The sequence below is a fragment of the Acanthochromis polyacanthus genome, chromosome 7, assembly GCF_021347895.1.
Source record: "Acanthochromis polyacanthus isolate Apoly-LR-REF ecotype Palm Island chromosome 7, KAUST_Apoly_ChrSc, whole genome shotgun sequence".
Lineage (NCBI taxonomy): Eukaryota > Metazoa > Chordata > Actinopteri > Pomacentridae > Acanthochromis > Acanthochromis polyacanthus.
Genome location: NC_067119.1, coordinates 28,325,546 through 28,453,510, shown reverse-complemented (window position 1 = coordinate 28,453,510; position 127,965 = coordinate 28,325,546). Strand labels below are relative to the sequence as shown.

Below are 127,965 nucleotides of genomic sequence, written 5' to 3'. Positions count from 1 at the left end.
AGCTCCAAAGTTATCATGATTCATTCTCTTTGGAACACGAATGCCTGCAGGAAATTTCCTGGCAAATCATCTGATTGTTCTTGAGATATTTCAGTCTGGATCACAATATGGGCCGAACAAATGACATTTATAGAACCCTGCTGCTGTATCATGGCTAAAAAATAAAATAAATGACAGATGAACAAGGCAGATGAGGGGAACATAATGAGTCTTTTATGAGATATCTACGGCTGATTGTGGCCTGAATACTGCATCGCTGATTTTATTTCCTCAACAACCTCCTTAAGATACCCAAACTAAAAATTAATGATCCAATTACTAAAACATGAAGATTTTGTTTGTAACAAATGTTCTTTGTCGGAGGCAAACTAACTGTCTGATAATTGCTTGAAATGTCTTCTTCTCTTGCCATAAAAGGAAACAAATCTTTAGATGTCAAGATTTTATGATTGTTTTATGTCTTTATTGTTAACATATTTCTTGGAGAATTGTCAAGATGGCCCCCAGTAAGAATTACTTGTCTCACAGAGACATCAAAGCCTACTCATTAGACACAAAGGAAAATATGAGAAGGAGGAAATGTTTGCATCATAGAGTGAGAAGCAACTTTTACAGAACAACCAAGCATCTGGTTTTCACCCAGTCGGATTCCATCTGGGTTGTGCTATTTCAGACGGCTGTGAGACGACACAGAAAGGTGACAAGACAATTTTTTTTTTTTTGTGCCTCGGATGAATGATCCACATGATCCTCCACTTTCATGTAACCACCGCTACAAAGTGGAAAACAGAATGATAATCTAAAAGTTTGATGTGTTCTCTGAGCAAGTGGTTGTGAGTGTTCGTGTTGAACAGAAAACATTTATGAGCCGAATAAATGGTTCATCCATCAATCTGCTACACTCGCTTTGTCATGTGAAGAGTTCTGTGGGCTGGAGTCTGTCCCAGGTGGTACAGGGTGAAACAGAGGATATAACCTGGGCAGGTCACCACTTCATGGACAAAGTGGTATTTGTGTTATTTTGGATAGATTAAGGAGGGCAGGAAACAATGTGGCAACACAGCAATCTGCCACAGATCTCAAGCATGCACATGCCACACTTGACATGAAGGTTATTTTGTCTACCCAAGATCTGACTCTATTCCAGTCAAACAATCCTGCATACATTTGTGTTTGTCCAGACATGTAAACATCACTCCATCGCCAATCAAGCGTGCAAACCAATTTTTATGTAAAGTGGCTGCTGTCACTGTGTTAACACTGTGTGCATGTGCTTGTGTATGAACACTGCAGTGTGCGTCGTCTGTGTAGAAGGCTGCAGAGCCCTGTCCTGCCTGCCTTGGTGTGTCTGATTTCTCTGTTGTGGTGGTGGGATTACTCTGGGGATTAGCAGGATACTGGCAGCACCCATCGATGGGACAGAGATGACAGTTCCCATCATGTAGTCTCCCGCTTCAACCCGTTGCTACTTCCCAGACTTAAAGCGGCACAAACAGCAGATTACATGAGTACGACAGCAGGGGAAGAAGTCACACATCACACAGTGGAGATTAGGCTAAACAAACTCGTCTTGGGCTGCCTGGGGGTATTCAGCCCAAACATGGAGAGCTGTCTCTCATGGCCCAGTTTGGGCTAGATTAGGAAGCTGTAGACAGCATTTCCCTGCACAAGACTTTGGAAAAAAACAACTGCTGGTGTACTATTCAAATAAAGGCATGACCCAATATTATAAGTTTGCAGATGTAAGCATCACAGCTTCCACTCAAGAGCATTGGCAGGGCTTTCATCTTTGTGCGGTTATCACCACAGAAAATGATGCCACTGCAAATTTTGCACTTCAAGAGACTGTCAAGTGTCGAACACAGACAGCCAGTGATCAGAATCACTTGCACAGTGAAGCTTAATGCATGTTAACTCTTGGTGACACTGGTGCAGAGCTGACCTGTGAGGCCCTAGGACCCCGGGGAATGAAGACAGAGCATGCTCCTGGGTGTATTTGAGCCATATGAGCTTGTGTTTGCTCAGTTCTCTGCTGCTTTGTACCTTTTAAGTTACACAGACTTCCTATTAATGTTTGCAGAGCAGCGGCTTGTGTGGGAGTGCAATGGAAGCTGTACAGGCACGTCATATGGAAAAGCCTCCAGTCGCCTCCCTTCTATTAAGAACACAGAAGCCATTTTCTCTGTCATTTAATAGGAGGAAGTCTCCAGAATATTAAATATTTGCCTGTCGCCGTTTCATGCAATGTGGAACATAATGGAAAAGTGTGCTTAAGCACTATGAGTAGTGGGTTTATAATTCATTGCAGACTTAATACACTATTTGAATGTTTATTAGAGAAAACAAAAAGTGCAGACACAAGCGACTCTGTGTGGGAGCATCCTCAACTGTAATTGCATGTAGTGACTGACATAGTTTAAAGAAAACTGTTTGGGTGGGTGTAGCTTGACTTGTCAGATTTTATTTCTTGTTTTTATTCAAATTACACTTTACTTTCTGGAGTGCAGTTTGACCCCTTGTTATAGCCACTTTCATGTGCCAGAAGCCAAAGGTCTGATCTCACCGTGGTTTTCCTGTTAGCACTTTGTTTCTATCAGGTTTTTCTTATCTTGTAAGCCAAGTTTGTATGTTACAGTGCATGCTACAGTCATGTATATTTTGGACATTTCCAAATGAGACATAAGAGGCTTACTCTGCATTAACAAAAATAATAAGTGCTAACAATCACCCTGATGTGTATGGGCTCATTAAACACCTTTAGCAGATTTGATCAGTGAGCCATATCTGCAAAGGTGCTGATTTATCTGGTGAGAAGTGCGAAGAATATCAACACTTGTTAACTCAAAATAATTGTCAATTAGTCCCGACTCATCAACACTGCAGAACTTGTGTGAGCGCCAACTTTTGGGCTGGTTGTGGAAGGCTAACTTCATGATTAATTTTTCAGATCAGATCCAATCCACATCACTCAGCAAACACTGGCACCGTGTTGATATTTAACACTCTCAGAGTTGTAACTTATTTTTCCATGGGGAAAATTTTTTTTCAAAGGTGAAAAAGTTTCTGCAGAAAAAATATTAGTTAGTGATACCAACTTTCTAGCAAGATACATTATACAAAGTGTTTAAAATGTACTTGATGGCTTCAGTAGTGGTTGACGATAACTTTTGAGCTTCTGGGCCATGAAAATTTTTTACCTGAAGTTTATTTTTCCTAAAACTTTGTTGTTGTAGCTTCCTCTTTCAGTTCTGGAGAAAAGAAAAACTCTCCCATTGATGGTTTGACCACAAACCGTTTGCCTTTTGCACAAGTGCTGCAGAGCCTCTTACACAGAAACCATGCGTTTACTAATTAGGGAAGTATTTGCTTTCTTGCCAAGAGTTGCATGTGAAGACTGATAGTACTCTCATGTCTGTCGTACATATGAAGCCACAGCCAACAGCGGTTCAGCTTTGCATAAAGGAGGGGAAAGCAGTCACTGCTGCTTTTTCTAAGGGTAACAAAATCTGGCTCTCGGCTCCTAAAGTCTGTTTGGAAAGCAGGCAGTGCAGATTCCAGCCAAGAAATAGTTAGTAAACTGTCTTTTTTAGTTAAGTTTGTGTACAGATACAGAAGCTACTGTTACCTTTATAGAAGCAAGATAACTATTCCCCCCATCTTCAGTCTTTATGGTGTTTTTACATTAAGTAAAAATTCTTAACAGACAGACATGGAAGTGCTTTCCATCATAACTCTCAGTAACAATGAAAATAAATGTACTTTCCAAAATGTAGGATGATTCCTTTAAACATACCAAGAAATTCATTAATATTTATTGAAAGATTACCAACTTTTACAAATGTATCACTATCAAATAGAATCACAGTATATGTTTTTACATTTCAAGAATAGCAGAACTCATGATGGAACAACTTACGCAGATTCAGCGGAAAAGCTGTGAAATATATTTGCAGGAGTATGCACATCACGCCACACACACACATACATATATTCTGCTTACGACTCCATATGTTCAACCTTCAATGGCTACTAACAACGTTATTGTAAGGATATGTAAATTTTAGTGCACTCTCTTTCAGAGTTTGCAATGAAAAAGAGAATGGGAACATTAGAGCGTTGTGTGTGGCTAAATGCACCTCAGCAGAAGTTACCTCTATCTGTCAAACAGAAGGATGATGTACATTGAAATCACATTCCCTTCCTCGTGGCACTCACATCTATCACCAGTTTATGGCCACTCTCCCCACTCTAGCACATTTCTGCTGTGACATCCATCTATGTCAGCGTCCTAACTTGCATATCCGGAGGCCTGCGATGTTTCGCTGTTCTTTAAAGTGATCATAACATATTCTTGACAGGTCTCACCGTATGTTTTCTCTGCATCTGCAAGCTTCAAGAGTGGCTGGAAGAAGGTCAGATATATGTAATAGATTTTTTGACACAACTTAATGCCATGTCCAATCATGGTGAATGAGTGTCACTTTTGACAAGTGACTGGCCTTATGTGCAACATTCGGTGACAAAAACCAAAAGGCTGTTTCTTTACAGGATCGTGCTTCTGTTTTAATGACGACGTGATACTCAACCATTCAGCTGCCAATTTCCCAAGTCAAACTGTCTAATTTGCATAGCAGGGAAAATTGTGGTTTTGTTTGCTCGCAGCTATTAACGCTTGCTGGATGTGACGGATATCTGTCTGCATGTATGACACGGAGTTCATGTGCTGCACATCCAGACTCCAGTTACGTGTTTGTGAGTATAAATGTCCATGCAATGCTGAGGTTCTGCTGTGGCACCACTTTTGGATGGTGAGGCTCCTCATATCCTTTCTTAATACGGTACACAGACTGGTTGCTGTGTCTCTGAGTGTGTGAGGAGCAGGTAAATAGGAAAGGATCTAAATTATCCTACGGCTGCACTACAGCATTCTGGAGCAACCCCAACACACAGATGCTGCTGCTGCTGCTGCTGCTTATCACAGTGCTGCAGTGTTAGGGAGGAGCTCAAATGTGCTCACAGCAGTAGCTTGTGGCAACTTCCTCCTGTCTCCAGATACTGTGAGCTTTGGTCACACACTCTGTGTGTCGATATGTTGGTTAATCCTCTTTATTAGTCAATAAAACCCCATTACATTTGCCCCAACAAGTCTGCAAGCTATAACTACAAGACTACGAACAAGTAACTTTTGTTGAGGTGAAGTAAGTCAGCACGAGCACCAAGCTCTACCACTGGGGCATAATTATAAACATTTGTGCTTTTTTCTGAAACATGACAGACAGTTGCATGTCACCTGGCTGAATTCTTCTCAGTGTTGTCAAGCATTCCAAAAAACAGCAATGCACACATTAGCATCACTTTTTGGGCAGGACCTGCTTATTAAAATAGAGGAGATGCGCATGAATCTACATTCTGCTCCTCGACTCATCAGGTTCTCAGTTAACAAAATGAGCTAAAATAAATGGAAAACTAAATAATTTCTGATGTAACTGGGCTGCAAGCTACAGTCAGTCACTCACCTTTGCTTTACTCACATAGAAACTCCTCTTTACCATCAGAGGGCACTAAATTTCCACCTGATGCTCTCAAACAGTCATTAGATTTTACATACCACTGGAATTACAGCTGATGCATTATTGATGGATGAGATTCAAAACTGCTGGGAAAGTTTTCAAATTTGGTCATATTAAGAATGTAAAAAGAAAATCCTTCTTCCTCCATCTACATTTGGAAGGAACCATAATGATGACTCAAGTCTGATGCAATGACATCCTAATTAGCCTGCTTTAACTTGCTGAATATGGCTATTACCTGCAATCATCCAGTCAAGGTCTGACAAGGTCGCACAGTTTTGAGTCTTGGTTAAAATATAAAAAAGAAAAAATCAGCGCTAATTTCGGGTCAAGAAAAATCAGCGGTGCCAGTGTTAAAGATTTCACACTGACAGAAAGCTGAGTGGAGGGTTATGTAAAATCAGGAAAGCCAAAAAAATTCTTTTCCATTTTGTGATATCCCGATATGTTTAATTTTTTTTAGATAATAGAATATCAACGATGTAATAATGAACAAAATTATCCGCAGAAAATGACCCAGAAGAACAATAATCCTTTCAAACCAAATTGAGTTACAATGTTAGAGAAGTAAATTTATATTTCTATTGTGTTTATATTTGTCTGATTCTGCTCTCATTAATCAGATCTGGATATTTATCTTTTTGAAACTGTAAGAAGCCTAATTTTTCACTATGTGTCGACTCCGGGGTAAACATACAATGAAGCAGATTAAGTGATCCAAAATTGCAGTCACTAAATGCATCACGTAGTGTGATCATTTCTTCTGGCAGTACAATCAAACCTAGCGCAGGGTTAATCCTACCAGCAGCGTACTGGACGTGGCTTCCTGAGCGGATGAACAGTGACAGATGATGAGTTTAGTGCCCTGAGGATTGCGGACAAGATAGTCAGTGATCTGCTATCAGCCATTTAACACCGCAGAGTCCCAACCGCGGCGGCGGCAGCCCGGGAGACCGACTCAGTCTGAGCGACTTGTGGAGATAATTCGCTTGGAGGGGGTAATATTGATTCAAACGGGGGATTCTCTGTCTCACAGGTTAACCTCAGCACTCCCACCTCTTCTACACGGACGCAAAGTCTGGAGGAGAGACATCTCCAGAATCGTTACGCACAACTTTTACGCACAGCCGGAGAGCCGCCGATGCACGGATCTCGACCCGCGGTCCATGTCACCTGCAACAAGGACTACACAACAACTTCTGCTCCCACAGGTGTGATCATTTTAAGTGTGCAAACTGCAGGGATGGATGTGACGATCCGCTCCGTACTCTGCTGAAACGCAGCCCAAACCGCACGGAAACAGGGAACTTGCTTGGAACAGCGAGCCGCGCCGGGTGCCAAAATGAGCCTTTACTGGCAGAGCTGGAGGATCTTACAGATAGTCTTTGCAACAATCACAGCAATTCTCACACAAGGTAAGTGACCTGGGACTAATTGGTTGCGTGTTGTGATGTTTTTTAAATCCTGAATACCCTCGTGGAGCGTGCAGCCTACAAGCTCAGCAGGTGCCAAAGTACAATGAATTAATCTAAATCCTCTGCGAACTGTCACTGCTTTGGCATTCACCGTCTATACTGTAATTAATGCAAACAGCTGAGAACAAATAAGCATTTTAACTGAACTCTCCATGTTGTGTACATGATGAGAGGTGGGCCTTCCCTCAGCAATACCATGCCTCCAGAAAAACAGCCTTCTCTGAAAGTCTAAATAATAAATAAATGTCCTCATTTGAGCCACAAACTTGCATCTTCCTCTACAGTGATACAGCTTTCCAGCGAGCCTGACATGAACATATGTGTCTTACTTGCAGCAAAGGGGGTGTCACAGCAGCGAGGAAAATATAAAACATTTAACATGAAATCAGTGAGGAGTAAAACACTTGATGGGGTTTTATTACAACTTGAGCCATGCCTTAATGCTCGGTACTTTGCCTCTCAGGGGGGAAGTCTTCGGCTCCCTGATGGCTGTCTGCTCGGACCCCATTTCCACACACTGGAAGGCAATAAGAAGCAGACAATCTGAATTCCCAACGTGATAACAAAAAAAGAAGAAGAAAAGCACATCACAAAGGCATTTACTGTAAAGCCTATAACTGCCTTAGATGGCCATTTCTAGGGAATTCGGGCTGGCTGATTTGTGGGGATAAAAAGATGACAAAAATTGAGAAATTGTGATAAAGCAGTCCTTTAAAGCAGCTTTAAGAGTCTCATTGGACATAGCAATCCCTACCAATCACTGCATAAGCTTAAGCCACCCCCGATCTCTTGCTCTCTTTCCTCATCTCCCCCACCCTGTCCCTCAGCACTCCAGAGGATTGCATGCTATATGATCAGTGCTGCATCATTTTTGTGTTTTCCTACGTTGTAAAGCACTTCCTAAAGCATGTAAGATGAGAATGTGAAGCTGTATAGATTGCTTTGACCTAAACTGTGGGATCTGATGTCTGTGAAGTGTTGTGGTCAAACTTTTATCCTGGGTAGTGTAGATGAGCAGGCCTGTTTTGCAGCTTTACTGTTGTAGCCCAGGTCACTGTAATGACATATAGTCAATGATACAACAAAACATAAATACTGAATCAGTGAGCACGCTCCATGAAATGCACCAACAATAGAGTTAAAAACAGATTTGCGTGAACTCAGATCTTCGCGGCTTTCCATTTCTTTGCAGGCATAATAATTGAGTCTTCCTCCAGTAATAGACTTAGCATTGAAGCACTTGTGTTTCTGCTATGTAATTTATCTTCCAGACCATTTTGGATCAGTTTGTCCTCATGTATGGATATCATTTGACAATTAACCACAAAGCTACAAATGGTTTTTATACTAACAGCTCCTCTTTCCTCTGTCTTACACCACCATTTATCTTCCAAGTGGATCCCTAAGTGTCAACATCAATACAAATCTTTGCATCCAAGGACCAATTCATTGATTAGCTGTCAGATCCTAATGAAAACCTTTAATGGTCAATTAAAGGTAGATGCATTTGAAAGGTCAGCAGATCAGAGGATAAAAACACACAGTGCTAACATTAGTTTAAGAAAAAAGTCTGCTTCAGCTGCATAATTAGTGTTATTAGCATCTAGGCCATTAACACCTTCCTATTTTTAAGTATTCATAATGAGCACATTGTTATGTTTGTGACCATCGTTTGATGATAAACTCTGAACAACAGCACGGAAGAGAAACTTAGGGACACAAATACGTCTTTTAATATCTCAACTACTGATTCCAATGCAGGCATCGTTGTCTTGTGTGATGCCATTGGGAATCGTCTCACTTCTGCAAGCTGTTTTGCACATATGGTAAAAGCCATTAGTGCACATTAGAATTCACAAACGGTTGCCCGGGCTTTGTGCGTTTTAATAGAATAATACAAAGATTGATTACAATTTAAGAAATAATGCTAAAAGACAAGCACACTGAAAAGCAGTTAGCCGGCATGCCAGTGAAAAGAATTTAATATGGAGCCATAAGACAAACTGCAGGGCAAAATGTAGCTCATTAGATCCAGCAGTGTTTTTATTAAAACTGGTGATGGGGAACATTATTTTGAAACGAACGTGCCTTTAATGAATAAAGTCGCAAGCCTTTAAATAAGTTAACTTTGTTGTTACTTACATAAGCCACAAAGAAAATCCAAGTTACAGTATTAAACTTTTAAGAAGTTTTCACTTTTATTTTAATGCATGACTGTAAAGCTCTTATTGGGTTTGTAGTTAAAAAAAAAAGATATTATACACATGAAAAGCTCCATTTTAAATGATTACATATCCATGTCAGAAAAAAATCCCTATCTGTAGTTAATTTTCTGCTATCAGTCAAAGGTAGTGATAGTTTCATAAGGTGTGGAAAAAACTAACTTGTAAATCTAATTTCATATGGAGAGCATTTTCATTTGGACACGGAGGGATGAAGAAAGATTTAATTAACAACAAAATGCTGGCATAAAGGAAGTCTTCTGCTTTTTTTCTCATAGAAAGCACTTAACCTACATACTGTAGAGAAACAAAATGAAATAAAGCAATAGTGCAGGGCACTGAACATGTTCTGTTTGCGGGAGAGCAGCCTCTGAGAGGTGGCTTTCAGAAGCAGTCAGGACATCTGCACGGCAACGCTGATGCTTTCTGACTCAGCCAAGGAGGAAGAGAAGCTCAGGGTCTTCAAAATGAATGATTTGAGAGACTGGAACAGCTGGTGCAGCGGATTTGCTCTCATGTTTATCAGATTAGAGTAGGACTCTTATCATGATAGAAGTTTTGCTTACATTGGATGGTTGTTAAATATCGAAAATATTGGCAAAGCAGAAGGGGGTGCGCCACTTAGCCTGCCATAAACAAACAGTGCCTGCAGAGTTTGAACCATATCCACAAATAGATTGTGTGCCTCATTTAAAGGCTCTCCTTCGGGTTTTATGAAATGAAGAGCACGTGAATTAACAAGAGGAGCAGCAATGGCCCATCAAATCCAACTGTAAAGGTGCGAGCTTGCATGTGAAGTACTTTGTACTGGCGGTGCTTTCTCCCTCCTAGAGACAGTGAGCCAGTTTATATGCAGTCCAACATGCTTCTGCCAACTCTGGTATTAAACAGCACATCTGTCACTGTGGCCACTAGTAGGCTAAGCCTGGACAGCCCAGATCTCAGGCCCCAGTGTCTGCCTCATACAGTGTGTCGCCCACTCAGTGAACATGACTGACACTGTTGTCTGCGTGTGGAGGGGATAAAAAAGACGCTGTTGTCTTTCTTGGATGGCTGCTGGGCTGACATGATTGTGACACGTACAGTATAGTCATTGCTGTGTGAACTGTCAGACCATCTTGACAGGCTCTTTGCCGGGTTGGATGACTGAGGATGAATAGCAGAAGAGACCATGATAGACGGACTCATCAAATGCCACCAGCGATGACGGACACGGCGGGCGAGTTTGAGAGTTTGACGTGGAAAACCCTCAGATCTTCCTCGCTGGATAAATAGCAATTAATAATGCGGAGACGGACATCACTCCACGTGGCATCTTCTGTCACCACTTTACAAATAAAACTGTCCTATAGTTCTAGATATGGTCTCTTTTCGAAGACTTCATGACTTTTGACAGTCGTGGGATTATAATTTTTCTATGTTTAATTTGCTGCTAAAGCTGTTTTTCACTATGCAATGCCACGCTTAGTGCAGCCTCATCCATTTTGTTATAATCTCCAGAGGAAACATCAGTGTTTTTTGTCCTTAATTCACCAAGTAGGGCAATTAGCCACCAGATAAACAGTGCACACTCAGGTCAGCTGCTATAATCTTCATAATTCTATCAAAATGGACGTTTAATGAGGACACATGACGGCTGGGTGAACTATGCTACACTCACCATCAAGCTTTTAAAGCAGATCACAGAATATTTATGCTGTTTGTTTTTAGTCACCGACATAAAAGGTCATTCTATACACTTGTGATCAGTATTTAAGAGTCAGCCTGTAATCCTTGTAATCACAGTGCAAGTATGTGATCCGACACAAAACAAGTGACGCATACGTGTCTTAATGAATAATATGACACTTTTCCAGATGTGCTTTCTGTTTTTCTCTCTATATTATCATCATGAAAATCTGTCTCCAATGTCCCTCATTTCTTATAATGAGGCTCTGCTATTCTGTTATTATTATTTTTTTACCAATGAGGATCTGCCTTCTGACAATCTGAAAAGCCATTTTAATCCCAGCTTCTGATGGCTGATTTCAACCTTGCGCCAGATGTATCAGATCCCACCTTTTCTCCCCATAGGAAAAAAGCAGCTCATCTATGAGGGAAGAGAAAGTGGGGCAGACGAACGCAAAATGGAAATATTGCTGTGCAATATTTGAAAGAAAAGCTTACATTTGGAATCACTTACGCATTTTTTAAGGTGGCAAACAGATTTAAGTAAGCAATTTCTATCAAATATGACAGTAATTTCTAATACATTTCATCTCTGGGACATGATAACTATTTAGATGTTGCACAAGAATTAACATGTGGAGACTGGACTCATGAAATGGACAGTGTAATGTAACTGTGATTCAGTGGGCTGATCTTAAGGAGAGCAAGGTCTTTTGCTTTTTTTAATTGAGTATATATATATATATAAAAGAAATTGTTAGTACCACTCAGAAAATCTTGCTCTTCTGCAAAAGGCAAACAAAGTGCAAGTGAAAAGAAAAGTGACATGAGAACTGCTGGTGTACATCCTGGAGGGGAATAATGATAAAGGACGGAAGAATTATAACCTCCCAAAGATGGCATAAAAAAATACAGGTCCAGGTGCTTCAGGTGGGTTTGGAAAGTAAAAGGCGTTTGAGTGTTCTACAGACGTAAAGAAAATGACACCGACCTGTGCAGCTTTCACTTTTTTCAGGCTTGTGAAGCCGACACGCACACTGACCTTTTTTTGGTTGTAATTTTTCCGTCTTTCTGGGTAAGATTTCATTTAGTTTTGTTTATTAGCTTTACATTTTGAGAACGCACCATAACTACCGCCAACATAACATATAACATGACAAAATAATGAGATAATGACCCTTCAACCTCCTGCACCTCCTTAATAACACTGCAGCAGAGCCAAAGGGTTCCACTGCAGCTCCGTGCAAAGACGAGCTGCAGCCTCAGAGACAAAAACACTTTTAAGTCTCTCTTGTTTATTTCACAGATGTGCTCTGTTACAGGCATTTTAAGGTTAATCTCATAGACCTTTTAGGGTAATACTTTGTTGTCCCACTCAGCTGATCAGTTTGACTTTGGCTGATCTTTGTGCTCACTGTACTTTCACTGTGTTTGTCTCTCATATGTGAAGGAAAATTCCCAACTTCACTTGTGTCCTTGTTTCAAATACAGTTGCTCAGAAATGTGGTGAACATGAGATATTCCCATGGCAACAAGCCAAGTGTAATTTTCTATTTTTACCTTACAGATCTGAGCAGTAAGGAATTGACTGACAGTAAGAGCCCAGTGCCTTTCCCTGTCTTCTTGCCGGTCAACTATGAGGTGCGCGATGCCGACTACCTCTTCCTAAAGGAGGCTGGCCAGGACTTTATGAGGAACTCCAGCATGCAGAGTCACACGCAGCCGTTTGTTATTTTAAGAGCCAGCCGGCAGCCTGCTGTCAACGCCAGCTATGGCCCTATGTCCACAGAGAGGTCTGTGCCTCGAGATCTGGTCCAATCTGTGCAGCTCTTCAACGCCCCAGAGGTGTTTACCTTTAACTGGAAAATCCAGACCTTCGTGCTGACGCCTCGGGTTTTCTCCTCCAAACCCAAAGTGCGAGTCCTCTTCTATGTTGCGGGGAGGGACTGGAACAGGGGGGAAGGTGCTGTGGACGAGCTACCGTGTGTGACAGTGTATGCTTTCTGGCAGACCCAGGAGGTGAGGGGTTCCTGTGCCATGGGAGGTGAAAGAGGGACCTGCATGGCCGAGCTGGCGCCTGCGCTTGGCTGGTTTGCTCCGGGGTCAGAGGGTACCAGCAGGGAGAGGCAGGATCCATCTGCTGGGAACCCGGTGGAGATGTACTACCAGGCTCAGCCCAAAGTCAATGGGAAGTGTAATTCTGTGGACGGGAGTCGCTGGGGCGCTTCACAGCAGCAGGCTGAGTATGTTCCTGTGACTCCCATGCAGAGGATTGGCAGCGTGCGTCTCCTGCAGGTGCCTAAAGGGATGGCAACGCTGTCTCGGCTCAAGCTCGGCAACGCCATCGTCATACGGACGTCCTCCAAACCTCTGAAGAAGACCGACATCGCCACCTTCTACATACTTATGGCCAGCTCTGCTCAGCTGACTAACTTCACTCTCAGGTAAAACACTGTTTTCTGTTTCCTCAGACTGCTCAGTAGCATGATGGCAGCACTGTGAGAGAAATATTGTCCCCACTTCACTGAGCTCTGTGATTTCAATGAAATTCAAATTGACTGGTCAGTGTGAAAATTCAAAATGGGGCCTTGTTCACTAAAAGTATTAGTTATCTTCTCTAATTCTTGCACAAATCCTGTGCCCTCAAAAATAAGGGAATATTGAAGGAGATGAGATTTAGAATGGATTATGGTGTTCTCTGAAAATATCATAGTGGTTAACTGTCTTTCGGGGAAACGGGCTAGGTTATTGGAGTGAACGCAGTCTGATGACATTAAGGCCTGTTTCAAGAGTGGGAGTCATCAAGGTTGATATGGATCAAAGAAAATCATGTGTAGCTTGTGACTCATTATTTCTCTGCTTTAAGGGAACGCTCGAGATCTGTGCTATATCTGTGCACTGCTGCTGAATGTATGAAGATCATGGGGATTACCAGGATAGCTCAATTTAATTTAAGGCTCTGTGCTCATTTTGCAATGCAGAACGTTCCTTTTTGATGGGAGATGAGAGCAGCTGTAGTACCATCTCAAAGAAACAGTTATTCCTCTGGAGGTCTCTGTGACATCCTTGGAAATGGAGGCCAATTTTACACGAATATTTTTAAAGAAATGCACTTATATATTTCCCAAGAACAAATGCATCAACCGCCTGATTTAATATCCTCTGGAGGGGGAAAAAAATACAAAAGAACAAAAGAAAGAAAAACAAGACTTTGTCTGTTCTCATGGCTTTCTCTCAAGATGACAGTGTGTTCCTCCCCTTTTCGAGGAGAAGTGATGCAACATGGGAGATTGGCATCTCAAAACTGGATTTAAATTAAGTGCTTCCATCTTGCTCTCACCATTTCATTGATGGTTTTCGTGGTCATCTGCAGCCTTTTGTTATCACCATCCAGACAAGAGATCAAACAGAAACACATTGCAGCAAAGTTAGATGTGTCGAGGTTAGCTGTCAGAGCAGACAAGCTGAGATTTACGCTCACCTGATTAGAGAATCCTTTTTAAAAACGATTATTATTCAAGACACTATCTGTTTTACTCAAAGTCAGTGAATAATGGTCTGTCAGGAGGCATGTCTCAGTTCTTCATTTGGTTTATTTGAGCATGTCATGAGTCTGTCTTCCATAAGTGATTTGGTGTCATGTCCATTAATAAATTAATGTCATTTTAAGGGGGAGCTTCACCCGGCCGAGTACTAAAAACGACCAATGTTGAAAGTTTCATATTGCAAACACTTTTTAAGATAAGGTATGCAACCTGTACATTTTTAGAGACCTCTAAAGACCAACTTTACTGTGAAACCATTTTTTTTTCATTTTGAACAACTGGATTGAAATTAAATACTGTTGAATTATGGAACCCGAAATTACATCTTGTATTTGCCCCCAAGCAAAATCTCATGCAATATTTAACATAAAATGATACCAGTGCACCACGTAGTACTTTAAGTATGGACCTGTGCACCTATTAGGCATTTTGTCATATTTCACTGTGGTTACCATGGTAATGAAATGAAACAATTGCTACAAAGATTTTCGTATATAACTCAGCATAGAATGAAGTCATCAAAAAAATGCCCAATAGGTGCATTCTACATAGCCTATACTACCAGTATGCCAAAATGGGAAGTTTTGGTCAAAAGCGTAAGAAGATAAATTAAGGGGCAGTTTATGTGTGTCCGAAATTCAAGTTTTGAGAAATCGGCACTTAAAGTTTATGATTGATGATGACTCATTATATAAGCAATCAAATAAAATAAAAAAACAATTCATCAGAAAAAAGAATACATGTTTAGGTATATGATAATTATCTTTTTTAAAATTTGACTTTTTCACCCATATCTATCATATTTGAAGGTAAAGCTCCCTCTTAATCTTGTCTTGCAGCATTAAGTGATGTCCAGAGAGGTGCCCTGACTTAAACTAACAAGAAAGCCTTTCAAGGCAACAGTTCAAAAGTGTCTCTGGACTGCGTATGACCTAGAGGACTGAAAAACTGTAATACATAATCAATATACTTCCTGAAAAAGAAACACTTTCTGAGTTGCTTCCGCCTCGACCTGTTCATACATGCTTCAGTGGAGGTGAGCAAGCGAGGAAACAGTCGTGGATCATTAATTCTATTTTACAATTCAATTGTGCATGCAGGAAAAGGTAAATATTGACTTAGCAGACAGCTATGCATAAATGCACTTGTCCTGCTAGTCAGATTTCAATACTTCTGCCAGATATTCACTTCTTTTCTGACACACCAACAGAAAACAAAGAAATCTGAAGCTGGAGCTGTTTCATCCTTCATATCATAAGTGGTAGAATTTCCAGGACTTTCTGAGAATCCGTAAATTGCATTTTAGATCAGCGTCTGCACGCTCATGTGCTTTTAAAGGTTAGACCACGCATTTGAATTACTCATCGGGTTTCCTTTTCTTCTTGTCTCTTTATTTTAGCTGAAGCAATGAAGCCAAAAAATAAATCCTCATTTCCCCTCCTCAGCCTGTCACTTTTAATCATTGCTGCTTTAATTCATTTACTCAGTCACACATATGGACACGAACAAACAGCTTCACTTCGTCTTTCTCCTCTCCTCTCCTCTCCTCTCCTCTCCTCTCCTCTCCTCTCCTCTCCTCTCCGCCCCCCTCTCTCTCTCCTCCTGCACTTTGTTGGAAGATTGGCAATCTTGTTAGGAGGGTTTATAGTAATTAAGCTTGTGATAGCCAATTATGTCTATACACTATGTATTGGTGACTAAACTTTGATTTTCCATTTTTTTTTCATGATACACTCAGTGCTCCTTTAAGTCACATAGTGTGTGACACAGTGCTTCCCTCCTTCAGCTTATCAGCACATTAACAAGCTCTGTGCATCCGGTCCTCAACAGCTGTCTGTGTGCTTTATCACTGTCTGAATGTCCCATTAGGCTTTGGCTAATACTCTCTCATCAGCATGATAAACCTGTTATTGATGTCTATAGCCACCGTCAAGGGACATACAAATTTCAGGTCGATTGAGAAAAAGACACGCCACACCTGTCCGTTCCAGCAAAATGAATCTGTCATTCTCAGCGAGGCTTTGGTAAAGGTCATAGATAAAGTGCTGTACCACTGTCATCACACTGCACAAAAAGGGCAATTAGATGAGCCTTTTCCTCACGAAGTTGGGTGGAATTAAGTTTTTCCCTTTCTTCTTAACAGCTATTAAAAGTCAGTGACGAGGCACAGTAGTTTGCCTTGTCCTAAAGGTTTTATTTAAAGGTAGCATCGTGGCTGTGAATTAACATTGAGCCTTTGCATCTACAGCACACTGTGTCAGTGAGCTTTTCATTCAGGGACTCTCATCATTCATCTGTGTGACAAATAGGGCTTTTACATCCATTTTTAGTGCTGTGGTGGCTGCCATCTGGCAGAAGTGTTGGCATAAACGTTTCCCCAACTCCCTAAACTGCCCCATAAGTACGATAAGCACGTTGCCGATGGCTGGCCATCAGACTGGCTAAACGGTGGACATTTGCCTGCATAATTAACGATTGCATCTGTTTCCGATCGCACGGGGGTTCACTGGTGGTACCGTGGCCCCGCAGTGATGCTTTCACAAAGCTAAAGATGGGAACACAAATTATATCAAGGAAGCAATTACAAACCCTATGTAGCATCTCGATGGCAGCTTTGGTGATGGAATGCATCTGGGCCAGGCTGTCGAGCTCATATGGAGGATGCAATCTATCTTCAGGGTCTTTGATCAAACCCAGTCCCTGCTTTATTGTGCTACATATGCTGTTTTGAATTGTCTCATTGTTTTACTTTCTTTGTTGGCCATGTCTCTGTAATCAGTCAATATATGTGTAAAGAATACTGCACCCCACAAAATAAATAAGGGAAGGGACTTGGCTGATGAAGACCAAGAGCCATCAAGACGTGCTTTGAGTGCATTTGACGGTGTGTATATGTGTCCATGTATTTCTGTGCCATGTCTCCTGTGTGCACTGTCTGGTGTGGTAGTATTTTAAGTGCGTGCATGTGCATGTGAGTGAATGAAGAGTATGTAAGAGGTGAAACAATAGTGCCACTCATGCCTTGCCTGGTCAGAAGTGAGATGGATGGTAGGTGCAGCACCTGAGAGCTGCTTTTCTCACACACTGTCAGCTCCAGTCTCCACAGCCATCCATCTTCTGTGCCCCGGTTCCTCCCCCTGCCCGCTGCCTCCTCAGGGCCTGCTAACTAAAGCCATGGACACTGGTTCCTGTTCCCAACCACTCACAAGAAAAACGCCTCTTCCAGTCACAGGGGATTTGTCTTTTTTTTTTTTTTCACACAAGGCGAGCTGGGAAAGACAGAAAAAAAGAGGGGGGGGGGGGGGGGGGGGGGGGGGCTTTAGATAAGTCTGCTTGTTACGGTCACTTTTATTAGTTAAACTCTGCTCCGCTCCGCTCAACACACAGAGGTGTTTCAGCACGGCACGTCATGTTATTCAGAAACCATTACTAGATTAACGGTCCTCCCAGGTTTTCTCATTAATGCACTAACCATGCCATCCTGCTTAGCCCATTGATTATGGCAGATGAAAGGTTTTTTTCCCCATTGAAAGCAAACTGCACAATTACACTGCACATAGATTTCTCTGCAGGCAGGAGTTTTGCAGTTTAAGACAATGAAATAATGTGTTGCTGGTTGAGCTAAATGTAAGCTAGGCAGTGCAATGCTGTAAAAAGCATGATGAATTTGATGCATTACGTGTGGATGGTGTTCCACATAGACTTATTAGAATAAGTGACTATAATGATGCTACTGTATGTGATATGTCTGTAAGCTATATATGAAGCTGCAAACGACTGGGAGCAAGAAAATTTGCACAAAAACTGATACATTTTCCCACTTTGTGGTGTGTGAACAGTTGCTACTGATCACATTTGATTTACCAATGCTGTGTGATGTGAAACCAAGCAGCGAATTTGCAAAGACAAAGAAATAATTAATATGTGGCATGTTATCTCCATTGTATTGCCACAGGTATTAACATAGCTTCCTTCTTTCTTGTTATCACCTTCATCCTAATCAGAAATCTGTAGCCTCTTACGTCTAAAACCTCCTGTTTTCCCTCTTCTCCTCATTTCGACCAGACTGAGTGTTTTCCCTCTCTGCTGCCTCCTGGGAACCCTCTGACTGATAACAATGAACTGGTTACGCCTTTGTGTTCTCCTCTGTCATTCATTCTAATGCACAGAGAAGCTAGTTTCATTTACTAAACTAACCGAGTCCACACACCACCAGCAGCATTTCCCTCCCTCTTGGGCTTCATTTGAGTGGACCTGCTCCGAGTTTTCAATTTGGAAGTTCGGTGTAATTCCTGAGATGTGGTAAAAGTGTGAGACAGCGAGCGTTTAAAGGCTTCGACTCAACTACCTAGATTATGGCAAATCATATAGCAAATATTCAGCTACATTCAACTGTGCAATCATCACCAGAAGGTTTTAATTTGCGAGACAGTTTTAGCACCACACAATTTCAACTTTGATCCCTGGGCGAACTGTGTTAATCAGATAAATCAGCTTCTGTGGTGAGCAGCTGGAATGAAAATAGGCAGTCACAGGGTCACGATGGCACAAGATTAAGCCGCAATTGAAAAGACACTGCTCATCCCTTTTTAATTGCAACCTTTCACCTGTGTGCTCTTTGCCTGTTTGAACACAAGACGAGCCAGATTCATTCATTTTGAAAATTGACGGATGTGCAGCTGTTTGCCAAAGCGAGGGCCCACACGGTACAAGCAAACACAAATGTGGAAAAAAAAAAAAAAGTGCTCACCGCCATGTCAACATTTCAATTAGTAAATAATGCATGCTCAGAGACTGTTTTGTTTCACTGTGTTGAACAGGGAGCAGTGTCTTGTCTTCTTTCGCCTGGATTTGGAAGTTAAAACCAAGGCCAAAGCAGGACAAGTGCTCAGATTGCTGTTGCTCCTATCATAGATTACACCTCCTCAGAGACTCATAATGCGCTCAACACGTGTGTTCATCTCAAAGATTCAGAGATAAACCACATCGCTTTGCACGCAGATGGAAACCAAAAGAATTACGCTTGGATGTTTTTCTGAACTGTTTAAGACAACTTGCCCGTGCTGCAGCTGTGTATTGAGCAAATCTTATTTGAGCATTACTTAAAATTACGGAGCAATGCATATGGATTTCTCTTAGTATGGCAGCAGATGGCTGGATGTTCTCTCTCTCTCTCTCTTTTTGCATTTTTACATGCATGCTTCTTTTGGCCTTTGCAATTCTTGCAGAAGAGTATCCCATTAACATTTGACCTGCTGCAAGCTGCTTATGCCAAGAAAGCTCAGCGCGAAAGCCTGTTCTCCTGTGTAATGCACACCGTTTACAAATTACAAGCCAAAAAAACCTAACAATTCATTAGTATATTTTACATGCCGAGAGCAGGATGAATAGAAAGAATTGTGCTTTCTTTGCTCCTTCAACTGCTAGGAGATGAGAGTGATTGGCAGAGCAGCATTCTCCCATAATGCACCTTGGTCATGGAAAAACCTCCAAAGCATTTTGAAGCTCGGTGACTTTGTCTCCCTGAATCAATAGAGGAAAATGTAATCCATGTGTGTAACTGTTTTTCCTGATCTGTTTTTTCTTTTTCCTTCTTTTCTTTTTGTTGAACCTGTTTAAATATTTGTATATATATATATCAGAATTGTCTTAATTGTTTTTATATACTTATACTATACATTTTCCATTGTCTGAATTGGTGTGCTGTCTTGACCAGGTCTTCCTCAGAAAAGAGATTTTTAATCTCAAGGGACTTCCTGGTAAAATAAAGGTTAAATAAAATAAAATTAAAGGTGGTGTATGGATGGCTGTATCACTTTTGACATTTTCTTACACAATTTTCGTTACTTTGTGTTTTGGAAATTGCTCAGTTTTTGGACTAAATCTGATGAATATTCAAGTAGTGGTTCAAATGAATGAATTACACTAGATCTATGTAAAATCTACTGCACACAAAGATGGGAAACTATACTGTGCATAGCAATATTTGTCACAAGAAAATTGCAAAAGGCAAAAAAGTAATTAGGCTGAGAAAACGGTAATTTGGTAAGTTGGGAACATTATGCCACCTCACCACTTCAGCTTTAGAAAAATAGCATTTCATTCCCTTGAATTCCTGTGGTTATTAATATGACACATCTTACATTCAACACATTCTTGACCTTTTTGCTTCTGACTTTTCACAGAGCATCGGTCAAGAAAGGTGTGACCTTTCGAACGGCGACACCCAGTAACTCTCTGCTGTGGGACATCACTCTGGATATGGGTGCAGATGGAGCCATCGCTGTCATTTGTCAGAGAAAGGCGCCCATACCTGGGAAAAGGCAAGTCTGATCACATCACATTATGTATTATCGATACATGTTTAACCCCCAGACTTCCAAAGAGAATTCAGAGAGCTCAGTGTCTTGACTGGCGCTATTCCATCATGTGATCTGCAAATCCTGCTAGTATCTTTCTCTGCACCTGAGGAGCACAAGACAAACCACTGTAGAGGTCTCAGACTGGCTTAGTGCACACTGTGCTGTGTCCTGGGACGACATCTCTTACCCTCTAAGCACAGGTTGGCATCAGGTGCTCTGTTAACAGGTATTGCCTTTTCCCCTTTATTGCCCACTTCTCCTCTGTACTTAAATTATTAAACATTTACCAGCTGTGCATGTTCCTGCATTCCCAGCATGCAATGAAACACATTTTAACCTATGACTTGAAAGATGACAGTGAGCCATTTTCAGAACAGAACGCTAAAACTATTTACAAGACATCCGCAGTTTGGTCGGATCAAACTCAGTGCTTTGGGCTACTACGAAGTACTTATCTTGCTCCATAATCTCATTAAACAAGGCTGCAACCTTTCTCCGACAGGCAGCCTCTCTGAGATGTCCTTTTAAGTTCAGCTCAGTGCAGCTTTATTTCATTGAACTAAGAGGAGTTGACTTCAATTAAGAGTTTAGTCATGGCGCGTGCCTCCTGAGATTATGAGACACCTGTTTATAAAAGGCATAGAGTACAGCAGGGGTGTCAAACTCATTTTGGTCCAAGGGCCGCATAGAGGCTAATTTGATCTCAAAGGGACCAGTAAACTTATAGCATAATTACCGAGAAGTAACAATAAGTCTAAGTTTTTCCGACGTTTTAGTGCAAAGGAGTATATTAGTACAAGTATATTAGAAAAATCTTTATATGTAATGAACTGTCCTTTTAAAAAATCATATTAGAAACAACCAGAGATTAAAGTAAGCGCAATTTCAACAACACTATGACTCAGTTTAACATTTATTTGTGTGCATTGTGCATTACAACTGATCACAGTGATTGTACAATGACACAACATATTTAGTCACAGGTATGTGGAACTTAAAAACATAATCCTGGAATTTAAAAAATAAACACGCTCTGCTTAAAACATCCCCCGCCTTATATATAGTGCCTCTAAGTGCAAGAAATAATAATATATACTGGACGATACACCTACAAAATGATACATCTTCACTACAATAAAAACAATCAGGTCAAGGTCATACAGCAAAAAAGGCAGATCTACATTATGCACAGGTGGCGTTGGTGCAATATGCATGAAATCCTTCAGGTGGTTTCTGAGATATGCTCCAGAAACAGAATGGAAAAATATTTGAAGTGCCTCACAATGACCTTGAAAATAAGGTCAAGGTCATGCACCCGAAAAGCACATCAACATTACTAACAGGCTTAGTGTGTGCAATATGAAGGAAAGCCTTCAACTGGTTTCTCAGATGTGCTCCGGAAACAAAAAAACATTTGAAGTGCCTCACAATGACCTTGAAAATCAGGTCAAGGTCATACACCCAAAAAGGCAGATCTACATTATGCACAGGTGTTGTGGGTGCAATATGCATGAAATACTTCAGGTAGCTTCTGACATATGCTCCAGAAACAGAATCAAAAAATATTTGAAGTGCCTCAGTATGACCTTGAAAATCAGGTCAAGGTCATGCACCCAAAAAGGCACATCTATACTATATAAAGATGGCCTGGGTGCAATATGAATGAAATCCCTCAAGTAGTTTCTGAGATATGCTCCGGAAACAAAATGTGGACGTACGTACATACGTACGTACATACGTACGTACGGACATACGGACGGACGTGCCCACGCCAATATCCCCCTCCGTGCCTACGGCCGGCGGGGGATAAAAAAAACTCATCAAGATATAGAAATTTTTGAAGTCCGTTTTCCACATCTGGAAAGTAATTGTGAACATCTAAATTAAGTCTGCACACCTTTAAATCCTAAGTAGCAGCTATTTTATACAGACAGTTAAGAAAGTAAAGTTGTCACCTGCCTTGTTTATATATAAAATGTAGATGTAAAATATACATAAAAACTACATACATAACATGGATGCATCCATTAGAAATAATATTCCATTCAACCAAACACTTTTGTAGTGAATCTGATGACTAACATTGAATTTCACAGCATTTACTATAGCAAGTTTTCATTTAGCAGATGTTTTTTTCCCCCTAGGGCAACAATGTTTAAAGCAGCATTTTACAGGATTTATTCTGGCTTTGTATTTGCTCCTGAAACTTGACATCCTTTAGCCTGCACAAGTGCATCAGTATCAGGGATCATGTCCTGAGCAGCAGCCAACTTCAGCATGTCAGTTGAGTGCTTATGTGTGAGCTTTGTGGGCAGTTTTGTTTTATTAATGTTCATTACTGAGAAAACTTGCTCACAAAGACAGGTCGTCCCAAACGTGCACAACATTTTTGCAGCCAGTGCTGTTAATTTAGGGTAGCCTGGAAGGAGATGCTGATCAAATGTTTCCAAGCCCACAGAGGCAAATCTGTCCTTCAGTTCTACATCACACTGCAAATCCATTATTTCAAATTGCATGTCAGAGGGCACATCAGAAGCTTCGACTGTGAATGGTGAGCGAAAAACTGCCAATTCTGTCTCGAGTTCGCTAAAGACCTGAAATCGTTTCTCAAACTCCCACAGCAATCCCGTAATCTTGTCTTTGTACTGGCTCATGTCAGCATTGACGCTGGCTGCGCATACATCTCTTAAACGGGGAATGAGCAGCGTCACCGATTGCAAGCAGCGTCTCTCACAATTCGAGCTTCAACTTGAATGCACGTATGCTGTCATAACACTGGGTGATCTTTTTTTTTTTTGCGCCCTTGTAACATTTTGTTCAGAGTATTCAAGTGCTCTGTAACATCAACTAGAAATGCAAAGTCCCGCAGCCATTGTGGGCTTTGTAATTCCACAACAGGTTTACCTTTTTTCTCCGATGTCCCACGAAGATCGAAGAAGCGCTTTAGCACAGCACCTCGGCTTAGCCACCTTACTTCAGTGTGGTACGGCAGGCCACGGGTGATGTTACTGTCACTGAGAAGGCACGAACGAAATTAACAGTTCGGACAACCACCTCCAAGACGTGATCCATTTTTAACGACTTACAGCACAACGCCTCCTGATGCAAAATACAGCGGAATGTCCAAAAACAACTCCCTCCATTTGCGGCTTTGACTTTGTCTTTAAACTTTGCCACAACACCCGCCTTTTTCCCGATCACTGATGGTGCACTATCTGTAGCCGCCAGGCTGACAGCGGTGGACCAGTCCATTCCGAGCCTGTCCAGCACCAACGACAGCGCGGAAAATGTCCTCAGCTGTTACGGTGTCTAACATCGGCACCGACTCAAGAAACTCATCTGTGACATTCAAAGTCTTGTCAACTCCACGAATGAATATGGCCAGCTGAGCGACGTCCGTAATATCAGCGCTCTCATCTGTTGCAACAGAAAATGCCAGAAATGACTCCACTGTGCCTTACGATTGCAGCCAAGTTTTAACGAACTCCCCCTCAGAGTACGGCTTTGATGCTAAATCTGTTTTGCTAGCAATTAGGTAGCTGGTTTTCACTGCAGCATCGCTGACCTCACGGCTCCGGATGGCAACTGCAGTTTGATCAAACAAATGCAGTAATAATATTGTAGGTCATAATTTTTCGAATATTTTTTGATATTCCACGGGCGAAGTCGGACCCCCCGGCGGTCCGATACCGGTCCGCGGACCGTACGTGTGACCTCTCTGCACACAGTATACATTACAAGTAATAGTCTCAACCAGTGTGCGGAGGGGTCACGCATAGTGTGCTGTTTAGCAGGCAAAATTTAAACCTTTCAGCTTTCTAACATTTACTAATTAACACTAAACACAAAGTAACTGAGCTGAAGCTGAGGATGTCATTAGTTTTGCAAAACCAAGCCAAAGAAGTGGGAAAATTAAACTTTTGACCTGATGAAATTAAAACACAGAATGTCATCAGTGTTAAGGTGAGATTAGAGTTATCTACCTGTAAATTTCATCCAAGGACAGCGATGAGCAGCCGAGATTCCAAATGCTTGGTGGTTGTGAAGGAAATGTCAAGGGATCATTAGAGTCTAAAGGATTCATCCTCTGAGGATCATAGATGTTTCTACAAAATCTGCACTATAGATGTTGGGGTATTTCAGTTTGGAAGAAAGTTGTTTAAAAGCAGAAAAACATAGCTTTAATACTACAGTGGCTAATAAGTCATCCAGTTGACCATTGGTCTTGAATGCAATATACATTCAGGAAACAGCTGTCTTTTCTTTTTTTCTTTTTTGTAATCCAAACTTGCCAGCGAACCCAAAACCGGATCCTTTGAGATTTAATTCAAACAGTAAGATTATGTCTGCCTCTAGAGCAGCTCCAAGAAATGCTTGTAAAACTAAAGCTCTAATCTGTGTGTGGACGGTAGGCAAGGCAGGAAAAGAGCAAGCAAATTCACAGGATGAAAAAAACACTAATAAAAGTTGAAACAGAATAATACATGAAAAGGTTACTTGACTCCAGTACAGGAACACATTTAAAGATCTGCAGGCTAAATGTGGATTTGTGTAACCCTGATTTGTCAGATTTTATGAAAAAATATCCTCTTGCTTTAAAAAGACACAGAACATTGATCTTATCTGTATCACCGTTATTGGTTTGACCTCATGAAGTTGTTTTTCCCCATCTTCCATGGATTAGGACATTGCTTATTTCACTTATTTATGGGTTAACATATTTTTTTCCTCAGCTTGGTTAATCCTCTCTAAAATGTCATGGAACTCATTGAAACCCTGGCCGACAGCATGTGCTGTCACACCACTGTGGGGATTCCTCTCAATTTTGCTTTCCTGGCTTTAGTGAGCGCTGAAACTATTTGCTGTATCTGTACATTAAAGCTTTTTTATCCTCTGTTTGCAGCGGCTTGGTTTGGATCTTAGTATTAAAGCACTTATACTCACAAACTGTGGGCCGCAAATAAGTTCAAGCATCAATCCCCTGCAAGCTTCAATAGAACAACAGGGGTTGTAAATAGCAGAACAGCATCCTCTATCTTATGGATATCTGTGTTAATGCCAACTTAAGAGGATATAGGCATGCTCTTGTGAGTCAAGCATGTCTTGTTTTGATACTTGACCAGATTGCGATTATGATCTTTTAATCTTAGGTCACTAAGCAATATGGTAAAATTATGAAATTACACAAGATCTCTGTCCTACCCTTTACAAAAGCATAATGGAAGTGGAAGAAGGGCACAGTCAAGGCCTTATGCGTGCTTTGTTGTTGAGTTTGGAACTTGATGGAGGATTAACAAAATGTGATTGCAGTTTCTCCTACTGTTGTTGCCTTAATGCAGAGAGGCGGTGGGTGTGCAGCCCTGTAGAGGTCATTTTCATGCAGTAAAGAGAACTTACCCTGCTTCTGTACAGCTCTGACACAGATTTATAACATGTACACACAGATGCATCGAGTCTGATAAGGTCCATGTGGTTATTTGCATGCTTATTGTGTTTTTGTCCACCAATATATCTTTTCTGTGCAGTTCAATACAGTGCCAAGAAACAAAAGCCAGGATTCAAACTTGGGCATGGGAGAAAATTGAATCCATGGCTAGGACACTCTGTTCTAGCTGGCATCACTCAGAGGCCATTATAAGTTAGCAAGGCTTATATTATTGCAAGATGCTACTGTCCTCGGACCACCTTTTATTCTACTCACATTTTACACTGCCAGCAACTCCAAGGAAGGGCCAGCAAAGAGAATTTCTGCTCTGTTGTTTTCCTGTTCAGTTTATGAAAATGCCTAGAGATGCAAAGCCCTCAGAAAAGCTGAAAAAGAGGGGATTGTGTCTTGTCACAACTAGTGGAATCACATCCCTCTCCTAAAAATGTCTCCACTTTTTATCCACGAGCTCAAATTCATAACATGTCACGATGAATTCAGAGCTGGACATCTCTGAAACTCCAGCCGCAATCTTAACTACTTTCTCCTTTTCTTTCATCATTTTCAACAATTGCCTAAAATTAAATAACTGCAGATTTAGCCTAAAATTAAAATGACTGAACACATACATTAAAGCATGTATGGTCTACTGGTCATTGCCAACTATATAACCAATAGTGCCTTTGCATCATACAATCACAGAGTTCTCGATGCTTTTTAAGCTGTCAATATGTCACAGTAACAAAGTCTATATCTCATCTATCTTTACATATTTTCTTTATTTTTAGACATTTACACATTTGTGGATCCTAAGGAGGGTCAACTCTTGAAAGGACTGTCTGCAGAATTTCACACAAAGTAAACCAAAGGAAACACCTGAAAAACAAATGCTTGCGAAGTGAACACTGGCATGTTAACATAGCTACGTTGTGCATGTTTGTGCACTCGAGTTAGCATAGAGCGGCTAGTGTGCCTGTAGACTCTCAAAGAAATGTCAAATGAAATGTCCACCATCCTAATTCAGTGTGTGCCTACTTCAGACTCTTTGGTCTCCAGTAACCATGACTTGGGATCTACACTGACTGGTCCTGTAGTGAGGGCACTGAGCCATGGGCTGTAACGCACGATACACTGCTAAATAATCACTGCATCTCTGACATACTTGTCTCTTCAAGAACTTTGTTTGAGAGAGGAGAGTTGGAGGCTCCAGTGATGAAATGAGCATCAGCGGAGTGGCTCTAAAGGAATGATTCATCTTTCTGCCAGTGATACATAATGAAGGTGTTAAACAATTAAATGCATTCCCAGCAGTCAAAACACAAAACAACATGCTGCTGCTTGCACCACATAATGAATATGACATTGGGAATTTGCCTTGTTAATCTTTTACAAACTATTTGTTGCTGTGGAATTAAAGGCAGGCATGTCTGTATTGTAATCACACTTTATCTGTCTAATTATTCCTGATTTTTGCTTCCTATTCAGGCTTGAAAGCAGTCTGCTGGAGGTACTTCAGATGGATTTCGAGGTTGAGGAGCTGAGCACTCCTCTTGAGAGTCAGGTGATCATATGGAAGCTGGAGCTACCATCAGCGTCCAAAGCTGTCGCCAAGACCGAAGGAGCCATGAGGATCTATACCACTCAGAGAGACTTTGTCGGCCTGGCTCCTCTTATAATGGTGAGCTCGACAGATTCATGTCACACCTAATCACCATAAAAACCACCCCTGATGTCACTGACAGCGATGTTTCCAATAATGCCAACACTTGGTCTGCATCCTTTGAGTGTTGGTGCATGAAAATATCATAAAATGCACTCTGCTCTGATCCATTCCTGTCTGGTTTGTATACACAGAAGGCTGGATATGCTTTGGATTGTTTAGTAAATGGGTTCTATTTTGAGCAGAGTGACCTTGTGTTGTTTACTGTCAGCCAGCTGATGTCTCGTTTCTGTGTTGTTCTGCTCTGTTCTAGCATGCAATATGTGGTCATCCTCTCCTCCTAACAGCTGCTTCATGTGCTTCTATTCTGGTGCTACAGGCCTCTTTATCGCCCTACCTCTATAATTAATCTATGATATAACCTCCTGTACTAATTACTGAACAGTACAGAAGTTTGAATTACAAATATTGTACGTGAATCTTTGTCACCTGGGCCACTGATCTCTTCCTGAAACACTGTCTGGAGGGGGAACATAAACTTTGGATTTGTTCAACTTCATATTATAAAAAATATATATTTCTAGTACGTAAAGTTGCCATGCTTCAGTTATACTTTAAGGGAGCAGGTTACTCATATTTCACAGGCTGACTGCTGCATTTCCATCATCCTGGTGTGTGAAGTTATGAGGATATGCTACAGTATCCTGATTTGTGAATTTGACATGGTTCATCTCTCACGTGGATTAGAAGTTGACCTCAGGCTGAGGGCCAAACATGAGGAGATTTGATGGTTGGCTCAAGGGGACATTAGCGCTGACTGATCACTCTTAGCCTTGCTCCATGAACTCTAGCCATTGCTGCTGCTCAATACTTCTAGATAATGGCAAAAGCCTCACTGACACAGCCTTCAGAACAGTGTTTTAGCTGGGGAAAAAAAGAAAGTTTGGTTATTTCAGCTTCATTTAAACCAGTTTTACAATCGAGGGATACATATCCATCTGTTTCATTTTCATGCTCAGAGTGGCCAAGTGTCGCCTTTAATTTGATTTAACTGATCATTCACGGAACTTAACTGAGCCGTGCTATACTGCTCTCATACTAATTCACACATGATACTCTATTATTTCAACTTCATTTGAAACTGTGTTTTTTTAGAGGACAGCACACATCCATCTGCTTCATTTTCCTCCTATGATTGTCCAAGCATGCATAATGCATATCTGTACAAACCCACAGAGTGAGAAGAGAGACACTCAGCCCTACGACAGCAACTAATAATTGTATTTATATCAATTCATGTAACATTAACTGGCCTGCATTCTTAAAGCAATTTTATCCAAAATGCTTTGTCTTTCATTCTTCTGTTTAAACACACACCTAACCAACAGCTAACACTTCAGACATGTGGACAGAGGGAGGCAGGGCTCGAACCATCAACCCTTCCACTAGTGAGCAGCTTCTTCCTTACTCTCCCTGCTCCAGGGTTCCATATTAGTAATACTCTTTTATAAAGAACAGGCTGTACTGTACATGTGTAGGGGCTATTGTTATTCTGTGTCTCTGGTAATTTGACCATGTTTGAACTGATACAGCATACCTCTCAGGGACATGCTTGTGCAGAGAAATCCAAGATTAGCTCTTCCTTCCATGTGGTGACCTGATCATCACCCTGCCTTAACTCTTCTCCCCTGCTGGCTTCCCAAAGGAGAGACTTACCTTCTTACCTGAGAAGTGCTGAGTCAGAGTCACACTTCGTCATCCATGTCTCCTCCCGTTTCTCCTTCACTTGCATCCTACGTCACACTGTCTGCAAGAACATTTATCTGTTTGTCAGCGTGACCACAGAGAATGTAAAACTAAATCATATGGAATTATTGTGTAAGGCGTGTTATTTTGATGTGCTAGCTCATTTTTCTTCACTCTCTCTGCAGGACAGCGAGATCCTAAACACCGCTGTGATGACCGGAAAGAAGGTGGTGATGCCTGTGAGGACGGTAGCGGTGGAGGAAGATGGAGTAGTTACAGATGTATCTGACTACACAGACTGCAGCTCCACTGATGAAGATGTTCTCAAGGTAGATTTTCCTCTTCTTCCTCTTTACATAACTCCCCTTACAATGCAAATAACAATGTCCTTCTGATTCATCATGTCTACTTTCTTTGGTCCAGTGGACTGTTTCATAAAAGGCTTTGAACTTGTTTCAGATTTGTTTACAGCATTATTCGACCTCAGTCACTCTGTGCTGCAGCAGTATTGTGTAACAATGTCCAGTCCCTTGTAATAAATTGTTACATGAAGCAATGTGAGTTGTTTGTATCTTGCCTGCCTGTCCTGATACTGGGGGGCAGAGGGCAATTTAAAGTGGTTGTTAAAAAAAGGGGGGCAAGGTTGGTTTCATGTGAGATGGGAAGGACAGCTGCAGACAAATAAGTTGTACCAAAGTCACTTTTGCTCTCCGTCTCTTTTCCACATGGTAAAACAAACTATTAGCTGGACTCCGGCAACATCAGCCATCAATCTCCTCGACAATGAACAGCTACTGTGCTACATTGCTCACCACAAATGACCTCGCAGTCCACCACTGTGCTCCCATCCCGTGACTTGTCCCTTTTATCCTGTGAACCTGTGCACGGCTGACTGCCAAAAGCCGGCTTTACTAATGAAATTGAAAGTCAGGCCCTTGGGTCTTGAGGTCAAAGGCTGTGAATATATTTATCCAAGGATAAACAAAGAATACCACCTTGCAGTGTACTCCAGCTCTTTAATACAAATTTTGCTGGTCAAATATGGGCCAAACTGTATAGATTATTTATACATAAGGAGATTCACTTCATAAGATATACTGTACAAGGAGTATGTGCAAATGGGTGCCACTCAAAAGGAAAAGCAGGATTACATAAAGATGCTGAGAGGGTGAATGTGAACTGTATTTTTTTTCTACCCTGTAATACAGCTGTTGTGTTGTTGTTCCAAGCTCACTGTAAATCTCAGTGTATTTAAGTTTTACTCAGATGTCTTTTCTCTCCTTGAGTGCCTGAACAGTATCCAATGTGGTAGAGATAACTGGAGAAGGATTTATCTAATTGACAGCTTACGTGACAAAAGCAAACAGAAACAAAGTTTAATCTGCTGTGATGGAAAGTTTTTTTTTTAAATGTCTGAGTGATGACAAGACCTACAATGTTCACAAACACTCCCCTTGTCACTCCAGGATTAGAGAACACTTGAACTTTTCAAACAGAGACATATACATAGATGTGTTCCTAGTTGATTAATCAGGGTGATTTGTGGTGTTATGTAGCAATCTAACTACCTGATTTACATCAAGCCTGACTTCAGTGCAGCACTTGAACTTAATTTGAACCTCTACAATAGTTATATTCATTCTGCATACTCATTAAAACTCTTAAGTTGTTTTATTTGCGCAAGGAAATTACAGTCACAGTTGTGTCAGTGAAGCGTGCATTTCATTATTTTAAATTTGTGCCTGTCTTTAAGTAAGTGTACCCAGTGATGAAAGTGAAATCCCTTAAAAAAACAAAAAAAAAAACAAACTCTTTTGACACCAAAAACACTGAGGGATATTCTTGGATGCAGAATCAGATTGTGACTGAGAGGAGTGGGTGGATGGCACATAAAAATGGCATTCCCTTCTAACTGGTGCTTCAGAATATTGTTTGAACATAGCCCATGTTAAGTTCAGTGGAGCTCTTGGAAGGTGCTTTTCTAAAAAAGAAGAAATGAGCAAACTTCCTTAGATCACGGATGACTGGTTGACTGTCTCTGCACTGAAGTAAAACATGAGATGACTTCACTGAAAATAAGTCGGTCCTTTTCTGTTGTTCCACGCTCGCATTGGAAATGTTCTGACAACCATTCAAGAGCTTTAGAGCCACATATTATAAATCTGCAGTTTGGATGTAAAATCAAGCATAGGATTATTTGTAGAGATGTCACTGCATCACAGTTAGCATCAAGGATGACGCATAGTGATGTGGTCATTCTAAAGCTTCAGCTCAGCTGGTGGATGACTGACGCTCAGATGCAATGATGACACAAGACCCTCTCAAAAATAGCGTGTCCCTGTGACAGCACATAGCCTGGCTAACAGTTACGTTCACCCAAATGAAAGCAGGAAACTGTTTGCTATTTGTAGTCCTCCTTAGGCAATCTCTCAAACTCATAGTGTTTTTTCCCTGGCACACAACAGTTTCACTGGTCAGTGACTGAATTTCAATGTTGTGGTAACTAATTTCTTTAAAGCAGCTAGGAGGGTGTTGAGAAGACCAAGAAAAATCTCTTGACACATGTCCCTAAATATCCATGAAATATTTGAACAGTTGCCCAAACTTGTAAAGGTCACCTTTGAAATTATGCTGTTATGAATGCACTTGGCTGTGAAGGACTGATGCTCAGCACTGCACCACATGATATTTTGATTTACATAAAACGGCAATGCTGCCTCTTCCTAACGCTTCGGACCGGTGATCATCGCAGTAGTTTATTACAGACAGCTGACATTACTGTGGTAACACATGCAGTGCAAAACTGCTGCATGGCCATTTGTTGTTGTAAGAATGGCCTATTTGTTAAAATAGCGACTTTTATGAGAATATTTGATTATTTTTTGTCATTGGTTAGATGATGAACACCTCCTTCATTGACAACGGTTTCATTCTGAGTTTGATATAGATCGTTTACAAAAGTGTACTTACACAAACTCTGATATTATCAGGGAAATTAAAATGATTAGATATTCTGATGGATTGTTTCCTTTTACTTTTATCTCCCGTCATCCAGGTGTCAGACAGGTGCGACTATGTTTTTGTAAACGGCAAAGAGACGAAGGGCAAGGTGAAGATGATGGTAAACTTTTCCTACAGCTACCTGAGCGCTCAGCTTGAACTGAACGTGTGGATGCCACAACTGCCCCTCCAGATCGAGCTATCAGACACAGAGCTGAGCCAGATCAAGAGCTGGAGGATACCCATCCTCACCTCAAAAAGGTGGGAGACATAACCCGTTTGCTTAACATAAACACCCCCTTTATTGGTGCCGAGTGTGTTTTCCAGAAGCATCCTTTAGTCCATACAAATCCAAATCATGTCTCTCTAAGGATTTAGTGGTTTGATTCCATTACATAATGTACTTCAATATCTCAATCTGATCCAATCAAGCAAAGAGACAGGGTTGAGTGATTGGAATAGAGCAGGTGAAAGGCATTTACCATGTGACAGGTGTGACCTGCATGCTTGCTTTTGTGCTTATGTTCCAGACCTGGCTGGAACAGTGACGAAGATGACCGCAAAGGGAAGGGCTGCATGCTGCAGTTTCAGCATGCTCTGGTCCGGGTGCTAACCAGTTTTGTAGCAGAGCAGGCAGACCCCCGGGATCCTCAGGCCTATTTCCTGGGCACTGATTGGCAGGTAGATGTCACAAGGCTGGTTCGATACTTCATGAAGGTGGAGGACCCTCGAGTGGCAAGGCTACAGGGAGGAAGGGTGCTGGTGGGACGTGACCTTGGAACCACCACCATCCAGGTAATAAACTTAACCAAGATTGACCCAAGTAGCCTGTGAACAGCTTCAGTCAGCAACTAATCAGATCCTTAATTAAATGAAGTAATTTTCTCTTTAGGCAAACACTGGTTTAAGAGGTTAGAAGGACACAAGGTTTACTTTGAACCCGTTAAACAAAACTTATCCAAATAATAATAAAAAAAATCTGAGACTGCAACCAATTTATTTTACCTGACATTGTTCTGTGACAGGTGTTTTCTCCACTGTCTGATGCCATCTTGGCCAAAACAACTGTCAAAGTCGTGGATGACAAAGTGACAATCACAGAGATGGGGGTCCAGCTGGTTACAGGCCTCTCTATGACCTTACAGCTCAGTTCAGGAAGCAACAGGGCAATCCTGGCTACCACAACCACACAAGAGGTCTTACAAAACCCCAAACAGGTAACATTCTATATATTTTGAAACATGTAGGAGAAAAACCTCGAGTTTCAAAGTTCAAATTCAATTTCTACTATTTTCTGTTCTTTTAGGAAGCTTTGGTCAGTGCCTGGTTACAGTTCAGTGATGGCAACCAGACACCCCTCGACATTTATGACCCAACCTACCACCGTGTGACGGTGACATCTCTGGATCAGGGGGTGGTGTCAGTGCAGGGCACACCTCCAGTTGTTGTGGCAGAAGGAGAGGGTGAGGGAGTCCTGATCAGAGTAGAAATGTCCATCTGTGAGGCCTGCCAGAAGTCCAAACGCAAAAGTACTGTCGCTGTTGGAAATGGCAGCCTCAAGGTCAAGTTTCAGGTGAACACTCGGCGGCCAGATGGCATCACCAGCAGCATCGACAGCAGCAGTGGTAGCAACAAGGACAATGGCAGTGACTATGGGAGCGATGGGGAAGAGGTGGGCAGTGAGAGGAAGCAGAGGAAGCCGTCTCAGGATCCTCCACCACGTATCTCAAATTCAGACCGAGAGGAGAGTGCCATGCAGAAGATCACAACCACCATCAAATCTACAGAAAGAACCTTGATAACCAGTGGCAGCCTCGGAGGTGTAGGTAAGACCAATAATTCAGGAAACCCCGGAAGTCCTACCAGTGTGCTGAATGTCAGCCTGATGAGCAGCCCCAGTGACAGCAGCAAAGGATACGGCTCGGACAATATGATAGTGGAGGACATGAGCAGTATAAGCTTTACTAGCACTGTGAAGGCCCCTGGGAATCTGGTAAACTACAACAACTTCCCCACCAAGGTGGAGATACCTGGACAGGAGACAGCCGAGGTAGAAATTGGTGGCGAAGACATGTTGGCGAACAGGCCTCTCACAGACTTAGAGATTGGCATGTATGCTTTGTTGGGTGTTTTCTGTCTGGCCATACTGGTGTTTCTGGTAAACTGTATCTCATATGTTGTTAAGTTTAGACACAAGAAGCCTCCGTCTCATGGCCAGGAGCCCACGGGGCACAGGCATGACTGGGTATGGCTCGGCACAGATGCTGAGCTGGTGATGAGTGTGCCAGGCAGCCCAGTCCAGCAAGACTCCCAGACTACAACCACTGTTATAGACATTGGGCCTGATAAGACTGCCTCTCTTTCCAGGAGGCCCAGTTGCTTGGCCTCTGTTACAGACTCTCCCCTCAGCTGCGTAGGCTCAGTCAGGAGTAAACCTGTGCACAGTGAGTCCCTCCACTCGCCCACCAGCAAGAGAAAGAGGGTTCAGTTCACCACCTTTTCCACACTGGAGCGTCAGCATTCGCCACATCTCCCGCCAAGAGAGAACGGCCATGGCATCCACTGGGTTGGGAAGGAAGACAGTTGTGGGGAGGAACCTCAAGTGCCCATCACAGAGCCTGGGGATCAGTTATAATACAGGACCTGATCAGACCTCCCATGTACAGTAGATGTGGCTTTGATCACCTCAATGCCTTTGTCAAGTCTGACAACTGTCAAAAATATGTGATTTTGGAATCGTCCTCCTCTACATTTCATTACCTATCAAGGCCTTTTACATGTACATGTACTGTATATTATTGTGAATATTGGAGAGTGGGTGTGTGTGATAATGTTTCAGATGGACAACCAGATGGACTCTTATTTACACAATATGTAAAGCCACCAAATGTTAATGATGCATGTGCATATCTACGTCTCTAAATTTTGCACTCACATGCTGGTATATATAGGACAGAGACACATTGAAAAATATCCCAGATTATAAATATATTGATTACCAGTTGTACTCAAGAACTCAGTCTGAAAGATATAGATTTCACCAGAAATGTGGCTTTGATTAAAAATAATACTAACTAAAATGGGTGTTTTTTTATTATGAAATATGAAAGACCCATGTCTTTGTAATTTTAAGTTGATTCAATTTTCATTTGTCTTTTTCATTAAAACACTATGATCTTGAATATTGCCTACCATTTGACTTTTCATCTGCAGTTTGCATGCTGCTTCTTTTTTTCCCCCCAGATTTCAATCCAGTCCATATCTGAGTGTGCTGCCTAAAGTACATTTTATAAGGGCAGCTGCAAAGACCTTTTATGCTGGCTTGTTTGTGCGTGAAATCCAATCATTTCGCTTTTCTAAAAACTGATGTGGCAGCATAAATACAGAAAATCCTGCACTACATTTAAGAGAACATCATCCTTTCAAAAAGTGCCAAAGAGCTATTTTGTCCCAGAAGAGGAAATTGTAATTTTACAAGTACAAAACAATTTCATATCCCAAACCAGTCAAAAACAATCAGTAAAGTTGTTACCCTCTCTTTTATTAAGCAGAATTCACCAACAGAGAATCAATGCTTTTGCTATAGTTATTGTAAACCATAAATAAGAGCCTCTCACCTTATTTCACATGCATAAAATATATTAACAAGACAAACAAGAAGTCCGACTGTAAATCTTTGGTTCAAAGTGCTCCCAGCATAATGTTTAATCTGGCAGTGAAGATAGAGGTGTATTGTGCAAATAGACCCTTGTAAAAATCATACATATGCAAAGTAAATACTCAGGTGTAATGTCCTGTTTCTGCAGCTGTACTTCCTGAGAACGTATACCGAGTAGGGTTGACTTCTGAGACCTTACACTCCGTGTAGAGTGTCCACGAGTCGCTGGTAGGTTTCTTTCTCCTGTTTCAGGCTGTGATGCTCTTCCACGTAGCATTTTCCATTCCTCACCACTCTCTCTCTCAGCTCACGATCTGACAACAGCCTCTGAGATTGATGCACAAATTCCTGGCAAGGATAAAGGAGAAATGAGTCTCATTTACTGCCAAATGCCACTTAAAGCTTGCCAGTGAAGGTGCCTGGAGATATGTTTTTTTTAAAGCATAAAAGATAATCCAAGGCACAAGAACAGAACTCAGATAGAAGCCAGTGCACCGATTAGGAAATACTTCAAAAGTGTCTGTACATTGCCAAAGGAAGAAGATATTTGTGGCTTCAGATCCAAATATAGATGTCCAATAGACCTTTTCAGTCTATCCTAATAGCTGTCACCTCTCATTTACTTCTGAAGAAAGGGAAAACCTGACTAAATAAAATGTTATAGTTAAACTAAACTGCCCAACAAGCTGGCAGTTGGTCATTGGGAGGGGAATGTGAGGATAAAAAAATTAACAATTAATAAAGGAGTATCGGTACCATCAGTGAGCGTTGACTGAGGTATGATGCAAAGACACAGCATCCGGAATCCTAGTGGCTCATGTGTTGGCCCGGCAGCCCGAGAGAAGCCTCCAACAAAATGAAGTCAAAGTGCCTCGAAGTGTTCTTGCAACATGGCAGCCAGAATTTACTGCTGCAGAGAGCCAATGGGCACACAGAGTTTTAGCCACTGCCAGTCAGCAGGGCACTTCACTTTGCTTCACTTCAAGTGATGTGATTATGTCTGGAGAGGCTCTTGGTAGGAAACAGCTCTTCTGTATGGCCATATGAGCGCTATAAATCCTCAGCAACAGGATTAAAGCTCAACCTTTGAGCGCAGCGCTTATAATCACTTCACTCTTAGTGCAAATTATAGAGCCAGGCATGAAAGGCCATTTTTCCTTTTAAAAGTGTACGAGTGCTTGTGTGTTTGGTTCTTTTGACACATTTCTTGATAATAGTGTCTCGCTCCACCAAAAAACCAAAGGAAGAAAAAAAAAAACCTGAAGGGAAAAATGTAAAAACTAATTGTTTTATTCATGATATTTACCTAATTTGTGTGCATTTGTCTCATCCTCACTCAGTATGGAAGTCTCTGCAGTGCTCTACTTAGTTTCATTGTGTGTTTTGTTTTATATGCCGGTGGGGACTGCACAGCCACCCATGGGAACCTCCTGTCACTGTGGGGACCAAACTGAGGTTCCCATGAGTACAGGCAGCTTTCAGAGGGTTTTATTTTGGTTTAAGAGTTAGAATTAGGTTAAAGTAAGGGTTAGAGTTAGGCATTGAGCCATGATATTTAGAGTACAGGCCAAAGAGATATGTTATGTCAATGGAGTGTTGCCAGGGGCATAGTGACACAAACATACTTATGTGCATGTGTGCAGTGTAGACAAAGCAGAGCAGAAAAAACACAGGTGAAGTGAAGATGACGTTACTCCAGCTGTCGGCAGCTAGTTACATTAAAAGCTTCCCAACAACTGCTGAACTGAATTAAACCAAAGGCAGACAGACATCAGCCCCATACGTCATAAAGTCTGGCCAAAAAATCATTATCAGCAAAAAGCTCCGATGTTAATCTGTAGAGAACAGCAACAAATGAAACAAACCATAAACATAAAAAAGAAAAAGAAAAGCAGGCATGGAAATCCAGCCGCTGTCATGTAGTTGTGTTTTTAAGTAGAAACACCATCAATCAAAAATTCTAAAAAGGTGTAAGTGTGAGACGCTGCTGGCTGACGATCACTCACTGGCCACCGCTCCTGGCTGACGTCGTAGTTTATCCAGCCCAAGTTGCAACCATCTGTGTGAGTTTCCTACTAGCAGCTCAGCTGAGCACACGTGCAGAGAGGACTTAACTCTGCCATCACAACAACATCACGTTACAGCATGGCGTCTTGACAGTACCGGGCTTAAGACCTCTGTCAACTGGCCTTAGCTTATATTGTTCTCCCTTTGCATCAAGCCTCATTAAATATCAGACTGAATAGTTCTCGTGGGGCTTCTCACTTTGCACTTTCCAGCTTGCTGCTATGTGTTGCATCACTATGTGGCTTCTTTGTTCTGCCTCTAAAGCCTGCACTTTTTGATTCTAATCTAAGCACCTGAGGAAACTAAAATAAAACAAAAGAAGATGCCTTTTGTTATCTTTTACCTGCTTAGATTAGACTAATGACAGGAATTTAAAGTACAAAGTTTGACAAAATACTGTGAAGTTGGAGTTTTTTCCCAGATAAAACTGTGAGACTTTTTAAGATACAGTATCCTAGGATAGGGAGCATACACATACAATACCTTTTTGGTCAACTAATGGTACAGGAGCAGCTGCAGCTACGGTATCACTTTATAGAGAGAGGTGGTGTTTATCGACTACAAAGCTTAGCAGGACTTAATGCACCTGTGGACCCGGTCAGTCATTGTATACCTGAGGTGAAGAGTACAGCAGGCCAGTGGCCTCATGCTGCACCACAGCTGCATTTCCTGGAATGTCCCTGGCCAACACGGGTACCCCGAGATCCATGGCCTGTGTGAGCAGAGATCATTAAACACAAAGTCACAGACCAAAGTTTCTTTCATTCTATCATTACAAGGACGAAAGCACCTAAGCACCTTGAAAACTGTACAGCCTGGCCATTCCACTCTTCAGTGCAGTTCACTTAAAGAATTAACAATCTGTATCAGCTAATACCTTCAGCAGGTTGTTGAGTGAAACATGCTAGCATACTATTAAGACTTTAAGCCTACTGTGGATTGTCTTAATTGGCTAAGTTTAAAAGAGATTAGGTGGATTTGGAGGGTTTGCTCACTCAGGAATGGAAAAGATTGGAGTCTAGCAATTAATTTGGATAACTGTCCCTGAAGTGGTCAGATAACATTGTAGCCGAGCAACAAACAGCGAGACAAGAGCAGCTGTGAAATATATTCACATGGTTCAGATATTTTTAAGGGGCTTTGGATGACAAATTCTCCTTAAATACCTTGATGAATCAAATTCCCGTACTAAACAATTTGCTTAAGTCTGAAAATGCTGCTGTCTAATTACTCATAAGCCCCTGAAGATGTTTACCTCTAAGATGGCAGCTGACATGCCCTCAGAGACAGAGCTGTTGACCACAGCGGTGCACCTTTCCATGGCAGCATGGAGCTCCTGTTGGCTCCTCTCCTGGGCTAAGAAAACCCCTGCTGTTCTATGGAGGCAGTAGCAAAGCTCAGTTCTGCGTGACTCAGGGCTCACAGAGGCGTGAATGATGCTGAACAGCAGCGACAAGCTTAGGGTAAGAAACATGGCTGCCCTATGTGTGACATGCACGGAGCATCCAGGTAAAGTCTTAACCAGAGAGGGCAGCTTCCTGCTATAAAGTTGTGGTAAAGGCCCTCGGCGGAAAAATGAAAGATCAGCCACGAGTTCAGAGTGGGAGGACAGAATTAAGAAAAAAGGGAACAATGAGATCTTGGCATGCCAAACAGATTTGCATTCCACTTACATTATGCTAAAATATATGTAAGCTATGTTTGGTTAGACGTGTAATACGTGTGTACCGCATGATATAAATAGAAGGTCTTCAAAAGGAGCAAGATCATGGCAATTACACTGTCAGATCTCTCTAGTTTTCTTTTAATGCGATAATCAAATGACAACACAAAAACAAAACATAGCAGATGGCTTACCTTTTGATAACAGCTTCTACTTCGGCAGTAAGCACAGGATCAATCTGGAAAAAACAAGTGAAAGCCCATTTCTTACTGTGAAAAGCTGTGTTTTCATCAAGGATGCCAGCAATGACTTAATCGGCAGGATAAAACAAACAATGACACAATTAATAATTTCTATCATGAGAAAATCATTCTCTGAAATCCTGTATTTTCAGAGATTGGGGTCAGGGTCGGGTGGGTGGCCAATCTGATTAATTGCAATGTGGGATTTGCGTGCATTAGTCTGCACAAAGAAAAGTCAAAGCATAGCAATTTGGGTCAAAGATGCTACCAAGCAAGCTGCTACTATTTTCTCTTCCATTTTTATGGCTTATGAAATGTCTTTATCAAATTTGCTTTAAAGAATAAAATGCATTAAAGTCAAAGAATCTGAACTGAGAACAGTTTTGTCCCCTGGTGTAATCTGGGATTTAGCAGTCATTGTAAAACCAGCAGGGGATAGAGCATGATTGACAAACAAATGATTTAAGCACAGACTGTGCACTGTCCGATAGCAAAGTCTTCATAACGAACAGAAACAGGACCAGTCAGAAGAGGAAGGCAGGCACTATAAATCATTTGTCCAAATGAATCATATTTTCACTGCTTAAAAATAGTGTCAATGTAGTCTTATGTGTTTTCTTATTTTAAGCAACAAATCTGGTGTAAAGCCGGCCAACTTCCTGAGCTGCACCATTACATTTTTAGAACAATCCTTGAATTCATTTCACACAGTAATAATACGGCGGATGATAAAGCTCCGTCAGAGACGAGTCAGATGTGTCATCGCTGACAAACTGACCTGAATTTTCCTCTTAATGACAGATGCTGCACAGCCAGAGCGCTTATTACTTGAATGAAGTAGCTGTGGATTTGTAGAATGTCATGACAGTCTGAGTAAGGCATGTCTCATTCTACCTCCAGCTCGTATTTTTAGATTATACTTTCACTTCATTTAATCTATTCAGTGCTGTGTACGTTTAGCCAAAAGAGTCATCCAATAATAAAGACTGGGGAAATGTGGCGGTCATACAAACACATGTTTACTGTAATAATAATAATAACAGCATATTTTCATTTTCAGACAAACAAACACGCTTCCTCTGTGATTCAGGGGTGTCGAGATGAATCACACGTCTCTGCTTCCACTGAACCATTTCATCAAACAACACCAAAGCATAGCGAAGCAAGAAGCGGCAGTAAGACAGTCTATAAGCCCCTGGCCATGTCTAATTGAGTTGTTTTTCCAGCAGAAACTAAAGCAGAACGTACCTTTTGCCTGACACCACTGTTTGAGAGAAAGAACAGACGCTAAAGTACTGTACATTGATGTCATATCAAAGCAAGTCAGGAGCATGGAAAGATGAAAACACGCATACAGAGAAATCATTGACTGAAAGATTGGAAATGAAATAGGAAAAAAAAAAGAACAGAGCACCGAAGCTGCTGCTGGCCAGGATATCACTTCCATCTGCAGGACTGGGAAGACAGAAATTCTAACATAAAAGTGCAATCAGTTTAAAAAAACTTTCACAGTAAATGTTAGGTGATTGTCTTGCTGACAGTCGGACTGATTTATGAATATTGTAAATCATGGCAGGCTGTGAGAGTTCAATTGCATTTGTTTTTTTTTTTATTTGACTTGCTTGACATGAAGCCGCATAGCCTGTATATGTGCAGTTAATGTCTCGGGGGTAGATACAGGACAGAAATATGATGTCGTGTGACAGGGCTACAAACTGCCTTGCCTGTAATTTATACCTGCACATGTGCAGATACGTCCTCATTCATGTGTATTAAAATGAGGCGGCTCTGTTCCGGTCATTACTCAAAGGCAAGTGCTAATCTGAGGAAGGCAGTGCATCAGTATATCAAGTAGTGAGACGGGTAGACAGCAACAGAAACACTGCTGCTGCTGACCCTTGTCTGGTTTGCTGAAGACATTTCATTGCAGCGCTGGCCGTTAATTCCAGCTAAACAGCTAAAGCCTGTATCTCTGCTACATCCAATTAGAGCCTGTCTAAATTCCCAGGGGAGGTTTTCTGGGTAATTTCAGCAGCACAGACAGTCACGGTGCAGAGGTAGATACATGGCAGGTATGAAAAAGCAAAAGAAGACTTGGTGTATAATGACTGTGTGCTTACCTTTGGCCCAATAATGACCAAAATATTCAGCAGATCCTTACAATGCCACTCTGAAAGACACAAAATAAAACTGGCACTGTAAACAAAAACAGAAAATGAGCAACAAGAGATTTCTCCAAAGCAATAGAGCTGGTTTTTTTTTTTTTTGCACAGAATTCCTACAGATATACTTGTTTATTGCACCACATGGTTTCATTTTAAAGCACACAAATAGTACAGTTGACCTCCAAGAAACAACATGTTAAGATCCCTGTACGTGGCTTGTCTTAAAATTATTATACAATTTGACGCCCTCTAGTGCTGTCTTATTACCACAGCTATAAAAGCCACATAAAACACAAGAAGATTTGAAAAAGGAGCCACTCGTCTCAATCAGGGGCAAATCTAACAGCTGAAAATATTTGATACATGTAGGGCAAAATTCAAAAAAAGAAACAAATTAAAGGAGAGACTCAACAAGAGGAGCTGTCTGTGGGATCTCACACACTCGCCCACATAAATTTTCAATTAGCTGAAACTCAACTGAAATCTAACATCATTCCTAATTGATGAGGACAGTGTCTCTACCACAGAGTACTACGGAAATACAGTCAGAAAGGCTTTGTAATGAGGGGGTTTCCTTCACATTAGGTTAAAACTGCCTATAAAAGCTGACAGCTGCTATATTACTTGACTTTGCATTTGTTTTTTATGGTTTCCACTGCCAGCACATACATAAAATAAAACATTATGAACCTTATGGTTTACCTGAAAACACCTCCACCAAATAGAGGGGGTCCTTAACTCTTCTGAGGCCACAGACCAATAGGAAGACACGCAGCTCATCCACACGCTCACTCTCGACACCTGGAGAGCAGCCAGATGCACAGAAAGACAGGGCCACAATATCAAAACAGTGCATAATGAACATCCCAAGTACATCAGCAGATAATGAAAGCAATACATCACCCAAGGTCATGAGGAAAATAAGACAGCAGTGACTAATGTGCTTGCACAATTCTGTGATCAGCAGGGAAATAGTCTGCTGGAAACACTGGAAGGTTGCAGCCTAATCAGAGTGTAAAGCAGCATTATAACTACAGCCAGAATGTTTGGGTGACAGTTTGCTCACGGACCAGCAGCGGACACAAATGAGCTAACCCGACATCATGCTAACAACACAACGTTTAGAGAGCCCTGCTTTAATTGAGAGGCAGGGCCATGCAATCGGCTCTTTTCCCAGATCATCTCAGGTCAATCCAGAGATTAGTCAGAAACTGGCAGGCACACAATTCTGCTAAATGCAAACAACCGCTGAATGACACCTGACCCTGCAAAGGCAAAGGATGAAAGTCCTGACCCTAATAACGCAGACCCACAATGAAGGGAAGTGCGCAAACAGTGGCTTGTCAGTCTTCTTACCGATAAAAGAACCTGATATTATAATGTTTAATTACGCTGGATTGTATCCACTTGTTTACACGTGTATCCCTAGCAAAGCTGTAGCAGAATTATCTTTACAACTGCCTAGTGTACAGTTGCTCAAAATGGCAACAGACTGTGAGTTTATACCACAAGTAAACTATGTTAGTTTACTGTGTTAGCATGCTAAACAGCTGCCATTTAATGGTGATTTGCCATTTAGGTTGATGAGAACATTTGTTTTCCAGGTACTTGGTCACAAAAGAAAGCACTAGACAAACTGGAATTTTGATCTGATGATGGCACGGAGTAAAGGTTAGGGGATAATGTTTATCCTGAGAGGAACTAAGAGATTATTAAAGTCAGCATAATAGATTTGATCCTCTGGGGACCATGAAAATGTCAAAATTTAATGACAATCCATCCAAAAGCTGGATGGACTGATAAATGATATAAACAGAAAGCCTCAGGAGAAGAAAAGATTTAGACTTTATAGCAATTTTACTGCCATTATGTGTAGTTTTTACATTGCTTGAGAAGACAGACTTAGTTTTATGCGAACTTAAAGCAAGATTAGCATCAAGGCAATGCCTGTTTAGGTCTGATGAATCAATGAAAGTAATACTTAATGCCAACAGCCTTTGATACATTGGGGTAATTTAACATTAGGTTTCCTTAAGTGTCAGAAAATTAGTGTTTAATCTCTGACCTTCTATGGATGACAATGAGCCAAAGGGAAAAATCAACAGCGTTGAGATAGTTCTACAGGCAATAGTGCAAGAAATGCACTTTGTGTCAAAAAGTGGGAAACAAACCATTTGGAAAATAATAGGACAGACAGACTCCAGCACGTGCTTCTAGCACAGTGACAGTCGAGTGAAATCCCCTGCTGCCAGATAAGTCCAGATCAGAAGGATGAAGCAGCTCTTTTAATGCTATTAAAGAGCATCTTAAAATGACAGTGTGGAGCCTGGGCATTGACCCTGATCCTAGAAGCCGATTGTCAAAAAAAGCTTACATCTGTGGGATGTATCAAAGTTCCTTGCATTTTTGGCAATATGTGAAAACATGTCAGCTAAGTTAAACATCCCTGTCACTACTTCAGAACAAGGTGCAGGAAAATAGTGTAGGATAGCTGGAGTCTTATCAGAGCACAGACCTGTCGAAACGAGGAAGAAATTCAAAGAAATACAAAACCTTTTTTGGATCTAAGACATAATTCATCTTTCCTGGGGGAAGAAAAACAAATTGTACAAATCATCTGTTGTGCCGGCAGCATTATTTTCTCTTTTTCTCTGAAGTTCTATGTGAAATATATTTTGTTTGTTTGCCTTTGATTTCAGTAGGCCACTCTGAGCAACCCCCTAATGCTTTAATCAGTATGTGTGCGTGTATGAATGTGGGAGCACATCTATCTGAACAGCTCCTATTAATCTCTTGAGTGGTACAGGGTGACACAGAGAACGGAGTCTGCAGGGAGTCGACAAAACAATGACAACACCACCTAAACACAACTTAATAAAGAAAATCCCATTTATTAACAAGGCCACACAGTTGAGACATCAACCACTCAGCCAGAACATTAAAACCCCTGACAGGTGCAGTGAAGGACATTAATTATGTTGTTACAATGGCACCTGTCAAGTGGTGGGATATCAGGAAGTAAGTGAACAGTCAGCTCTTGAAATTGGAAAGAGAAAAACTGGGCAAATGTAAAGCCCGACTCTGACAAGAGCCAGATTGTGATGGCTGAATGACTGGATCAGAGCATCTCTAAAACTGCAGATCATGTGGGTTGTTCACAGTGCACAGTGATTAGTACCTGCCAAAAGTGGTCCAGGGACAACTGGTGAACCGATGACAGGGTCATGGGGAACAGGGATCACTTGTGCATGTGGGGAGTGAAGGCTGCCTGTCTGGTGTGACCCCCGGAGAAGTCACTGCAGCACTAATTGCCGAAAACCTCCATGGAAATCATGACTGAAATGCGTCAGAACATACTGCATTGCAGCTTGCTGTGCAGCTGCAGATCACATAGAGTGCGCATGCTGACTTCTGTTCACCACCTTCAATGCACATGTGTCAGAACTATATGAAGGAACAACAGATGAAGCTGTTGATGGTACAGTTTTCGTCCCAGTGAGCAAATACTGTGAACCTGCATGCACAAGAGCAGGGCATCCCATGCTCTGGTGGGAAGCTCACTGCCACACTGCAGAAAATGTTCAGGAATAGTTAGAAGAACATCACAAATAATTCAAGCTGATGACTTGACTGAATCTGATCAAGCATCTGTGAGACATGCTGGAGAAGCAAGTCTGTAAAGGACTTAAAGGATCTGCCACTAATGTCTTGATGCAACAAGACACCTTCAGAGGTCTTCTTCAATCCATGTGTCAATGGGTCACAGCTTTTTGAGGAACTATCTAATACACTCAACAAAAACAGAAACACAACACTTTTGTTTTTGCTCCCATTTTTTATGAGATGAACTCAAAGATCTAAAACTTTTTCCACATACACAATATCACCATTTCTCTCAAATATTGTTCACAAATCTGTCTAAATCTGTGATAGTGAGCACTTCTCCTTTGCTGAGATAATCCATCCCACCTCACAGGTGTGCCATATCAAGATGCTGATTAGACACCATGATTAGTGCACAGGTGTGCCTTAGACTGCCCACAATAAAAGGGCGCTCTGAAAGGTGCAGTTTAATCACACAGCACAATGCCACAGATGTGGGCAAGATTGGTGAACAATATTTGAGAGAAATGGTGATATTGTGTATCACCATTTCAAAGTTTTAGATCTTTGAGTTCATCTCATAAAAAATGGGAGCAAAAACAAAAGTGTTGCATTTATATTTTTGAGTGTATTAGGCAAGTGTTTTTTAATGTTGTGTCTGATTGATGTATTAAGATATTTAGCAATATGTCTCAATTTTAAAGAGGTTTAATAATCAGCACTTCTATCCTATATGCATTTTTTTATTGCAGCCAACCAGTTACGATGAGAAAACACTTCGTTCGCAGCCCGCAGGTGAAATATGAGGTCAGACTAAATGAATTATACACTACAGACTCTGACATACTTGAGTCAACATCTGTGTGGAGAAACCAGTGAGGAAATACACATCAGAGAGGCAGAGGCTCTCACTGCAAAGCAGCACCTCTAGTCAAGACAAACACTGTGTTGAACAAGCAAAATCGTAGTATTTGTGCTGTAGTTGGATACAGTTCTACAAAATCTTCAACTGTGTGCTGGTTGCAGCACTGAATTTCTATCGTGATATTTTAAAAACTGGTCTATTTAATGAGCCTTCTTGAAACTGCAGAGAAAAATAGCCAATGTAAATAAAAAGTACAAGTGTTGAGAAAGAATGAAAAATTATATCCATGTCAGACTTTACATTCTGGGGTAAGTATTTGCATAAATGTGCTTCAACATCTTTAGCTGTAAAATCACATTTGTTTTGCATATAGAGAAGCTGTAATTCATTCACACAAATTCAACTTTTTTGGTTTTGGTAAAAGTGACATTTAAAGCTGGCGGTGTAATGACAAAGGAACATGAGGCTTTTCCAAGGATGACACTGTTCCTCATTCATGTTCTTCCACTTTAAAATGATAACAGGTGCTGCACTTTTAACATCTGCTCGTCCTTAGATTGTTAATTACTCTGACTTTACTGAAAGTGTCCCGTGTAATTTATTCAATAATTACGCTATTCCTTAAGGATCAAGTGACTGGACAACGTAATAACAAACTCTCTGCTTATTCCCTTTCATCCTTCAGTGATTTAAAGTATCGCTGCTCATTCTACAGTGCTGTACTTCATCTATCCCCTTAACTCTACCTCACTAGGCACACAGCAGGGGCCAAAAACAACAAACAAACACACACACACACACGCACACACACCAAGTGGCTTTCATGAACTGACAGCCTCTGGATTTCAGTGCTGAAGTCTGTGCCTTTGGAGAGTACATGACATCCAAAGGGTAACACAGAGATACGTACAGTATAGTCATGTATCTTCAATCAGGTAGGAGGATTGCTTTGCCTCTTTTATGTTCACCAGAGGAGTTTCTTTTCACAGCACTGGGCCACACAGAACGCATTCATTCCCAAAGCTCCACATACCTTTGTTAAGCTAGCCTATACACAATATACTCTAGATTTTGCAATTTGGTGATGATTAATTTATATCACACCAGATGGGGGGGGGGGGGGGGGGGAGTGCATCAATATGCAGCAAGATCTGGGAGGAGAGAATACACACATGGGATAGTGCCCCCTGCTGTGCTGGGAGTGTGTGTGGAAAACAAAGTGGGGATGCGAGTTGGCAGGAGAGAATACAGGTTGGCTGCAGGAGTCACTTCTGCCAAACTGTATTGTTATGTTTGAAGACATCTTAAAATATGAGCCAAGTTGTTGACACTTATTATTAAAGGCGACAAAGCGGGTCATCAGAGTGCAAATGGAAGACATGGAACATCTGATCTGGAAGACAGCAGAAAGCCCAAACCGCCCGATGACAACCGAACAACAATGCTTAAAATGTCAGTTTTATGACAACATAAGCACAGTTATTTTCACAAAAGGATATTTAGAACTATTATGTATAGACTGAGGGGTCAGTTTATTTGACAGAAGCTCTCTGCCTTGGAGTCACAGTCAGTAGTATTTATTACATATCAAAAAATAAAATCCAGAGGAGGTGCTATCTTGTTAAAGCACTGTGGTGATAACATTGGCAAGAACAGTATGATTTTTTTTTCCCCCAATATGAAATCCATCTGTCCCACATCCACAAAAATTAACACTGACAAATCACCACCATCAGCCAGCACATATGCAGAAACTGGACCCCTGTTTACAGCTCTCAAAAATAACTTTCAGTCAGGTTAAAGAGCTTTCATCGAGCCTGAGTCAATGTACAAGAATGGTGGCTCCTATTTCAAGTATAACAAATGGAGAAATGACTGAGGAAAATTAGTATTACTTGCGCTGGTTGTGAAACATGGTGATAAATGGCCCTGGGCTCAAGAGCTATTAATCAACTGTTCCTCTCTGTACTCAACGGCGCTCTCTATGAGCACTAATGTACTTGGGATGGACATCATCTTGCAATGTCCAATTTAAAGTCTAGGCTGTTTGTGGAGACGAAGCTCAGTGCAGTTTTACTGAGCAATTCAAATGGGAATTGGAAGACCAGAGGACAGAAGAAAAAAGACTGGATAAGAGGAATTCTGTAAACAGAGCATAGAGTAAATTTATGCTCTGTTATTGCCAATTTTCAGGTTGAGGGTGTATAAATGTATTCCCTATTGTGCTCCCAGTGGTGGCTCCACTGCACTGCACTAAACAATCTACTACTAATACTGGAGGTTAGAGAGAAGGATGTATTCTAGAATGGCAGAGGTACAAGTACAAGTACAATGTTGCAAATGGCTACACAATGTGGCACACCTGTGTACAGATAGCTGAAATGACACCACTTGCTATGTTATTTATTCATAAAGGGGCTTAAATTTCAGTGTGCAAGTACTTCTCTATTTTACTGCATCAGACAATGCACTGAGCATCTATCCCACTAAGATTTTGGGGACGTGCACACAACTATCGCTGCAATAGTTTGTCGATGTAACTCTAATAATTTAATCAGATGCTACTGTCAAATTTATAATATTTGGACCAGAAAAAGTCAAGAGCTGATCAAAATTCTATTTGAGAAAAACAAGCTGCTGTTAAAAAAAAAGCAAATTATGACAAATACAAACTCACAATAATTTCAATATTCACCATTCAGTCCTGCTACTAAAGGGTTAGTACACCAAAAACATAAATGTTTTAAAAAAGAAAAGCCAAAATGTCAAAATAAATAACCCTGCAAACAGCTGATCATGAGTCCTGTCGATCAAGATGTCCCACATTTTTCAGATAGCATCTAGAATGACAACAAACTGAAGCACTTGTAATACCTGAGCTCCTCAAGAATTCAGTCCAGCAGAATTTCTCAGTCACTTCTGTCTTGATACCTTTACAATAAACACACATACATCAATGATGCATTTCATGAAGCCTATAGTATACATCAGCAGAAAAAACTTATTTGTGCTCCATGCAAAAAGCAATTCAGTGTGATCACTATCTCATGACAAGCCTGAAAAATAAGCTTTCAGTGGTCAGGGCTCAGCCGTGCAGCTGGCCCACGGCTGCTCGTCTAATCTATGAAGGGATACTATTTGCCAAACAAGGTTACTGGTGGGAAACAACATGGAAGAGTGATTTGGGCTGTCCTCCATGGTATGGTGGCCAATGGCAAGAGCAAATACAACTCAGTACTGCAGACAGTATGATAATGGAGGAAAAAATGTCAAAGCTGATTAATGTAACACTTCAACGGCGAGTCAGGGATGCGCAGCATCAGAGGATGATATTCATCCTGCAGAGCTTACCTTGGGGCTGGACATAGATTTTACTGTTCTGGGACACCTTTAGAGAGAAAACATTAGAAATCTGTGGTTAAAACAAATACCAAAACACATTAGTACTTTAAATCAATCAGTAGTTATTGGCAATGTTTGTTTACACAAATTACATTTGATTATTACCAACCATGCTTCTCTCTTTGTATGTCAGAAACAGCCATTTAACACTCTTTGTGTTCTAAGCATATGTAAACAAAATACAAACTTTAAAACAAAGTCAGGACAGCAGTTAGTAAGATAATGGGGGTGCCGCAGAATAAATCAGAGGGGATGGAAAAGAAATTGACTGGATGTTATCACACCAGATCCATCCCCTATGTGTGTTTTCTGTCACAATAAAAAGCGTGCAATGCCTCTCAGTGCCTGTCCTGTCTGCCTGCTGTCAGCACTAAATGGCAGAGATAAAGCATGCCACTTGCCTTAATCTGCAGCCTACGGCTGCAATCTAATCTGAAAATAAAACACTGTAATATTGTTTTAATGCCAGACTATTATGGGACAGAGCAGGATATTGTGTTTGTTTGTATAGCAAGAGGCCTTCTGTTGTGTTTTTAGATGCTGTCAGGCTCCTGCTGTCTATACATGTGCCATAAAATGCACACAAAAACTTTCCTTTCACTACTTGATCTTTTTACAGCAGCATTGTGGTATAGTAGATGATGTGATGGAGGAAAGGGTCATTATCCTGTTAATGCTAAAATATCCCTTAAGATCTAAGTTTATACAGCGAAAGGAGAATAGCAGGCAGACAAAATTAAACTACTTAGTCACCAATTAGACACATGTGGAACTGTTGTGGTGAAATTAAGAAAGAACTGGTGCCAAACACACAGCATGAGTGAATCACTAACTTGTACATGTTGCCATCACACATTAAGGCTTAAAGCATGAACCCCCTCACACCTTTCCATCGTCGAGCCGGTATTCACACCTTCTGGTAAGCCAGATGTGCAGAGGTAAGAGAGGCACTGTTCTCTTCTTTCTCTCTCTCATGTTTTCAAAAAAAGTTAACTTAACTACTTCTTGCACTTTAGAAGTGTGCTATCCAGTGCAACACAATCAATACCTTCGTGGAGAGATTGTCTGAAAATGTGTGCTGTTGATGCGGTTAGTGTATGAAAATACAAACGAGTGTAATCATACCAGAGATAATGCTGCTTCTTCTTTCAGTTTGTCAGTAAATGCAACAGCGAACCTGATTGGGAACAAAAGGCACTTCATTATCTCTGCTGTAAAAAGCTTTTCAGCAAAACAAGAACTTTTATTACAGGCAGTAAATCCTAGCCTTTTACAGGCAATGACAATTTTGACAACAATACAGGAAAAAGCAGTGGCAACAATAAAAAATGATAGTCTCCAGGAAGAGACTAAACACTTGAGAGCAGAAAAACTGATTGTGGCTTGAAGGCAGACAATTTCAGAACGAATATACCAAGAATAAGATGAAGGAAATGAAGGGAATGTGGAGCAAAAAACAGTGGGGAGATATTAATTTGCGTATGTGAGCGTGCATTATTAAATGGGCCGCCAGGCTCTGGGTGGTGACTGAATTTCATGATCAAGGTTTGTGTGTGAACGCACTAACGGCGGGAGGTGGGTGGATTGAGATGTTTGATGTCACAAGAGCTGGATCTCCCCAGTTCTCCCAGCAGGCAATTATCCCCTTAGACTCACTAGATGGATGCCCTACCATCTATTTTCATCACAATGAAAACAGGCACTACAGTGTGGAGTCAGGGCAAAGGACGTGACATTGTTAAATCTACAGCATTTAAGTCAGATAGGACAAAAACACATATCCTGCACCAATGTGGTTAGACTAGATGTGCTCAGCCTCATTCTTTCATGGCAGTGTGCCAGGCGCTGGATGATGCTGTAGAGATCCAGATCTTTTTCCCAGTACAACCAGTGGGTTTTCTTTTAAGTATCACTTAAATGTCAAATGAATCAACATTGTATCACCTCTCAAAAATTGCATTAAGTTCATGAGCAAAGTAAAGACTATACAGAAAACACAGACCCCAGAGTAGAAAACCTGTGATCATTAAAGACCACCTGAGATGTCTAATCAGGCTAACATCATGAATGTTAGAAAATTAACTGTGAACATCAGACCTTTCTACAGAACGAGCCATTGTTCCTCTAATCAGCTTGCCGTGGTCGTCCTCCTACAATGAAGACATACAGAGCACTACTTGCACAATCTAGCTCTGAAAAGCAGACGGGCAAGAGTGTCAGACTTGGCAGAGGGGTTATCAATGGACATCAGAGTTTCTGTGACAGCTCAGACAGTGAGAGGGACATTGCATAATGTCTCCCTCTATGGACAGCATCCAAGGAAAAAAGTCCTTGCTTGCTGTTTGGCACAAACCTGCAAGATTACACTTTGCTAAAGAACACGAAAAGAAGCCTGATGAATATTAGGAGCACATGCTTTGCTCAGATGAGACCAAAATAAGTTTGTCTGGCTCATATGGGGCCCAGCATGTTTGGCATTAACATGGCCCTGGACTCCCACATTAAAGTCTAATCCCAACAGTGAAGCACAGAGGTGAGAGTGTGATAATAGCTGAAGAGGTGTTGGGGAGGTAAGATTTATAGATGGCACCATATCTGTTGTTATGCTAAAATACTGACGGGCAAAATGACTCCCAGTACACAGACGCTTGACAGAAGAGGAAAATTCCAACATAATGATCCAAAAGACATTGCCAAACTGAGATCTGGCCAAGTATTTTGCCTGACCTGAATCTAATAGAACCTTAGCTGTATTTTAAAGAAGAAGATGAGGCAAAACAAGCCCTCCAGCGAAGTGTAGCTGAAAAAAAATAACTGTCAAAAATGAAAGAACATTCTCCAAAAAATGTGTGCCACACTAGTATCCTCCAGGAGAATTGAGTCTGTCTTCAAAAATAAAGGTGGACATAAAAAGCACTTAAAAAAAATAAAAGTTTTGAATCTCAACAATGAAATGTGTACTGACTTTTGCTGCACCTACTGTGGGACATATAAATATGATACAGCAAATCTAAACTGTTAGAGGGCTGCCCAGTGGCTTGGGTGTTAGCACTGCTGCTAAAAGATCCCCGGTTTGTGTCCTCGCCTGGGTCTAGGATCGTTCTGCACAGAGTTTCCATGTTCTCCCTCTAAATGCATGGGTTTTCTCTGGGTTCTCTGGCTTATTTCCACAGTCCAAAAGCATGCTCAGGTTAATTGGTAATTCTATATTGTCCGCAGGTGTGAATTTGAGAGCAACTGTTTGTCTTTCTGAGTGGCCCTGTGGTGGACTGGCGACCTGTCCAGCGTGTCTCTTGCCTTTGCCCTGGGTCAGCTAGGATGGGCTAATGAGGATTAAGCGATGTATAAATAACAGGAACTGAGTTTACACAAGAGCAAATTCCCTGCTAGTTAACTTTGAGGTAATACACTTACTAAAAGGTCACACAATTTTGTATCATTTGACATTTAGGTGATATTGGTGTATACTTTCACAGCCTAATCAATATAATTCATATCATTTACATTAATTCAGCTGATTTATTTTAGCTTTGAGCTTGTTTTGAGATGGCAAAGCTAGTCAAGAGGTGTTAGTATGCCTCAGCCTGAAAAAAAAAAAAAAATCACACGATTAATGAAATCAGGGGTTGTCTTCATATAGTCAGTTTCAATTAAGACATTTACTTCCTGCTTGTACTTCAGGATGGCGACTTCTGCATGAAACCTCGAGAAAAGGAAGTTAGCAAAACATGTTTCAATTCATTTCTAACATATGTATGACGAATAATTGATCAAATGACAAGTAATATATTAAGATCACTGTACTGCCAAATTTATATCACAGTCACAACACATAATTCATTCAAACAGAACCAGCAGGCCTTTCTCGTGGGAGACATGTTACTTTGTCACAGTAGGACAAGCTCAAGTATAACTAATACAACAATGATGGCTTTCTTTCATTTTAATGTCACATGAAAGCCACACCAGGGAATGAGCACGAACACTAACAGGACTCTTGAATGGGCGCTCCTAAATGGAATGTATCCATAATTCATGTCACGAGTTGCACCTATGTACCTTTTCCTACTGAGATGTTAAATAAAGAATGCTGTCAAAGCCGCCATCTACACATTTTACAATTAAATGGTATTTTAAATGAACTACGTGGAATATGAGCACAGTGATGGACAGTAAAACATGGTCTTCATTATGCCTACTGCTTCTGACAGCAGCCGTACTACAGTTTCAACACTGTTTTCCAAAGACGTTTGCATAGGCTGTGGTAAGGACTGACTGATATGTTTTTTCTTTTATTGGTGTTAAATTTAAAATGACTTTAACTCCAGCACAAAACTTGTTGAAATGCGCTTGGTCAATCAAATGTTTGAAATCAAACAGAGCATTAAACTTGTATTGTTTACTGTTGATGGACCATTACTCGTAACATGTACCCGGTCAGACAGTATTGTGGACTTTGTGCTCTCTAGACCACACAGTGACGTCTACGGAAAAAGAGACACCACTGCGTTAAAGGCCATATATATTTAGATTCAACTTGATTTATTTTACTGGCAATCAGTTAAAAAAAAAAAAAAAAATAAAAAAAACACAGTCACATCTAGAACAATGCTGTATAACAGATGCAATAATTAGTTGACCCCTAGTCTGTGTGAAGTGTTGACCTAAGGATTAAAATGTGCTTATTTTGGAGCTACTTAGAATTACTGTCAGTGTTTTTAAAATAGTACTTTGCAGCAAAATCACCTGGCTTTCAGTAGCACCTGCTCCATAACCACACGCTTCTGCTCAACTTTCACATCTTCATTTATGTCTGTTCCGCCAAAGATAACGCCAAAGGGTACTTGGATGTCTATTGTAAAGAGCACACATATAACAGAAATGTGGTGACGCTGGTGGGACAGGTATCTGTGTATTTTGTATGGCTAATATGATCCTGACAAAAGACTGTAAGTATGAGGAGTACATAAGTAAACAGATAATATGACAAAAGGCATGTTTACCCAGGAGAAGTCTGCCTGCTCTGAACAGATGAATGGCCAGTGCACCTTCAAACGGAGGATTTTGAGACACTAGATTCGCCACATCAGCAGGAGACTGAAATTCTCCTGCATCTCTGAGCTCACAGGTGTGTCCTGCTGATTCAATGTAGGACCTAAAATAGAACAAACATTTGACTATGGGTTGCTGGTAGGAAGACAGAGTGGCTAAGTACAGTTGCAGAGGCTAAGTCAGGTAACGGAATCATAACGTTACAGCTGGGTTACTACTGCCAATTGAGCAGTCAAGTCGGAAAATTCCCAACTACTTTACTTTTAGAACTGCAGTGGTTAACAGATGACTTGTTGCTCGTGACTAATGAAGTTTCACAGGCTAAAAATTAACAGCTACTGTAGGCGGAAACGTTTAGCAGCGATGTAAATTACCTTATTCTCTCAGCTGTAGTATGGTTCCCAGTTTTAGGGCTGAGACAGGCAAGAAAGAGCAATTTCATGTCTCCTCTAAAGGCTGAATTTGTCGAGCGAAGTAAGTTTTTCACCGATTAATATTGGGAAAACCAGTTGGAACGGTGTAGCAAGCAGCACCTTCGTGCGTGTAAAGCTTGCTAAACCGAACTCCTCTCACATTTCCTGAACTCATGCCCGTACCTTACGTGGAGCAACGACAGCAACAACGACCAGCAAGCCTAGCTTATGTTGGCAGAGCACCACGCTTCAAATGTTTACCAGTCCGTCTGCTATATGACCCCCTGGAAACACACGACGGTAGCGGCACAGTACTGTTGCTGGCCCACATTTCTCGCCCATTTTTTATTTTTTGTCTCGTAACCAAATAAAAAAGACACTCCCCTGTCTCGTGACAAACATAAGTAACACCTGAATCAACTGTAACAAAAAATAAAACGTAACCGCTTTACTACTTCCTTCTCACGGTGGCTCACCGAGTGCGTCACTGGCATAAATCTCTAAAGTATACGGATGGACGCCAGTCGGATCTTTACACAGACACTGCGCCTGCGTGTCATTTATAGATCGCCTCCACAGCAACGCAACTGTGGCAGCTCCCAGACTGAGCGGTGTGTCACGCGATAGTACTGTGACACTGTTTTTTCTGTTGACTTCCAGTTCTCTTTTGTTAAAGTGACGATTTAAGACGAGACATGCCAAACATTTGAGCGGTTAGTGTTATGTAGGTTAATGGAGACAGCCGAAGACCTCTGGAACGTGTTTTAATAACTAACGGTAATGTAAAACTAAACTCTTACCAAGCTGTCGTTGTGCTAAAGCTAGCTTGCTTAATGTTTGTACTCAGCTTGTATTACACATGATGAGGAATGGGGCTCTGCATAGTCAGCACAGATGCTGTCAGTTCTGCACAGAAAGCTGTTCTTTCTGTTAAAACACTGTTGACAACGTTTGGTTTACCTGTTTAACCTAATTTCTATTTCATTTTCAGGTTTGAACTCTTATCTAATCAGGAAGACACCCACTTCCATTAAGTTCCTTGAGAATGGCAAACAGTAGGGATACCAATGAGAGCACTCCTCTTCTGGACTCGGGCTCATTGAGCAGACCTTCCCCTCCATCAGTCTTCCAAGGAAGAAGACTTGCATGTGCAGGCATCCTGCTGGCTGAATCACTAGAAAGGATTGCGTTCTATGGCATCACATCCAATCTGGTTCTTTTTCTCAACAGCAGTCCTTTTTATTGGGAGGGCACTCAGGCAACTCAGGCCCTTCTGATGTTCATGGGAGTTACTTACCTGATTTCGCCATTTGGAGGATGGTTGGCAGACGCATACTTTGGAAAATTCTGGACTATCGCCTCAAGTTTGATCCTATATTTTATTGGCATGCTATTTTTTCCTTTCATTTCAAATGAACACACCAGTATAGAACTATGTGGAGAAGAGGCGGCATTTCCTGTGCAACCTGCTGAGTGCCTGAGCACAAACAGTACCCCTCCTAGAAATGTAACCTGCCCCATTCGTGCCCCATATTGTGGCCCTGTAATCTACAGTGGGCTTTTTTTAATTGCATTAGGTGTGGGTACTGTGAAGTCCAACATCACTCCGTTTGGTGCAGATCAGGTAGCGTATACACAATATTATTTTCAGACCTCAAAATCTTCATTGAATAAAAAGACATTGAGTTCATTGTTAGCTGTAAGGTCTTGAACTGAAAGATTTTCTGGCATGTGGCATATTTGCCTGTATAAGATTGGGTATGCAGTGTGACATCATGGGGGTCATGGTGATGGGATTTCTGTTGAACCATCACAGTTCACTGGGACATGCATGCTCTTAATCATCACGGTTACTTGAATAGAGATTTTGAAACAATGTAATGTAGAATCACATGAATATGCAAGCAAACACCATAGGACGATGCTTACAATTATACTTTAGTGGTAACAAGATGTGAGACACACATTTATCAGATTGGGGACAAAATATTGTCAGATTGTTTGGCAGACCCTCTACAAGAAGCTGTCAGATGTGGGAAAGTTCATCAATGGGGTCATTGTTTCTCATAATAGTCCAGCCATGAGTGGATCAAACTTTTCAAAGGGGACTGGCGTGGCGAATATGATTAGTGCTTGATCCCACTACACTAATTGCATAATTCTGTCACGTATGTCAGTGCCTCTTGATTTTGTTCTAACATGCAACATGCACTGGAACAAAACAAAATAGAAACACAAAAATATATGGAATGCCTCGGCTAGGTTTTTGCTAGTGACACTTAGAGTTAAGAAAATAATACATTTAAAAAACACTAATGTAACTTGTCAAAAACACAATGTGATTTTTTTTCCCCCACTGAATATGAAATCTGAAATATACTACATAACGGCCGAATTTTCCCCTTAGTGGTCCTCTAACTGAAAGTTCTGCATATGTTGGGGCTGTGAACACAAGTGAAACTTAACATTTCCTGTTACATGTGACCTGATTTCTGTCCGAGAAATGATGGCACTCTTCCAGCGTAAAGTCTGCCATAATGTTTTTTGTGGATGTGCAAGTTGAGCATCATAATCATAAAGTTTCAGTTTTACTGTGGCCCCAGACCGGAGTAGATGTACCTGTGTAGTTAGCTGATAGATGTTAAAGATGGGACATGAACGTAAAGCAAGATTCAAAAGGGAAGAAACTGTATTGCAGCTGCAGCCTTTTTGTTGTTTTTTGAGTCACTTCGGATATAGTGTCTGCCACCTATAATCAATATAATATGCACTGATCGTATTCTATATTTGTATGAGGGTTAATACAATACTAGATAAAATATCGCATGCTTGTCTCATTCTGACATGACTATCGGCCAGAGGGGAGTCTGATCGACCTTGTGTCAAAACTAAATGTAGAAACAACTAAAGCAGCTGCGCATTGTTAGTATCATTTTCCAACATGTTATAATGACGTCGGCGGTAACAAGACAATGAAGTGATTAATTTTGTAGCTGACACTGCGCAACCGCAGAGAGGAACCTCAGAAAGATTTATGCAGAGTGTTTTGACATTATCTCCCCGGTGGTTAATTGTAGCTGTACCGGTGCATCTTTTGTGCTCATATATAAAAGACATGCCCACTTCATCATGCATTGATAAAATCTTTTCCTCACATAATACCTGCATGTGAAATGGATCAGTGCCATTATGAGAATAATATTGTTTGCTTGCATAGATACTTAACTGAATTCATTGCGGTTTTGCTAAGCTAATGTTGTAAGCTATCATTGCAGGTTCTGTTTAAATACTTAAAGATAAGTGAAAACAAAAAACCTCCTCTCTGTGTCCTGCACCTTTTACATAATTGTGAAGCTTGTGCCAACTTAATTTTGCTATAAATATTCAGTGCAATGATAGAGCTACATAGAAATCAATATTCGTAACATTGCTATCCCACTTGATACAGTAATTATAGATATTTCACTCATTTAATTAAGTGTGATGCTACATCTCTTTCAGTTTCAGCTTGGGATCCTTGTTCCTCTTTGTAGGTTTTGTGTCATGTGATGTTGATTGTTTTCTCTTTTTTTCCCCAAGCCAATTGATATACTGTGCTTTGTAGCCCTGATGACCAATGCAACCACAATTTAATTCTGTATATTTTTGTTTTGTGGCTTTGAAAACTTACATATCACACCACGCTTCCTTTATTGCTGACAAATGTTCCTTCAAAGGGTTTCTGGGGCCCATGCCAGCTGGAGCTGATGATACAATTTCTAAATTACCCCGCACATCAAATTTTCGTATTGGCACACATCAGGCCGATACTGGCAGACAATATTGACAAACGTGCACTTCAGCTGGGTTCTAATACAGACTGATCGAACAAACCAAAGTTCAGAGAGCAAGTTGTTTTCTATGACACTATTTTAAAAAGAAATCACATTTACGCATGAACAGCCACCTTTTTGACATAACTGGTTGCTGTCATCCTGTGCTCTGTGTGATCACAGGTCAAAGATAGAGGACCAGAGGCCACGCGCCGGTTCTTCAACTGGTTCTACTGGTGCATCAACTTGGGAGCCATCCTGTCTCTGGGAGGTATGGCGTACATCCAGCAGAACTACAGCTTTGAGGTTGGCTACATCATTCCCACTGTGTGCCTCGGGGTCTCCTTCTTGGTTTTTCTCCTGGGACGGACTGTTTTCATCATGAAGCCTGCTGACGGCAGCGCCTTCACAGACATGTTCAAGATCCTCACTTTTGCCTGTTGTTCCCAGAAACCAAAGGAGCCTAACCTACTCCGGTGAGAGCAGCGTGTCACCTCTGTGTGTCGCAAAAAGATAATATAAAATCGCATTGTCAGGCAGTAAAAGTGGTAAAAATTTCCTCAATGACAAACAGCAGGCTCACATTAGCTGCAGTCTAGTAAAGCGTTCGTCAGTCTCAATGGGAAGGCTCCTTCTTGCAGTGTAGTGAGTATTTTTGTCCGTGGTAGAGTTAAGTGGGATGGTGACTGATCCAGTTGAAAAACACAGCTAGGTGTTGTTGGTAGACCTTTATCTTAAAGCCCACTTTGATCCCCTTGTATCATTCTTTTTTTTTTTTTTTTTTTTTTTTTTCCCCCCCCACTGGTCCGGGCATTCATCTTCATTCCCTGCGGTGGAAAGTTACTCTGAAGTGCTGATACTTGACTTTGAACCAAAGTAGCACAATCGGCTCAAAAACTTGACATTGAATATTTTAAGTTGGACAATCCTGCAGCCTTTCAAGAATTCCTTATTAAGGCATTTTCTCCAGAGATGAGGATTATAGGCTTTAGAATAAAGTTTCTTTCCTATCTCTAGAAGTGCTGTTATTTAAGGGTAAGATGTTCACAAAAAAAGCTGATTAAGTCTCCCACTTCAAGAGTTAAGACTCATTCCATTTTATATTTATTTATTTTTTCATTTTAATGTTATTTACTGCACTGTAGTTTTAAAGAATTTCAAGCTTTTTTCCTTTTTTTTTTTTTTGTTTCCATGAAGCAACAAGCCAACACTACTAGACACCGCCAAAGTGACCTATGGAGGAAAATTTCAAGAGGAAAAAGTCGAGGAAGTGAAATCACTGGTGAAAGTGCTTCCGGTTTTCTTTGCCCTGATTCCATACTGGACCGTGTACTTCCAGGTAAATCCAAGCTGTGTTAAGTAAAATTAAAATTTGATTTATGTTTAACTAGAAGTAAAATAAGAAGGAATTTAATAGGCAAATACAAGCTTTCTGCATGCAGATATGCACACGTGTTATTATGAAGGAAGATTATTTTCCATTTCAAAATTGGAGAAGAATAGCTTTGCACTAGACGCCCGCGTGATCATAAAGTGGAGAATTACTTCGTGCTGAGACTCTAATCTCCTTACTGTGTTGCAGATGCAGACAACGTACATCCTGCAGAGCTTCCATCTGAAGATCCCTGGTACTGCCTCAAACCTCACTGATGACATCTCTAAGGTGACCTGCAGTGAAAATGCTCAGCTCAAATGCCTGTTCATGTTCACTTAAAACATAGCATCAGTGTGGTATGACATGGTGATTTTGGACTGTAACTGTACTACAGAATTGCACTGAATTACACAAACACGTGTTTGTCAGTAGTTTGGAACTAGATTTTTTTTACTGCTGAAACTAAAAGAGTCAGTAGGTCAGTGACACACAATGCTAGGCAACAGCTGGAGGCAGCAGCAAAGGCTGGTAATGCCTTGGGGATTAAGTCAGAACTTCACAGACTAATACCTCACAGATTAGCAACCTGCCTGTGATTGTATCTCTCCACAGCAGCGCCGCCACCCGACTCTTGATGAGGAGTGTTGCTTGAGTGCCTGTGTCTCACTCTCACAGATTGTATGTTGAGCTCTGGAGGTCTTTGATTACTGAAAGTCTCTCAGCTACTCCTCAAGAATCAAAGGTTGAAAAGCGATGAAAATGAATAGACCAGAAAGTCCAGTGTGCATGCTGTATCGTTCCTTTTTTATTTTCAAATGGGCATGCTTGAGGTGAAAGTGAAGTTTAACATGGAAATGTGAAGTGAAACACTTGCCTATAAACCACACAGCGTAACTTTGTGGTGTATAGATGCCATGTCGTATTACTGTGAAAAAAAAATCCTACATTTCACAGTAACATTCACTGAGATGTGACACTGTGAAACTGTCTCCCATACTTTTGTTTGCTCTTATTCCATCATTTGTAACGGTGTTTAGAGTTATATTTGCAGCTTATTTATTTTTTCCACATACTATTTATCTAGTATCAAAAATGGAACTAAGCCTTTTCTGCTCCCAGCCTTGACACATCTCAACATCAAAAGGGAAGTGAGATTAGATGCCTCTGTGATTTGCTCCCTCACCTCACCTGACACATTTCAATGGCTAACCTGAACAAATGCTGTCTCTTCAAGGAAACAGAACCCATACTAATAAGAATGACTGGGAACGGGGGCTCGGAATGAACGCATTGCAATTATTTATAAGGATGTTATATCCATGAAAAGAAATTTTTAACTATTTGCATTAGTCTAGCTTTGAATTACATTTTGTAAGGAACATGTACTGCAATAACCTAATTGAAAACGATTTTTCAAATGAAACCACCTTTTAATGGTAGCCTGAGCTACACACAGATCAGCAGTTCCCAACCTTTATGCCTTGTGACACTTTCAAATCTAAGTCAACTCATATCCCTTTTGTCAGTGATGACACATTACTGTAAACTGAGAACATTTAATGCAGAATACGATACATGAAGATAGTTTTAGATGTCTAAAAAAGTAAAACGATGCAGAATTTCACAATATCAAACAAGTATGCAAAATATAAAGACAGAAAAGGTGATGGCATACACAAAATAGATTTTATTTAGCAAATATACACTGTTCAATAGTTTGGGGTCACCTAAGCAATTTCATGTTTTCCATGAAAAGTCACTTTTATTCATGTGCTACCATAACTGTACAAAGGTTTTCTAATCATCAGTGAGCCTTTCAACACCATTAGCTAACACAATGTAGCATTAGAACACAGGAGTGATGGTTGCTGGAAATGTTCCTCTGTACCCCTATGGAGATATTTCATTAAAAGTTTCCAGCTGCAATAGTCATTTACCACGTTAACAATGTCTAGACTGTATTTCTGATTGATTAAATGTTATCTTCATTGGAAAAGAACTGCCTTTCTTTCAAAAATAATGACATTTCTAAGTGATCCCAAACTTTTGAATGGTAATGTATATATTTACACATTTTTATTTCTTATTTCCTTAATCACTTTTAGGTCTTGTGATATGAAGGGTAAATGCATACTGTATATATTGTACGTGCAGTATGTATGTGGTTCATTTCGAGAAGTGAAAAGCGAGATATAGGCCTTCTGGGGTGCCCCTGTCTTTCATGCCAGGCTTTGCTTAGCAAAGAAGTCTCACTTAGCACTTCCTATCATTTTGAATATGATAATGTGCAAACAAGAGAGGAAAACACTCTCTAAGGAGCTGCGTATAGATTGCCAGCAGTTGCTCCAAGAAATGAAAATTGAATTTGAGAATAAATGATGCTATCAGAAGTGTTAAACCAGAGACACATCAGGAGCTCAGATGGCACTTGGAATTTGAATTGCAAAAAAACGACTGTGGCAGTTTGCAGTGTTTCATTGCTTACTCAATGAGATATCGCTTGAACTTATAGATACTTTGTATGCTTACAATGGATTCTCTCTGATTGATATGTCATCCACACTATTTGCACAGTGCAATTATTCCTTTCAGAGATTACACTTTATGGTAATAGATTCAGATTTTAGCTGAAAAACTTATTTTGAATGAACTGTTTGTCTCTTATGCCAATTTTAATAGATAAGCACGGACAAAAACAAGAATGCTATCAATACTCCTGCAGCAGCTGCTACTCTGAATAATAATCCTAGTATTTATTCACTAATATACATTTATTTGACTGTGTGCCTTCTTTTCTGTGTGTTGAGTTATTCTTTTTCATTACATTATGTTTGGTTTTGACCACCTGGGGGTGCCAAAGCAGTGTCAAGACTGAAGTATGCACACTTCCAAACACAAGCACACTCATATGAGCACAAACACTTGGTGAACTGTGTTGGAATGCACTGACATCCTCTGTAGTTTTCATGCTTTGTTGCTTTATGTACATTTTTTTCCCTCATCTTTCTCCTCTGGATCCCCCAGATGAAATTCCGCTTTCCAGCTGCCTGGCTCACCATGTTTGATGCAGTGCTCATCCTCATGCTGATTCCCCTTAAGGACAAAGTGGTGGACCCCATCCTGAAACGCCGCGGCCTGCTGCCCTCCTCTCTGAAGAGGATTGCAGTGGGGATGTTCTTTGTCATGTGGTCAGCTGTGGCAGCGGGTGAGTGCAATAGCAGACATGTTCCCTCTACCTTGCTACTTCAGTAGGGCAGACAAACACCAAGGAAACCACAAAATTAGCACTTACTGTCTGTGGCAGATACCACATGCAGTCAGTACTTCCAAAGCAACAAGCAATGCAGCTGTGGTGCCTCTTCACCATAATTTATTCATTTTAATTCTCAGCGCTGTTTTGAGGAGTTCTGAAAAGTGGGACTAATACATCAGTGCTGTACCAATGTGGAATGAATATAGCTATTGAGACAACTTTTGATCTAATCTGAGTATGATTTATAGGTATTCGACTAATCCTTTTTCAACAGCTATTTGACTTTACTTTGTTGCTTTTTGTTGGATTTAGCAGATGGTCTGTCACAGAAACAGTTTTTGTCCCTGAATCAAAACATAATTTTCCACCTGGCAAAGGGAACAGCGCCCAGGCTTTGTCCTCTTTTTCTTTACCCTGGAGATCACATGGGGAGCTGTGGCATTTAACCTTTTTGTGTGCAGTTGCACCCACATGCCTCAGTCACATTCACTTCCAGTGTGTCGATTATTTTGGAAATAAAGGCTCAGCTAGGCCAGTCGGTGGGTTTTGCTGCACTGAACGATTCAAGCTAAAATGTTTTGAAAGAGACACAAGCCTGGAGGCAGGAAGAAAGCAAATCGGTAGCGCTCCTGAGAATCAATGTACATTATATTTTCCTCAACCGCTGCTTTTCCTCATTTCGCAGGTGCGCATTACATCTGCAACATAGAATATGAACATACTCGGTCATTAGTGACCTTTAGATATTGGCTGCTGTGCTTTTGCTGATTGCCAATTGACTGTTAAACGTGCACTTAATCAAATTTGACAGCAGTTGTTAGGGATAATTGTGAGGGAATATTTTTTTCATATACAAAAAATAATGATATATTAAGGACTAACAAACCCAAGGATTAACATTCAACAACTCAAATTCAAGTTAGCATTTCACTAATGGCTGATTTATTCAGCTTTTTATGCAGCCAGTGGTGAGTATGATTTATAGGTTGAAACTATGCTCTACAGATTGAAGTGAACAGTACCCATTTAAATATCTGTGTGCTGTCTATGTATGCTTTTATGGGTAAGAGAGAAAGAAAAGAGTTCTGGACTAAAATCTCATCCTTGTGCCTTACTTTATCTGGATGTAGTGAAGAAGATACGGCAAAGTTTACAGATGGCCAGTCTTCAGATGTTCTACTATGAGAGTTATTAAAGCCTGCCTTACCCCATCAAAAGCATCCCTTTCAATCAGCGTGATATGGTTAAAGGACTATTAGCCAAATGTAATAGGTCTACTTTTCGGTTTAAAGTAATATTTCCTTTTCAGAGGACATGAGCTTTCCTACATGGAAAGGTGCTGTAACATGTTCATTTCGATGTTCAAAAGCTATTCAGGTACTTACTTTTCCATTTGGCTTCTTGAAAGAAAGTGCTGTCCTTGCATTTGAATTCAGGCAAAATAAATTTAGAATATTGTGGAAAGCAATTTTGAGTTTTGAGAGTGGAGAGAAAGGGTTTATGATGGTGCAGTAGTGTGAGCATTGGTCACAGAACAGTAGGTGAATACACAAGTAGCGTGCAACACCGATCTGACCTGGATTTTAGGAGTCAAATCAGATGACAAAATCCAATCTGTATTGTATCGTGCTTTGCAACATGATTGAAATATTGTATCCGCAGCATATTAAATAATTACTCATTCAAAAATAGTTTGCTGAGCCTCTAGGCTGTTTATCCCCGGCACTGCCTTGCTTCACATTCATTCAGTTCCACCCAGTGACTCCTGGGAGCTGCCTTACACTGTTATTACATTTGGAACTGCGTCCTCAGTTGGCTTTTTTGTGTCCTCAATGCTTATCTGTATTTGGTCCACGAAGCAGAAATCACGTTGTTTAGAGACTGACAGATGGATAGTTGTGAATATCCAAATGTGGCATCTTTTGCTCAGAGAATAGTCAGTTCAACACATTACATTGTCAGCCTGCCACACTGTGTTCACAACATTGGACACAGCACTGCTGCTCAGCGTTAGAATCACTTTCATCACCTTGTGCATGAAATGTGCAGGAATTTGTCATGATTGGTGCAGCAATATTTCACAGGTTTCATCGTACGCACTGACACACACGGCATGAGGACAGCTGGACCTCCCGTGACGTGCAAAGGGACAGCTGAAGACGTGCTGTCAAGCAGACAGTGAACTGTCTCTGATCAGTTGTGGACAGTGTTCCGAGACTTCAGCCACACACTGACGCCTGCTCTGACAAACTGTGCTGACTGTGGAGAGATTTTTTTGAACCGTGTTTTATCATGTTCTCTCAAGTTTTTGCACTAATCTCATCTGGTTAAAGCTTAGTGGCTTTTAGGTGTCCAACAGCATCTCTGCTTTTTTTATTTTTTTAAAGCTGGGAAAGAAGTGCCAAGGATCACACAGGGTTGTCTGTTGTGTGTTGTGTAGTTAGGGGGAAAATAGCAGGGGTGTGTGTTTATAGTGCGAGACTTGCTCTGGGCAGCCTTGTGGCCACGCTGCCCGAGATGGACGGCTGGTATTATAGGATATCCGGATTACAAGGCTACAACTCTACTCAAATATAGCATTAAGCGTAGTTATGATAGGAAGCTGTCTCTGGGAGTTATCTGGAAATAGCCGCTGGTTACACGATAATAGCTATCGAATAAAGCTTTAAGGAGGCGGCAGCAGTTGATGACAACTCCTTGGTTCTTATTATTGAACCGTCTGCACTGTCCCATTACTAACTGCCAGAATACAGAAGCGTGTAGATGTGATCTTAATGAAATGGTAGTGTAGCCTTAAAGCTAACTAAATCCTTTATGGACTGTCACTGAATCTTCTGACTCTAGCAGTGTTTGTTGGTGTCATGGACTTCACCCTTCCCTAAATATACAAGCGTTTGGATTCACCCAATTCCCTGTTTAAATTTTATATCAGTATGTGTGTTGCAGAATCATAACTATAAATATATGTGTAGTTATTTTTAGGATGTTATTTCTTTCTCTAAATCCCAGCTAACTGCATTTTTGTGCACTGTTCTCTGTGTCTATCCTGTCAGGTATTTTGGAGACCAAACGCCTGGAGATTGTCAAAACAAATGGTACCATTGACCAGGTGCTTGGCCACGTTATCTACTACGCAGCAGATCTACCCATATGGTGGCAAGTCCCTCAGTATGTGCTGATAGGAATCAGCGAAATCTTTGCCAGCATTGCAGGTACAGTTGTTTGACATCTGTGAAATTTTCTGCTAAGTGTTGAAATTTCTCATTTAACACTGTGGTCAGGTAAACATGAGTCCGACTAACAGTAAAATGTAGTGTCCTTCAGCGATGAGCCTCGTGCTTTGAGTTGGTGTGATCCCATTCACACTGAACCACTCTAAGGCCTAAAACCTGTAGTGCTTATTCTCATAAGGAGAATGCAATGAAAACTAATGTGTAAATCCTTTTTGAACACTTTGTTTGATTCATTGCCCGGCTGCTCCAGCTTAATGTCTTTGTGGGTTGTAGTCCAGAGTAAATAGCCCAAGACATCAATTGGTAATTGATTATCCTGATTTTCTCACCCTGCTGCAAGACATTGTTTGGTAGTGGGACATTTTATAAATAAGGTGTGGATAAAGTAACCTTTGTACAGTTGAAATGATTAAAGCTTTACTTTCACTTCAGGCAGTTACCAGCCTGACATTACGCTTGCTGTCCACACGCATACAACAGATAGGAAGATGGATAAATACACAGATATGCACATGACACTGTCCTGTGATCCCTGAGGGCATAGTCACAGTCGAAACACAATTAACATCATGACATAAACTTTCCACCTCAGCGTTCACCCAGCTGCTGTGTTGACATTTACCACAATGAACTTAAAAATGTACCGGCATACGGAAGTAATCACAGCGTATGCCTCGCTCCTTCCAGCACACACAAGAGACCGCACACTCACGAGAGATAACACCATCAAATCGTTCTGACACACACTATATTGGAAGTTCAACTTGTAATTATCCAATTTGCAAGCATCCCCAGCTGACACACTGTTAATAAGGACATATTACACTATACACAGAAAAGGATGGTATGTTTAATTATCAGTCCAGCAGTTTGAGGGAGCTGACAGTTACATTTGCATGTAGACTAAAGGGGCAGAGAATGAGCTTAAACATGCTTATAAGAACCCTGTGTATCAACTCCTGGTTTTATAGGCATTATACTGCACACTCTAAGGACTGCAGGAACAAAGGAACAGCCCTTGATTTACTGTAACGCCAACAGTGTATTTCAATTGAAATTGGAACTGTCTCACTGGAGATTTTAAAGCCAAGAAAATCCACACTGGGCTTCAACTGCAATGACGGCGAAAGTGTGAAATTCTGGGTGATATGGAGAAAATCTTCTCCAACAGTAAATGTTTTCAGTCCTGCCAGCAGCATGGCTCTAGGAATGGCAGCGTTACTCTGTTGGTCAGTCTGCTGATCCATCACTTTGGTCCAGACTGAAATATCTACAAAGTCTAGCATGGATTGACATTGACTGACATGTTGCCTCCAGGATGGATCAAAGCAACTTTGATGAGTTCTACAGTTTTTAATCCAGCTCCAGTTGTCTCCGCTGTCTAATGCTGACCCATAAATGGTAGCACACTTACTGCCATGGTGAATCTTCGTCATGACCCTTCCCCTTTTCATTATTTTGTTAACTGAAATAACATCATGAATGCTGACTTTCTCCATGAATAGCTGTAATGTTCTGTTAACAGAGGACAACAGTAGGAGCCTTTCTTCAAAAACATTACAATTCAAAGTTTTTTTTGTTTCCTTTCGAATCACAGCACTTGTTCTAACTTTTCACTGGAAGCTTGTAAACATGCCCTCAGGTCTGATTTGAATGCAAGTTGTGTTTCTGTTGCTGCTCAGATGATTCATACCAGTAAATAGCATTCTAAGACACATGCTCATCAATATGGGGCTACCCATTATCTTTCACTGGAACTTCGGCAGTGTTTTCTTTCCCCGGGGAAATAGATTTCATGTTCTTTTCTCGGAAATTATTAAAAGAAAAGCATTGCCTCTAAGCAGGTCAGAATAGTTCATGCTGGAACTGACAGCTGCAAACTTCTTTTTGATACTTCTGGGTATCAGTTGAAAACTGCTCAGTAAGCTGGCTTTCATTTCTTGTCAGCCCTGGACTAAAGAGGAAATGCCATTTCATTAACAGCTATGAGAAGTAAGAGCATATTGCTCCAGTAATACGATAATATGACAAAGTGAAGGATTGCTCTAATGCTGTATCAATTTGTGTCCGCACAGTTTGAGACATCAACAGCAACAATATTCTTCCTATTAAAAGAGGGGAGCTTCTGTATGTGAGAAATTTATTAAATGTAAAATTCTGTAGAACATTACAATGTGGCAGCTGTGGGCCATTTTTTTAATCTTACAATATACTCAGACCCTGCAGAACAGAAATCTGCCTTGTATGCTGTGTATCTCTCTGTTTGAAGTCTATCTGTTGGTCTGTATTTTGCTTATTTATTTATTGTCCTTCACAGTAATGGCCTAAGGTGTCAATTATCTTAGTGATTCAAGTTTGCTAAGGCCTCTGGCAATGATTGAGTCATTCTCCTATTACTATGGGTCATGTTGTTGTGGGCTCTTCCATATAGTGCCTGCTTTATTTCTTGATATAGAGTGAAATGAACCATTAATATTTAAGACTTTTTTTTCTCACCACTGTGAGAGGATTATCTTGCCAGTCCAGTCACTCTGATGTTGTGTGGGAACGAACATTCATCATCTTTAAGTTTAAATCCACGTGGATACTGAAATGTGTTTAATAAGCTTGAGTATTATATAGCCCTTAAACAGAAATCCATATGACTCCTATAAAACACTGAAATTTAGACAAATCTAGCAGGGTCCCTATGAAAGTCAAATCCGGACTTAACAAAGCTATAGGGATCCTAAAAATACACTTACTCTCCTCTCTCCCTCCATACCATCCCACAGGGCTTACTTCAAGGAAAAATGGCTGACAGAATTGTGACATATGTCTGGTAAAGAGGAATATTTCCCCTTAGTCGTCTTGTGTTTGAATAAATCTGTTTAAAACCTCCGGTGCCATAAGACTTCCTCGCTGCAATCCCCAGTCTTGTAGGACGATGGGTAATTCTTTCCACATACACGAGCGTTTGTCTGCTTTCAGGCAGTGAAAATGAGAAAGGAACTTTTAGAAAATGATTCCCTACAGTGTTTTTAATCATGTGTTGCACTTTGAAAGTTAAAGACTAATTTTACTTTTTAAGACAGAAAAATCAGTCCTTAGCAAATAAGAAAAGATGCATATATTCATTTTATATATGTGTGTGTGTGGGTGTGTGTATGTACATATAGATATTCCTACTCTGTCTCTTCTAGTCTTTTACTTAACTTGTTGTCTCGAAAGGTCAAGCTGTCTGTTTTGCATATAGTACAAACCATGGGCATCCCTTTTATTGTGTCTTAAATTGTTGGCACAGGCAGACAACAGCAGGATTCAGCATAATGTTACAATGCTGTTCCCCCTGCAGTGCAGAACCATGTCTTAGAACCCTCGCTAACCTTTGCAATCCCATGTGATATGCAGATATGTTGACCAGTGTTTGCTAGTGTCAGAAGGTTATCTTTGGATGTAAACAAATGTGTTTTTGTGAACTTCTCATATGGTCATTCATGTTTTTCCCACAGGGTAAGCTCATGTTTGCCTTTCTCTTATCATCCTCCCTTTCTTCTGTAGCCTTTTTTTTTTTAAACAACTAGTGCAGGTATGTGTATGGATGCTGTTCGTCACATTAATTTGTACAATGTCCCCCTTCAAAGAAGCCGTTAAAAGGCAAATGTCTTTAACCGCAGCTCCCTAATCTCTCCTGACAGATGTAGCTATAGGGCCTCATCTGAAAAATCATATGTTTGAGGTGCCATGAAATTATCGTCAGCTTGCAGCAAGGTTGTTCTTTAGGCAAATGAGACACAGATTTAATGTTTTATTTTTTTTCCAGACTCATTTTTCTTTCTTTTACATTTCTTGCCCATTTTTGTGCTCATTGAGTGATGTGTTTTCCAGAAATAACTGTTTTTTAAGACTGGTACCAAGCATAGTAGGTACCCGACAATGGCACCACAAACCATCGCCACCATGGAGAATTTGCTGCCAAGCAGATGCTGAGGAACAGTTTTCTCTCCAGCACAGTATATTTAAAAAGGAAGAGTCACTGTCAACAAAACCTTCTATGTTACATCGATGGATAAAGATCGAATTACATTTGAGTACGCATGTTGCCGTCATGCATCTCAGTCAGAGTCTTGAACTCCACAGCATGTGTTTCTTCAAAACGAATGTCTAAGTAGCATTATATTACAGGCTGCATTACACTTTCACTGGCTGTCTAACTTTCTCTATTGTTTGCTACAGGTCGCATTGTATAACCTATTCTCACTATTTATAACTTGCATATTCAACAATAGCTACACAAATATATGCCTGTGTATACTTTTTGTTGCAGGTCTGGAGTTTGCCTATTCTGCAGCCCCCAAATCCATGCAGAGTGCCATCATGGGTCTCTTCTTTTTCTTCTCTGGCATTGGCTCCTTCGTGGGCTCTGGTTTGTTGGCTATTGTCTCCCTGAAGGAGATTGGCTGGATGTCGTCCCACAGAGACTTTGGTAAGAGACAGAGTAGCTTATATGCTCATCATATAGGTTGCCAATGGTACACAATGCCACCAAGAAATACTGAACATAACAAATTGAAGCTAAATGATATTTTTATGCTTGCAAAAGTTCTAATTAGAAATGAGTTGTATATGGTGATGAGGCCACAGAGACTTATCACCTGACTGTGTTGTTTTTGCAGATGTGATGACCTAGCTTCTTTTATCCCATCATTTCGTTTTTTTTTGTTTTTACTTTCACTGTGTTGGTTCACTCGTACCACTCTTTGAATACTTTTTCCCTCAGCACGCATCTGTGAAATGTTAAAAGCTTTTAAAACCCACTGTAAGCTACCTCAGCAACTAGTTAGTGAACGCAGTGAAACATTTAGTAGATAAAGGACCACATATTTTCCTGGCATTTCATCTTATGACAACAAACACAACTATAGATGATTGATAATGTTGCTATGTGATTTTCATATGCAGATGCAGGCAACTGTTTCCTAGCAGGTTTGATGTATTAAGCAAAAATGTGATGACACATCAGTGTTGTGTTGCTGCCAGAAACATTCTGTACTACTTCCATAACAATGATAACAAGAAAAGGACTCGGAGAGCGCAGTACTCTGGCTGCTCAATCGTCGTATGATTTTCGATGGATAAGCCCGAACTCGATTTTTAGTAGGATCACAATCATCTGAACGTCAGCAGGCAGCTGACGTAGCCATCGGTTGTTGTCATAGTTGCAGTGACGCTGTGCCGCTATCTAGCAGTGATACAGAAATTTTTAACAAATCCATGGATCCAGACTACAAGCCCCATCACTGCCAAAATCTAAGCACTTGGTCCTTGTGTCATTTCTGATCTTCCCTGAAAATTTCATCCAAATCTTTTTTTGAGTAATGTTGCTACCAGACAGACAGACAGACAGACAAACCAACGCTGATCGTAGCATTTCTCCGCTGCGTTACTTGGCGGAGCAATGACATTATCTTCAGTAAGAATATACATTCCTACAGTTATGCATTTGTTTATCAAGCATTTTACAATATTTGTGCTGATATTGCACAGAAACAGTTGCCCTAACTGATGTGAGATTCCAGCGTCGTGTGTATTTTATTGATCCATACCCATTTGAAATGCATGCACACTCATGGGGTTGCACATTAGTGATTTTGCCCTTGCTTAAACTTACAGAATGCTGCTGTTTCTTTTTTCTTCAAAACATTCTCATCATATAATCATTATCAAAATAGCACAGAGGTGATTGATCTTTACTCGTACAGTTTTCTTAGGCCTGTCCACACTCCACATAAATTAGCTTGCCAAGCCTGCTGTTAGATGCCCAGTGCAAGAAGACGGCACTATTGACTTTCCACATTGACTGCATGTATGAACTTGCAAGAGAATTGTTGGTATCGATTCAGAAAGCAGAAATTTATTTTCCAGCGACAATCCTTAAGAATGTTCAAAGCTTGTGCTGATTTAAAATCCACTTAAGGAGTTTGTAAATTAAACACATAAAGGGGGGCAACACCCGGTGCAGTTCTCTTGTTTTAAAAGTGTTTCACATTATAAATAGGCATGTCAGGCTAACGACAAAAGGTTTGTGTAAATCTGTCCAAGTGGCAGAATGAATAGCGGGGTGGTGGCAGCAGATGGATGGGCTCCCCAGTGAGTGGAGGCTCCCACCCCAGATGCACTTTTCCCTGAGCATGCGGTAAATAAGCCAACACTGTAAATTGTTTATCCGCAAACACCTAACAGCTCATTAATACAGTGTGCCGACAGGTAGGGAGGTACTTTTGATGATGTTAGCACTGGAAGATGCTTGGCATGCTTCATAAATCCATCCTTTGCTCAGTCTTGCGTCACTTGAGGGGAAGTTAAACTAAAGCCGGATTGCCTGTAAGACGCCTTTTGCTTTCCAAAACAAGTCGTTTAAAAGGTGAACCGCAAAAATAGAACAAAACATCCTCCTGGCCACTGATAAAAGACACATGGCACAAAGCTTAGGCATTAAGTGCAGTCAGGAATCATGCAGTTTGTTTTTGTGGCTGTTTTTCACAGTTTGTTGGATGTTAGCTTCTTCCACATCTCATGGCTCTCTAGGTGGAAAGGATTCAGCTTATTTCCATGGCTGTGGGCAAAATAGTGTGCGGTAAACAGCATCTTGGGTGAGCTGTGCTGAGTTGTACCGAGCTGTGCGGGCCTGAAGACAGACAGCAACATTAATCACAGGCTGGGGGTCTGATTACATAGCCCTGCTCCTCTTAAGTAAAGCTGTCCCTGGAGCGTTACATGGAGACGGCACTGCTAGTTTGGCATCACACTGGTGGATGCTCAGCTCTCCTGTCGAACAGTGGCTCCATCATCACCGTTCTCTGCACAAACGAATGTTATTCAGAGGAGGTAAAGTGTCACACAAAGTCCAAGAAGTGGTATTTCCAGAAAACACAGTCAAGTTGAAGACACGAAGTTTGGTGAAGGTCATGGGTATGCGCCCAATAATCCTGTAAAACATTTCTGAACAAATTCTACTGGTCAGAATATTTTATGTTCTTCATGTGCTGAAGTCTTGACTATGTGACTCTTGTAAGCTGCACGGACTCCAGTTATGTAAGCAAAATAATTGCTAACACTAATTTGTCCCTCTCTGTATTAGAAAGCAACTCAGAAGGTCAGTAAAGTTAGTAGAAGAACTGTACTATAGTTCTTGCTATTGTGTGCTTTGTTACAAGCAATTTCTGTTGTAGAATTTCAGCACAATTGGTATGAATAGTGTGGTGTCTATTCTTTAAAGGTCTGTTTTATTATTCAGCATTATTCAAGCTAACTTTAACCCTGAGCCGTAAGTCATACCTATTCTCAGAAGGAAACTGTTCAGTTTCAAGCAGCACTTAAGATTCCTTGGAAGATGTGAATTTAGATAATTCATTCTGTGTCATCAAAACTGTTTTCAGTAAATACAAGCAAGCTTACATTTTTGTGAAAACAAGCATAATCTCAGGTACAGTCTGCATGTTATGCTCATCATACATGCAGCAAACTGAGAACAAAAACTGGTCACTTCTTTAAAGAGCTCTTACTGCAGCTTGCAGCTCCTGTTCTTGGAAGGGAATGACCTTATTTCCAAACTGAAAGCTCATGGAAACATTCTGCTGAGAAGTGGTGAAAATGTTTATGGAGTGTTTCAGACACATCTCTTCTCAAACTTTAAACATAGTGAGCTCAAGTTGTTGAAATTATTGATCCTTCAAATCCCACTGCAACGTTGTTGCCACTATGGTTACATATGGTTGAGTAGTCATCCATCACATGCTTTTATTGGGATTTTTTACTGGCCTGGTTTAACCTATGCTGCATCCCTCTGTCTAAGACTTTTATACACAGTCTGCGGCCAAAAACGGCACGCTGCAGTTTTAAATTTCATAAACCAATTTAATCAAAGAACAACCTTTACGCTCCTCAACAAAATTATCCTGTACAGAGGAGGTTTTGTGTCTCTAGAAAAGGCTTTTGCGTGTCTTTGCTCCCTTTTGTGTGAGTGTCATTCACTCAAAGTAAATGGTTTTTGTGAGCCGCGATGATCACAATGACAGGAAATGGCCTTTTCTTTGACCAGTGTTTAAGCCCTGACTGATGTTAATATCAGTTTCCTGGGACGCATTCTGATATTCACAGAGAAATGATATTCTCACATCCTGTTGAGTCGAAATGTCAGCGTTTAATAAAAACCTTTAATGTCAGATCCTGCAAATTTAACATGAACACTCACTCTGTCTGAAAGGCCTGTTTGAAAATGTCATTTCCGTCTGTATATGGGACACGTAAAATAGTTAACATGTTGTGACAATTTACAAAACTCCAGCATCAGTCACAAAGTTTTTCAAACTCGAGGAGAGCTGCAGAAATTATATATTTATAGCTCAAACAAACATGCATTGATTCTCTCTCTGATTTCATTCTAAGGCAGAGGATGGCATTGAAATCACTGAAGCATCAAAATGTTGGGTCATTGCACCGAAGGGCTGGATCAATTGATCCATTTTTCAAACATGAAATTGATATTGACCCGTTTCATCTGGACTCACACGGTCTGTACAAACCCACTTGCAGGTAAATTGTCCCACAAATTTATGTCACTCAGATGTTAGATGGCTGACCCCGTCTGTTGGGGAATTCAGTGTAATCACAACCTTGTAATTTACTAACTCAGAGCTGTCAAGCAACCTCTGAGCACACGTGGAAACCTCAGAGACACCCTTGCTCCGCTGCACTTTCTTCCATTCGTTAAACACTCTCCCCCTTGCTTGCTATGATTTGCCTTTAAAATAAATGTCAAATATTTATGGGATTCATTAAGTTTTTTTTTACAGTATTCCTTGTTTGGTCTTTTGCTGCTGTAATTAGCCCTCCATATTTTTTAAGCGTTTGGCAGCCAAGTGGGCCCTGGGGGGCGGAGACTGAAAGAAGGAGGTTGTGCCTAATTTAATGTAGATTGGAATTGGAGCAAGAACCCTTACAAAACTGAAACCTTGCACAATTTTCAGGACTGTTCCAAAAATTGGATGTTGCTTTATCCCGGCCCCCTTTTCATTCCTTGGGTGCTGGTTAAGAGAGAAGTTTTGAAAACTAGAACAAAGGTTGCAATCCAGTCATCTGTCAGAATAATCTTAAGGCTCCGGCAACATTTTTTTCCTTCAAAGGATGAAAATGTCCTAAAATCAGGATTTGTTACAGGCCTCGTGCTGACATTTAGCTTCTGCCCAAGAGCAAATTCAGAGACTGTTGAAGATGTTGCTGTAAATCCTGCATTTATTTTTATATTGTCCATATTTCACTTATGCTGAGCGCTCTGGATTTTGCTGGCAAGTGTACATATGTTTTCCCTCTACATAATTTGTATGCTGTATTACTCGCTTTTTGTAAGTGATACTGCTTTGTTAATTAAGACTGCAGCAGCAAACGGTTGGTTTACTATCTGTTAAAGCAAATTATCGATTGAAAACACAAGTGCCCTCACTGCGAATGCACTTCCCTTTCCACCCGTGCTCCGCTGTCAGGCATATTGTTTCGTGCCTCATGAAATTATTCAAACGCTGCTTCGGTTTTGATCCGTTTCTCACAATTTAAACCTTTGACCAGATTAAGATGACAACAAATAAGTTGAAACTGCGGCAAGGGTCAAAGTGTTGTCAGGTTTTCCACTTGCCAGTCATTCCGTTAATGCTTTGGCAGAACTTCAGAGCCATCAGCCAGCTCTCTGTTCTTCGATCAAAGGTTCAAGCTGAAGAGATTGCCCAACGCACAGAGCATTGATGAAGAATCACTCCTGAGTGATGAATCCTATCATTGCAGGGTTGCTTTTTTTTTGCCCGTACTTTCTAATTATCCACAAGAACATGCATGCAGCAGAGGGAGTAGGAAAATAATCATCTATATGCACAATACGTGTGGTGATAGTACTGAGTCTGTTCTGATCTACTGATTTTTAAGTCACCATGAGAAGCACCATGATCACCTGGTTGAAATGAACAGGTCCTGCTCTTTGTTTGGTAGCAGAGGATGCCCTGTCAAATCTTGTACAAGAAATGAAGCTGAGAATACTTTATGCCTCATCAGCCTCTAATGTGGTGATTTGGATGTTAAATTGGGCTTTAGTGTAAAACATTAGCATGCTTTAACCATGCTGATAATTTACAGTCTAGTTTAATAGGGCTTATAGGTTATGTTTTGGCATATGGGCATATTTATGTTATATTAGCATAGAATCATCTGACTTCCAATGTCCCCAGTCCCCTCCACTTTGGTCAAACTGAAACAAGGAGAGCGCAGTACTCCGCCAAGTCTGCTCAGTCGTCGTATCATTTCCGACGGCTGAAATCTTGGAAAATATTCAAGTCTGAATATATTATATATAATAAAATATTCGGATGCCAGCGTCACGACCAAATATTCAGGTATTTTGGATATTTGGGTCCAGCCTTTGGTACAGACATTCATGGTCTTCAGACGATAAATCCTAATAATCCTCATTTTAAAAACTTCCTAAGAAGTTTCAATAAGTTTTCTGAGAACTATTTTATTTTAATGTTAATTATGTGGAGAAGGCAGATGAAGTCAATTTGTTCTTTTTCACTGAATTAATCCAATAGTTACACCAGTCACATGCAAAAATATGTCTGCGGGAAGTCCATGGAGAATTTCATTTTCAGTTGTAGATAAACAGTAATTGAATGTTTATTTAGGTTTTAAAATTAATTTATTTTAATGTCCTATTTCTCCTGTAATTAGTACAAAATTGCAGACTTTTTTGCAAGAAACCGTGTTGGAAATTTTAGGAAATTACAAACTTCATGTTATGAAGGCTGTAGACTCTAAGAGCCCTACTTATTGGCAGCGCAGCCGTTGCTCTAACTGGTAATTTCCTTGAGTGGAAATGCCTGCACTTGTTTTTTGTTGCAAGAATACAGTGCACAAGTAGGAGGAAAGGTGCAAACAGGTGGGAGGTTCACTCAAATGATTCAGCTCATAGCAAGTTGTTGACCTCGTTTTTTTTTTTAGAACAAAAGGTCTCAATATTTCACTGAGAAAGACCTCTCAAACCATGTTCATTTCTGGCTCAATCTAGTAGTTTCATCAAAACACAAAGTCACAGAAGCAAATGTGTAGCAATAAAGAATGATGCTCACAAAACAGCAATTTAAAAGCTCTGAAATGCATCAAAATCAGCATAAAAACTTGTATTATCATTATAGCAGGAACGATGGAAAATCCAATCTGCACTGATCTATCAATCAGAATGAATGACTCTTGTGATATTGGGTTGTCTACAGCTGCTTTATACCGGAAGGTTTGTCCCTCAGTTCAGCAAATCCTGCAGACATCTGAAGGGAGTAGGACAGATATGCTGATAAATCTGCCAGCTCAAGTTTGACAAGTCCTGCAACAAAGTGCAATGTCATTATGCGATGTCTGCTGTGTTTACTATGATTAAACTGCTTCGAGATTTACACCAGAGTACTACAAAATATCCCCACGCATCTCTATAACGCTTCAAGGGGGTCCTGTGTGTTCTGTTATACGTTATTGTTGCATATCAATCTAAGAAAGGGAAGATTCACCGAAGCAATGTCTTCAGTTTCTTTCTGCAAGGCTTTGTTCTTAACATAACTGTTAAAGATCTGGTTTTATGAGTGTAAATAGTGATGACCTTCACCACACTGTGCACTGGAAAAAATGTGCATCTCAAAACAAGAAAAAAAAACTTATTTCACAGAATTTTTATTCTGAAATAAGTGAACAATCTGCCAACAAAACAAATGAAAATGGCTTGGTAATATTCCTTGAAATAAGATATGATATTTAGAATACTGAGATCTTAAAATTAGCTGGGAAAACTTATTTTAAGTGATATTTTACCGGGATTGTTAAGCTTTGGTGTCTTAACCCTCCTATTGTCCTCATTCCAAAAATATTGTTGCATGTCTGAAAAAAAATTCAAAAATTCAGCTAAAAATCCCAATTTATAAAATGTGCAAAATCTTCAGAAAGAAATTTCTGTAAATTTCCCTTAAAAGTTTTATTTTGGAAAAAATCTCCCAAATTTGGCAAGAAATAAAATTAAAAAATAAAAATTGTAAATATTTTGAAAATTTCAAAAAAATGAATAAAAATCTTCCAAAAAATACAAAAAATATTTAAAGTGATTCCATATTTAGCGGTAAAACGTCTAATATTTTCTTTAAAAAACGTTCAGAAAAAATCAAACCAAAATCCAGTGAAATTTGCTGGATTTGTTTTATTTTTTTCTGAATGCTATTAGAGAAACATTTTTTTGTAGCATTTCTGTTTTGCCATCAAAAATGTTAAATGTCCCAAAATATTTTTGAAAATGTGAAAGTTTTCACTGTGAAAATATTTTTCCCACATTTTCCAACTTCTAAACGAGTCAGTTTGGCCTGCAGAACGACACCAGGATTAAATCAAGATAATTTCAAAATTGCTTGCGATATTTAAGATGCATTGTCTTAAAGCAAGCCCCTCCATCTTGCTGAAATGTCATTTGTTAAGTGAATTTATCTTAAATCAAGTGGGATGATAGCCCTAGCCGCGCTAGACCCAGGTCTTAAGACGCAAGGGTCTAGGAAGTCTCGACAGGGAGGGAGGCGGGCTAAAAGGTTGCCTTTCAAATCACTCTGCAGCAATTGGGTAGGTATACAACCAATGAGCGCAACGAATAGGCTGACGTAGTTCCTAGAGCTTCCAACCTCGAGGCTTACCGAGGGTAACTAGACCCACCCTGGCAGAGAATTAAAATTAGTTGCCATGGGTTGTCTAGCGCGGCTAGGCTAGTGGGATGAGACATTTTGACTAAAAATAAGACAAATAGACTTGGTACGATTTTGAGTTTTTTGCAGTGTGTATTTTCCTTCCAATAAAAAGAAGGGGTACAAACACTGCATACCTACTTCCCACTAACATGTTCCAAATGAGTCGATAAACAGTAACACAAGTAAGAAAGTGAAATAAATGGAAGCATCTTGGACTTTAAGCACCATCTTGACCCAAGGGGTGTTAACTTTAAACTGACAGGTGTAATTAGACTGCAGTCGAGTACACACAACTTGAATTGCCCCATATCTAATTAAAATCAAGCCTGCTTCTCTTTCTGTGGCTCTTTATTCAGTGTGACAGCTTCTCATGGAGAAGCTAATAGGAGCTTTCAGAGGAAGACAGCGGATTGCTCTGGGGTTTCACATTTGCTCATTTGCAGATAATGTAGGATGTAAGCTATAGGTAACTCTGGCTGCTTTTAAGTCTGTGCCTTACGTGCAGATGGTTACATAAACCAAAGACACATTCTTAAATATATCCTTTGCAGAAAGGAGCGCGTTCACCCTGAATGCCTCCTCGTCCAGCAAACTAGTACAGAGCTTCATCTCATGCTGCTGGCTACAAAGTCAATTGGTCTGCCTCACATGGTCAAGAGGACAAAGCTTCTTTAATGCTAATCCAATTGTCGCCATAACTTGAACAGCGAAGACAATTGTTTTGTCGTCAGCTTTGCCCTTCATGTAAACCCCTAGCAAGACGAAAACAGGATTTGTTTTGAGCTTTCCTCTTGAGCTTTGTTGCTGAATGAGGACAAGCACTTCAGTCGACAGTGCAGCAAATGTTAAGACGGTTCGATTTTAAAGGCTGCTGGCAGAATTCTCCAAAACCCAGTAGGAAAAGATGGGTAGGGAACGTCAGCAAATGGCATTACCCCTTTTTTGCTTAATACTGGAAACTTACTGTATAGTCTATAGTTGTGTCAGCCTCAGCTCAGTGTGTTCGTCTTCCCCTCCCTCCTGAGAACAAGTCATCTTTCAGTCCCGCAAATCACACTGGAAGCTTAAGTTTATTTTTTCCTCCTTTTTATCACATCCCAAATCCCATGAGGAAACAAACCGTTCTTTAATACCAATGAAAGACTCGCTGGCTCGAATCACAAGGCTCGCGTTGCTCTGTTGTTTCTCGTTCTTCAGTCCCACATCGTCAAGACTGCCTTCCTGCATCGATGTTGAAGTGCGGGGTCAATCGTCTTCACTTTCAGAAGCTTTCGCAGTAGTGAAATGAGAAGTAACAAGCCCTCCCACCCCCCGCTGAATTCTAATTTGACAGAATCATGTATTCCTGCCATGCTCGCTTCAGGTCTGCCTTTTATGTCGAGCAAAATACACAGCAACCTGCCACAGTTGCAAGCTTCTGGCCATGTACCTTTGCCTTTGGTATTCTTTTAACACGGAGTAGTACTTTGTGATAAAAGAACCCTCCCGCTGTCCCCCTCTGAATATGCTGTGGCGCTTTTGTTCCCCAAATTTCCATACTTGTCATTTTGCCGTGTAGCTCGCAGTTTTTTAAGTGGTATTTGGAGTGTCGGTTAAAGTGTTACATCAAAGTCCCGTCCTTGTTTTCTCTCTCCTAGGTAACATCAACGACTGCTCTCTGCACTACTACTTCTTCCTGCTGGCGGGGATCCAGGGCATCACCTTGCTCGTCTTCCTTATTGTGTCCGTCAAGTACGACAGGCAGAGGGGCAGGGCGGGAAGTCAGCGGCAGAGACACACCTCCTCTTGACCCCAGCAGATGTCCCAGAAACCCCCGGAACACCTCCACCATCACCATACCGGCCTTCTCCTGTCATATCGCTCAGCGCCCCAAAGATCCCGTCGAATAGGTACTCGCCCATCCTCCTCCAGCAGTTTGGATTACCTCTTTCACGTCCGTACACTTATTTATGTTTGTTTTAGCTATTAAGTGGGGATTCTTTACCCAGTCTGACAGCAATATGGTTTTGCATCGCTGGGTGCCTACACAGGTACCCACTGACAGCACAGAGATAAATCCAGGAGCTGTGTTTGAATCGTTTCTACTGTACTCCCTCACTCCTGTGTGTTTACTCCTGTTGCCTTTCTTTGATCATTTGCACTTAACTTGAAGAGTGATGCCATAAAATGTGACATCTTTATATTTTCTAATCACGAAGAATGCTCGGTTGTTTTGATGTAGCTCGATTTTTAATTTCTGTTTTCTAACAAAGAGTTATTTTTGGACTTGCTGTTGTTGCTAATCATTTTACTGATCCCGACAGGATATGTTTGTATTTACAACTACATTCATTTCTAGTCTATCCATAACCTGAGATCGAGGTACTTGTGTATTTAACGTACTTGAATGTCAGCATTCTTACATTTACCCCTGTAGGGCTGCTGGAGAGCTTCAAACACTCATGCAGTAACGTAGCGGTGATGACACTGAATGGGGATTTGGTTTAATGCACAGAGCTGTTAAATGTTGTTGCAGATTCTCACAAAATGATGCCGTTAGAGTTTGATGTGATTTAATGAATTGATTATTTAGTTCTAATATTCACATTTCCCACTCTCAGCATTAGATGTGACTATTAAAATCTAACATCGAGAGAAGAAAATCTCCCACATTTGATCCAACAACATGTGATTACACCATAAAGCCGCATAAATCCGCCCTATAAATCCTCTCACAGCACCATACATGAAGAATGACAACTCCTCATGTTAAAAAATAATAATAACTCCATGACTCCCGTGAAGCTTCATAGCAGTTTTTACTTTCTGGTCAAGCTGTAAAATCACGTCTGCATGACAAACTAATGAGAGACTAACCATAAGCTTAACGCACAACCTTGTGTGTGCCTCTGAAAATGAATTGCGGCATTAATGTTTGATCGTGACGAAAATATAGTTTTAATATAAAAAAATTAAAATGAAGCATTCACATAACATCTTCTCTGTATTTAGAATTCCATTGCAAAAAAAATAAAAATCTCTACGCACACAGTATTTGTGCTGAGAAACTTTTTGCAGTGTTATCATGGCTTTGCAGCTTTGCCAGAAAATCTTTAAAAACAAGCTTCTGTTTTGTTGTATTTATATGACTGTGATGCATTTGTTTTAGCTTTAAGAATAAGTGTGAGTGAGTGTGTGTGTGTGTGTTTCTTCAATCCTCAGATTAAATAGAGAACAAGGTACTGGATTTTATTAAAACGAGAAAAGTCTCAGGGCTCTAGGAATAGTATTAAGTGACAAAACTCCAGGAATTTTACAACTGCCTTTGGGAGCTCAGAACAGTGTATCGCCTGTTGTAAATAAAGTTATATTTGTAACAGCACATAAAAATACAGATTCTATCTTACTGATGGCATAAAATGCCTGTTAGAGTGATTTTAGTTTGTGTTTGTTTGATTGGAGAATGATAAATATGTGTTCCTTGTTTTATTGCATATTTTATGTATACTTGCTTTGTCATCTCAGCCAGTTTTAAAAGATTTATTACATTTATATTGGAATTATGTTCTGTTTTCAAAATGGTACATGACTGGAATATTGTTTTGTGGATATATTTGTGCCTATTAAAATATATTACATTGAGAATTTGCTTTGTCATTGTGAGTCACTGCCTAAATACGGCCAAGCTGGTTAAGACATCTGCCACATCATTTTACCTGACACTTAAAACAATGACTGCAAAAAGCACTTTTCCTGTTCTTTCAGTCTTTGTAGTCTTCTCTTATGCATATTTAGATTTTTTTTCTCGCAACACAGCATGGCTTCGTTGCAGGATTTCAGTTAAAACCAGCAGTTTGCTTTTATCTGTAAACATAGAATGTATATCTATAGGTTTATTCCCTCGTCCACAGATGTCACTGATGAATATCTGAAGCACCAAAATGCAATAATACCTAGAATGAGAACATGTTCCAGTCCTGCGTTTTATATTCAAGCGATGTGGTGACACGCCTGTTAACATGTGAATCACGGATTGTGCCTTTAACGCCTGCTTTCATAATTAGGGTTATGGTTTGTTGGTCCTGAGGCAAACTCAAAGTGGATTGCCTAAATTATTTATATTACAAAAGAATAAAAAAATAAATAATAAAAACCCCCCGTGGCAAGCTGTAGGGAAAAAGGTTGCTAATGCAGAGGTGCAAAGCCTCATTTTTCTTTCCCATCGGGGGAAGGAGGCATATTTCTTCTTAGTTTCATCAGACACAGATTGAAATCAACATCATCACAGATCATTTTTTAATGCTGAGGCCTCCCAGCCATGGGGCTTGGAGAGGGCCATTTCCTGTTTAATTTGGTCAGAGAGCTCACATAGCCGTGACTGAGCAGACAGCTTGATGTTTGAAACCAACACAATGCCTCCAGGTCATAATTCTAGTGTGGCGGCTTGTTTCTCATGTTGAGAGGAATTTCTGACACATCGAAGTGGTTAGGGAAGCAGAATTGCAAGGCAATAACACTGAGATATATGGTTTTGGTAGTTCACTCCTCATATTTTAAAGTGATTTATGGGCCAGAATTTAAGCAAACAACTGTTCCATATGTGTATATATTTAAACCTGCTGCTATTTTTCCTCTTTTGTGCTGTGTGCCAAGTTAATGCCTACCCTCTGAAATCTAGAGAAATTTTATTAGGATAATATATGAATTTGAATATTATTACACTTTTCAGCAAAGCTTGTAGCAGAGGGTACGGTTAGGTAGGGCAATGCTTGTGTCAACTTGATATGAGTGGTCAGATTGACATGAAACTTTGTACAGACATCCTTATTACTTTTGTGACCCGTCGACATTTCCTCTACCACCACTAAAAAGGTTTGAGTTTTCATTTATCCTGTGGAGTAGCTCCACATTTTTTGGATGGATTAAAACAGTGGGACAGAATTCAGTACTTTCATGCTGTGTGCCCTGAGGATTTATCTGATGACTCTGATGATCCCTTAGACTCTCTAGCATCACAGAGCGCTAAAAATTTGTGGTTTTAAGTGAAATGGACAACTGTTTTGTATTCATGTCTCTTTCAGGAGTCGTCCATATATTATCTATACACCGCTTAATCCTCATTAGGGTCTTAGGGGGGTTGGAGTCTATCCCAGCTGACTTAGGGTGAAGGTACAGGACACATGGACAGGTCACCAGTCTATCACAGGATCATACACAGAGACAAACAATCACAGTCACATTCACACCTGCAGACAATCTAGAAACATCAGTTAACCTCAGCATGTCTTTGGACTGTGGGAGGAAGCTGGAGAACCCAGAGAAAACCCACACATGCACAGGGATAAAGATCCCAGATCCAGGCCGGGACACGAACCAGGGATCTTCTAGCTGTAAGGTGACAGTACTAACCACCGTTCCATTGTGCAGCCCTGTCCCTCTCAGGATGAATATGATAATTTTGGTGACTCATCCAGGACAATCATTGAGTCAAATTTTCAATTTGTCCAATACTTTGTTTTATGTCCAAATACCTGAAACATGATGAATATTACACCAGATAAGTGTCATCACGTGGTCGTCTTTATGAGCAGACTGTCATTTGCATTTGGCTGACTGCAAAGTTCATCCTCAGAGCTGTCAACATGGCTGTATCTCTGTAATTTCATGCCAGTCGCACGCAGTCAGATATCTACAGATATAATGTGCAGCAATTCTACAGTAAAATGACTCTAAAACATCCAACCCAGTGCTTGTTTAAGATGGGCCAAGTCTGTGCAGAATGAATCATCAGTGATTTCAGATTGACTTACTCTGATGTCACACAAACATAAGCAACAATCCTGCACGATAAAGGAGCTGCAGGCTTTGAAGCCAAGCGTCACATTTTCTCTCCATCAGGGAATGATGGGAAACACATGGCTGTCACCTGACCTAACAGCTGATTGGTTTATTTGTTGACTGAACAATGTGACGTTTGATCAAAAGTTATTAGAGATTTAGGTTTTTTGTTTGTTTGTTTGAGGGTATATGTAAGTTATAATTCTGGTCTGTTGCATGTGAAAGTTGGACTGATTTACTTAACGTATTTAACAACACAAAACATCTGGTAGGGGATGTAAGGACTCTTAAATCATGTCTGTACAGATGTATGACATATCAGTAATAACAGCCTTTGCCTTCTGTTTCTTTCTGCTGTTTTTGACTATTTAATAATGCTTTCACTTTATGTAAGCAGTGTGAAAGGGACAGGTCTGCTCAGCAGATTTAAATGAGAATTCATGTAAAATGCAGATTAAACAATAAACAGAGATCCCAGATTGCCTGTGTTGTATTTCAAGAAGATATCCTGTCGTAACAAAACTATTGGAGACTACATACAAACTGATGTATGGCTGTGATTATTAAATCAGAATGAGATCTAACAAGAGCATTTGTTTTGCTTTCTGTACAAACAGAAGGCGGCTGGCAGTTGTCCGATTTCAGTGCAGTTTGCTGCTTCTGCCTCCTGCTGCTGCCGCCTGCTCTCAGCTGATTTCCAGGCGAGGTGCAGTTAATCTCCAATGAGACTTTTGTCTTGATTAAGAAACCCCACTAGCAGAAATTACATACTGCGCGTTTAAGTTTAAAAAATGGTTTGTACAAGCTGGAAGATTGCAAATATGGTGTAAATGGAGACAGTAAATAAATGTAAAGTAGACTGAAACAGATTTCAGTGAGAGGCACTTACTTCCTCTGAGTATCCTTAGGCAAAAATGTGTTCCATAGAAACAATTTGGAGAAAATGGGAAATTAAGAAAGCCTCTAAGGTCTCCAAAATGCCTTCTATATAAAAATACTGTAAAGAGCTTTTTGTTTATGAATGCTGTTGTGTGCATTTCCATATTGCTTAATGAAGGCTATTGTCCTTTCTGTATGTCATTGACTTTTCAATGTGTGGTGGTCTAATGAGAATGTTAAGCTGCTTTTAATTGTGTTACTGAGACTTACCTGTGTAATGAGCAGCTGGCAGATGCTCCCAAAGATGTTGCTCCAGTAACTTGAGGATTAGGAGGTATCATCGTATGTTAATTAGGATAAGCTAAGACACGATGTTTAAGAAAATACCAGCCAACGCTAAGTACTAATCATCCACATTTACATCGACCTAATTACTGTATATAAACTAAATTATCTTTGTTGGTCCTCGAGCCTTTTCTGTAGGAGACCCCAAATTCATCAAGAGACAAGTTGTTGAACTCCGTGTTGATCTGTTTATGACATGATACACCAATCAAGTCATGCTGAGGATATGAGCTGTGGAAAAAAAATATATGTAGAGCCTCTCACAATCCCCTGTTCCAGAAAATGAGCTTGTCTTGTCACTTGAAAGACTGTTTTCTGTGGGACTGAGCGTGGCAGCAGGTTAAGGGTGTTCGTTCAGACAGATGATCTGTGAAATAAGCAACCGTAAAACGCTTTAACAGCGTACATCCATCTGGATTTACAGCATCAACCTTGGTTATTACATGCAGGCCCTGTGGTTTAGAGCATCTTATTTGTACAGAATGGGACTTGACTCCCATGAAACAGCACAGGTATCAAGATAAATCTTTTTCAGCCACACTGAGGAATACCTTTCGTGCCAGCTGTATCTTGGTAGCCCCCTGACCTTCTGCTGTTTTCCAGGAGGCAGAAAAATACCTTGGTCTGTCTGGGAGAGCTGCCTGATATGTCACTTCCCTGTGCACGGTGTCCCACTACTTTTCCTGGGCCAATATATCTAAATGACATGGTTGGGTGCTCACGTCATGCTGCTGAGGGGCTTCACTAGCTACGGTGGTTGTTTATTTCCTTTGGGGTTTTGAGCCATCGCTGATATTCTTTGTTGCGCATTTGTTTGTACAGATGTATGAGTTTGATCTGATATTAATTAGAGGGAATCAGAACTGGATTTTCTGCTGGTGCATTCAGGGCAGCTACAGGCTGCTCCACAAAGTTGGAAGTATTTCTATTTATTTCATATTGTCAAAAAATTTGGTAAAGATCAAAACATATGATTAGCAGTCCCATATGAAGATCTTTGTGCACCTTATCTCATTCAGTGCAACTTCAGCTCTGCAAGCGTTTACAACTGTTTGTTTCTTTCCTGCTCTCTGTCCACATTAGCCTAGCCACGCTAGACCCAGGTCTGAAGACACAAGGGTCTAGGAACTCTCGACAGGGAGGGAGGCGGGCTAAAAGGTTGTCTTTCAAATCACTCTGCAGCAATTGGGTAGGTTTACAATCAATCAGGGCAACGAATAGGCTGACGTAGTTCCTAGAGCGCCGGAAATCAGAGGATGCAGTAGTTCGGTGAAGCCTTATTTATACAGTCAATTGGTGAAGCTCAAGTATGTTACAGACATGTTAACAGAAAGATTATTCAGAGTCGGTGCTAATGGAGCTCAACGACTGTTGTCCGTTTTGTTGTCGACCCTGGCAGAGAATTAAATTCGTTGCCGTGGGTTGTCTAGCGCGGCTAGGCTAGTTGTTTCCGGTTGTTTCTGTCAGAATCGTCGCGCCTCTGTCGTCACTTAGTTACGCCCGCCTTCTGACTCTACACTTCATGGTGATTCGTCGGCCAGTTTTAGGAGCATCCAACCTCGAGGCTTACCGAGGGTAACTAGACCCACCCTGGCAGAGAATTAAATTCGTTGCTGTGGGTTGTCTAGCGCGACTAGGCTATGTCCACATATAATCAAACCCAAAATTATTCATACCTTGAGCAAATTTTGACTAAAAGTTACTTTTAAATGTAAATAAAAGCTGAGAAATGATTTTTTTCCCCACAATGATGCCTCTTGTGTATCATCTTATTATCTTTTGGGAAACACCTGTGTCAATTTCAATCAATAAAAAACTTGTTGGTTGGCTATATTTTCATGTAAAACGACTGGGCAGAGAGAATGTTAAAAGCGATAGTAAGCCTTGGTTTTACACACATATTGATGTCACTGTCTGCTGATATATGGTCAATTGTTTTTCTCCACACTATCAATCATAGACGCAGAGAGAGTCTTACCACTGTGGTGCACTGGTCAGGTGGGAGATTGTGTTTACAATACACCAGGGGTGGACTGGCCACCTGGCATACCAGGCATTGTCCTGGTGGGCCGGTGTCTAGTGGGGCTGGTCAACAGGTTCCCCCAGGCCTGTAATCAGTAAATTGGAATGACATTTTAAATTTCACAGGTTGTTTCTATTATAGGACTGCACAGTGGAGGTAGTGGTTAGCACTTTCGCCTTGCAGCAAGAAGATCCCTCGGTTCAAATCCCGGTAATAATGTTTGGTTGGTTTAAAGGACTATTCCACCTTAAATCTTTGAATGTTGACCTAAAAGGTTGGTTTCAGGAAGTATTCCACCTTCAAGGTCCTCACACATCCACCTTAAAAGAACATTCCACCAAAAATTCCTGGACATGCACCTAAAATGTTGGTTTAACCGAGTATTCCATCCAAAATCCTCAAAGAGATCTGAGGGGCTGGTTAAAAGGAATATTCCACCTATAACCTCAACTAGGGCAGTCTGTGTAGCAGCAACAGCAGAAAGAGGTCCTCTCTGGGTGGAAGAACGGCGTCTGAGTAGCAGCTCCCTTTCTGCTCTTACCTTACTCACTAAATTCAAGCCCCATGGAGGACTCGAGTAGTTGATGTTTCCTGCTGCAACCTTCTCTTTTTCAGATTTCTTCCACATCCGATCACTCCCGACCCAGTTTTTGTTGACTTTTTTGACTCTTTTTCCGAGCTTTGACCAATCTGAGAACATGAAGTACATCATCGGCATCGTTGGCGTAACCAATGGAGGGAAAACCACCCTCACCAACCACCTGATCAAGAACCTGCCCAACTGCTGTGTGGTCCATCAGGATGACTTCTTCAAGCCCCAAGATCAGATTGAAGTTGGTGAAGATGACTTTAAGCAGCACGATGTCATCACTGCTCTGGACATGGACACCATGATGAGTCAGATCTACGCGTGGCTGGAGAACCTGGTGAAGTTTGAGAAGTCTCATGGTGTTAATAACACCCTGAACACAGAGATCATCCCGAAGTCCAACCACAAGGAAGAGGAGGAGACTCACATCCTCATTGTGGAGGGCTTCCTGCTTCACACCTACAGGCCTTTGATGGACGTGCTAAACCATCGTTACTTTATTTCCATCTCATATGAAGAATGCAAAAAGAGGAGGTGCTCTAGGGAGTAGACGGTCCCAGACCCCCCTGGCCTGTTCAATTGACACGTCTGGACCATGGACCTGCAACACAAGAACATCTGCTCACTGTGAAACATTATTGAGAGCAGCTTTTTGTGATTTCTATGCAGAACACTATGATGTTTGCTCAGCTGTGCACTATTAAATTAGCCTAGCCGCGCTAGACAACCCACGGCAACGAATTTGATTCTCTGCCAGGGTGGGTCTAGTTACCCTCCATAAGGCTCGAGGTTGGATGCTCCTAAAACTGGCCGGACGAATCACCATGAAGTGTAGAGTCAGAAGGCGGGCGTAACGAAGTGATGACAGAGACGCGACAATTCTGACAGAAACAACCAGCGCACAATAAACAGTTATCTTTCAACTTGGCTTTGGCCACAGCCCTTAAAGATTTGAAGCTAAAATTCAACTTGAAAGATAAACAAAGGACGGCACTGAAGTGTTTCATTGAGAAGAAAGACGTATTTGGACTTATGCCGACGGGATATGGCAAATCCTTAATATACCAGTTGGCTCCGCTGGTTGGGAAGCTAATGGGACTTAGCCACAATCCGGCGCTCTAGGAACTACGTCAGCCTATTCGTTGCGCTGACTGGTTGTATGCCTACCCAATTGCTACAGAGTGATTTGAAAGACAACGTTTTAGCCCGCTTCCCTCCCTGTCGAGTGTTCCTAGACCCTTGTGTCTTAAGAGCTGGGTCTAGCACGGCTAGGCTACTATTAAATGACTTAAGAATATGGAATATTGTTACGGTTTATTATTGTTCTCAGGTTTACTATTAAATGTACAGAGTGCTACTTACTGTCTTTTATTATATTTTAAAATTGACATTACTGCACAGAACATTTCAGATTATTTTACCACAGATCAAGGGTACAGATTGTTGTTGTTGTTCACTGTGTATTGGGTCATACGCAGTTTGATTTAGACTGATTAGTATACAGAACTCCATGATGTTTCTGGTTTACAGCTGAGAACTAGTTGCTAAAAGTACAGAATATTATTTAGTATTATTTCTTATTTTAGGCGTGATAATTGTCAGTAAACATTCTAAGAAGTGGAAACTGACAGGGTTGTATATAGTGCTGTTCTTGCACAATATTTGTCACTTAATTTGCCCTCAGGATTCTGTTGTTGAGCTTACCAGTTTTACATAACAGGCAGATGCTGCAGCTCATGATGCTGTAATTCACATAAACAAGGAAACAAGTCCATCATAATTTGAATGTTAACAGTTCAAAATGAAAAGGTCATATACAGCTTTCCTGTTGGGTTAAAGAGCCAAAAAAACCATGAAAATAGTTTTTAAAAGCGAGAGGTCGGTAGCAGCTTTCACATTTTCTTACAACTTTTCAGTGGCCCCCCCAAAATATCGGTTGTGCCCCCCAAGTAAGATTAATCTGGATCCAACCCTGGTTCAATTGTTTACATTTTTCAGATTTAGGCATTGTTAACGATGTCTATAAGTTGGTTCAGGTTGTTCAGTCTTTTTTTTAAGTTCTGCACTTTATTTTAAGATTTACAGTTATATAAAAAGTTATTTATAAAAAAAATGTTGCCAAAATGTTTTTTGAACCGTACTGAATTTATTTGGTTTTGATAGTCAGTTATTGGTTACAGTGCCTTGTGAAAGTATTCGGCCCCCTTGAACTTTTCAACCTTTCACCACATTTCAGGCTTCAAACATAAAGATATAAAATTCTAATTTTTTGTCAAGAATCAACAACAAGTGGGACACAATCGTGAAGTGGAATGAAATTTATTGGATATTTTATACTTTTTTAACAAATAAAAACTGAAAAGTGGGGTGTGCAATATTATTCGGCCCCTTTACTTTCAGTGCAGCAAACTCACTCCAGAAGTTCAGTGAGGATCTCTGAATGATCCAATGTTGTCCTAAATGACTGATGATGATAAATAGAATCCACCTGTGTGTAATCAAGTCTCCGTATAAATGCACCTGCTCTGTGATAGTCTCAGGGTTCTGTTTAAAGTGCAGAGAGCATCATGAAGACCAAGGAACACACCAGGCAGGTCTGAGATACTGTAGTGGAGAAGTTTAAAGCCGGATTTGGATACAAAAAGATTTCCCAAGCTTTAAACATCTCAAGGAGCACTGTGCAAGCAATCATATTGAAATGGAAGGAGTATCAGACCACTGCAAATCTACCAAGACCCGGCCGTCCCTCTAAACTTTCACCTCGAACAAGGAGAAGACTGATCAGAGATGCAGCCAAGAGGCCCATGATCACTCTGGATGAACTGCAGAGATCTACAGCTGAGGTGGGAGAGTCTGTCCATAGGACAACAATCAGTCGTACACTGCACAAATCTGGCCTTTATGGAAGAGTGGCAAGAAGAAAGCCATTTCTCAAAGATATCCATAAAAAGTCTTGTTTGAAGTTTGCCACAAGCCACCTGGGAGACACACCAAACATGTGGAAGAAGGTGCTCTGGTCAGATGAAACCAAAATCCAACTTTTTGGCCACAATGCAAAACGATATGTTTGGCATAAAAGCAACACAGCTCATCACCCTGAACACACCATCCCCACTGTCAAACATGGTGGCGGCAGCCTCATGGTTTGGGCCTGCTTTTCTTCAGCAGGGACAGGGAAGATGGTTAAAATTGATGGGAAGATGAATGGAGCCAAATACAGGAGCATTCTGGAAGAAAACCTGTTGGAGTCTGCAAAAGACCTGAGACTGGGACGGAGATTTATCTTCCAACAGGACAATGATCCAAAACATAAAGCCAAATCTACAATGGAATGGTTCACAAATAAACATATCCAGGTGTTAGAATGGCCGAGTCAAAGTCCAGACCTGAATCCAATGGAGAATCTGTGGGCAGAGCTGAAGACTGCTGTTCACAAACGCTCTCCATCCAACCTCACTGAGCTCGAGCTGTTTTGCAAGGAAGAATGAGCAAGAATTTCAGTCTCTCGATGTGCAAAACTGATAGAGACATACCCCAAGCGACTTGCAGCTGTAATTGCAGCAAAAGGTGGCGCTACAAAGTATTAATGCAAGGGGGCCGAATAATATTGCACGCCCCACTTTTCAGGTTTTTATTTGTTAAAAAAGTTTAAAATATCCAATAAATTTCATTCCACTTCACGATTGTGTCCCAATTGTTGTTGATTCTTGACAAAAAATTAAAAATTTATATCTTTATGTTTGAAGCCTGAAATGTGGCGAAAGGTTGAAAAGTTCAAGGGGGCCGAATACTTTCACAAGGCACTGTACATGCAGACGCTAATAAAACTAGTAGATTACATCAACATATAGCTATTGCACTAATTCTGGTTTGACATTATGATGTTCTGGACCTTTGATTTAATACATTTTCTCAAACTGGACCACTTTGAATTTTAGTTGAATACCCCTGCTCTACTGGATTGCAATTGTTTTTTTTTCAAACTTGTCAACAAGTTTGTATAGGTCTCTAGGGATGTTTTTGAAATTGTGTTCTGAAAATCCGACCTCTCTGTCAGTTTTTTGTCATTCAAAAATGAGTCCTTGATTCAGTCAACCGATAATGTAATGGGCCAAAAATGCCAGAGCCCATTTTTTGCCCCAGTCCACCCCTGCAAGACACAGATTTGGCACAAGGGTTTTGTTTAGGAACAATGTTGTCTTTGGTTTCCCGCGACTACATCTGTCATATCTGCTCGACCTTGGCAGCCGCTACTTTGCTCCTCTTACGGCAGCATGTCGGCGTGCGTTGAGTTGTTGTAAAACTACCATGAAGTGACTTTAAAATGAATTCAAAGGAAGCAACATAAATCAAGCGGCGAATAATCATTTGAAAATTGCAAATGCAGGCCCGGCACATTAGGACCACAGGGAGCACAGCCAACCATTAGTGAGAGTTTGTTGGTCTCACATCATCAATTTAATTAAAAATCCATTTAAGATGGAGGCCTGGGGAAAGTTTTCCTTTCCATTTCAGGGAAGTCAAGACTTCAAGGCCGACAAAAATGAGTCTTGAGTAGCCATGCTACAAGAATTTAAGCAGTGATATCTCCTCTCCCTCATCCCAGCTGCTAGGAAAACATCTAAAACTGGAGCCCAAGAGGAGAAAGAGGTGGGTCTTTAATGGGCTGTGCTGCTCTGTTCTTACCTGAACAGGCTGAAGCCACTGACAATGGTCATGGAAAGAGAGTCACAGTGGTCTTTTAATTACACCGGGCCCTCCATCAATCATGCCCCATATGGCTGACAGTTAAATCCCTCCCATATCTACCCCGGCTCTCGTCGCCCTTCACAGTCCACAGGCTGAGTGCAGCAGCCTCAGTCCCAGCACACAGACCTCGCTTCGGTCCCCTGCAGCCACCGATAGAGTCACAGAAGCAGGAAACTCACATAGATGACAGTAAATCACCACAGAAAAAAAATCAGGAAAGAGCGTTTTGTTTGTGTGCACACACGTAGGTGCAAGATACATTGCCAATGGCTGATTTCACAGTTACCCTGCTGTATTGTGGATCAAGACTTTAAAAATAGATTGGTGAAGCTGAGATCAGATTTTTGTGGTTCAGATTACAAACCTCAAATCAGTGCTAAGAATGAATACTGTCAAGACTAGCTAAGATAATTAATACTACTCACATTTGCACATAAAATAGAGCAGCTAGTGTAGCTGAGCACAGACTGGATCATGGTTGCCAATGCAGGCAGCAACAGATTTAAGAATTTGTCTGGGCCTTTTAGTGCCTTAAAAAATAAAAAACTAGTGATGAATCTAACTACTTTTGGAACAAGCCGAAGCTACTTTTCAGCAGATGACAGCCCTGTAGGAACACCCCTCAGTATCTTCTTTGTTCAGCGAGTGTCAGAGTAACAGCTGACAGACATGAGTTAACAATGTTGCCAAGGACCAAAGTGGATGCTGTGTGCTCTGTGTGACAAATTCAGTCTTTCGTGTCCATCTGGGCAATCATTTTACATGTAGATGTAGCTGAAAATACAATAGAACCTGTGTCTTTAATTTATGTGCATGGTGATTTTCCCTGACAAACAAAAGTAGGTAACAGTGGACTGGAAACAGAAGAAATAGCTAGTGACTCTGTTTGAAGGTAACAAATTATGTCTACCAATACCTTTAAAGGTTCCATACTGTGCTGTGAGGTTGTTATAAACTTGGAGGTGTAGAGCAGGAGCTGTTAAGATATGAAGATGTTGCTTTTGTGTAGACAACCTCGGATGGACAGCAAGAATTTTACTGAACTACAACAATCCAGCCAGGCTTATTTACTTCATAAAGCTGCTTCTGCTAACTCTACGATGTCTCAGCCTTGACCAAAGCACACAAAATGTTCTGCTGTTGGCTGTAAGAGTAAACACAATAGTCTTTATGCACTCCCAGGATCTGAGGTATTGAAGGCCCTGTGGAATGCTTTTACGCATTTTTGATGGCAACGTGCCCACAACAACAGAGAAATTCCCAGCATTAGCGCGTTGTGTGGCTGATGTAGCTAATGTGGCTTTGATAAGATGCCCTGAAGTCAGAGCTCTGTGGAAATTGTAAAGCTGAGTTATATTCAGAGATGGTGGAAACCAAACATATAGTACATTTTAATACAGCTGAATTTCCAATAAAACTGTCCTCATTGGCATATTTTTCTATTTCTGTTGTCAGACAACAGAACAAGTAGAAAATAGTGTATGAATACAGGCAATTAAGATGACATGTTAGCCAGCAGTCACTTCAGAGACATTTCTAAACTGTGGCTCTGCACAGAGTTCAAACAATGATGGTGCTGTGAACACGGTGATGCTACAATGTAATTGATGACTTACACAGAAAGTTAAAAGTGATAGTAGGTCTTGGTCTCAGACACTAATTCGAATTTGTGTCTTCTGCCGAGCAGGTCAATATATAATTGAGGGACTTTTGAAGTCCATGGGATATATCTTACATACGTTTTATGTTCATTAAGATCATGTCTTTACAAAGTTCATAATTATTGAATATGGAAACAATCACTTGTTAAGAAAAAATGACAGGACATCACTAAAATGTCAACTAAATAACCATCTGAATTTAATAACAACCACCTTCTAATTAAACAATAATAAAATGAGCAATGAACAATCAAAAATTGTTTTGATTGTGTTCTTTTTATTAAGTTGAGATAATCATAACATATTTATTTTTTTTGGCAATATATCAAATTATTTGGAAAATAACAAATTGTATCTGTGTCTGAGAAGTAACTTTCCACGAAGTTATCCATTACAAAAACACCTCTCAAGTAAGTGCGTTAATTTCAGATCACATGACCTGCTCCACATGATGTCATTTCCTCCTGAAGAAAAGACTGGCAAGACTCCAAGGTATGTTCTTTCTCCTTTTTCTTAGTTGTTTAATATAGTGTGTAAGTCAAGTGTGGACAGTGTTACTACAATATCTTTACAAACAACTTTCAATTTCAATTTTACTCAATTGTATATATAATATTTAGAAGAATCTTTGTCTAAAAATGTCATGTGGTGTTTGGTTATAGGCGGCCATGTTGATTTTAGGCCTGAAAACAGCAAAAAAAAGTCAACTATGATACCTGCCAACCATGTTGCAAAAAGTCCCGCAATTATATATTGACCTACAACTGTTTTGTGTCACAGTGTCATGCAGAGAGAGTCTTCTTCCTGAAGGGAATGTGGACTGCAGCAGTTTAGCTGCATTCAAAACACTGAAACAGCCCATATAGAAACGGGCTAAAGCCAAGGAGTGATGGTCTAATGAACTGTCTGAAGTATTTTGAGCTAAAAAAACCCCAAAAACATTCTGTCCACAAAATGGTACCTTTAAGGCTTAGCAAACAACACATTATATCCTATATCCTATCACTTTTACACTTCTATCATTCCAGTCAAGCTATTCCCCTAAATTTAAGGTTTTTATGCTAACCTGAGCCACTTATTAGCTGGCTGTGGCTTCATATTAGATGAGCAAACAAGATTGGTAGCCATCTTGTCTATAAGACTTCGTAAAAAGCCAAAATGCTACAATGCTAAATGACTCCTTGCTATCTTTATATCTACTCTGATTTCTTGTCTCTGTTTGAACTCCATTTCTTGATGTTTTGTCATGTTTGTTCATGTCCTGCCTGGGATTTTAACTCATCAATAGCACCCTCACAGAAGCACAAAGGTGAATCAATCAACAAGCTGATATAGCTAATTTAACATAACCTGAAAAGCCTCCAAACCTCCACGCAGGTGTCTGGAGAGGCTCCATTCTGTACTGACATAAGTGCTATCCCTAATTGCACTCAACCCAGCGCTACTATTTGCTGAATTATTTCGCCTTCCCTCTTCTAGGTAATATTATGAGTTTTGCTGATTAACAATCTGATCCACACTGCAGCAACAGTTAACATAATGTGAACATTTCCCCGCTTGATGGAAAATAACAACACACACGCGCACACACAAAAAAATCACAATCAGCCAACACCACTGTGATGATAATAACATTCACTGAGCAAAATGCAATTTTTCAGCCGACTGCCTTTGTTTAGGAGGTTTTTAGAGATGATTATTATTTGTGCAATTATCTGAATAATAAAAGACTCATTTCCGAAAAGAAAACATTTCCCACCTTGCTTGTAATTATTCCTTTTGTGTCTGTGCGTTCGCTGAGAAATGGAGAGCGTATTACATTTCAGTTTGTCCATCAGTGCGCCTTTATACTGCCTGCTGTGGGACAGATGTTAACGAGGCATTAGTTGGCGTTTTCTTTAATGCTCACAAAACTTTAAACTGGGGAGCGGCAACAGGAAATGTCACATTATTAAGTTGTCCCGCCATATTTAAAGCCTCCTTCACACACTGGCAGTCCTGTCAGGGGTGCTGTGTTCTAATAGATGAGATGAGAGTATTCCTGCCTCCCTCCGCCGGACAGCATTAAAAGGGAGTAGATTATGTTGTGGCTTGTGGATAAATTGCACCTGAATGAATGTATAATTGGCTCCCCCTCCTCCGTCGTCTTCCTCATTTAACCTGCAGAGACTCTGAAATGAACGACCTTATGATGCTGCGGTCAATAAAAACTGATACACGCTCTTGAGATCATTGTGTATTCCTTAAGTGTTATGAAAATACAATATACAGAGCAACAATACAATGCTTTGGAGACTGTTCAGTATATACATAACAGGTCTTCTGCCTTGCTAAGGAGAATGAGAATGAACTGGAAGGTTGTGCCTTTTTTTTTTTTACCAACGACATGCAGAAATTTCTCTTGGCTTGCTTTGGCCTTTCCATGACTCTTGCACACAATACGGATCTGACGTAAGAAAGTAATATCCAAAAATGATACAAAACTTCCAAAGCCATTTAATGTGCACACACATTCAGAACACCTATCTAGTCACGTTACTGTTCGTTTTAAAATCTGTCTGTCGTCCGAATATCACAGGTCATCAACGCCGCAGATCAATCCTGGGATCATTACGTGACAGTAAACCCTGTAATAATAAAAGGATGATAAAAAGGTACTCATCTGATAAACAAATGAAAACAAAAAGACCTCTCGTCCTCCTTTTTTTTCCCTCCCGTTAGTGATTTATCATCAGTCACTTGTGGAATTATGACAGTCCTCATAAATTTAATGACCCTTTGGCAGTTTGGGGTGATTCTGATGTAAATGTTCTCTTTCACCAACTATGGGTCCGCTTTCTGTTGAGACCCACTTTCCTCTAGAAGGCATAAGGGTGAGTTTGTTACAAGTGCGCACAGTACATTATGCCACCTCTTTTAAAGCACTGTCATTTAACCTTTCCATGTAATTACGTAACTCCTTGGAGTCTCCCAGCTGCACGTCTTGGCACACCCACTTAATGTCCTGGCTGTGGCCTCCAGTCAGTGTGTTAACAGTGGGGTAGCTATTGTCTGAGGGGATGGTGGTGAACGTGGTGAACTTGACTCGCTTCCTCTTGGTGGTGGGGGAGTCTCCTTTGCTGTCCTTGCTTATGCCGCCCGTGTCCGCCGCTCGGTGCACTTGGCTCTGCACGTTCTTCTGGCCAGAGCCTCCGTTCAGCAAGTGGCTGCCCTCCTCAAGGCCGCTGCTCGAGTCCATCATGGAGGTCTGTTCCTCCTGCTGGGGCGAAAGGCTGATTTGGCTCTCCAGCAGCTCTGTTTCGTTCCCCAGCCACACCCAGTCGTGGGCGTGGTTCATGTTCTCCTGGCCCTCAATGGAGAGCTCCTTGTGGCGGTATTTAAGGGTGTAGGAAATGCAGTTGATAAGAAACACCAGGATGGCGAGGCAGAAGACCCCCAGCAGGGCGTACATGCCGATCTCCAGGTCTGTGAGCCCACGAGCCGTCTGAACGAGGTCGTCGTCCATGTTACGACCACGGGGCAGGTCTACTTGTGCGGGGAAGTCGGCAAAGTCAATTGGCATGTTCTGGCCTCCATCATCTGAGAGTTTATCCCCATTGGGTCGCCGCATTATTGCGCTTCTGGTGGTGGTGGCTCTCCTCAACACGCCGTCCTCCATGTCAGAGATGGAGCTGCCATAGTAGTGTGTGTCAAGGCCGGTCCTGTCCTGGGAGGAGGAGAGCCTGCCTCTGTTCTCCATATCATCTCCGTCGGGGCCATAGTCGCTACTCCCTCCCCTTGAGCTGTCACCGTGACCGAACCTCACCCTGACGTTACAGTTCCCCGCTGCTAGGATGCTGCGGCGCTTGAACTTCTGGCAGACCTCACAAACTGTCATTTCCACCCTGACCAGCAGGCCCTGACCCTCCGCCTCCGTCACGATGACAGGCCATTTCCACGAGGGGTCCTGTTTCACTGTCACCACTTCCTTGTCCAGGGACGTGGCTGTCAGGACGAAAAAGTCAGAATTGTAGAGGTCTAACGGAGCCACAGAGCCGTCACTGAACTGTAGCCAGGCGCTGATCAGGGCCTCCTGCAGCAACACACACACACACACACAACAGCATGCAGACAAAGAGCGTGAAGGAGAACATTTTGGTAATAAAAGAAACGGAAATTATTGTGCAAAAATGCTGCATTCAATCTCATTTCATGGAAATAGAATGAAACAGGTAATTTTCAACAGTTAGTTTTGAAAATTGCAAGGCCTCCTCGCTGAGTAATAATATCCTCTTTCTTGTTTCTGGCTTTTACTCTCAGGAGTGTAGTAAATTGTACAAATGAGCCACACAATGATTATTTAATATTCCCTTTGTCTGTGCACCACACAGAGTATACAGAGGGTTCTACTTGTGGATAATATCGTAAGCTGAATTAAGGCCCTCTAAGTTGTATGGTTCTGCTCACTTAGCCGCTATTTTTGCTTTGCTGAGGGGGGGATACAGATTAAAAGATGGACGGAAAAGATCAAATGGTAATATTAAACATTGTTCACGCAAATGAACATGTCATACAAGGCTGCCTTCTACTACAGGACAAATGCCCAAAGGCGCACAAGCAGATCCCCGCAGCGGTCCATCAATGCTCCCTAATTACTGACACCAGAGGACTTACAGCAAAGTGCAGTCTGCTTATCTTCACACTTTTTGTAAGGAGATCGGGCAGATAAATGGCCTTCACGTCCTTCCGCAGTTGGAGAAAGAGTGTGAAGAGGAGCAGTTCAGAGGACATGCGAGAGGGCATGATGGGCACATCAAAGAGGCAACAACGAGAGTAGCCACGGCAAATTACAAAAAAGGAAGCAAAACATGACAGAAGGGCCAACTTTGAAATGAAAGTCTTTTTTTTTTGGCACAGTAGCTGTGATGCTGCTTTTACATGTGCTCAGATTAATCTTCCATTTCTATTACATGCCTTGAGAAATACATTCTGTCACACTCTGGCTTTGAAGCGTTGGAGTTAAGGCGGTTTGGGATGTTGTGGAACCAGCAGAGCACACGCACTCACACTTCCCATGCATGTAAAATTGCTCATTCTCATGTAATCTGGATGTAAGTCTTTTGTTTTATAAATCAGATCATTCCAAGCAGCGGGATGCACCGTTTTGTCTTCAGCTGATATATAAAACTCTCTCTTTCATCAAATAAAGAGTGATTTAATATGCTAGGAGATAACAATTACTGGTACAAATTAACATCGTTCTCTTTCTTAATCAGATCTGGCTAAATGGTGTGCAAATAATTAGTGAAATTACTGGAATTGCTTCTAATCTATTAGATAAGAATCACCACTCATTTTTTTTTTATAAAGGAGGCATTATATTAAACTGTGGTGGCTAAGAAAGGAAAGAGTGCTATGCAAAGCTCAACTGAGGTTCCAGTCTCTTATCTTCATGATCAGTTAACCCGATTATCCTCTCAATTGATCCATTAATCATTTTGTCTAGAAATTGTCAGAAGAAAAAAAACCTGACAGTAATTTCCAGCCTCCTAAGGTAATGTGAATTTGATGATCATGTGATGTATGATTTGAGCAACATTCAAAAATATAAAGATACTCAGTGCACTATTAGAAAATCAACAAAATGATCACATCTGAGAAGCTGGAACCATCAAATGTTTGGAATCGTTTCATAGATGACTACAAGCATGATTTTGTTTTTGGTCAATTAATCAATTGATTGATGAATGAATGAATTTTTACAGCTCTGCTTATACAGCATCCTGACCTGTTTGGGGCTCTGCAGAACCTCCTGTGTGTTGGTCGTAGCTAGAATGGCCCTATTGCTTCCCGGACTGAGCTGCAGGTTCATGGACAGGCCTGTCACCAGCTGGACCCACAGGTCTGCGATGGTCACTTTGTCATCAATCACTGTGATGGTCTTTTCTGCCAGGATGGAGTCTGACAGCGGAGACAACACCTAGGAGGTGCAAAAGTAAGACAGTGAGGAAAAACGAGGGGGGAAGGATTGCAGATTTCAACTGTGTAATTGAAGTAATTTTTAAAGGGAAAGATGAAAAGTTAGATTTCCTTTTCCAATAACAATAAATGATTGCCGAGCAGTAACATGTGACATTCTAGTAAATACAATTACAACAATAGTGACTCAACCCATTGCACTGGCTGTTTATGAAAGCTTTTTCATTTCCTGTTCTAAACACCCGGGGTTGAGGAGGTCTTTCCCGAGAGAAATCAGCAGCAACAGCAAACACAGCTGAATACAGAAAAAGAGCAATGCCTACGGGGAACTTCATCAACAGAAATTCCAAAGCCAAAAGAAAAAGTCCCCGCTGGTCACGTCGCTTGATTGACAGGTGATTCCTGGCAAGAGGAATGCAGAAACATCACATCAATGTGCATTTAGCCGTGATTACGTCACCGACATGAAAAAAGCGGATTACCGCGAGTTATAGGTGATTTAAGAAAATGTCTTTCCAAGTGTTTCATCTAACATAAAAAGGCTCACAGGCTCCTGTGCAATATGCAAAATGATGTACAAAACCTACTTTTTAATTTTTTTTTTTATCTCTCTTTGCTCAGGCTGGGTAGATCAAACAACAACTCAACTTGGCTGCCATCCAGCCCCCATGCTTCCTGTAGGTAAGAACCCATTCCCTTTGATTAATACTGGTAATCTGGAGGAGAGACGCACTTGAACCCCACAAAACAGAAACAGGAAGTCTGACTGTGTGTATGATGAATGCCATGTGAGCTGTGTGTGGCTTCCTCTGCGTGCACATCTTCATAAGCATCTCCTCGTGTCTGAGCAAACGTGACGCGTTGCGCAGGTAGTCACAGCTGTCAGACCTTCGCACTCATCATGCATTCCGGTTTGTGCTTGTTTTGTGAGAGCGTGGAGGGTTTTGCGGAGGTGAACGCACGTCTGCACGCAGACAGACGGGTGAGTCCTCGACACCGCTCTCAGAGAAGTTGATATTCATTGAGTTAGCGTGAAGAGTCTGACAAACCAAAGGGCCGAGGGGGAGCACCCACTCACGGCTCAGGCCCTGAAGTACACCACAAGCACCTGTCTGCTCCAGACAAAAGGATGTACTAGTCAAGCTGAAGCAGTGACATTGGCAGCTGTTATTGTCCTTGGAATAAACAATATGTTCCTGCTCCTACAGTACAACATTCTCTTTTTTTTCTTTTGTCCACAAAATATTGCACCATAGTGGAGCTGAGTAAGGTCCACATGCATCCAGTATTTCAAATAAATGAATGTTCCCAGTTCAGTGATGCTTGAAAAGTCATAGAAGAGACATCAGAATAATTGCCACAGAATACTCTGGGATCACTAAAACAGATCCAAGCAAGGGACAAGACTGGCGCGGATCCTACAACACAAATACAACCAAAGCTTTCAGTGATTGTAGCGATGGCAGATTGCAGACCAAATGCATTTCAGTACTGTTAGGAGCTGTTTCTGATAACAGTCTTGCTGTGCACACAGCATCGATAGAGACGCAGAATGACAAGTGGCTTGACCCTCTTTGAGACAGGAAGCAACAATAATCATTGGAAATGTGTTCTGGGACACTTAAACTACTAACGCCTCAGAGCATCTGCATGATTAACGACAATAAACCCCACCCAATTTTCCTGCATATTTAGGGACCACTGTTGAGTTGAAGCAAAACTCAGGTGCATTGTTACTGTGGTGCTATTTTCACAGTTTCAGTCATAAATTACGACAACATTTTACTCAGTAAAGCAGCTGCTAACATCTGGAGAGCACATTTCTACAAGGAGGTTTAACAGGGTAAAAAAAAACAGAACATGCAGACAGACTGTAAACAAGCCAACAGTTCAGCCAGATTGTTTGAATCAGTGTGTTGTAATTGAAAGTAAGCATTGTAAAATGTAAACAATGATTTCACTTTGCACCAGTAAACTGCTGTTTAGACATACAACAGATACAAGCTGAACAAGATACATGGTGTGTAGACAGTAATTTGTTTGCATGAACAGTTTAGATTGCATTTTACAGGCCGCGCTCCTCCAAATTATTTGGACTAACCTGAGCTTTTGTTTCCAAACCCCTTACTGACTGACTGACATTTATATTTTGTCTTGCACCACCAAGTTCAAGTTTAAAAGTCTTGCTGTATTATTACTAACAGGAATGGCAGCCAAAACTTTTCTTTATGCAATGCCACTGTAAAGAGTTAGTATCTTATTTCTAAAAGTGTGGCTGCATGAGGTAGTTATCTATCTTCAGTGTTGATCGGTACACCCCTGTTTAAAAATGTAGGTAGTCTTAGCAGCATTCGAGCTATTTCTTGGACTGATGTGGATGCTGGTAGCAGCAAAATGGATTGTAGCCCCCTTAAAAAAACAAATTAGTTGGGATATGACTAAGCCTTTAAAACACCAAAGTCATATAATAACACAACCAAACTAATCAACTCAGGCAGCAGTAGGCCAGAAAACTCCCTTGTTCCTTTGATAGAAGAATGTTGTTTCTGTCACAGTACTCCATCTTTGAATAGGACATACATACATAAAACAGCTTCAGTTCCCTCTTGGAACTGGCTGGGTAAAGTGAAAACATTTTAAATGTCAGCTGCATTTAAACGGATATTGATTTTTTTTTTTTTTTAAGGGAAGCTAAAATACATTTTGCTGTTGGCACCATCCAGCGGTTTCCCAAACTGTCATCATGTGGACTGTCATCTGGTAATACAGTGACTTTGGATAATTACCTCACACAACCCCGCTTCAAAAAAGTTCAAACTTAGTGGTAACTCTTGGTTCACCTGGATAGTGGTCATCCCCACGTCGAGTCCCACTAGGATCCTCCTGTCCAGCAGCTGTGCAATTTGGGGTCTCTCTACCTTCAGGAAGTCCCACACCAGCTCTGTAATGTCCACCTGCCAGTCCGTGCCTAGCATGTAGCTGGTCTGGCCTCGAGGATCCGCCGACTCAGCTACAAAATGGGTCAGGACTTTGATCATGGCATGCTGGTATTGCAGAGTGCAGCTGCGTCCTCGTCTGTCGTCATCGTCCTCATCCTCGCTGTCTCTTGCGGACCTGGCAAGCAAAAAAAGCAAAACAACAACCTGATGTGCTGACTGGAAAGCTAGTGTTGTGATTTTAGAGATGCCAGTGATGGTTGGTCCTCTACTTTAGTACTGACTGATACACTGCAACCAATAAATATTGTATGTAACCCTATGAAAGTTGGTACAGCTGAAGCAGAACAGAGATTCTTGGCAAAATGTTGTCTACACCCAAAGTGCACAGCGAAGAGAAAATCTGAAAGAGAAAAAACTCCAGCAAATGCCTTGTTATTGGCAATACCGATCCACACACTACAAGCACTGCTGAAGGTCTGACCTCTTCAAGCAATTTGGTGCAGACATTCATGGTCCCCAGACAATGACTCCTTCAGCTTGGAACTCCTTTGACTTTTCCTTCAGCATCACTCTTGACCTTTGTAGTTGTAGAGAATTGTGAAAATGAAATGACAACTGCAATATGGTCTGCTACGAAATGTGGTAAAAATGTCATTGTGATGAATTCTTGGTGTTGGACAAACATGTATATGTTCTCATTTGAAAAGAACTAAGACACCCACAAATAAATATTGCATTTAGTAAATAACCACCTCACAGTGGCACTCTCTTGATACCAGTTGTATTTCTACTAGTTTACACCTGATGCTTCTATCATGTTATGTTTTTGGTGTCCGGCCCTTGATACTGTTGTAGGTCTTTTTCTGAATAGATACGTACTGGCAAAAAAAAACATTTGGTCTTTATGACGAAATGTTCTTATGGTTTGCTGTACGTTGGACAAACACCAAGAGCATTAACTACACATCTCAACCTGAGAATGCAGTGCATGCACATGTCATGGTGACATCATGAACTCACTGCTTTACAGAAAGTCATCTTGGTTCCTTACTTTAAACACAGAGGGGCCCTTTGGCATTAAGGAAAAACTAAGTTTGTCATGTTTCAAGTTGTCACACTTGACAGACCTTTACTCCAGTACTTTTATACTGCTATCCTTGCAATTTTAAGATAAGTTTGTTTTGTTTCTGACATGATGTTTGCCCTCTGACATAAATAAACTGCTTGATTTGTCACGTTTCCTTTGGGTTGTCATCTTTGACAGATGTTTGCTCTGATACTTTTTTGCACTTTTATCTCTGAAACTTTGAGAAGTCTGCATCCTTTTTTTTCTGACATGGTGCTGGAGTGTGGCACTTCGGTACTGAGACAATCGTACATTTTTTAACTCTGATAAAGACACGTTGAAATGTTATTGAAATGTATTTTATAAACAGCTATTTTTTGGTATTTTAACTTTTGCTTCCACTCAGCCACTCTGTGGCCATTTTGTTCTGCGCCTATCGAGATGAGCTGGTCTATCAGGTGACTCGCAGTTGTCTGTATTTGTAGGAGGCATCTCTTTATGTTCCTTTGTCGGAATGACGCATGTTGTGGTAATTTATTAGATGTGAGCATTAACTTTTGTGCAGATTCCATCAAGGTCAGCAGGTATAATTTGGGTTTTTCTTTGGCTTTTGTTGTCTCACCAATATTAGTACAGAATCTGAATTGTCCAGTACTTTGTTTCATGCCAAACTAAATAGATTCCCATCAGCCTTAACGTTGGATTGCATTGTGACTGGTGCTGATGATCACATGTTAGCACAGTAAACTAAAGTAAGGAAAACATTACAACCACTACACATTTGCATGTTTGCATTGACATTTGAGCATGCCTACACTAACATGTTTGCAGACACTTAATCCTCTACAGCATGTATTCCATTATGATTACAATACATAATGGAATTTAGCATACTTGACAGTAATTGCTGTAAACTATCTAAAAAAGGCAGAATCTACAATAAATGTGCCAAGTGTGCACACTGTATCTTTGTAAATATATATTTTATATGGGAAAAAATCTAAATTTACACGTGTTTTCTAGTATTTTCAGCTGCATTCAAAGTTGAACTGCTCTCAGTCAAACATACACAAAGTGGTGAAAGTCATACAGGGATGTTTCCATGACGATCAGGTTATTGTTTCGATCAGACCTGTAAGAGAAGATCAATTCAGTGAATGGCTATCATTTTTCTCTCTCAGTGCATCTCTCCTTCACCATTTTGCGCCACGTGTTCTGGACTGTGAATGTGCACACACCTCCTTACTGCTTTGCTTAATAGCCTCCCTGATTGCGCTGCTGCGAGCAAATCTAATTTTATGACTTTAGGCATTAAATCAGCCAACAGAGGCACAACTTTTCCTCACCAGGAAAATTGCTTTGAGTATGACAAACTGGGCTTAAATGGTTTCAATACAGCTGCAAGATCATTAGATTTTTGTCCGTAACTGCCTTTTTTTATTTTTGCCTCAACAAACACCTTTGTAGAAATAACAGATAAAGCACCCCAAGATGTTGAGAAAGCAATGCTTCAACGGTTGATCAGGGAGAATAAATGCTGCAACAGCTCTTCAGTCTTGCACCGGGGCACAGTTGGGGTGCTTGCAAACAGAAAAGCGCTTTGTCAACACAACAACTAATCATGCACGGTACCGCAGACTGACATGCACCTCTCTGTCTAATCATTGTCATTTGTTCCTCTGTCTCCCTGTCTCTCTGTCTCACATACACACCACTGAAGGTTGTGATCATGATAAAGGGGAGAAGAAAAGAAATTAATCTCTTAAACTGTTTTTCTTGCGATTATCCGCTCTGCTTGTCTCTTTCTCTCTGAATCCCCAGAGAAATCTGACTGCATGTGAAGCAGTGGGAATAAAGATGTTAGATGCACGCTCCAGAGGAAAGCCAGGGGTAGAGAGAGATTTGAAGTTAAGGGCTTAAAAGCTTTGCTGGCGGGACTGATTTCACATGCAACTGAATGACAGCCATTAACACAGGAAATTATTCTGCAGTGAATACTGTTCCACTAAAAGACAACCTTTATAATCAGGATTCATCTATCATCACATGCGATCCAGCCAAGGGTAAACGTCTCAGTGTGTTGTGGACACCACTGAATTTTGATTGCAGTGACATACTTCTTCTAAATCAAGTTTAGAAGAAGTTATATATGCTATTATAATGTTGAGTCTTGTAATCTTAAAAGCTTCTGAAAATATCAGCGTATCTCCAACAACATGACCCAAACAATCAAACAACTGTCATTGGATTTTGATTGAAATGCTGCCAAAGCCTGATTAATGCAAAGAAGTACGTGTCAATTTGGGTTTTTTATCCTCCTGAGATTATTTTTTGTCGCATTTACTGCCATTGTTGGATAGTGGCAGTGGACAGAAACGAGAAGGAAAAGGAGCAGGGGAATGACATGCAAATGGTGCCCAGTTGAGAACTGAACCAACATAAAGATGCGTTCAAAGTCATTGTAGTTTTGGCCACAGACTACAGAAAGAGATGATAAATAGTCTTATATGATCAGTCCAAGTTTGATCACCATGCAAGACATGGCTGATTACTGGTCACATCTACTGTACAAACGGTGCATTTCAAAATTTGATTGTAACACTATTTTAGACATTTAAATATTGAAATATGATCTAAATTCTTACAGAACTGAAGTTGTATTATTTCTCCTTGAACACCTCAGAAACACATTTTCTAGCCTCTGACTGGCATTTCCTTGGCTTCCAGTTCAACTGTGAGGAACCTTGGAGTTATTTTTGACCATGATATCTTCTTTAACTCAGCTTTCTTTCATCTGCGTAATACTGTCAAAATCGTCCTCTCTCAAAGGGATGCCAAAAAACTCATCCATGCATTAGGCTGAACTATAGTAATTCATTACTATCAGGATGCCCATATAACTCTCCAGCTGATTCAGAATGTTGCAGCAGAGTGCTAACAGGACCCAGCAGGAGATCATATTTCTATCATATTAGCTTCTCTTCATTAGCTCCTCGTAACAGTCAGAATCACATTTAAAATCCTTCTCCTACCATACAACACTCTTAATGACCAAGCTCCATTATTCTAACCAATTTTGTACCATATTATCCCATCACTTTGCACTCAGCCTGCAGGCTGATTTGTGGTTTCTAGAATTTCCAGAAGCAGAATGAGAAGCAGAGCCTTCAGCTTCCAGGCTCCTCTGCGGTGGAATCAGCTCCCAGTTTGGGGCAGGAGGCAGACACACGCTTTACTTTTAGGACTATACCTAAAACTTTCCTCTTTGATAAAACTTAGTAATGGCTGGTTCAGGGTCACTTAAACCATCGTAGTTTTGTTGCTATAGGTCTACCCTGCTAGGAGACTTCCCATGATGCACTGAGCACCTCTCCTCTTCTGTACTTTTCTATTTCCATACATTTATATGCAACAAGTGCATGTCACTGTTTAATTCAACTCAATTCAAGTGTATATTTCATTTATATAGAGCCAATTCACAACATATGCCATGTTAAAACACTTCATATAGTGAAGATGTAAAATGTAAACAGACAACCTAACTATTCCAAAGTTCCCTTTGGATTCACTTCGAGCCAGCACCTTTCTAACAGAGGAGAGGAACCAAAAACCTCTCCTTTACTGAGAAGAACTAAGCAAATAAATACATAAATAAAAAATAACTCCAACAAACCAGAACCAGACTCAAAGAGGGGGCCATCTGCCTCCTGTAGTTTGTGTTTATGCCCTGCAGGTATCTCTGGCTATGGAGCTACATGTTTCTGATCACTGACCTCTAAAGTGTTTATTGTTCTCTCGTGTTTTGCTTCTCTATTTTCTATCTGCTGTCTTATTTTCTCTCCCCTTTACCCTCACCCCGACAGGTCGAGGCAGATGGCCACCCTCCCTGAGCCTGGTTCTGCTATTTAAGGGATTTTTTTTCTTCCCACTGTTGCCCAGTGCTGTTCAAAAGGAAATCCAGTGAAAACTTTAGATTTGTTGGGTTTCTCAATATAAATTAATCTGAATTTTACTAAGCAAAATGCCGTGAGGTGACATATGTTGTGAAATGGCCTCATATAAACAAAACTGGCGTTGGTAAATTGACTATTTTAGAAAGGCTTGTAACACTTGTGTTTCTAAGCAGCACAATGGACCAGATTCCTAGGATGGAGGGCATTTGAGCAATTCAGCTCAGCAGTATTTCAAATCCATGAAGCTTTCTCCCCATGTTACCTTAGTTCATCATGACTAATTAAAGGCCAACCTTCGAATTCGCATACACATAAAAGAGCTACCATCTGCATGAAATGGAACACATGCTCAGACGCATTGTTTATTCCAAGAGACTAACAAGGTTTGTAATTCATGAATTTGTGATCAAACATTCATTGTTCTTTTAAATTTCTGTTCTCCTTTCATAAATTCCTGTCCTCCGTTGTCTCTCTCTCCACTCATTTACATGTTACATGCAGTAGAGGAAACCACTTGCCAACAGTGTCTGCCACTGTCTTTTTGTTCCAGAGGCAGTAATTGAAAGTTTGTCATCAATGACTGCTTTCGATTAATCCTGTTGAATCATTTTTGGAGTATTTTTGAGCGTAAACAGGATCTATTACTTGACATTCACGGTCAATGAAATGACAAATGGCACCGATGTCGGAGATTATGTCCTGACATATTGACTGAATCAGCGTTTAAGCACTACATTTATAAGGACATTTATATATGCAGATATTAGTCAGGTGTAATGGATCCAGGAGTAAACAAGCTGACAGTGAAGTCCAACCATTTTAGCTCCGGTATAAATCTGATCTGCCAATGCTTGTGGAGCCATCTCAAAATCTAATCTAAGGTTAATCTAATAAACAAATCACACTCGGTGCTGAGAACAACCTGCTTCACAAAGCAATTTTTCTTTCCGCTTCATTCACTTTTAAGCCCAGCTCTGACTTCAGAGGAGATGCTGCATATTAATGTGTGTGTCACACTTATTTTTGTTGTGCCCCGTGGATTGTGTGTTGTATTTGTTCTGGCATTTTGCTGCATTTTATTTTCTGCTACAATAACATGATGAAGGTCATTTGGACAGAAATAGACAGTGTTGTTTCTCTCTCTCTATATATACACACGTGGACAAAATTGTTGGTACCCCTCAGTTAAAGAAGGAAAAACCCACAATTCTCACTGAAATCACTTGAAACTCACAAAAGTAACAATAAATAAAAATTTATTGAAAATTAAATAATCAAAATCAGCCATCACTTTTGAATTGTTGATTAACATAATTATTTAAAAAAAACAAACTAATGAAATAGGGCTGGACAAAAATGATGGTACCCATAACTTAATATTTTGTTGCACAACCTTTTGAGGCAATCAGCTGCAGAACGCTCATTGACAAATACAGAAATCGTTTAATTGCAGTGTCAACAGGTATTTTGGCCCACTCCTCATGAGCAAACAGCTCCAGTTGTCTCAGGTTTGATGGGTGTCTTCTCCAAATGGCGTGTTTCAGCTCCTTCCACATATGTTCAATGGGATTCAGATCTGGGCTCATAGAAGGCCACTTTAGAATAGTCCAACGCTTTTCTCTCAGCCATTCTTGGGTGTTTTTGGCTGTGTGTTTTGGATCGTTGTCCTGTTGGAAGACCCATGACCTGCGACTGAGACCAAGCTTTCTGACACTAGGCAGCACATTTCTCTCCAGAATGCCTTGATAGTCTTCAGATTTCATCGTACCTTGCACACTTTCAAGACACCCTGTGCCAGATGCAGCAAAGCAGCCCCAAAACATTACTGAGCCTCCTCCATGTTTCACCGTAGGGACAGTGTTCTTTTCTTCGTATGCTTGGTTTTTGAGTCTATGAACATAGAGTTGATGTGCCTTACCAAAAAGCTCCAGTTTGGTCTCATCTGTCCAAAGGACATTCTCCCAGAAGCTTTGTGGCTTGTCAACATGCATTTTTGCAAATTCCAGTCTGGCTTTTTTATGAGTTTTTTTCAGCAGTGGTGTCCTCCTTGGTCGTCTCCCATGAAGTCCACTTTGGCTCAAACGACGACGAATGGTGCGATCTGACACTGATGTACCTTGGCCTTGGAGTTCACCTTTAATTTCTTTGGAGGTTGCTCTGGGCTCTTTGGATACAATTCGAACGATCCGTCTCTTCAATTTGTCATCAGTTTTCCTCTTGCGGCCACGTCCAGGGAGGTTGGCTACTGTCCCGTGGGTCTTGAACTTCTGAATAATATGAGCCACTGTTGTCACAGGAACTTCAAGCTGTTTAGAGATGGTCTTATAGCCTTTACCTTTAAGATGTTTGTCTATAATTTTTTTTCGGATGTCCTGAGACAATTCTCTCCTTTGCTTTCTGTTGTCCATGTTCAGTGTGGTACACACCTTTTCACCAAACAGCAGGGTGACTACTTGTCTCCCTTTAAATAGGCAGACTGACTGATTATGAGTTTGGAAACACCTGTGATGTCAATTAAATGACACACCTGAGTTAATCATGTCACTCTGGTCAAATAGTTTTCAATCTTTTATAGAGGTACCATCATTTTTGTCCAGGCCTGTTTCATTAGTTTGTTTTTTTAAATAATTATGTTAATCAACAATTCAAAAGTGATGGCTGATTTTGATTATTTAATTTTCAATAAATTTTTATTTATTGTTACTTTTGTGAGTTTCAAGTGATTTCAGTGAGAATTGTGGGTTTTTCCTTCTTTAACTGAGGGGTACCAACAATTTTGTCCACGTGTGTATATATATATACAGAGGCAGCTTGGTCTGACAACGGTTGATTGCTTTTCATTGTTTGAATCTTGGAGGGATTTTAACACAGCTGTTTGTTTTACAGCAGAGAGAGAACGTGTTTAAGAAAATCACAACATTAAAAACTGAGTAATGAAAGGTAAGTGCAAGAGAATTTTTTAAACGGTAATAAACAAGGAAAAATGGGATCTCACTATGCATATCTTGAAAGAAGTGTTAAAGGAGGGGCTCATGCCTGAATGCTACGCCTACACTTAGGTTTGCTGTCTGCAAAGGCTTATCTTGTTCCTGTTTTGACAGGGCTTAGGAAGGGAAGAGGTGAGCCATACAGGCAGTGCCAGTCAGAAACTGTGTGAGGAGTACTTTTGCAGCTATAACAGGCCTCATGTCTCTTTATTTTTTATTTTTCACTCTCCCTGCAGCATTGCCAAAACTTGCCAGCCTGTCTGACAGAGGAAGGTCCCACCACTTGCTATTGTTGCTCATTGGCTTAGTTCCTTGTGGGTTTATGGACAGTGGACCAAGGCCCATTCTCACCAACAGGCACAGCGCTACTTTGCAAGGTCACGCCTGTTATCCCCTGATAAACAAAGACGGGTGGAAGACAGGCAGAAAACAAAGCTCTCTGCAGCCCATCAGCACTGGTGCTGTTGTCAATAGTGACAACACAGCTTGGCTGTCGCCGCTGATAAAGGCATACCAGCACACAGCTGGAAAAGCGACATCCTCAACAAGCCGTGGCATTAGTTGAATGCTGTACCTCTGTCACTCAAAATAAGAGGGGAGCAGGGATAATTAGAGTAGCCACACTGGTGTGTGGGATGACTCTGAGTCCAACTTCAATGCTTTTCCAAAAGTAATTACTGCAGGTAGGCTGATAGGTGCTCCATCAATTGATGGATTTCAACAGTTGCAAAGTAGCACTGCACAGCAGTGTTGGCAGAGATGTTGGCAGTGATGAAGCCACAGGGGAGAGACCTGACCTCCAGACAGCTCTAATAATGTTCTGTCCTACTGACACCTAAAAGGCACAATGGCAGGCCACCTTAAGCCAGCCGTAATGACAAGCTGTATTGCACAGGTCAGCCATTTATCAGCCAAGACCTGTCAGTAGGACTGAAGTCAGGAGTAGAAAGGTGGAGTGGTGTTCAGTCACACATCATCATTATCTCATCTTTGCCACGACTATAATCAAGTATATCACCTGGAATAAAGGCTATATGTAGTTCTATTAAACCAAGATACCCCTGCTGCAAAAGAAAACAAAGGACTGTGATATGACGCCAAGAGGAAAATCGCAAAACAAACAATATTGCCAACGTGTCAAAAATACTAAGAAACAAATGCATTTCTAAATAAAACTTCGATCTACTCAAATTAAAGCTTTATCATTGGATAAGTGTAAATTATGCCTGTTATACACAACACTAGATGACACAAAAACTGAAGTGAGAAAATGAGTAGATGTTAAGTCCATATGCTTTTCAATTAATTCCAAACATATGTTAACATCTCTGTATGCAATTATATCCTCTGGTCAGATTTCTGCTGACAAATCCAGAGAAATAATAAATGAGCTACATGGTACTTAATCAGGTTACCGGACGAGACCTCTGGTGTAGTCTGGTGTAATAGATCAGACACGTGTGGTAAATTAGAGAGCAGTACACACAGTCACAAAGCATCCAACGGGCACATGAACCACTGTACCTCTGACTGGTGGCCACAATGGGCACCCTCCATCCTTTGATCTGGCTCAGCTCAGTGTCTGAAACCTCAATCTGGAGGGGGAGACGAGGGATCCACACGTTGAGCTCCAGCTGAGCACTGAGGTATCCATAGGTGAAGTTCACCATCATCTTCACCTTGCCCTTCATCTCCTTGCCATTCACAAAAACATAGTCGCACCTGTCCGACACCTGTGTAGGAGAAGAGGAGAGGATTAAAAAGGACAGCATTTAAGTTGAGCTCTTCTGACAGTTGCACTAGATGACTACACAGTGAATTACACAGTGCAATACACTGTAAAGCGCTCCATGTAGGCCAGGCCCTGCGAGTTGATTATAAGGCTTTACACTTCTGAGCTCTCCACTGATATAGTATTCCTGTAACTACTTTGAACAAGATGAAAGGTCCTCTATCTGCTCCACACTCAGGAAAAGAGGGAGGAGGGCAGCAAGGACATCTTTGAACCGGAGGGAAAACAGGTCGTGGTCTGCTGTTTTATTATCGCTCAGCCTGCAGCTAAAAGAAGAACCAACAGATGGAAACTAGTAAGAGGAGAGCAGTTGTCTCTTGATAAAATGACCAAACTCACAGCCATCTGTTTGGTAAATTGCTTTACAAAAGGAACGAGAGTGGGCCAATTTTGTGCTATCGAAAGACCCAACTCCTTGTTGCTTTGACTCGGTCTCTTTAAAGCCCATCCTTGGTTCTTTGCTCAAACTAGCGTTTGATTATTGTCCAGAATCCACTCTCTCTGCTGCTGAAAAAGCCTTACAATATGGCAGTGCAAGCGCCACACATAACATATTCGAAAAACCCTGCTAAGAGGAATATTTAGTGGACAAACACACTCACACTTACAGAGGTAATTAATTGGTATATCCTCAACCAAGATGCACAGTTTTTTTCTGGGCATTTTGTCAGTCTTATTGATCCCATCATATAGCAGACTAGCATGGCTGATACCAGATGGAATTAGATAGTCTGGGGAAATATCTATTTTTTTTCTACTTCCAAGTTATTTCTCCACAGTGAGATAAAACCATAAACAGTCATTCATCACATAGCGGTGGCAGGATATCCTCTGTGACCAGGAAGAAAACTTTCCGTGTGACAGATTCTGTTCTGTACTTTGTAGGCCTCCTGCACTTCACCTCTAGCATGGAGCTGTAAAGTTCCTGTGGTGCTGTGTACGCTAAGTTTGGCTGAAAGAAAAGCAGATATTTAGAGATTTGTTGCATTGATTTTAAAATCTGTACAAATGCAAGCTTCCTGGCTAAACTAGCAGCATTCTTAAAGAATTAGTGTGTGGCAGCGTTGGCTTGATCAAAACAGCCGTTAGAGACTTTCCAGTTGAATTCTTCTGATTACATCTGTGTAGACATATAAATGTAAACAAACTGCTGCCAGCTGAAGAAAGAAACTTAATGATGGTATATGAATATATAAAGTAAATAAAATACAGTCTGTCTTCAATCTCCTAGGAGATGGGCTGCCAAGTTTTAAACTTTAATGTCTGACTGAATATTGAAAAATGTGCACTTTTCCTGCAAGAAAAAATATAATGATAATACTGTAGCTTTTGTGTATATTTTCATACAGATTTACTTTCAGGACTTTTGTATTTACTTTCAAAGGAATGGGAGGAGAGGAATTTGAACTGGGAATCTGTTGCTCAGGGTGGTATGTGGCTTAATCCCATTTGGGCACATTTTTTACATTTTCAAAGATTTTCTGAATAATATTTGTAGATAATATTTGTACACCTCAAATCTCTGGCAGGTGTTCTCCTTCCCTTTCACTTTCTTTTCCCTGCACACATGTGAGGATCGACCTTGCTGAGAGATGCTATTTTCCTCTGTCACACCACATGACCTTCAGATGTCTGCAACTTTACGGCATTCAACATTCAAAACTTCGGATACTTCAATCAACTGAATCATCTCGAGTATAAAGGTTAAATGGATAAATGGCTGAATAAAAAAGTGGAATCCAGTTATCCTAGCCTGCTAATATTAACAATGATTTAAAGTAGAAGTTTGTTTTCACCTGCACAGCTTTTGGAACTGAGGTGATATAATAAACTACTTTTTGTGCCTGCCCACAAAGATATTGCACCAATAAAATTACCATTACAGGAACAGTGTCACACAGAGCCAAAAGTTCACACCCCCAGCAGCATACTAATGAAGGCAGCGCCATCACAGCAGAAAGATAAATACAGTTTAAATTTCTTCTTATTGGTGATTAGAATTTTGAACTCATTTTTCATCAAAGATTTATTTTAGCATTTTCTTTCCAAAAGCACATTTTTTCCCTGCAGAGTTACCCATTCTGAAATTGTACAAATTCTCCCATTCTACAGCAGGCAAACAGAAGCCGTGGACTTTATGTCCTGAGACCAAGCAGCTCTAAAACCCCCACGAGAGAGCTGAAAAGCATGCTGCAGGGCATCCTTCAAGGCTACAACCGACCATCAGAGAGCGTCTCATAAGGTCTGGCCAAGCCTTGAAACTTCAAGTGGACACATGCAGGATCAATGGACATTTCCTCGGTTATTAAAGTGAACAAAGAGAACACAGAATGCAGTACCTTGAGCGCACCATGCTGTACGGCACTGCAATGTAACAGGGACTGACAGAGTTGCTTAATGAAGCTTTTGAACATTTCTACAAGGGCGGCGTCTCTCCCCTGGCTACAGTCAGTCATGGAGCAGATTGGACTCCATCAGGGCTCCCAGTGAGAGAGTGTGTTTGAACTGATAAAGATGTCAGAGGAGTCCCTGCTCCTTATCAGCTCTCATTGTTCGCCTCTTTTTCTCTCACCGCACTCAGTCTACTGAGACTGAAGTGCCTTTGACAGCCCCTTCATCTCTGACTTTTCTTAGTTAAGGCTCTACAACCTATGTGCAAGAGAACTGGGTTGCAGGCGGTGTAACACCTGACTGGGCTCCATATAAGCCTCATCGACCACATCTAGTGGTGATATGAATGATCAATAAAACGGATGCTGCAGACAGATACGCTTATCCGTTTATCAGTCTTATTTTATTGCCATATTTGAAATTTACCCTGTTCTTGTAGCAGCAAAAAGAATTTGTAAATGAATGCAGGATTTATTAACATACAGCTCTGCTACAGCATGTCTCATGACAAGGAAATTAACTGCCTGCTGGCATTTCTTCGATCTATTACCAAACAATCTAAGCAGAAACAATTATGGGAAACATGGCAGCTGACATCCAGCCTTCCCAACGCATTACACTGACGTGCTTGCACCTTCCTGCTGTGCTGCCTTATTGGCAAATATAGCCTCAAATCAATATTTTAACCTAAAAGGACACTGCCACTTAATCAGCAGCTCTTTTAACCCCTCAAACACCCTCCCCGCTGGATGTGTGTTGTGCCACACGCAGGGTGGGACTGTCTCTGTGAATTACACACTCTCCGTCATTCTGCTTCGCAAAGTATCATAAACGTCCAGGAGGATCCACTGCCACATTAATCAGACACATTAGGCAGCTAACGGGAGAATACTTACAGAGGACATTAAGGCTGTCTCTGGATCTAGCCCAGGAAATTAACAACTCACCAGACAGATACAATCCAGGGCAGATATGAGCGATGGGACTAGGGAGCATGAAGGTGGGGTGAGTCTGTCTCTGGCTTGTACACAGAGTTGCCTTGACAGAAGCAATTAAGCCGCTCAGGCTACTCTGCATAAGCTACAGCACTCACTTCTATGCAAGGGGAAGTTCTAATATCCAAACAGCCCTGCTCCATAGTTGCAGGGGTTGTATGAGCACACTTACAGCATAACCTTGAGTTCAGGCTGACATACGAAGAGTGAATATTTCCCCAGGAAACTATTTAATGTGTTTGTATGTTTGTATGAATGTGGAGTCAGAGTTAAATCCTGAAACAGCAGTCGTTTAACGCCAGAATAAGGAAGCCCAAAGCATCCAGAGACCTGCAAGGGCAACTGTGTTAGGAGGCAAAGCACTGACCTGAGATATGTTAAAATGCTGCATAGAACGGAGGCTCACTGCAGAGCTGGGTGATGACTCTTTGTGGGTGCATCACTAGAAGTGAACCCTCTGACATGCAAGCACTCCTGTGATGCATTGGAAATATCCTGCTTGTTTGAAAATGTCCAACATGGGAAGCTGTATAACGAGGAAAGTAGATGGAAAGCAGAGGAGGCCCTCCAGACATATACACAAACACATTGAAAGAAGCCCATACAGTGAAGCAGGCTACATACACTGGCCCAAAACTGAACTGTCAAAATGTTAATCCAGAAAAAGCAAGATGTGCATGCAAAAGAGCACAGGCACAGCATTTTCTGCCTGCATGTGTCACACAACATTAGCGTAATAACACAAATTTCCAAAGAGGTTTGAAGAAAAAGCATGGACCTGAGGTATTTGTTTAAAATTCACTGTAATTACAGAGCCAGGAGTGAGAGGAAGGACCGTTTAATGAGCGCAGTGATTCATTATTCAGGTTTAATGTCACTCTGTGTTTATTTATCGCTAATTCCCTGGGTCAAAATTAGATAAATTAGTCATGTTTACGTACATGATCTAAGGCTATGATTAGAAAAGTGAGCAGCAGTAAGCATGCAGGGTGAATGCCCTAACCTAGAGATAGCTGTGGCTTTAAAAAAAAAAAAAAAAAGCATTCGTGTCTGCTTAATTTCCCTCTAGAACCCACTTAACAACCCCTGGCTCACATATCAGACATGATGAAGTGGTTCAATATGGCAAAGTCTTCTCCTCTACTTAAGGTTTTGATTTGGTTTCGTTCATTTGATTTCTTTATAGTGTTTATTGCATTGGTTTTACTTGCTTTGTCCATTAATCTTGGAAATCCTTGTTACACCAGTTTGCTGTTTCTTGACATGGAGTAACATCTCAGCCGTTCAAAACCAGAACACACACCACAGACAGATGCAATTTTTCTTTTCCTCCATATTTCCATTAAGTCTTTGGGATTCTGGTGGAGGGTGACTTTCTTTGTTTGCAGAGCAATAAGGGCTCAACTTTATGATGCTGGTAAGGCCGTTGTACTCTGTTTCGTCTTGTGCCTCAGATTTGAAAGGGACCACAAAAAAAAAAAAAAAACAGAAATGTGTGAGTAGTGGCTGCATGTCAAACATCACTTTCATATTGTTTGCCAGTGTTTCTTTATCCTTTCTGGAGGATTGATACAGATGGGCTAAACATGGAAGATCTTATCTAATGGTACCTATACAGTATTGATTTCTGCAAAGCTTCACAACACCTATAACCTCAAACAAGTTATTAAACACAAATATTTGTTACATTTTTTAAATTGATTTGCTCAATATTGCATGTGAGTTTCTCTAAAAACCAGGATTGACTCACAAAGTGTCGACACTTACTGCAAATGGACAGCACACATTTTACATCATTTTCTCATTTTAACGAGTTAGGTATTAATCAGGCAAATGTATTATGCAGATAAATGCGCATGTAGATGTTACTCTACTTACTTTTAACTGCACTCTGATTGACTGATAAAAATAGTAACAGCAACATAGTGCCTGTCTGTATTTTCTGGATCATATTTACTCACAGCTTCACCTTTATGCTGCACAATGTTTCAGCTGCTGATGTAAAAAAAAAAACTTGAATTTATGCCAGTCTTTGAGAAACATCTGAAAAAGCCTATTTGAAGTAGCTGATGGCAGGGTGGTTTTATGAGAGCAGAGATGCAGAGGCTCATTTTTCTTTCAGCAGTTCATCTTACTGACCTTGACCACATCCTCGTCTGTCGAGCGACACTTCACTGCTTCGGAGACGTCGGTAACTGAGGCGTCTATTCCAATGGTCACCACCTTCACTGGGACAGCCACTGTCTTTCCGGTCAGGACGGCCGTGTTCAAAATCTCAGAGTCCTAAAGACGAAAGGGAAGAAAAGCGGTCAGCAAAGTTCTCCTTGAATGTCTGCAGGTTTGTAATCGACACAATGACATATCAGTACTCACCAGCTGAAGAAAGTGACACATTACATCATATTAGATTTTCCCTGGTCCACTACAACTGGAACTTAGCTTTAATTTTGGGTATTGTATTTTTTAAGGTATAGTATTCAGCATTTTGTTGCTACCATAATCTGAAATTAAACAAATCATCTTAAGTATTATATATAATATAGCATAATCATTCGAGTGAAAGCATTTCTCTCACTGCAATGCTGAGTGGTTGACTCGGCACCATAATTACATATCAGCGGATAAAGTTCAGACTTAATCTGACTGCTGACAGGAGAATGAAATGATGAACTTAATTGCCTTAAAACTATATTTCATATGGGGTCATTATTCATGCTCTTATAGAGAATTTCTCCATCAATCAATTCCCTCTCTGTTAATGCATATCATCAGAAATGCAACGTGACGTCAATGAGTGTTTCTGTGGCCAAGGTTGTTCCAGCTTTTATTCATATAATCTTGGACACACTTTAATTGGAAGGTTCTCTTTGTAGTGGTTGTAATTACCCTCCAGTTGTGTACGTGTAATTGCTGCCATTGTGCTGCAATAGAACATACATAATAACTAAACTAACTATACTGCATTCTGACTTTGAATGAATGCCACAGAATGCAAGGAGAAGATGGAGTATCAACCAACAAATCCTCCTGTCTGAAAAAAGGACAAGAATATGTGGTTACTGCTTTCTGGCTGTGTAAAACAGAATGATAATTTCTTGGTATTTCACAAAAGTCATAGTGAAACCTAAGCTGCCAAGACTAGTTAGGTACATCTTGTGTAAATCAGGGTCCAATCAGTCTTAGAGTCTGGCTCTATGTAAAAAAGCACGAAATGCTACTGCACAATTTGTGACTGGACTGCAATAGAGGTACTCACAGTAAATGACCTCAGTAGTCTAGACAGCCGTGGTTCTTTAAGTTCTGTGGCACAGCTTCATTACTCTGAACAGAAATCTTAACCTTTCATTGCAGACACACACACAGTCACACACACCACCATTGTCACAAAGATAATTGGGGCCAATTAAGATAAGTCTGAGGTAACTTTTGCTCTCTAAAGTCGCCAATGCACATTGGATTGTCTCTTCTGCTCATTCAGATCAAAGAAATTGCGCTTCAATTACAGAGACTGCTGTATAACTCCGGCCACCGCAGTAAATAGCTGCTACGGAGGTAAAAGTGGCCTTTTCAACAGTTGTACTGTACAACAAACATAGGCTTCTTGTGATTGGTGAACTGAAATGACTTTAGCTAATTGTAAAGCATGACAAAAGTCCCTCATTGTGAGCTGCTTTCATTTTGCTGTTGGCATGGCCTTTCACAAAAGCCCTGGTCCAATTTCCTTAATTTCAATAGGCAGGAGCCCCAAGGCATCCTTTTTTTTGTCCCTGCTGTATTGAAGCTTTGCCAGCACTGAATACATCTATTATTTTTTTCTTTTAACAGAGAAATCTAACTCTGGAGTGATGCCTGTTGAATTAAGTGTCACATTTGTTTAGAGTAATATTGCTAAATCTGACAAGCACAGACAGGACCAATCTAGAGTGTCTGACTTCCTGTCCACATTCAAGCGTATTCCACAGTCACTGGGGAAGTACACAAGATTTGTGCATCGCTCTGTCAGCTGGGTTTCTAAAGACTTCCCCATGTGTTTGTGAGCTTGCAAATCATACTCATTCAAAAAAGAGAAAAGGAGGATTAAGTTTGATTGAAAGAAGCCTGGTCGTTTCTAAGACCATTTGGCTTTGGAGTGAAATGATTATTAGCTGAGCCAAGAGATACCAATGAATCACAAAAAACACTTAATCTTCAAATGGCTTTTCATTACAATTTTATAGACTGTGACAGTGTTATATAGCAATATAAACCCCCCTCAGAGTGTGCCACTGACTTTGATTCAATTCCCCTTAAAAATGGGGATTGCTGTAAATTAATTCTATGTCTGCTGGGATTCCTTCATTTCCAGAGGGTCATCTATAATGCATGATGGGGTAAATGGTAGGAACCTGGTGAAAGCAGAGGCTAATGTTAGATTACATCAGCTGGAGATGACCCAGCAGGGTGAGAGCAGCAGAAAGCTGAGCCTGGCAGTAATAAGCCACAGCGGGAGCCCACAGTGATGCTTCAGTGGTCCACACACTCTGACATAGACGACACAATTAAGCACAAAATGGAGACCGGTGGTGCACATCAGCAGCTTAGAGTAGTCTGAATGAAGACAATGAAATATGGATCTTTGGAACTGGAAAAACGTGTCTATCACCTGATGAGTTTTATTACTGTCAGGGTTTTGTTTGTGATGCCAGACATCCTAAAAGGGAAGTGAAAAACATTTTTTAGCTTTAGTTCTGTAGCGTCCGTAACTTCAAAAGTTTAAAGTTGTTGCATGTAGCAACTGTGATTCTAAAGTGTGCTGCTTTCAGCGCGTAAAGATGCTACTAAATACCCTATTCATGATGCATTAGAGAGGATAAGAGCTAACGGAAGTCCTTGATAACATCCAGCATATTTTAAATTTCACATAAAGTTGCCTGAGCAGAAGTTAAGGGATGCAGATAAGTTGCAAAGTAACTGTAGTTCCAGTGCTCTCTTATAAAGCCGTTTCCCTTTGCGTCAAATGATAATCCAGCTGATTAGAAATCTAAGAAAAGAACACATCATGTAAATTGCAGTATAACCTGAGCCTCCTGGCGAAGTCTTTGCACACTGTTCTGGTCTGTTGTTTCAAGATTAATGTGGCAGTGGATAATCCATGACAAACAATGCACTTATCGGAAAATAACAAGACAGTCTGGCTGCAAGATAATGCACCATGCAGAGCGCAATATGTGTCATAACTACAGCAGTCTGAATGAATTATCTCACTTAAGTAGAAGCGTGGCCGCTGACTTATGATCAAAATATACAGTATATAGCTTATTCATATTCTGGGCCAAAATACTCTTTGAACAGAAGAGTAGAACAAATATTTCAGGGTCTCTTGTAAGGACGCTCTACAAAACAGCCGGTCAAGAAGCTATAACAATCCTTATGTCCCATTAAAGGCCTCTGCCATCCCGAATTGACTGTTCTTTTGTGGTTCATAGAATATTTCCAAACTAGTTTATGATAATTAGGTTACTGCAGCCAACACACAGTGACCCTGGAGCCTTTGGGACTTTTAAGCGGCCCACGATGCCAAATGGTAATCCAGCCAAGTAGGAGAAAAAGAAGCTGTAGCCTGGTAACTGCTGAAACAAGTAACCTATCACCTATGAGCATTGGTTTAACAAGGTTATGAGCTTGCGGCATAACAGCTGGGCTGTTACCTGAAATAAACACAAACCCAACAAAATAGTCTTTATGCCTCCTTGGAAAGCATTGACATATGAGAATTGATCAGAACGTATTTAATGTGAACCAGGTTCCCCTCAGTTTCTCATCATGGTATCCTTTTTGCTACTCTCTCCTCTCCACTGAATATGTGCAAGAAACTTATACAGATGAAAATTGTGTAGAAGCCTTGATTTTTATCTTTAAGGATATTTCTGAGTATGCAGGTTGCCTGTTCATTTCATTCTTACCTGTTGATGCTGGTGTTTGTGCTTCAGTTACTCGCCAATCTGCCCCCTCAACTCTTACAGATAGGAGTCTTTTTGTTCAATAATCTGTAGGTGAACTGCCTGTCTGCTTTATCAAGGATCTCTCTGTTAGCATTCAGCGCGCTGCTGTGGCTGGTAATGTGTTCTGGGCTGTAATTTCTCCCTGTGTCTCGGTTGGATCTGAAAATAAGTGAGATTTATGGTGTCAGCCTGAGTGACACGGGCAGCATGAGAAGTAGCAAAGCTGGCCGTTCTGGTGTTGCGATTAGCTTCTGCCTCAACCCAGCGCTAACACATCCACATTCTGGCCCTGGCATCCTGGCTACAGCTACAAATGAGCAGGTCAAACATAGTGTCAAGTTGAGGATTTTAGGACCTGCATTATTCATAGTGCAGCAGAAAGAAGAGAGGGTGGTAAACAGAGTATATGTCTCGTGTGTACACCTGTTCATGTCAGCCCCGCACTGTGGTGACTGTCCCAAAGCCAACAGGCTGTCGAGATACACAAACAAACAAAAGCCACAGCAGTGAAAAAAAAAACCCTATAAGCCAAGATGTGCACTACGATGCTTTTACTACCATGATTGATGACATATCATCAGACATGGTTCTCTTTATGATCTTCATGTCATTTCAAGAACAAAAGCATTAAAAGAGCTATCAAGTAAGCCAATGGTCAACTAATCTATATAGTAAATGAAATATTCATAGTTCTGATAAACAATTTCATCCCTTGGTGATAAAGTGTGTGTATGCGTGAGGAAACTGCAATGGGAGCACGTGAATAGTGAATTATATGCTGTAGACATTAAACGCCACTCAGACAGTGTCCTGGAGCTATTAAGCACACTAAAAGAGACACGTCCTTTCATCAGTTCTTCTCTCCACATTGTGCAATGCTCAATGTGGCACTTCCTCCTCTCTATTCCAGTGGGCGTTTAATTGGCTAGAAGCGAGAAACATGGAGGAGAGTGGGAATAAAGGCCTTGGTAGCACCATGCAGAGCGATACATCACTGCATGACAGCGCATTGAAGTGGTGGGATGGTAGTGAAGCCAACACACTGCCTTTTAATGAGGGTCTTTCTCTTGCTCCCTTCTCTTCTTTTCCCACTTTTGCTCCTCTAAGAAAGAAACCAGTTACTCTCCTGTCTTCATTTTCCTCTTTCCCTTGTCGTTTTCCGGTTGACAGGATGAAGGTGGCTGCAGTATGTGGCACACCGAGACCCATCTCCACTGGTGGTCATCCCTCACTGCCTCTTAAAACACCTCTAGCCGTTCTGTTGTAGCCGCGCCCTGTCTGAGCTACATGCTGGTCAGAGATCTGATCCGCTCATTACTGTTGGCCATGGCTGGCAGAGAGAAGATTAACTCGATGGCTTCTTTGATAGTTGATGTCCTTAGTTTAAAAGGAGATGTAATGAGAGATCATGTTGAGCACATGGACAGGAACGATTGGCACCTCAGAATTAGCGGTAGTGTAGAGGACCACTTTAGTCGGTACCTCAGTCAGTAATTAGGAGACATTATAGAAAGGGCACCTCACTACCTGTCAATGGACATAATAGATATCAACCACACAAAAGTGGCAGCATGTGAAAATGCTGAATTATTAAGCTGGCTGCTGTGATAGAGGGCTGTACGAGTGTAGACTGTGACTCATGGCACATATCTTCTAAAGTAGGAGGTATATGAAACGCAGAACTTTTGAAAAACTTTTCTTCCTTTCATTTGATAAAAATAGCATAAAGCACTCTGTTCCATTAGCTAATTCTTGATAGCTGTTCATACTTTATCACTCATCACTTTGCTCAGTTGATATATCCTAATAATACTCAAGCAGTAGTATATGACTATTGCAACTCAACACCTCTCACTATGACTCTGCTGATATATACTGATCAGCCACAGCATTAAAACCACCTGCTTAATATTGTGTAGATTATCCTCATGCCACAAAAACAACTCTGAACCATCGGCTCATGGATATGGGATCTCTGGGTGTCTTGTGGTGTGTGGCACAGGTCGCTGGCAGTGGATCTTTGGGTCTTGTGGGGCATTTGTGGATTTGGCTTGTTGTGGCTCATCCCATGGAAGCTTGAGCCGATTAGGATCTGAAGGGTTTGGAGTGAGAATCAGTGCCTGGGGATCTTTGTTGTTCCTTGGGCCATTCCTAAGCAATTTTTGCCATGTGGAACATTGTGCTGCTGGCAGAGACAAATGCCATCAGGGATTGCCTTTACAATGGGGGACATGTGGTTGTTCTGGAACAATGGTTAGGTGGGTGGTAAGAGCCAAAGTAGCATCCATATGAATGCCTGGATCCAAGGTTTACCATAAATACAATGGTTCAATCAAAGTTATTCACTTCACCGCTTGGTAGTTTTAATGTTGTGTCTGCTTGGTGTACCTCTGTGTCAGAGCTGTTTGTTGCTGTAATGTGCTGTAATGTGCATGTTTAACATGAGATAACATGATTAGAATTTTCCTTTTGATCAGAGTTAGATGAGAAGATTGATACCACTCTCATGTGTGTGCAGGAACCACATGCCGACCACCAGCAGCCTTTAAGCCAGGTTTAGCGTAAAGCCTGTCAACAGTGGAAAACAGCTAGCATGGCTCTGTTTGGAAAAAAAAAAAATCCACTAATCAGCACTTCAAAAAATCACTAATTAAGACAAAGGTCGTGTTTCTTAAATCCATATAAAAGTGAGACAAGAAAAGACAAGACATGGTCTTGTAAGTCAAGGTATTTGCTGAACTATTTCTTTGCCAGAGGCAGTGCCTTTAAAGTTTCTGTTGGTTACCTCATAACCTCTTTGTGTCAAAAGACTCCAGGAAGTCACTGCAGCTGGAAATGAAATAGTCCAGCAAATAAACCCTCACAAAATCACAACCTTGCTAACCATGCCCCTGTACCCGCATCTGTTCACCTCTGCTTCTGCTCTTTGTGCTGAGCCAAGAACCTACTGTCTGTGGATTCAAACTTACTGTACAGTCATAATTTTAACTTCTAGCAATACCGTAAAACGGGGCTATAAGGGACAGCTGGGTAATAAGGGACATTTTTCCGGAAAATGTTTTTAATGTAATTCTGCGGTTTTTATGTTGAGCAGGATGCGGTTTTGTGTTGTTTTTATCAATTATCCATGAATTCTTAAAGAAATCTAGGTAAGTTGGAAATTCCTTTTTGCTTTCCTGTAGATAGAAATGTCCCTTATTACCCAGCTGTCCCTTATAGCCCCGTTTTACGGTACAGCAAATACATTTCCAAGGACATAAAATAATTCCTTTATTTATACGTTCTTCAGAAGAATCATATTTGCTGCTCAGATTCTTTGAGGTCGCTTAAAGAACATAGTTTTTTTCCCTTTTAATCCTGAATGTATAATCATCTAGATGGTCATGTTTCTGATGGAAATAAAGCACTTAAAAAGTCACTCATGCTGTGCCCGGGGAAAAAAATAATTGCTTTAACTTAGACAGAAATTTCTGCTCTTGGTGGAATCACTGTTGGAGTGATTTATAACGTTTCTGTCACAACCTTCAAAGGAAGGGCCGCCAATGACGAATCAACAACTCCATTCATATTAGC

The 127,965-nt window shown here is 40.8% G+C and overlaps 5 protein-coding genes across 5 annotated transcripts in view; 3 read left to right on the top strand and 2 right to left on the bottom strand.

Moving 5' to 3' along the window:
• Positions 1-6,294: 6,294 nt before the first annotated feature.
• LOC110950525 (transmembrane protein 132D) lies at positions 6,295-35,855 on the top strand. Its single transcript, XM_051950334.1, has 9 exons — positions 6,295-6,985; positions 12,503-13,379; positions 20,666-20,803; positions 27,753-27,945; positions 29,859-30,002; positions 32,729-32,934; positions 33,204-33,468; positions 33,699-33,890; positions 33,980-35,855. Exons 1-9 carry the CDS (start codon positions 6,913-6,915, stop codon positions 35,306-35,308), a joined length of 3,417 nt encoding a protein of 1,138 aa, XP_051806294.1. The 5' UTR covers positions 6,295-6,912; the 3' UTR covers positions 35,309-35,855.
• Positions 35,856-36,193: 338 nt separating this feature from the next.
• On the bottom strand, positions 36,194-56,278 carry glt1d1 (glycosyltransferase 1 domain containing 1). The gene is made up of 12 exons (XM_022193152.2): positions 55,765-56,278; positions 55,342-55,493; positions 55,085-55,190; positions 51,464-51,515; positions 50,288-50,324; positions 49,811-49,867; positions 43,171-43,269; positions 42,424-42,473; positions 40,256-40,299; positions 39,654-39,774; positions 39,012-39,110; positions 36,194-36,679 (listed from the first exon to the last, which is right to left on the bottom strand). Exons 1-12 carry the CDS (start codon positions 55,830-55,832, stop codon positions 36,527-36,529), a joined length of 1,038 nt encoding a protein of 345 aa, XP_022048844.2. The 5' UTR covers positions 55,833-56,278; the 3' UTR covers positions 36,194-36,526.
• Positions 56,279-56,393: 115 nt separating this feature from the next.
• Positions 56,394-83,891, top strand: slc15a4 (solute carrier family 15 member 4). Its single transcript, XM_022193151.2, has 9 exons — positions 56,394-56,580; positions 56,795-57,427; positions 59,799-60,091; positions 60,813-60,954; positions 61,198-61,278; positions 64,015-64,195; positions 67,297-67,455; positions 71,783-71,941; positions 81,905-83,891. Exons 2-9 carry the CDS (start codon positions 56,849-56,851, stop codon positions 82,054-82,056), a joined length of 1,746 nt encoding a protein of 581 aa, XP_022048843.2. The 5' UTR covers positions 56,394-56,580; positions 56,795-56,848; the 3' UTR covers positions 82,057-83,891.
• Positions 83,892-89,477: 5,586 nt separating this feature from the next.
• On the top strand, positions 89,478-90,470 carry LOC127534642 (nicotinamide riboside kinase 2-like). The gene has a single exon (XM_051950336.1). It carries the CDS (start codon positions 89,916-89,918, stop codon positions 90,468-90,470), a length of 555 nt encoding a protein of 184 aa, XP_051806296.1. The 5' UTR covers positions 89,478-89,915.
• An 8,083-nt stretch (positions 90,471-98,553) lies between these two features.
• The window catches only part of si:dkeyp-14d3.1 (transmembrane protein 132C), a 157,056-nt gene continuing 127,644 nt past the window's right edge, over positions 98,554-127,965 (bottom strand). Inside the window, exons 5-9 of the mRNA XM_022193150.2 lie at positions 120,551-120,694; positions 114,758-114,966; positions 105,129-105,402; positions 102,098-102,289; positions 98,554-100,402 (exon numbers count right to left, since the gene is read on the bottom strand). Of these exons, the coding sequence (XP_022048842.2) occupies positions 99,233-100,402; positions 102,098-102,289; positions 105,129-105,402; positions 114,758-114,966; positions 120,551-120,694 (1,989 nt within the window). The 3' untranslated portion in view covers positions 98,554-99,232. The remainder of the gene's footprint in view (positions 100,403-102,097; positions 102,290-105,128; positions 105,403-114,757; positions 114,967-120,550; positions 120,695-127,965) is intronic.

Coding starts and splice junctions, on each gene's coding strand:
- glt1d1 (XM_022193152.2), bottom strand. CDS start 55,832: ATGAAATTGCTCTTTCTTGCCTGTCTCAGCCCTAAAACTGGGAACCAT. Junction 49,868..50,287: donor AATCTATGTCCAGCCCCAAG/GTAAGCTCTGCA, acceptor TTTATTGTAAAG/GTATCAAGACAGAAGTGACT. Junction 40,300..42,423: donor TGGTCATTATTGGGCCAAAG/GTAAGCACACAG, acceptor TGTTTTTTCCAG/ATTGATCCTGTGCTTACTGC.
- slc15a4 (XM_022193151.2), top strand. CDS start 56,849: ATGGCAAACAGTAGGGATACCAATGAGAGCACTCCTCTTCTGGACTCG. Junction 64,196..67,296: donor GTGGTCAGCTGTGGCAGCGG/GTGAGTGCAATA, acceptor CTATCCTGTCAG/GTATTTTGGAGACCAAACGC. Junction 67,456..71,782: donor AATCTTTGCCAGCATTGCAG/GTACAGTTGTTT, acceptor TTTTTGTTGCAG/GTCTGGAGTTTGCCTATTCT.
- LOC110950525 (XM_051950334.1), top strand. CDS start 6,913: ATGAGCCTTTACTGGCAGAGCTGGAGGATCTTACAGATAGTCTTTGCA. Junction 20,804..27,752: donor GCGCCCATACCTGGGAAAAG/GCAAGTCTGATC, acceptor CTTCCTATTCAG/GCTTGAAAGCAGTCTGCTGG. Junction 30,003..32,728: donor CTGATGAAGATGTTCTCAAG/GTAGATTTTCCT, acceptor CCCGTCATCCAG/GTGTCAGACAGGTGCGACTA.
- LOC127534642 (XM_051950336.1), top strand. CDS start 89,916: ATGTTTCCTGCTGCAACCTTCTCTTTTTCAGATTTCTTCCACATCCGA.